Source organism: Equus quagga, chromosome 8 (genome assembly GCF_021613505.1).
Source record: "Equus quagga isolate Etosha38 chromosome 8, UCLA_HA_Equagga_1.0, whole genome shotgun sequence".
NCBI lineage: Eukaryota > Metazoa > Chordata > Mammalia > Perissodactyla > Equidae > Equus > Equus quagga.
In genome coordinates, this window is record NC_060274.1 from 16,434,289 (window position 1) to 16,578,467 (window position 144,179).

The 144,179-nt window shown below is 45.1% G+C and overlaps 1 protein-coding gene across 1 annotated transcript; it reads right to left on the reverse strand.

Annotated features, from left to right (window-relative positions):
* Positions 1-9,451: 9,451 nt before the first annotated feature.
* Positions 9,452-97,537, reverse strand: PPP1R14C (protein phosphatase 1 regulatory inhibitor subunit 14C). Its single transcript, XM_046669735.1, has 4 exons — positions 96,651-97,537; positions 31,646-31,729; positions 30,212-30,244; positions 9,452-11,041 (listed from the first exon to the last, which is right to left on the reverse strand). The coding sequence occupies exons 1-4, from the start codon at positions 96,966-96,968 to the stop codon at positions 10,967-10,969; spliced, it is 510 nt and encodes a 169-aa protein (XP_046525691.1). The 5' UTR covers positions 96,969-97,537; the 3' UTR covers positions 9,452-10,966.
* Between the last annotated feature and the right edge of the window lie 46,642 nt (positions 97,538-144,179).

Below are 144,179 nucleotides of genomic sequence, written 5' to 3' on the forward strand. Positions count from 1 at the left end.
AGCCACTACCTTAAATACCATCTTCAGCTAAAGACAAAGGAGGATGTTGGGGGTAGTGGTTTGGGACTTCAAAGGGGAGGAAGATGAATCACATGGAGATGGAAAAGCAAATGTTTGGTAAAAAAGTGTTTGCTGGGCTGGCTATAGACAAGGGGACCTAAGAGAGAACTTTGATAAAAATGGGCTTACCAAAACCTGCCAGTCTACCACACCTGGAATTATCTATGGTGATCACTCCTTCCCGGGACAGGTCTTCTATCTTAAATTCTTTTAGGCAATTAGGAGAAAGCTCAAAGTTTCTTTCAGAGTCTTCTGTTCTTAAAAATAATCTTGCCAGAGAGACACATTTTGGGGTGGCAAATTCTGGTCCCCCACAATATATATGCTTACATGTACATAAACTCTGATCCTGTTACTTTCCACTTTACAGATAAATAAAGCAAGGAGCAGACACCTAAGGCAGCACAGAAATCCCATAGAGAGTTAACAGCAGAGCTGGGACTAGCGTGCAGGACTGATTCCCAGCCCAATGCTATTGACTGATCAGTTGATTGGCACCTCGTCTTTGCAGTTACTCAAGCTTCCGTCTAGTGAGCATACTACCTTGCTTCTGTTGATGTTTACACTGTGCCAGACTTTTTCACATTAATTGTTCTTTTGCTCCTTTCTACCCCATGAGATACGTCAAGGCAAATGTTTTTAATTGTACGGAAAGGGAGACTGAAGCCCAGAGAGAATCACTTGCCCAAGGACACCAGGCTGGGTTGTGACAGATTCAAGTGTTCTTTTCACTCTATCAACCTCCTAGAGCCCACTGGAGGTCCATAGGAAAGTCACAATAAAGACCATACCTTTCTCTACCCACCCCTTGCAAGCTTCAGTCTCATAGACCCTCGGGTACTATTCTGAACTTAACCTTTTTCTACAATATTTGCATTGGGTGAAATGTTCTATGAAGGAAATATGAAGATCAACGAACCAGAATCCCAGACTACTTAATGTTGCACCTAGGGCCTCCCTCAATACATATGTAATTTTGTTATTTTTAATACTGGGAGATGCCCATACTTTGTTTGGGGAGGCCTCTGTCACAAGATAGGAGCCAAAGATCTGATGGCCCCTACTTCCCCAGCCCAGATAACTGTCTAACTTGGAATCTTAGTTCAACCTATAACCACAAGGTATACACAGTTTAGCAGAATGGGCTTTGTAATCAGACTGCCTGCCTCGAAATTGAAATTTTATCATCTGCTGATAGTATGACCTCAGGCTATTTAATCTCTCCAAGCCTCAGTTTCTTCATCTATATAATGGGAATAACAGCAGCCTTATGAGGTGAGTACTGCTTACATCCAAGTGCACAAGTACCAGCAATACTGAACCTCTTAGTCTCAAGTTCATTTGCCCAATGAGCAGTAAACCAATCACTGAGACATGGGTGCTTGGAGATGGAGAAAGGTTTATTCAAATTGGCCAAGACAGAAGGCAGGAGGGTAGGTTCTCTCAAATCTGCCTTCACAAGAGAAGAGATCAGGGGTTTTTTGGAGCTAAGGGGCTTGGCAGGAGAAACAAAGGGGTAATCCACGTTTCCTTCACTCCAGATAAGCCCTTGGGCAGTCTGACTCCTGGTCATCAACTGTGGCTGAGCACTGGTTATCCAGGGATTGTAACTTCCTTGAAGGCATTCTTTTTCTTCTGCAAAACAAGCTTGTAAATCCTTGTGACCCTTGAGTCACCCCTCAGGTTAAACTAGAAAACAGTAAAATTGACAAGATTAACCTCTTTTTATCTATGTCTGTGCTGGGAACAAGGTTGAAAGGTAATCACATTCTTATTGAATATTTACAGTAACCCTCAGGAACCTGGCTTCACCAGCACAGTGAGCGCTCAGAGAAAGGTCACTGATGTCGCCATCACTTGCTGGGAAGGGGTTGGTGAGGATGACAGCATCCCTAGGTGAGAGCAGCTGGAGCTTAGAAAGAGTTTCTCTACACAGACAGCATGTAGTCACGTGAACTGGACAGGCAGAAGAAGCATCTGTGCCAATCTTCCTCTATTTTGTATATGGGTCACCACCACAGCATGGCTGATGAGTGGCGTAGGTCTGTGCCCAGGATCTGAACCCGTGAACCCAGGCTGCAGAAGTGGAGCGCACCAAACTTAACCACTTATGCCATGGGGCCAGCATCATCCACCTTCTTGAGGAGATAATTCCCTCTGACAACTACAGGTAATTTTAAAGCTTTTATGAAGTCTTGGGTGGAACCCCAATGAAACTTCCAAACTCAGCCAGTTCAATATAGGCATCCGAGTACTTAGTCATAAAACATTCTTTCCTAATCCACAACAGACATTAACATTCACTTTCCCAATTACCAATGAGGAACCCTTAAGGACTTTTCACCAAAACTCAGACAATGCAAAAAGTAGTAAGGAAGTTAGTATCTGAGGGAGATGATTGGATGGATGATTGGTTATGATTTTAAGACTGTTTCATGTCTGCTGGTTTTTCCCTGGACAGTCATCACTGAATGAACAAGAAGTTTGATATTTGTTGCTGGCAACAAAATGGGAATTTCAGCTCTTAAAGGGTTTCTGCCTTCAGGCTCTGAGGCTCATTAGAAATGAGGCTTTGTCTGGTTCATCATACGATGGGTGAGTCATTCTTAACCTCCCGTGGTGGAAAGGTGAGCCAGTGTATAAGCAAGGGCCATTTCTGTTTCCACCATTCAACAGGCAGCCTCTCGGTAGATTGGCATCAAGAAATATCTTCTGTGTTTCTTCCACGTAACAATCATAAATCTCAGAGCAGCACTTTGGATTCAATGAGACTTGCAATAAAATGTGAGCAAAAAAAGAGCAATTAAGGACTTACTTCCTCCTAGAAGTTATAAAATATTTTACGGAATTTAAATTCCCAGCGCAACTATAACACAATAGCTTTCATTCTTTGCACACCTATGAAACAACAAGAGGATGCATGAAAAAGTGGTTTGGCAAGGAACAAGGCATCCTTCTTACCCTTCTCTTTCTCGATTTTTCCTGGGGACAGGATGACGTGTATGGACTTTTTCCCCACCCATTGCTCTGTGTTGTATACCAGGATTCACATGCTTGTCTGAATTGGTGTGTTTGATAACCTAAACAAGATGACAAAAGGGGATGGGAGGAGGGTTAGCGTGAGAAGAGGTATTTCTCCAGGCATCCTTTCAGCACGTGGTGTGTGTTGCTTGGGCAAAGGGCATTGGCAGTTGAAGCAGACCTGTGAAGCTGGGCATGTTGGTGGTAAATCTACACCAAGGGCTTATGATCATGAGAACCTATAGGGAACCCATCATGGACAGTGGAAGAAGAAGGAGAGGTGGAACCCATTTCTGAAGAAGCCAGTGTGGGCATGTGAGGAGCTGGGGGACCAGCCCCATTCCAGGCTTCCCTGCTGGGCAGGCTGGTACTTGCTCCTGGCGCAGCATCTCAGGGAAAAGCTATCATCCAGAGAAGGAATTCAGTGAAGTGGAACATCTGGGTATAAGGTGGGAAGGAAAGAGCTCAGGAAACTCAATCGGGGAGGTCTGAGGCTGAGGAGCAGAGGCTGGGCTGGCCCTCAGCTTTCTGGGATGCCCGGCAACTCTTGCTTTCTGTGGGGCTGTGGTCTCCAAAGTCCCAGGCTTGGGTCTTTGTCTGTTCCGGATATGGACATTTTGAGAACCTGGTGATGGCATAGACCCTCTCCTCCCTGAAATGTTCACGCCCCTCTGCTCTTTTCTCTCTGCCACTCTCTGCATCTCTCTTCTTTCCGGCACTCTCTCTCTGGCACATGATCTCTGTTGCTCTGTGTGTGGCTCTGTCTCAATCTGGTCTTCCTCTCTCTCCTGCAAAGTTCTAGAGGTTTCGAGGACCCCCTTAAGCCTACATGAGCTGTAGCTTTAAGAAATCCTAGCTTAAAAATAGAGGCAGGGAGTTCTCAGCTCTAAAAGAAGCACACATTTGAAACAGAAAATAAAATATAGGGGGAAAAAAACTATGCAATTTTTTTTTTCAAACAGTTTGGGGAGTTTTGACTCCTCACCCATCACCAATTCCAGAAAGATGATTCTCTAAGGTTTTGGGGTGTTCTATTCAAGTGATAAAAGCCAGCACCATAGCTTGTACATATTGGTCCCCCATGTTGAAATTGCAGCTGCAAAGACTGTGGTGCTGTGCTATCAAATATTTTTTTATTTTTATTTATTTTTTTTTGAGGAAGACTGGCCCTGAGCTAACATCCGTGCCCATCTTCCTCTACTTTATATGTGGGACGCCAGCACAGCATGGCTTGACGAGCGGTGCCATGTCCACACTCAGGATTCAAACCGGCGAACCCCGGGCCGCCGAAGCAGAACGTGTGCACTTACCCGCTGTGCCACAGGGCTGGCCCCAAAATATCTTTTTAAAAAAGATAAATTATCTAATTTGTCCCCTTATCCATGAGCTATCAGAAAGGGGGTTTGAGTCAGTCATCCCCCCTTTAATAGTCTAATCTGCACCAAAGGAGTAATTTCTTGTTACTAATAAAAGAAAAAATAAGTAGTCAATGACTTGCTCTCAAGCAGCTGGAGACCCAGAGGGTGTGTCGCGTTACACTCTATACGGATGGCTTCGCCACCTGACAGGAACCAATCTGGGAGCACCAGAGATTCCATCAGCTCATTTGCTATCTTTGATTTCAGCAACCCCTGGGTGGACTGTGATACTGCAAATAAATTACAGTCACAAAACTGCTTTTGGAGTTTAATTTGGGAACTTCAAAATAGCAAGTGATAATGTACTACTCATGTTATTCAGGTATGTATTTTAAAGAGAAAGATGCAAGTCAAAAACTGCCAGTTGCTTGTCTTCTCTACCACTCTAGAGTGTCATTTTTCTGTAAATTAAGTGTCTCTCTTCCATTGGCCCATTTTCCCTGATCTCCACCGGGCAGCATTCCCGTTTTGTTGCTAACAAGGAGGAAGAGAGAAAGTGGCTTTGGTGAAAATAAATTCTGTCCTCAGAGTAGCCATTTCTAGGCATGAGATCTCTTTAAAGGAAACTCCTGACCTCATACAGTTGAAAACGATTAATCAAGTTAGGGTCTAAATATAAGAAAGTATCTACTAGTTACAAGAAATGATACAAGTCATACGGAAAGAGACCAAGAAGACTGAGCAGTGTCAAGACTTGTGTGGGGGGCCAACCTGGCGGTGCAGTGGTTAAGTGTGCACGTTTCACTACTGGTGGCCCAGAGTTCGCCGGTTCGGATCCCGGGTGCGGATATGGCACCACTTGGCACACCATGCTGTGGTAGGCATCCACATATAAAGTAGAGGAAGATGGGCATGGATGTTACCTCAGGGCCGGCCTTCCTCAGCAAAAAGAGGAGAATTGGTAGCAGTTAGCTCGGGGCTAATCTTCCTCAAAAAAAAAAAAAAAAAGACGTGTGGGGTCTGAGATTTGACCCTCCTGCGAGCTGACAAGTTGGCCTGCTGGCAGAAGACTGGACACGCTGGATCACAGAGAAAAGAGAGTTATAGCAACAGCAGTAGCCAGAGTAGCAACATTTTTGTGTCAGTTTCTCAAGAGCCAATTCGCATAGAGGGATGCAAGGAAGGCAAGGTGACAGCTGCCCATGTAGCGGGTTGCATTAGAGAGAGAACTCTGAGCTTGGGGAAGCTGCATCTTTTATAATGGGCAGTAAGCTCACCTACTCTCTGCTCTAGAGGGAGAAACTATCTCTAGCTTCCAAGGCTGTTTGCTACACATGCAAACATACTTGAAAACAATTGTCTGGAACTAAGGCAGTGTCTGCTCACAAACACATAGTAACAAGAGAACACCATGTAAGAATGGTCTCCCAACAACGATGACACTGAATTAAAAATATCTATATAAATGTGATCAAGTGTATATAGCAACGATGATCAAGTGCACTTTTCTTTACCCCCATACGCTTACTAGGACCACCTACCTCTAGAATCCACCAAAACAAGGCGAGCGCAAAGAATGCCACCCAGCAGTGTCATTTAACACCCTACTTGAAGAGCCTGACACTGAAGGAAATATGTATCAGAGATAAATCTGGTCTTATTTATCCATGGAGCCAATAGCGCCAGAAACCACATTTCCAGGACCTGATTTGTAGCTCTTTTTAATATCAGTACTCTACTGAAATGCCCGCCTGGTGGATTGTGATGGGAACACCCGCAGAGCCAAGAGAGGTGGACAACAGTCCAGTCTTATGAAACCAGTTCTTCCCCAGGCAAGACACATCATGGTGGCAGGCGTAGGAATACCTAACAAGTGAAGCATTTCTGGCACTTGTGTCTGAGTCGGGGTGGAAGGGAATGCCATGAAGTCTGGATGGTTCTTTCTCACTCATAGAAGACCGCAAGAAGCCACCCAATTTTTCACAGGCACATTACAAACACACAGTAAGGGATACACTGAATCCCAAAGGAAATCGCACTAGCCCTTAGTAATAACTCTCCAGGATCATTTGGGATGAAGTAAATTGAAGTAAGGAGAAAACAGTGGGGGAAATTACTGGTGCCCCTGTCTTCGTCCAATTCGAAAATGGCTTTCACAAAGTTCCAGTTACCACACCCTGAGTTCTTTTGTTTTTTCAGATAGACCACAGACAAGAGGGTCCCCCATCCACAGTATTTCCCACTATGCCCTCTTGGGACATTTGAGCCATTAAAAGGTCCTGAGTCTAATGACCAAAGACAGGGGTGAAAGGGACAAAGAGGACAAAGGGAGAAAGAGGGGCGGTGGGACAGCATCCCCAAAGTGGCTGCACCCAGGGAAGGTTCCCAAGAAGCAGAGGGAATCCCCAGGATCTTCGATTCAGAAGAAAAAATGAGGTGGTGGTGGGGATGTGCCCCTGAGCTGTTTGCCCTGCCTTTCTCCAAACTGTCGGTCACACGAAGGGTGGCTTGCTGAGCAATGCTGGAGGGACAGCAAAAAGAACAACGATCTCAGTCCTAGGGGGCTGGGCATGGAGCAGTGACCAGCGCAGAATTAAGCCATGGAGCAAATGTCTGGCTCCCACTTGCAGCCTCTCCTGCATCGTGACAGAGGAACGGTCATCTCCCAGATGCTCTCCCACCTGCTTCTCCAGGTGTGGGCCTAGTGCCGGACTCAGACTGGCTCTCTTGGCGGTGGCCCCTTCAGTCAGTATCCCTCAGTGAAATAGTAGACTTGGCTCAAAAAGAACTCATGTTCTCAACCACTATGTCTTCTTGGAAAGAGCTGAGTGCACGCACATGCTCATCTATTGTTGGTAAACTGATTCTGCACGTTGCTCTTTCATGGGGTAGGTGAAAATCAGATATCTGTGTGTTACAGGAATTGCAAAGCACACTATCCTGAGCTGCTCTTCCACCCAATTTTCCTTCTCAGGAAACTGATGAAAGGGTCTTCCATGATCAGGTACTAAGGCCAAATCCAGGAGCTTTTTGTTCGGAAGAAGGCAAGATGAGCCTGAAAACAGAGGGGCAGCAGCACAGAGCCTGGTGGCCCTGCAGCTCAGGAGCAGGGAGCCCCTCGATGCTCAGGACCGAGGAAGAACCGGCAGGTGGCCAAGGACCCCCACCAACCACTGAGCCTCCTTGCCCTCACGCCTAGCCCCTCAGCTCGGGGGCCTGGCTCACTTTGGATGCAGCTCCTGCTTTCGCTCGTGTGGGTGGGACTGCCAGCAAGCCCCTGTGAGAGGCAGGAAAGCCTAAGGATCAAGACGTGTGGAGTCAAAGAGAACCGGTTTGAACTTCAGCTCTGGAACCATGTGACCTCAGGCAAACCGCTCAACCTCTCTAAGTTTATCTTCTCCTCTGGAAAATGAGGAGAATGCAATCTACCTTGTAAGATTAATGTCGGGACTAAATGAGATAGGACATGTAAGCACTTAGCACAGTGATAAATAAATGGGAACTATTAGTATGTGCTAATGTCATAGCTGCCACCTGCTGTAAGAGCACAGACATGGTAGGCTGAGGTCAAACTCGGGCATCAGACTATACACAAATGACCCAGAGGCCCAAGGGTGCACCACCTGGGGACCTAGAATAAAGTGTCTAAGTTCTGCTCCTATAGGTTCTGATTAAATTGGCCAGGATTAAGGTTTAGGCTTCAGTTGTTTATAAGGCTTCCAGGTAATTCAAATGTCCTCTCAGGTCTAAGACCCACTATCCAGGCTGGGAAGAAAACAGTTGAGGTTTCTTGAGGAATCTTTTATTATTTATTCAATTGGCAAACACTGATCCCTTTGATTGGCCAAGCAAAGGACCAGGTGCTTGATTTCCAAGACCCAGCCCCTACTTCAAGGATCCTAGAGTCTAAGAGAAGAGACAAACAGGTGAACGGACAGTGATAATACTGTGGACGCATGCCATGATGGCGTAAATACTGGAAGCTGTGGATATACTTTGGGGGGGGGGATCTAATCTAGCTCTCCAGATAGAGCCTGTTTGTGGAGAGGGTGTTCCAGACAGAGGCAATAGATTTTGCAAAGCCCCAGAGGAGAAAATACATAGAACATCCCAGTTGCCCCAAGGAATTCAGTAGGACTGGACCTTAGTTCAAGGTCAAAAGATGAGGTTGGAGAGGCAGGGACCAATTCCTTGTAAGGAAGGTGGAGAGGGTGGAGTTTTAAGTAGGAGCTAGAGGGGTCACAGCTATCTTTCGAAAGATTATTCTGGCTACTAGGTGGAGACTAGATCAGAGAGAGGCAAGATTGGACATGGGGAGGCCAATTCCAAGATGGTGTCAGCAAGCAAGGCAAGATTTAACAAGGGACAGGTGAGAGGTATTAGTGGAGGAAGGGCGTGGTGATCAAGAGCATGATGGGGCCAGGGATGGGGAGTCGGGGCGGAGGTCCAAGCTTGTGGCTCCTGCACTCAGAGGAAGTCAGACCCCGAGTGAGGGAAAGGAAGGAAAGTGGGGTATGTGTTATGTGGTAGGATCAGAGGCCTTTAGAGGAAAAGTTCATTCTTGTTTCATCTGAAGACCATAAGTTGGGTGGGTCAGGCCTAAGAGAAGTCCTGCAAATTCTGTATTTTTCCATATTCATACGGCACACGGCATTCTAACAATAAATGGAATACCTAATTAATCTGAAATCTTCTTGAGGATTTAGATGGGTAAAAGGGAGTTTTAATTACATGAAAGGAGCATGGCCTGGGAGAGTCTTGGAATAGAAGGCAGTCAAGGCCAGGTGCACAGAGCTTGTCTTTTGTTTCCTTCTCAACCCAGGAATGTGTCCCAAATCTTTGCTTTCACCACCTGACCCAAAGATGCCTCAGGTGAGGGCCAAGATCAAATACCTGAAAACACCTTGAAAATGCAAAGCTATAAATAGGTGTTGGGTACCCTGGTTACAGAGCGTGTGACAAAGGAAAATCATCCTAGTAATGTGTTTTGCAAGGCAAATACGTAAGCAGAGTTGTAAGCAGCTCCATTTATTTGAGTAAATAGCTTGTAAATAAATCATTGGTAAACATTACAAAATTAAATACATTTTCCAAAGCTTGCCAGTATACAGAAAATTCACAAACATAGTTCTTTTAAAAAATAAAATATGTTCAGAGCACCCTTGATATAAAACGCCTGACCCTTGTCCTCTGACAGGGCCACCCAGAGACATCTTACAGTAGGTGGGGTTTCTGTGGGGAGGCAGCAGGGGCTCCTGGAGGAAGGAGAGTTTCTCCTCTGACTTTTTACCCCGCCCACATCCATCTGAATTATGATTCTTCTCCAAGGAGTTGGTATATAACCTCGAGGGGCAGGGCAGGTGCCCCAGACCCAGCTCCAAGCAAGCAGATTGGGGTGCACAACTAGGATCAGGAGCCAGAGTCCTCACCACATGCCACTGAGCAAAGCCAGAAACGCAACCTCCAGCACCGTTACAAACCAGCGAACGTTCCTGTGTCAATGTTCTTGAGAACAGGTGACACTTGCTCATGTCTGTACCGGCTCAACCCTCAGTTCACCTGCTCTGGTCTGATGCTACCCAGGCACAGAAGTGACCAGAATCTACTTCCAGGGAGGAAGAGATCTAATCTGCTAACTTCCTTATGACCTGCTTTCATGGAGAGAGAATAATACACAGTATTTGACTGAAAGCAGAAAACTAATTGCTACACAGTGCTTCCACTCCCATTGCAAAAGACCACTCAAGTAGCGTGGGCGTTTCTCTAGAAATCTGAATAGTTCTTCAAATTAAGGGTTCATTAAACTTTAAAATACCACAAATGAGGCAATAAGGACATGACCTGGCAAAGCATCCCAACTAATGAAATAATATAAAGTCCATAAATAAGCCCTTGACCAACTCAACGTTTTTGTAGTGTAGCTCATGAAAATAAGGGATACACAGAATTCATTCACTTTGGTGCATAAAGTGAATGTTGAAGGTCAGCAGCACTCACATGAAGAATGGCTAGTGGCCTTTTGAAAACACATGTGCTGTGACCTCCAATTAAAGGACGACCACAAGTTTAGTCCACCCATGTGAAATAAAACTCACATCTACATTTAACTTACTCGTGTGTAGATATATACAAGTAAGAGAAATTCCACATGAGGCAAATGTACAACCAAAGAAAAAAGTATTACCAACCAGTTGTAAAAAACCATCATCCCTGTATAGTTATAGTTAGGTCCTAAACCTCTGATTTCTCGAAGAAAATGCTGCCTGGCCCAGCCCATCCTTGGAGGTCTGCCTGGTTTGATAATCCCAGTTGGGCTGAAACCAGAGTAGTGATATCTTTGTTATTAAAATATTACACTAACAAAAACGTTTAAAAACAAAAAAAGGAACGCTCTTCAACTGATGTCTAATAGATGCCCTCCCGCCAAAAAAACGTTGCTCATAACTCTTCTTTAATAAAAGTCTTCGAGAAGTCCAGATCCCAGGGCCCTTGCTTGGTCTCTGGGAGAGTTCCGCCCTGGGCCAGAATTATATGGTCTTCTTCTGCGGGGGGTTCAGTTTTCTCATGCCTCTTATCCGAGACAGCAGCTCCTTGATAAATTCCTAAAAGAGATCAGAAGAAGTTAACATGAGGGGGTCACTCTACTAAAATTGGGATTTAAAAATCTGCTTGAAGTAACTGATGTCATCCGCTATTAATCTTAGCTGATGAGCTTGGTTGGACATGTTAACCCCAACGGGTACAATACAGGAAATTCAGACAAAGGAAGTGTTCAAATTTCACACCACAACGCCTTCTACTGCTATACTACTGTCTTTAGGAGAAAACCAGGCTGCCCTCACTCACTGATATTATCTACTTGGCCCCTGAAGGCACATGTGGTTCACGTAAGTGTTTCTCAACCTTTGATAAACCTTTAACACCTGCATCTCAATCACCCAGGGGACACGCAGAGTCTGACTTAGTAGTTCTGGGTCAGGGCCTGAGAATCTGCATTTCCGGCTAGATGCCAGGTGATGCCAGTGTTAGTCTCAGGACCACACCTGGAACAGCGAGGCTGGGCCGGTGGTACTCAGATTTGAATGTACATCAGCATCGCCCCAGGGACTTATTAAACCACAGAGCGCCGGGCCCCACGCCCAGAGTTTCTGATTCAGTACGGCCGGCGGGGGTGGGGGGCCTGAGAATTTGCTTTACTCATCAGCTCCCACGTTGCTGCTGGTCCCAGGAGCCTGCTGAGAACCACAGGTCTAGAGCACAATGAGTCTTTTGACTGCAAATCATAATTAAAAACACACACAGAGACACACGTTTTACATTTACAATCCAGTACACACAATCACACACCTGAGATACAAATTTAAAGAATGAATACTTGCCCTACCCAATAGACTCTATATTTCTATTCCATTCTAATTTCATTGAAAAGGTCATGCTGGGGGAGACTCACTAAAGTGACCCCCCCACCTGCTCATGGATGAGAACCCAAAGCCCGGAGAACAATCTAGAATGGTTCCATTTATACCATCAGAAATCTTTCACTGCTGCCTTGTGTTTTAAAATATTTGGCTACCAAATAAGTCACATTTATTAGATAATAATAACCTTAGCTTTCTATTTTCTATTTGTCAAAGACAAAGCTGACAGCCAGTCAGACTCTTCCATCAGCAAGTGACAGGTGGTAAATGACAGAACTTAGCAAAAACACTAAGAGACCTTCCTCTCCACTGTGGCCTTCTGGAAACAGCTCTCAGACAATCTCGCCCACCAATCGCAGCCCTTAGCTTGAGCTCCCAGACTAAGCGAACCCTGAAACTACGCTCCAGCTCTCCAACACAAGATTAAATATTTAATATTTTGTTAGCCACAATTTCTTTCCTTTATATAATCTCTTTGCCATTATAAAAGTAACGTGCTTTTTCTAGAAAACACAAACCAGCAATAATTACTCCTCAGAATGAACCACTATTAACACATTTTCTTCTATGAAAATTATTTTAACCTTATTAAGATCATACTATATAAATATATCCTTTTATTTTTACTTAGCCTTATGTCAAAGCTTTTTTGCACAACATTAAAGTCCTAAAAATTAATTTTAATAGTTATATGATCCTTTATAGTATGGATTTCCTACATTCTGCTTAATTCTCTCATCACTGGATATTTGGTAGGTTCACAGCTTTTCAAAATTATAAACAATGCCATAATTAACATCTTTGTGCATAAATCTTTGTCTGCAATTTAGATTATCTCCTTTAGAGAGCTATCCAGAAGTAGGTCAAAGGACAAAAACATATTAATCACCACCATTTCTGACACTTGGACAGAATGGAATATATGAGAAGTAAAATGAGGCCCTATTTTAATTTTCTGAACACTATTTTACCTAATTTAAAGAATCTTCTAGGATGAAATAATGCCCAAGTTTCCCACTTACATTCACTTTTTATTTTGAAAAGTTAAATGCATTTCCTATGGCCCCTTTTAATATGTGGTTTATGCTGCACAATTTCAATTTCATTGTTTTTGGAATCTGTTACTCAAACGACTGCTCTGACAAGTTTCAGCATTTGAGTGTAGATTTCTTTTCCTTATTTCTTATTTTTTTTTAAAGCAAAGGTCAGAATTACAAATGCTATCATTTATCTTGTTAATAACTCTGGTAATTTTTCTGCACTACTTCAATAACATTTTTCATCAAGATCATTATAAAAATAAAGACTAAAATCAAATAAAGAATAACGTACCTTAAACTACGGACCTCTCTTCTTCAAGACAAAAGTAATTTGGTAATTTAAATCAAATTCAAATTTTCTCAAAAAATTCGTCGTGATGTGCATAATCTCAGTGATTAAAAAGTTTAAATAAATAACTCATCTTGTATTTATGATATATTAACATTAATGAAAAACCTAATTTTAAATTTTACGTTAGCATAATTTCTATGTCTATAATGCAATATAGTGTATTGTGCATATTTTAAACTGTTCATTAAAATTTGCATAACGAGATACTTAACTGAGTAAGTCAAAAAAGAGCAAGATCAATATTTATTCTCCAGGAAGAAACTTGACAACACCACTTGCAACAGAAAGATTTTGTTGGTTTCAGATGATTCTCAAAGAACATTCAGGGATCTCTAAGCAAAAATACTGATTGATGGCTCTTGGTTCACGTTACTCAAAAATACTTAAGGTAAGTAACAACATATCCCATTTACTTCCAAAACAGATGACCCAGCCTTGGGTCAGGGACACTAATTTCATCAGAGAAGGGCTGCCCCTTTGAGGAAAGGGGCAACTGAATTGAGACCTGAATTAACAGAGAGAAGCCAGCTTGGAAAAGATCTGGGGGATTGGGTTATGCGCGAATGCAGAGCCATGGAGAAAATAGCAAGACAGCGGGCATTGCTGGTGTAGGAAGGCCAAGGTGAGCATCGGGGGGAGCCATGCTGGAGGTCAGCTCGCCAGGCCGTGTTGGCCACAGTAAGACAAGGAGAGACCATTCTTGGTACAATGGAAAGCCACTGGCGGCTTTTAAGTAGAAGTGAAACATCATCTGATTGAGGTTTTTAAAAGATCCCTTTGGCTGCTGTGCTGTGGAGAATGGGTCTTACGAAGACAAGGATGAAAGAGACAGCAGTCTGCAGCTGCGGCAGCGGTCCAGGCAAGGGATGCGGGAGGCGTAGAGTAAGTTGATGGAAACCGAAATGGAAATCAGGGGGTAAATTTGGGATCCATTTCAGAGGCAGAGCCAACAGACCTCGTTGCTGGACTAAAGGTGGGGGTAGGGTACAGCAGGGAATGGGGACAGGAAGGAGGGAAGGGAATTCACGTCACTGTTCTCATCAGAAGAACACTTGAAGAAAGGTGGGGCCATTTGTTGAAACGGGATAATAGGAGGAAAAAAACCCCAAACAAAATAGATTTACAGATACGAGATGCCTGCTAGACATCTGAGAGGCGATATCAAAGAGACACATAAACATGACTTCGGGTCTCAGCTCATGGCTGAATGCATAAATATGGGCATCACCAACACAGGTCAGTGGCTTTCCACTAAAAAAACAAACAAAAAATTAAAATACCACGTGTGACCCACACATAGTTATAGCAACCTAGTAGAGATACAGGGCTGAAACTAAAGTTTCATGAAAAAATATAACTCTTACTATAGGTAATACTTCTTGATACTTTTGATTCTATCTTATTTTGAAAGAAAAACAGGTCATGACCAGGTAATAGGTTACCACCCATAGTTTACAAACACAACGATCTTCACCCGGGCCGTTCAATACAGTAGCCATTAACCACATGTGGCTATTTAATTTTAGATTAATTAAAATAAATAAAATTTAAAATTTAGTTCCATTGTCACACTAGCCACATTTCAAGTACTCAACAGCCACATATGGCTGGCGGCTACCATATTGGACAACGCAGACAGAGAATATTTCCATTATCTCAGAAAATGTTATTGGACAGCGCAGATAACAAGGCTCTGAATTGCAGGACTAGATGAGATAACTTGGAGGAAAGTGTCAATAGAGAGGAATAGAAGGCCAAAGACCAAAGCCGGAGGCCCTCTGACAAGTGAGGTCTGGTAGAAGTGTTGGAGGCAGCAAAGGAGACTGAAAAAGAGAAACCAGTGAGATACGGGAAATCTCAAGAAGTCAAGAGAAGAAAGTGTTTCTAGAAGGAGGAGGTGCTCAGTGAAGTCAAGTGCTGTAAGAGGTTAAGTCAGTCACAGAGAGAGACAAAGCCATTAGATTGGGAAGAAAGAGGCCATTGTGTCCAGGATGGGAGACACTTTAGCAGAATTGTTGGAACGGAAGTTCCCACCACCAAAAGGTTCCCAGTGTCCTTTTGTTTTGTAAACAGTTTTATTTAAAGTATAACTGCCATGCTATAAACTGCATATATATAAAGTATACAGGGGCTGGCCTTGTTGCCGAGTGGTTTAAGTTCGCGCGCTCTGCTTCGGAGGCCCAGGGTTTCACTGGTTCGAATCCTGGGCGCAGACATAGCACCGCTCATCAGGCCATGCTGAGGTGGCATCCCACATGCCACAACTAGAAGGACACACAACTAAAAATGTACAGCTATGTACCGGGGGGCTTTGGGGAAAAAAGGAAAAGTAAAATCATTAAAAAATAAAAAAATAAATAAAGTATACAACCACCACAAGTGTACCATCTGCACAATCAACATAAAGGACATATCCATTCTTCCAGAAGTTTCTTCATGCCCCTTTGCAATCCCTCTCTCTTCCCCCTGCTCCTCTCATCTGCCACTCATCCCCATTGCCACCTCATGCCACTGATAGATTAATTTGCATTTTTTAGACTTTCATATAAATAGAATCATGACACTAAGTATTTCTTAATCTGGCTTCTTTCACTCAGGATAATAATTTTGAGATTCAGCCATATTGCTGCATGGGTTAATAGTTATTCCTTTTTTTATTGCTGAGTAGCATTCTGTTGCTTAGAAGTACCACATTTTGTTTATCCACTCACCTATTGACAGAAATTTGGGTTGCTTCCAGTTTGGGGCTATTACAAATAAAGTTGCCAAAAAAATTCATACAAAAGTCTTTATATGGAACATGCTTCCATTTCTTTGGGGTGAATAACCCAGGATTGGAATGGCTGAATCATTGATCTATCTGTCTTTACACCAATACCACACTGTCTTGATAAGTATAGATATATAATAAATCCTGAAATCAGGTAATGTTAGTCTGCCAACTTTGTTGATCTTTTTTTTCTGAGCAACATTTCTTATTTTTTTAGTGAAGTCACATTGGTTTGTAACATTATATAAATTTCAAGTGTACGTCACTACATTTTGACTCCTTTATAGACTGCATCATGGTCGCCGCCAAAAGTCTAGTTGCCACGTTGATCTTTTTAAAAACTGTTTTGGATATTCTAGGGCCTTTAAATTTCCTTAAGACCTTTAGAATCAGCTTATAAATTTCTCCAAAAAAAATCTGCTGGGGTTTTGATTGAGATCGCATTAAATCTGTAGATCAATTTGTGGAGAACTGATATTGCAACAAAAATGAATCTTCTCAGCAAGGTGTATAGTTTTCAGGGTACAGATATTGTACTTCTTTTGTTGGATGTATCCCCAAGTATGTAATATTGTCGATGTTATTGTAAATGGTATATCTTTTTTCAATTTCCGATTGTTAATTGCTAGCATATATAGAAATACAATCAATTTTCATATATTTCTCTCAGATCCTGCAAGCTTGTTGAACTCATTTATTAATTCTAGTGGCTTCTTGGTAGACTATACTACATTTTCTACATAGATAATCATGTTGTCTGTGAATAAAGCCAATGTTACTTCTTCCTTTCCAATTCGGATGCCTTTATTTCTTTTTTATTGCCTAAATCTACTGACTAAAAGCTCAAATACAATGTTGAATAAAAATGGTGAGAGTGGACCTCCTGAGCACGAGCTGATCTTAGAGAAAAGCACTCAGTCCTTCATCACTAAGTATGTTACTTGTAGGTTTCTTTACAGATGTTCTTACCAAGTTTAGGAAGTTCCCTTCTATAAGTCGTTGAGAGTTTTTATCAGGAATAGATGTTGGATTTTGTCAAATGCCTTTTCTGCATCTGTTGACATGATCATAGAGGTGTTTTTTTCCCCATGTAGTTTCTTAATATGATGACGTACAAGGTCTCTTTATTTGAGAGCTAAGGGTACCCTGTTTTCCTTCTTTCTTTTTTTTTAAGTTAACACTTTTATTGAGGAATAATTTATGAATAATAAACTGTATCTCTTTAAAAGTCAGAACATTTCCATCACTCCCAAAAGATTTCCTGTCTCCCTTTATGGCTCATCTCCCCTCCATCCACAGCCCCAATTTTCTGTCCATAACTATAAATTATAAACTATAAATTAGTTTGTGTTTTATGTAAATACAATCATTCATTATGTACTTTTTTTGCCTAGCTTCTTTCACTCAACTTAATGATTCTGAGATTCACCAACGTTGCTGTGTGGATGAGCAGCTCATTCCTTTATACTGCTGAGTAGTGTTCCACAGTATGGCTATACCACAAGTTGTGTATCCACACATCTGCTGATGGACATTTAGGTTGTTTTGAGTTTTTGACCTTTGTGCACAAACGTCCTATGCATATACCTGTCCAAGGATTTGTGTGGTCACATTTTTTGTTTCTTTTGGGTAAATGCCTAGCAATGCAATGGCTGAGTTGTATAATTGTATGTTTAACTTTTTATGAAATCCCCAAACAGTTTTCTAAAGTGGCTGTACCATCGTACACTCCCACCAGCAGGATATGAGACTTCTAGTTGTTCTATATCCTTGCCTACTCTTGGTATTGTCAGCCTTTTTAGTTTCTAGCTGTTTTAGAGAGTGTGCATAGATGATAAGATGCTCCTTTTTTTTGAGGAACTTGTCCACTTTCCTTCACATTCTCCACATAAGTCTCTGACCTCTGCTCTTCTCTCCCCTTTGTTGGCCACCCACCTCTGCCCCTGACCAGTTGATTAAATGCTGGCATTTTCCAAAGCTTGGTTCCCAGGCCTCCTCGAGGCACTGTCCCTCAGCTGGCCATTCCCCTCATACTGGGGGCTCTCAGGCCTCTCCAGCTGTGCCTTCACCCCTGAGACCCAGGCCTGTATCTCCTGTGGCTTCTAGGGATCTCCACAGGGATGTCCCATGGGCACATCAGCCTCAAAATGACCAAAAGTGACCTCACTGTTACTTCTCCCCTCCTCAAACCTGCCCCTCACCCTCAGGAATTCACAGTTTCTGTTACTGTGTCCTGAACAAATCATCACAGAGATCCCATTTCTCCCCAAATTAATCTATAAAGTTAATGTAATGCCAATCAAAACACAAATATTTAAGAATAGTCAAGATACTTTGAATAAGCAAATTGTGGGTTCACCTCGCCCTTACTATGAACTGATTATAAAGCCCTGGTAATTGTGACAGTGGGCAGGGATAGACAATAACCAGAAGCAGGTTGTATACATTAGGGAAATTTGATATACAACCCAAGATGGACTAACTGCTCAACAAATGGCACTGGGACAATATGGCGAAGTGGAAAATTAGATCCCTACCTCACGCCATACACAAAAATAAGTTCAAGGTGGTTGAATACCTGGGTATAAAAAGCAAAAGTGAAAAGTTTTAGAACAAAATTTAAGGAGACCATATTTAAGACACTGGAGGAGTAAAAGGTTTCCTAGACAGGATTTTTTAAAAACCACAAGCCATAAGAGATGCTGCTGATCAATTTGACTTCATTAAAATTTAAAACTTCTCTGCACAAAAGGCAATACAAGGGAAAATAACCTCCAGTTTGTGAAAATATATTTGCAACCACACAAATGTCAAAGGATTGTCATCCACAATATATAAAGAACTCACAAATCAACAAGAAAAACACAAACAAGTCAAAAGAAAAGTAGACAGAGGATTTGAAATGGAATTCTCCGAGAGGTAAACATGAACAGCCAATAAGCACACAGAAAAATGGTCCTCATCCTCACCAGCCAGCAGTCAGGAAAAGGTAAATTAAAACAATGAGATGTCATCAAATAGGCAAAAATTTTAAAGGTTGGCAATACCAAGTATGGAGATGATGAGGTTGGAAGGGAATTCTTAAATCTTGCTGGTGGGCATGCAAGCTGGTGTAAACATTTAAGAGCAATTCCATTTCTTGGTCTATTCCTTGGAGAAACTCTTGTACAGAAGGTAACAGGTCAAGAAATTATTTTATTGCACCATTGTCCATAATAGTGAAAAACTGGACATAAATGGGTGTCAACAGAAGAACGGATAAATGTATTGCAGTATATTAATACACAGGAATGCTATCCAGCAATGAAAATGAATGAACTGGAGCCTCCTGTATCAACAAGGATGAATCTCAGAAATCTAATGTTGGGCAAAATAAACAAGCTGAAGAAGAAAACTTGCAAAAGATTATTTATATAGGTATAAAGCATGCAAGATAATCCATGTGCATAGCCCTCCCTCCTGCTTGGTAGCGAGAGTCCCAGTCCTCTGTGTTTTCCTAGCACAGTGCTAAACGTACAAAAGGTGCTCAGCAGAGGTTTGCAAAGTAAATGAATACGCACACGAACCAATTAATTCATACAACTGCGGCGTTAAAGTGAGGCGGTAGACAGAGGAGACGCTGGAATCTTTGTGTATCAACTGGATGAGGGGGTGGAACTGTCCAAAGTATCGACGGGTCCCAGCTCCTGTGGAGGAAGGTTCTAGAGGTTCTCTTTTAAACACTGGAAAACTAGCTGACCTCGGGGAGATAAGAAAGACAAGAAGCATTTGCGGAAGGAGCCTAGGACGCTCGTACACACATGCACACGCGCGTGCGTGCACTTGTGCACACACACACACACACAGAGAAGAGAGAGAGAGAAAAGAAGCAACAGAAAGAAAGAAACACTCCCAGTGACCTTGGAGACTTGACTTCATGTAACACGCAGCCACCTGACTTATGAAACTTCTAGCAAGAAAAAAGGGAAATGAGTGGATCTGGCAAGAGCCGTGAAAACAGAAGGTCCTTCCTCGCTCTGGAGTTTCGGCCGTGTGGCACTGTCACAGGGCATGGCATCGTGGTGGCCATGCTCGACTCCAAGCTCTCGTGCCCTGATCCCTCCTGGGCCCCGTGGCTTTCAGCCTCCACCCCCTCCTGCCTGCTCTGGCCTGAGCCAGAGGCAGCAGATGGACACACATTTGTAATTATCACCGTAGCCGGGCGTCTGGGACCCTTCCCTCGTCACTCAAAGTGATTCATCTGTTACAGTCAGTTGGTGAAACTGCGCTGTTTTAAGGAGGATGGCTCCATGGGAAAGTAGGAAAAGGAGAAACCACAGTATCATTGCAAAGCACTGCTTTGTGCCTAATCAAAGTGCAGTTATGTCATTCTTCCAAGCATTTGGAGTCATTTAAAAAGATAAATAAGATAAACGGATATTACGTGGTGGCCCTTTGATTAGAAGCATTTCCTGACAAAAGGAGCTTTGAAAGAAATGCTTAAAACCGCTGCTCGGTGAACAGCATCGCTAAGCGCAGTACGTGGAATTGTGTGGATCACGCAGGCTCCAATAAAGTGTGCCCCGCAGAACTCTAGATGCTCAATGGCTTGTCCAAAAAATATCATCCACCCCTTACTCAGAGTCCAGGGCAGGGTGAAGAGAGAAACAGCAGGCGAGGATCCTCAAGGCTGGGACCCACGTGGGTCAGTGGTTCCCCTGTATCCTGTCTCCTCTTTGTCACCCCAATCAATGCACTAGTCATTTTCTAAAAAATGTGTATTCACAGGGGCCCTCTGCTCGCGATCCCGAGTCTCATGTCAGATGACACCAAACCAAGTCAACTCGAGCAAGTTTTACAGGACTACCTGGCACTTCTTCCAAAAAGCATGACATTCAACAGATGATGTGGGATTCAGGCAAGGAGTGATCAGGTGGAAGGAGAGAAGAATTTCCAGATCCACTGATGTTCAGATAAGTGAGGGCAATGGAAGGGTCATACGTGCCTCTTTTACAACCTGATGACAACACCTGAGAACTGTCCCAAATGGCAAAATGTCCTCACCCAAAGGACCAGCTAAGCATTTAAAAATCACGCTGTAAACTTTTATAGGCTTGAATATCCAGGTCACACAGGAGGACAAACAGGCAGGCAGTGAAACAGCACTGTCGGACAGGGTGTCCCCAGCCCTGGGTGGCACTGGGACTTGCTCCCTGCAGTCACAGGTGTTCTTCAGCACCACAAGCCCCAACATCACTCATCACTAAAATATTTACTTTGCCCCCTCTTTTTGGGGGTGCGGGAGGGGGGTGTTTATCTTTAGAGAGGTCCATTTGCCGGCAGAGCACACCAGGACAGAAGTTATTTTTCATTATCTGAAAAGAGGCTTATGAATCTGTTATAGGTAAGGGTTTGTGCCTACTGTCGTTACAGTCACTTCTACCAACATAAACTCCTGAAGGTCTTAACTGTATCCGGGTTGGTTTTCCCCCGCTTCTTTAACTTAAAACCATTGACACTATTTTGTCCATTTATTTTCTTGACTATCTGCCTCCTGTAGAGATTAATTTGTTCTGCTGGTGAGAGCAGTTCCATTAATCTATTTAGAGATTCAGACCACTGCTCTTAGACTAATTTATTTTGTACCCAAATTCTCACCTTTATCTGTATGCAGCAGAATAGCTCATTTGCCCTCACCATATGCAGACTTACTGGCATTTAATTCTTCCTTCGGTACTAACAGGTTTCTCAGAATCTGCACACTTAGGATTCAATGTAAAATAAAATCCCCTATAAATAATCCAACCACAGTAAATAATCATGGAGTAAATTCAGCAAAGTTATAATCTCCCACTTTATAATCACTGAGAAAACTAAAGTCATTTCATCAAAGGTCCCATTATCCATGAGGGAGAATATTACTTGCTACAAATACCTGAATCTCTCTGAAATGAAAGAAACCCATTTCCAACCTGTGTGAGATTCTTTAGTGGTTGTGACTCCCTTCGCTAAAGATATAGAAATCCCAGAGTCATGTGTCAAATGGCCTTGAACTCATATTCTTTCTTCTGTCCAGATGAATCTGAACACAAGGAGAGAAGATGGAGCTATTTTTAATACAGGATTGATGAGCTTTAAAAATATGATCATTCCTTCTGAATTTAATGAAAAAAGAAAAGGGCATAAAATCACAATCGATTACTTGAAAATGCCAACCACTTAAAAGTCCACTGCCCATTAAGGCTGGTACCTCCTCCATCACGTCTTTCAAAAAAACAATCATTAACTACAGGGGAAAAGCATCCACAGGCCAAGACCCATGTGGTTCTTCCTATAACAGCATCTCCTTTTTGTTTCCTTATATTATATCACAAGTATCGTTGCTATCATCATTATCATTATTCGCACAGTCATCCTGCTTCCAAGAGCGTGTGGTAAAGAATTGAACCTTGCCCAAAAAGAGGTCTGGGCTTTGCCCTCAGCTCCTGGGAGGTGAGCTCTAAGCCCTTGGAAGGTCCTGCCTGATAAAAGTGTCTTTGTTCACCTGAGGGCCTTGGACCACGCTGGAGTCTAGTTATGTGATTCAGGGGGGGCGCTTTGGGTCATCTGGTAACAGCTCAAGATCCCGAGGGGCTGGAGACTGAGGGCAGCCATGTGGGCAGTCAGCCATGTCTGTGTGACTGAGTCCCAAGAAAAACTCTGGCGTTCCAGGCTCAGGTGAGCTTCCCTGGTTGGCAATCCTCTGCATGTGCATACGGTCACACACCATAGATGAGAGAATTGACAGCATCCATGGCTCCACTGGGAGAGGAGAGCTGGGGGCTCTGTGTTTGGAACTTTCCTGGACTCTGTCCCACGCAGCCCTTCCCTTGGCTGAGTTTAATCTGTAGCCTTTGACTGTACTAAACCAAAACCACGAATATAACAGCTTTCAGTGAGTTCTGTGGGTCCTTCTCAATTATCAAACATGAGTACGGTCTTGGGGACCCCTGATCTTGCAACTGGTGTCAGAAGTGAAGAAGGTGTTGTGGACCGTTCTGTAACTTTGCAAAGAGTGCTGAATAAAGACCAGAAAACAAATGCAGAGTTTTCTCCATGACTGCACGTCCTCAGCAAGCTTAACTAACATTTCTGGGTTGATTTTCCTCAATGAAGACCATCTTAATCAGATTCATATATATTCCCAAGGGGAGCTTGTGCTCACCTAGTAGGAATTCAGAGAAAGGCAGTGAGAAGTAGACAGAGCACAGGATGTGGGCTCAAGTGTGGGTGCAAATGCCAGCTCCAGCACATCCTGGCTCTTTCTTCCTGGGCACAGGAGGCCAGGGGCACAAGGAGCCCTAATGGAAGTGTGTGAGCGACTGGTATACTGGACCAAAATCCTTTTGGCCACTAGGTAAAGATACTCATCTTTCTGGTTAATAAATCTCAATCCTTTATTACTTACTTGGCTAATTACACTAAAATATAATTAGGCTTTCATAGCCAAGGGCTACAACCCCTAAAATATCTTTTTCAGCAATTCCAGTCTTTCTTTGGAAGCTCCCAATTCTCTCACTATTCAGAAACATTGTTCTGAAAGTGACAGCTTTTAAAGGATGCCTTTCAACTCATTATTCTAGCATTCAAGCTCCATTCCTCATCCAAGCCCCAGATTGCTGTCTTTTTTGAGGAAGCCCCATGAGAGACCAGATGAAAAGGCTCCCCAGTGTAGATACTCAGACCCATTGAACTGGAGCGAAATGGAGCTTCCTCGGCCTTCTCTAGCAAGTACAGATCCCCTAACATCACATTCCATTAAGCAATTTGGTTCCTAACTTAGGGAACCACGGGGTGAGCTGACACCATGGCATTTCTGTCCTTTTATTCCTATTTTAATATTCTTTGAGCACTTCAATTCTCACCATAGTTAACCATGGCCTTGTGACAGATTGTTTTAAAGATGCGGGTACATGTTTGCTGCTTTGTCTAAGTCCCTAGATTAGTTACAGGCACACAGATGTTCAGTAAACATTTGTTGAGCAAATGAATAAAGAGCATATAGCAAAGTGCCAAGCCACGTCTCTTCCCATCGCCAACACAGCCTCTCTGTGTTGTCAATAGCCAGTTTATATCGTCTCTCCATGGCAGTCAGCTCAATGAACCTGGGCTCTGAGTACTTCCACGTAAACACAAATTGAACTATATTTTCAACAACAGGTTAAAATGCTAAATGGATAGGGAGCTGATGCGAGCAGGATGAGTTGACAGCGGCCACCACCAAAGCCTGTTAGAAAAGTGAGATGCAGTCACCATGACACCGCAGCAAAAGAAGGAGAGTCTGCCTTTCTCCTGCCAAGACAAAAAGAACAACACGGCAGCCCTGCCTCTCCAAAAACACTGGCCAATTTTTATTTGCAAACCACGATCAGACACCCCTTTCCTGTCCCATCTTGTGGCTATGACATTGCCATGACCTGGGGGATCACTGAGACATGGAACGCTTCTTACCACCTACTCGCAGATCTAGTCATTGGGCATGAATCCCTGATGCATATCAACTTACAGGCTTTGATTGCTAAAATGCTGGGTCATATCACAGCCTCTATTTCCCAAAAATGAAATAAACGCACAGAAAGAAAAATCTGATGTTTATCAGAAAGCAATGTCACAGCCACCTTCCACTATAAAAAGAGATTTTAAAAAGTCCATTGATTGGACTGGAGCTCCCCTAGCAGATGGTAAGACAGATGCCCTCAAGCCCATATTAAATGCATTTTCTGCCCACCATTCCAGTACCTCCCAGTGTGTGCTCCTAAGATTTGAAAATCACGCAAAGTAAGAGTGAGAAACAGGAAAAGAAGCTCCTCTGGGCCTAGCCTCGCTAGCTGGCCCCAATACCCTACCCCTGATTTCTACGTGTCCACTAGGCTGTCGCTACTGGTCATTCAAATCTAAGTAATAACCAAAATAAAATTTCTCCTTTTCTTCTGGCATTATACAGAAACGTCCTTTTTCTGTCCTTAAATCAACTCTATTATAATATCAACTACATCAGAAATGACATTTACTCTGGGGGAAAAAATTAAAAACACCATTCTTACCATCACTTCTAGTCACTCATACATGAGAGTGGTGACCACAATTATATTGCTGTGTTTTGAAGGGTCTAAGTCAGTAAAGATTTATATGTCAAGAGTCCACAGTTTGGAATATGAATCAAAATGGGGAAACACAAGTCCTTTTCTTATTAGTAAGGGATCCACATAGGATGAAACCATGGACCCGAAGTATATGACAGAGAGTGACACACCAAAAACAACATCACTTCTGTGAAATTAGCAGATTCTTTAAAGTCTGCGCTTCAAATTGAATAATTCAAGAACATCATTACTGGTGAATTTAGGCATTTTGCATATTTAATATATAATGGAGAAGCACTACCTTATATAGAAAATGTATTAACTGATAACAATACAGTCTTGCGCTACACAGTGACATTTTGGTCAATGACGGACCACATATATGACAGTGGTCCCATAAGATTAGCACCATATAGCCTAGCTGTATAGTAGGCTACACCATCCAGGTTTGTGATAAGTACACTCTGTGATGTTCACACAATGACGAAATCACCTAAGGATGCATTTCTTGGAACATATTCCCGTCATTAAGCGACACACGACTGTAGTGTCAATCTCATAGCTTTGTTGTGAAGACGAAATGAGTTAATACACGTGATGTACTTAGATCGGTGCCTGGCATGTGCTTAGTAATTATTTATCTATTGTTATTATTGTTACTGTCACTAAAATTACTATCATTGCAAATAATTGTTACTTAAAACCCAGAGAGGTGGTTATTATTACCTCCAGTTTATTGAAGAGGAAATGGAGGCTCAGAGAGGTTGAGTAAATTGCTTAAATTCACACACATTTAGTGCTGGTGCCGCCACAAGACTCTGGACTCGAAGTCCAGGCTTCTTCCTACCACCCACTCTGCCTCTGCAAGGAGACTATAAATAAATGCAGCCGAATCAGCAAAGACGTCTTCTTTAGATTTCTAACCTCAAAGTGGCATAATAATTGTATGTACAATTCTTTTGATCAAAAAGTAGCACCTCCAGAGAAGGCTACCTAAAAAAGAACATCATTAATTTGCAGGCATTTAGTTAAGACAGGACAAAGTCCTTTAATGTCTAAATGTCTTGCAAAGTCAAGTAGCTTAGGAAGACGGGCAGGATGGAAAGAAAAGAGGACATGAGCAGATGTCAGAAACTCAGGGTTGAGTCCTGGTCCCTCTGCGCACTGCTGTGAGGTCTTAGACGCGTTACGCAAACGCTCTACTTCAAGTGATGATTGTGAGGATTAAACAAGATAATGCTTGTTACTGCATGTCAACGAGAGAACTCAGGGAAAATGTAAGCCACTATTTTTATCATCATAATCCAGGAGCCAGTAAAATCTGTTTTTTATTGACATAATAAGCTCAAAGTCAACACTCGCCAATCATTTCCAAGACGATCCTTTAACAGATAGGAACTTGACTGAAATTTCTCAGCATTTTATACCATTTTCATTCCTGGAAACCATGAGCTAAACAAAGAACACGGACATGTTCTCTTGTAAACTCCAGTCTCTTTTCTTTCTTTCTTCCTCTGGAATTCTGAAAACATTCAAATTCTACATCCCTTCAGCTCACAAGCCGCCTTATAGAAACCAGATGAGGAATACTTTTGTCCCAGGGAGGCGAGACCTGCCATGTTCATTTACCTGCATGGCTGTAAACAAGTGTAAATATTGTGCTCCCTGGAGACTGCAAAAACTCGGAGGAGCAGGGGGCTCATGGCAGTCCAACCTTCCCCACCTAAACCACCAAAACATGAATTTCTCCACCTCGGAGGAGAACTGAAGAAAAAGGGAATGATAAAGAGAGTAAAGGGCATGCCTACGCCTGCCAGTCTGGATCCACTCTCAGCAGCAACCCACCCACTCCCACATCACGTGCCAGTTCACGGGTGAGTGAATTGGTGGTGTAAATGGTGGTCTCCCGCCTCCTTCCCATCCCTGCTTCCACAAAGTTTCAAGTCAGACTATCAACCCGCAGGTAGGAGTTCAGAGCATCAAACTCTTAAAAAAAGGACAAATCTCTCCAGAAAAAGGATGTCCAAATAGTGACAGTTTGAGGAGGCCCCCTGCTCCATAGATATACACCACAAAACATCAGATTTGCAACCTGGTCACTCCATAGTGAGGCTCACCAGTGGACAAGCTGTGCTCACACACACAGAGGCCAATCAGCTTACTGGCTCCCAACACTCAAAGACGGATACTGCCAAAAGTCAGTAAAAAGACACAAAAATAGACAGAAAAAAGGTGGGGTTCAGAGAAAACAGAGACAATGCAGATAGCAGAATAATCTTAAAAACAAAAGCAAAGCAAAGAAAAATTTGATTAATATCCTCAAAGAGAGAAAAGAATAAAATGCATCCATGAAATAAGAAGAAACATTAAAACAAAGTGGACAGAGATTTAAAAAGGGCTCTTGGATATTAAAAATAAGATAGCTGAAATTTTAAAATATCAGTAGAAAGGCTAGAAGATAAAGTCAGGGAAATCTGTCAGAAAGCAGAGTAAAAGATCAAAGCGACAGAAAACAAAAGGGAAAAGATAAGAAATTATAGAGTTCCATCCAGAAGAAGTAAATAGCAGGAGAGCCAGAAAAATAGAGTACTGAAGAAGAAATTAATAAAAATAGCAAATAATAAAAGATTTTTTTGGGAAAAACTGAAAGATATAAATCTTCAGACTAAAAGAGCTTATAAAGCACCTAGCGTATGAATAGGAAAAAATCCACACCAGAGCATATCATTGTAAACTTTCAAAATATGGAGATAATCCTAAAAGTTAACCGAAGGGAAAAAAATAGGTTGCATACAAAGGTCTGAGAATGGAAATGGTATCAGGGGCGGGCCCAGCGGCACAGCGGTTAAGTGCACACATTCCGCTTTGGTGGCCCGGAGTTCACCAGTTCAGATCCTCGGTGCGGACATGGCACCACTTGGCAAAGGCCATGCTGTGGTAGGCGTCCCATGTATAAAATAGAGGAAGATGGGCATGGATGTTAGCTCAGGGCCAGTCTTCCTCAGCAAAAAGAGAAAGATTGGCAGTAGTTAGCTCAGGGCTAGTCTTCCTCAAAAAAAAAAAAAAAAAAAGAAAGAAACGGTATCAGACTTCTTAACAATAGAAGTAATATGACAATAGAGTAATGCCTTTAAAATTGAGTTTTAACAATGGATTTTATCCTTGAATTCTACACCATCCAAACTATGGATCAAGATACATTTCCATATATGCAAGGATTCAAAAAATTTACCTTCTATGCCTCCTTAACCAAAAAGCTACTGGATGATGAACTCTAACCAAAATGAGGAAGCCGGGGATTTAAGAAACAAAGTATCTAACACAGGACTGGAGTGAACGGAAATCTCAAGACAGCAGCCACTCAGTAGACCCCAAGAATAACTTCTCCAGATTGTTGCCCAGGGGCTCCAGGAGGCAAGTTGGGGGTGGGGGGAATGGAAATGATGCGTTTGAGCGCACAGAAAATACATTACACATCTGACAAAGATATTGAGAGTTCAACAAAAAATATCAATAGGTACTAGACAAAATAAATGACAAGGTAGTTATCAACTCCAGGAAAAACAAAGGGCTATACGACAAAGAAGCCATGGTCCTGTTCCACTATTTGGCTAGGCAGTGAAAAACATTTGTTTAAATCATAATGTTATTAACCTTGACTACTGATTTAACAAAACATTGTTTTGTTTATTTGTTTATTGAAGATGTAGGGGAATGAATTGTGTGGAGAGTGAGAAAGCTACCAAATTTTCCCTTAAGTCAACAGATGAAAAAAACAGAGTAGTAAGTGCACGTTTAGGAAAAGCAAGGAAACAGCCCTAAGTTTTTGTATAAAAATATATAAAGTATATACCTCTCAGGAGGGGGAGTTGTGGCGAGGGATGGCAAAGACACCACTACTTTTTCTTTACAAGCCTAAAGGTATTTTGGGTTTTCAAAATTATGAATATGTATTACCGTGATAAAAATATGCATTTTAATAACTAAAATTAAAATTAAAAATCTCTATGACTGCAAGATGTAATCAACATAAAGGAAAACTGAAGGGGCCGGCCCAGTGCTGCAGTGGTTAAGTTCACACATTCCACTTTGGTGGCCTGGGGTTTGCCAGTTCAAATCCTGGGTGCAGACATGGCACTGCTCGTCAAGCCATGCTGTGGTAGGCACCCCGTATATAAAGTAGAGGAAGATGGGCATGGATGTTAGCTCAGGGCCAGTCTTCCTCAGCTAAAAAAAAAAAAAAAGAGAGAGAGGAGGATTGGCAGCAGATGTTAGCTCAGCCCTAATCTTCCTCAAAAAAAACATAAAGGAAAACTGGAGATTGTAAGAACAAAGCTCAAACAAGTAACTGGCCTCAGACCAAATGATCATAAAACATCCTAGTCGTTTAAATTTTACACACTTTTAAAAGCCTGCTTTCCTCTCACTTTGTAATTACACCACTTCAAAAAACACAAGTCCTACCACCACTGCTTTGATGTTGCAAACAGATTCCAAAACATCTGATGGCTCTTCTCATTTCTCTGAGTCATCACAGGAACATCTTTTACCAATATTTTCAGAACTGATCAAATCCTTCATTTCTGCATGGTTTGTGCTTTCAGCCATGAGAGTCAACATTAAATGCTTTGGTTTAATCAAACAAATACCCATTGTTGTTTACATTAATATTTATACGCTTGATGAATATCCAAACAAAGCATAAAATTTCTTCTTCCAATAAAGGCATCCATAGAATTGGCTTCAAGCTTTTTAAAAATACATACCGGTACACTAACAGAATGTCGTCTCCACTTATAAAGCTAAAACTTTGACTAAAGTGATTCCAAACCCTCTCATCATTACCTTTGAAATTTGGCTTTTCCATAAAAGCAAGCAACACACTCAACTCCACCAGGTTTCAGTCTTTCAGAAGCAGACATTTATACAAATGAGGGCGTTAGTACTATTCAGAAACATATGCGCTTCACTTATCGATGATAATTGCTACTCGGTATACACAAATCAAACCCAGTTATTGTGGTTTGGCTTTAAAAATAGACAAATTGATTTAACCAAAAGGAATTCACACAAGGAAAAGTGACTGTTTACCTCCGTTGGTTTGTAGCAGTCTATGAGCGCTTCCTAGAATGAAACACACAGGCATTTATTTTAAAATTTAGCATCATTTTAAAAGTGAAACTAAAAATCATTTCATCTTTATAGTATTATTCTAAAATGGTAAATCAAGATCTCACACTGGCTGTCTAGAATCACACTTTATTATTACTGATTATTTGTTGGTCATCTGAAGATACATAAACTTGCACACTTTATGTGCAGGAATGTCATGCAATCTTCAGAATACACACATGCTTACATACACACACACACACTCACACACACCCCTTTCCTTCAGACTGCCAACCTGGTTAATAATAACCCAGATATACTTAAATTGAGGCAGCCCGTGAGAGACGGTGACAATCACACTAGACTCGGAGAGTGGGGAGCCGGGCTGTGACTCAAGCAGAAACCAGCTTGTCACAGCCCTGCAGACTTCAGTGTCCTCGCTGAGAACCAGAGGGGTGACCTCCCCGTAGCTAGAGCCCTTTTCAAGTTTTCAATTTTAAGGAAACTTTTATGTCGTTACGTTTTCAAAAGAACTGGTTCCTGCTTTATTTTTCCTTTGGTAACTTTCATAGTTAGTATGCTAACATCTCCCAACCAAATTCATTAACAAGACATAATCATTACACTGAGACTGGTTGCCACTCAAGGGACGCTGGTAATTAGTAACACATTAAACACATTAATACATTAAAATGTGCCTTTTAATTGCCTTTAGTGATCATTTGCCATTGGTGATAAGCAACAGCCTTTAACAGTAATTATCAGCGAACGTTAAGAACAATGGCAGGTTAAAGGTTAATTGGTTTTAGAAACTGCCAAGTGCAGATTTTAAGATGATAGATTTCATCTCCTGTAGGAGGGAAATAAATATCTTATTGCTCTGGACTAAAGAAACAGGAGACATGCCAACATCCACCGTCGTACGAGAATGCTTATCAGTTGAGCATCCTCTAATAAAGGATATTTTATTAGATAGAATTACATTGCAAACAATCTTATCTAGAAATGAATTTTATGAATGATATAATCCACGACTGGGAGACCAGAGTCCCGGGCTTAGAGACCGGTTCTAGCTTCGCCTCCTCACACTACTGTGGGCCATCACTTCCTTCTCAGCCAAGAGGATCTCCAGAAGCAGAACCAGCCCTTTCTCCCAAGAAGATGAGGCTGGAGAGACTCATCCATAAGGTGCTTGGAGAACTGACTGTAGTCAAGGATGGCTTTCTCATCAGAGACGTTGCTGATGAGGGTGAATACTCACATCCGGTTGCCTTCCTCTCTGCAAACTGCCATTGCTCAAACCGGGGGGGCCAACACTGCCAGAAGGCAGAATCAGGGCATGCCAAGCTCTAGAGACCCAAGTGGATTCAAGCATCCATGCGTGGAAGCTTCCAGATTTTGAAAGCTGCTTACCCGTAGTTTTGAAGCTCTGTCTTCTTCACTGTCTGCATCGAGAAGATCATCAATGTCAATTTCTACCTCTGGCATTTCTTCTTCCTGGGGGGCGAAAGTGAAGGCATTCTATTTAGTGACAAACTACATTGTATCGACACTTTAGTTGAGTTAAATAAATTATTAGATCATCAATTAAGGGAGGTGGACAATTCAGGGGGGAAGGAGAGACCAGGAGGAAGAGGCAGGAGAGGAGGAGAAGCAGGAGAAAGAAAGAAAAACCAGGAAAACAGAAGAAAAAGGAAGCAGAGGAGGGAGGGGAGAAGGAAAGAGAGACAGGAGCTGGGAGCAAAGGAGATTTAAGAGTCACAAAGCAGGAAAAAGTAATATTTTCAAAAATGACAATTTTCCAGTTTCTGGCAGAAAACTGATTATGAGTATACAATGGGGAATTGGCAGGTTCTAGAAAGAGCGGGGAGAGGTGCAGTTTCCCACACTACATCTCCCCTTCTCTCGGTGACTGCCGATCTTCATCTGGGGAGCTGGGCGCCTCCCTTCAGGGCTCCGGGTCTGGGGAAACCCGCTTCCACCACCGGTTTCTGATGTGGACACTTGAGTCCACATCGCCCCACCCAGCCCCAGTTACTGACTCAGGACAGGACCTGTGATCCAGCTGAGGCCAGTGCGGCTCTGGGAAAAGACGCTCTTTCAGCAGGAGCATCCCTGCTTGCTCCTCTGCACTGAGGAAGCACTTAGCCTGGAAACTGCTCGTAGCCATCACGGACCACAAAGGGAGCGAGTCTGATTCATGGTGGGCAGAGTAGGGAGAAATAAGAAAGGAGAGTTCTGGAGAACCTCACTGGGTCAAACATACTCTGAAGCCCCCTACCATTGAGTAAACCCCTTTTATTGTTTCAGCCAGTGTAAGTCGAGTTTAAAAACCAAAGACATCCAACCCAGCAAAGAAGGCAAGAAAGTCCAGCTGGAATGAGGTGAAAGACGTCGCTCATTTGGAATCTGTACTTCCAACGCAAAGTAGATCCTAGCTTCGTCTCGTTTCTCCTGTTACCTGATCTTCCCCATACCTCTGAGAACGTGGAAATAAAAACGAAATTTAAGAGGGACCAGCCCAGTGGCATAGTGGTTAAGTTTGCATGCTCCTCTTAGGTGGCCCAGGGTTTGCGGGTTTGGGCACTGGGTGTGGATCTACACACCACTCATCAAGTCATGCTCCCACATACAACATGGAGGAAGATTGGCAAGGATATTAGCTCAGGGACCATCTTCCTCAAGCAGAAAGAGGAAGATTGGCAACAGATGTTAGCTCAGGGCCAATCTTCCCCACCAAAAAAAAAAAACGCAATTTAAGAGAGTCTATAATTTTGCATTTCGCCTTCCCATTAGGAGTCACCTCAACTCCTCCCAGCCACAGGATGGCCAAGTGTCTGCAGGAGATGGAGAGAGATCTGTGGGGGCCACACCTGTGTGCTCACCTGGCCTTAGTCACTCTGTGCCAGCTGTGTCGTCTGATCTCCAGGGGTAAGTCTGATTTTCTGAGTATTTCCTTTCTAGGAAAATGCATTTACCAGATAATAGTGCTCAATCATTTTTTTTGTCCTGTTCCAACACAAGAGAGGACCCAAGTTTTTTGAGGAAACTGAGGAACATGATACACTACGGTGGAATAATAAAAATATGTAGATTGGTTTCTGCTCCCAGTTCCTGACACAGAGCTCCTAAAACCCTTGTAAACAGGGATGCCAGGAGAATCTTTTGTTCTAACATCTAGTCTTTGACCCCAGTTCCTGACACAGAGCTCCTAAAACCCTTAGAATTTCCCGGGTGATAGGAGCGTCTTTTGTTCTAATGAGGTGACTCTTGGTGGGCTCCCGGATGAGGGGGGGATCACCAGAAAGATCAAGCCATGATTAGAAGCTTGGGACTTTCCACCCCATTTCCCATGCTCTTGGAAGTGGGGAGGGGCTGGAAATGGAGTTTCCTATCGATGAAGCCTCCATAAAAATTCCAATGGCAGGGGGTTCAGGGAACTTCCAGGTTGGTAAACACATCTATAAGCCGTGTACCCCAACTCCACGGGGACAGAAGACCCTGTGCTTGGGACCCTTCCAGACCTCATCCTATGCGTCGCTTCATCTGGCTGTTCATCTGTATCCTTTATTGTATTCTTTGTAATACACTGATAAACATAAGTAATTCCCTAAGTTCTGGGAGCCATTCTAGCAAATTATCGGACCCACGGAAGGGGTTCATGGGAAGACCGGTTTACAGCCCTTGGTCAGAAGTACAGGTTACAACCCGGGACATGTGTTGGCATCTGCAGTGGGGGCAGTCTGGTGGGACAGAGCCCTTAGGCAGCGGGATCTGAGCCCAACTCCAGGCAGAACTGAATTAAATTACAGGACACGCAGCTGGCGTCTAGGAGGACTGCTTGTGTGTGGAAACCCCACATCTGGTGTCGACGTGTTGTGAGTGTGGTAACAGCGTGAGAGTAAACGAGAAAAACAGAAGTGTGATTTTCCTTCTCAACCACCCTCAGTAACACTAGCTCCCGAGGGCAGGTCCTCACCGGGCACAGAGAGTTCCAGAACACCCCTCTGGTGAACCCCGAGTGACTACTCCTGCTCCTGTGGAGAATTTGTTTAGATCCTTTGATTGAGAGCTCAATGGGATAATCGACTACAAAACCAGTAATTATCAATGTGGGTGTTTTAGGCCTCATCTGGGAAGTTCTACCTGATGGAAGAGAAGCTTTATATTCATCAACAGAATTTTTATATTTATACTTTATTAACAGAACTGGCTGATATAGAAATAGGAAGTTTAAATGTTTTTTTTTGTTTTTGAGGAAGATTAGCCCTGAGCTAACATCTGCCGCCAATCCTCCTCTTTTTGCTGAGGAAGACCGGCCCTGAGCTAACATCCATGCCCATCTTCCTCCACTTTATATGTGGGATGCCTGCAACAGCATGGCCTGCCAAGCGGTGCCATGTCTGTACCCGGGATCCGAACCAGGGAACCCCAGGCCGCTGAAGTGGAACAGGCGCACTTAACCGCTGCGCCACTGGGCCAGCCCCAGTTTAAATGTTTGATGAGAATAAGGCTGAAGGGTGACCCTCCTGCCTGCAGGCTCTTCAGCTGGGCATCCTGGGTCACAGGCCAGCTCTGCCACTAACCCACTGTGTGACTCTGGGCTACTTTCTTAACCTCTCTGACCTCAGTTTCCTCACCTATAAAAATGGGAGAGTAAACAACTACTACCTCATAAGGTTGGTGTGTGGATCAAATTAGCTAATTGATATCAAATTTTGGAATGGTCCCTGGCACACAGCTAAGGCTGCTAGAGTACTGATTACTTTTTTATTATTGTAAGATATGCAATCCATATTGAAAAGCTCACGGAAAATTGAACCTAACTAGAGGGGCAAGTCTAACATCCTTAGTCTTATTAAGGTTAAAATCTCTTTTAAAAAATTTAATAATAATACCAAGAAGGGATGAAAAAAGCTTATCTCCTTAGAAAATTCTAATGACCTTAGAACTGGGAGCAACTGCTTCTTGCTGAAGCACAATGATAGGAATAAAATTAAAACGTGATGACCTGGCTTCCCAGATGTCAGAAAAACAGTACAGGGGTGGGGATGTGTGCCTGGCTATGAGAATATATGATGGTTGGGGCCGGCCCGGTGGCGCAGTGGTTAAGTGCATATGCTCTGCTCCGGCAGCACGGGGTTCGCTGGTTCAGATCCCGGGTACAGACATGGCACGCTTGGCAAAAGCCATGCTGTGGTAGGCGTCCCACATATAAAGTAGAGGAAGATGGGCACAGATGTTAGCTCAGGGCCAGTCTTCCTCAGCAAAAAGAGGAGGATTGGCGGCAGATGTTAGCTCAGGGCTGATCTTCCTCAAAAAAAAAAAAAAGAGAGAATATATGACAGTACCTGCCAGGCCCTGGAGACTCAATCAAGACAAGGCAATGAACACAGGCACTACCACCCTCCACTTAGACGTGGCTGGGCCGCTGGTCTTCACTATAATCCATCCATCCCACACTTCCATCCAGCCAGTCTGTCTCAGACTGGTCCCAAGCTGCTGTTTCACATGAGATGCCATTTTTAAGGACAGAGCAGAGAAGTGAGTACAGATGTGGTCTCCACGGTGCAAAGGATGCTGGGAGGATCCCGTGGCTATGCCCTGTTGTCAGGACACTGGGAAAAACCACACCGGATGTGTGTGCTGCTTCCCTCCACCAGTACCAACCTCCCCCGCCACCACCACTTCCCCTCCACCATGCTGGCATCTTCTTGCCCAGATGCTGTCTGCGCCTGACTTCCTCTTTTTGTGTATATTTGAAATCCCAGATGAAAGGAAGACTGTGGCGAGAGAATGGGTGTCATTTAGGGAGCCACAAACAGCTGTACAGCTTTCAGGGTTTGCCAGACTTTCCACGGTGAAAGGACTGGTGGGGACTGAAACATCACAAAGAAAGTCATTAGATTACAAAACAACGGGGGCCCAGTACGGGGAACACATATTGCAGCTGGGAAGCCACAGTGGGGACGAGTCACACAGGGACCCTCTCCCGGCCGACAGATGCTGACACCATGGCCATCCAGCCTCCAGAGCAGAGCCAGGCGAACACTGTGTGTGCGCGTTCCGGCCGAGACGGCTTGAAATTAATTCAGCAACATCCACAGCGCAGTGTGGCTTTAACAACCCCCATATAAGCCCCAAACACCCATAGCCTGTTTTAGCTGCCAGTGTTCAAGAAAAGCCAAGCAAAAGAGAGAAACCCACAAGCTTCGATCTGTGTAACTGTCTACACAGCCTCCCGCTGTGTAAGTTTCCCCAGTCCTCCCCCGATACAGTCCTTTGGGTTCAGGATTTATGCTTGGTGTGGACACCAGTATCCGTTTATGTTAGTTTAATGAAATCAAGCAGAGGAAGCAGGATATACTAGAAGCTGCTCGAGGAACCCCAGCTAAGGGGAGCTCCAGTATCTGCTATTCTTAAAGGAAATAAAAGAATCATAAGTAAGTCACGCTTTCCCCAGAACGGCACAACAATGCATTTCCGGCAAACATTATTCAGCTTTGAATTCCTGCCAGATTTGGTCAACGGGCTTTTGCTGTGTAGCAATGCAGAGTCGCACCCACGCGGGAGGAATCGGCAATTAGGCGTGCTCTCATCAGGACTGCACAGCGCTCTCGCCTCCCTCAGGCTCTGACTGCATTTGACCCATTTTCTCCGACCCTGGAGATCTGGCTTGTCCAATACGGCAACCACATGAGGTATTTAAATTTAAATTCACTGAAATGAAATACAATTAAGAATTCAGTTCCTCAGTCACATTAGCCACATTTCAAGTGTTCAATAGCCACATGTGGTGCGTGGCTACTGCCCAGGATGGCACAGATATAGAACCTTTCACCCCATTGCACAGGACTTTCCTAGAGTCCACGCACCCTCTGGACCAGACGCTGGGAGGCAACGCCCCCGCCCCTCTCAAAGGAGCATGACAGGAGTCTAAAAGGTCACTGTGACTCCCCAGGGGCATGTGGCTGGGAAACCCTGGGCTTGGCTTTCCAAGCAGGAAAACTGATGCAAACCAATGAGTCACTGACTGAGTACTTTTCACAGTCCTTAGGCATCCACACTTTCTAGCACTTTCTACCAACCTACGATGCTTCTCGTTACCCCCACCCGGATCTATCAGGGGCTCGGAGGAGCTCAGTGTTCACACTGGGAGCGTGGAGCTGGGGAGAGTTTAGAAGGTGGGTGATGCTGAAACCAAAGCCTGGGTGAGAAGGACATAGAGACGCGGGTCACGGAGGTCCCTGTGGGAGGGGCCTGGGAAGCAGAGTGATCTAGCATCAGGTATGCAATGCTGGGTACATTTGGTATTTAATGTCTTTCATGAAGCCTATGGAAATATTCTAAGTTTGACTGAAGTTCTCTTCAGCTCTTTCTCCTCTCTGTTGGTCTTCCATCACTATCACCGAATCACCCCAGTGAGGGATCAAAAGCACTTAGAAGGAAGCGACTACGCCCACAGCCCGCTGTGGTGGACCAGAGGTTAGCTGTGTTTGGGGGTCTCTCCACATTGAAGAGAGGTCCCCAGACAGTGGCTTTGGTGACAAGAAGTGAAACAGGCTGTTCACAGTCACCACCTAACATCATCCCACATTTAGTCAGCGGCTCTCCTGTACCGAGAGTACAGGATTGGTACCCACAGAACAATGCCCTTGATCATTTCTATGCATCTCTCTGGTCGCACACCTGTTCAGAGTCCACAGTATCCCAGGCATCGAGAGTCAGACACTGTGAGCCCTGCCCCGGACGGACTGTCAGTCTGAGCACAGAAACAAACGACATACGGTGGCACCAAAAGAGAGAGAAACCCAAAGTGCTTTAGTAATTAAGGACAGGGGGAACTCCCGCCTGGGGCAGGCAGGGAGGGTTTCACAGAGGAGAGGGAGTGTAAGCTGGTCTTGCGGGATGGCAGGATCTAGACAGGTTTGGGGGGATGGAGAGCCCCCACAAGAGGCCAAATGGTACACAGGAGGCAAAAATACAAGGTGTGTTCTAAAGATGAGGTGTAGAAAGGTCCTTGGCCTGGGAGTCAGACAGCTCTGGGCTGCAAATATTAATGCCTATGGAGGCCAGACAGGAAACAGAAATGAGAGCTGAGGCAGGCTGGGGTGCTATAAGGAGTAGTGGGGAGTGTGGCAAACGAGAAAACAAGCCCCAAGGAAAGGCAGCAAAGAAGGCCCCATTCCCACCTCTTGTAATCTTTTAGGAACATGTGTTCAGGGCTGCCAGATTTTCTAAGTTTACAGGACAAGTTGAAAATACAGGTTTTTATTGTAAAAAATATCCTGATTTTTTTGTAAGTCGGTTAAAAATGACTTAAAACATTGTGAAGGACAAACAAAATCCATCAGCCTGCAGGCTGCCAGTTTGTTCTCATCGTGCAGAGACTGTAGCCACTGAGGGCTTCAGAGTAAGGATGGGAGATGCCAGAAGGCAGAGCTGAGCCAGCGGCAGGGCCCTGGGCATAAGGGAGGAGGCAAGGAGTCGAGGAGTCGAGGAGGCTGCTGAGAGGAGAATATGCTCTTCCCACTGTGAGGTAACAAGGCTTGAACACAAGTTGTGGCAGGAACAAAAAGAAGATTTTAAACAATGAAAAATAGGGAGGGAAAGCCAGATGGAATTTGGAGATGAACTGGATGTTGGATGAGGGAAAGGAAAAAGTGAAGAGAAGACCCAGGCTTCCAGCCCGAGCAGTTGTGGAGAAAGATGCTATACCGGGGAACACACCTGGGACCTGGAAGCCACTTCACAAACCAACCAGCAGTTCAGAGTTCAGCCAGCGTCCCTCCCCGCAACTTGGGGGCAGAGGCTGGATCCCTGCCCAGCCACTGCACAGGAACACACTGCCGTTTCTCCTGCAGGTAGACCCGGCAGCCTGCAGCCGGTCTACACAGCTGGGAGCTCAGAACAGGCTCAGACACCAGGATGCAGAAATGCAACTGAGGCAGGTTCCCGAAACACAGTCGCTCTGTGGTAAAAACACACACCACACACACACACACACGTGTGCACACACACCACACATCACATGCACGCACGCTTCCAACTAGCCAGAAAATGCACCCAGGAACCCTGTCAAGTGTGGAGTCAGCATTTAAAAAATACAAACACCTTTCTCTCCATAAGAGTGAAGGGGGCAGGAACGCTTAAGCTAAAACAGCTTGAAAATGGATTATGGTTTTCAAGCTCTATGACACACAGCTTAACAGCTCCCTGAAAGTGACAGGGCTCACGGTTGTCTGCAGCCTCCATCTCAAAATAAGGACGTGAAGTGCCATGGGATTAGGGGACTGTGAACATCATCGTGGCAGTTGGGGGAGAAGCATTGGGGGGCAGGAGGACGGGGAGTGGGGACCCACTATTACGACAGCCAGCTCTTCTGAGAGCTCCCCTTTCTATGAGCTGCGGGAGGACCCAAAAAAGACCGGAGGCTAACCAAATCCTAGGGATTACGTGAGCTCACTGGGAAAATATTTACATTCCATGCTTTCACTTTAATGACAATCCAAAAAAATTTCTGTAAGCAAGCATATTTATTCTAAGAAGCGTCGGGATGATCACCCTCTAGCCAAGCTGGCACTGTGGTTACATGTTGGCATCAAGCAGAATTGCGTTAATTGTCATGGGCTAATGAGGAAAAGGCCAAAGGGTGGATGGAATACATAAGTGACTTATTCACACCAGGTGAAGCCAGAAGCCATCGCTCAAGGGACACTGAGCTGCGGCGATCTGTACTCACTCCCTGTCATAAAGGGAATGATGCCAGCCATCGCAGTCAACTCATGTTGCACATGTGAGTTCTGCTGCTGGGTACTTTATGTTTAACTTGCAAAATTATGTTTAACTTTGATTTGGTTTTATAATTGGAAGACCTGTAAGCCTAAGGAGTTGACACTTGGCTGTAAGTGGTACATATTTAAATATGATAATATTTAATGTTTAAATCAGCCGTGAAATCTGCAAGAAACATCTTCCACTTACAAAGGCGCCCAGCTACCCCATAGCACATCACGCGGAGTGTCAGAAGCTCGGGGACGGAGGTGGATTCCGGCAGCTCTCAGACAGAAAGCAAGCCACACACAGAAGGTTGGAGGATCAGTGTTACCAGGCTTCCGACAGCAGCACTGGGAGCCAGGAGCCGGAGGGCAATGATTCCAGAATCCTGAGGGGAAACGATTTCCAACCTAAAACACCAACCAAGAGAGAAAAACCACAGATCTTTGAAGACCTATCGGCTCTTATGTCTTAGAACATTGACCTCCCATTTTGGGAAGCAGTGCTCCGGCAACACAAACCAGGAGACCAGGAAAGTCATCTGTAGCCGTGGATCATGAAGGCGGAGGCCACGAACGGGTGGGCCTCGCTTTATCTCGCTTCACTTTACAGCGCATAGTAGATATGGCGTGGATAGCAAGACCCTCCACCAGCAAACAGATTATGACATCCTGAAGGCTCAGATGATGGTTAGCACTTTTTAGCAATAAAGTATCTTTTAATTAAGGTATGTACATCGTTTTTTTAGACATAATGCTATCGCACACAATAGACTACAGTGTAATGTAAACATAACTTTTACATGCACTGGGAAACCAAGAAAATTATGCGACTTGCTTTATGGCAATATTGTTTTATTGTGGTGGTCCAGAACCGAACCTCCCATATCTCCGATGTATGCCTGTACTAAAATCAAGACTGAGGAGGGTACCTGGGAGGCCAGGAAGTAAAGAGCAAAGAGCCGGGAAGCTGAGTGAAAGGAGAGGAGATGAGCCTTTTTTTTTTTTTCTGGTGATGAAGATTTGCCCTGAGCTAACATCCGTTGGCAATCTTCCTCTTTTGTGGCTTGAGGAAGATTAGCCCTGAGCTAACATCTGTGCCGATTTTCCTCTATTTTGTATGTGGGACACTGCCACAGCATGGCTGATGAGTGGAGTAGGTCCACACCCAGGATCCAAACTGGCTAACCTGGGCCGCCGAAGCAGAGCGCAGAACTTTAACCACTTGGCCATCGGGGGGGCCCATAAGCCTATTTTAACACGGGCACGGGGTCCAATGCCTGATGTGCACACATCAGTATGGGCGACCCGGTCATTCGGAGGGGCTAGGGTGGCCTCAACCAAGGCCTCAAACGGGACTAAAATGGGGTAAACAAGTATAGGTCACCCCAGTTTCAACACCTTCGGCAAATGGTCTGATCCCACGTTCCTATCACGTCCCTGATACACACTCGTTTTAAAAGTTACACGACCTCCAATGGCTAAAACTCAGAGCCAAACACAAAATCATACCCCCAAAATCAAAACAGCCTGACTGCACTTGATCCCATGGGAAAGGGCAGGGACGTTTCGAGTAACATCCTCAGAGGCTGCTGTCCTTGCCACCCGGGAGCCAGCTCTGGGCCTCCCTTACCCACACATCCCACAGCTAACACTCGCTCCTGGAGCCCTCGCACACACACAAACGACAGCCATGGCAGAGAGGAGAAAAGCCACAGGACATGCCCCGTCCCCAGCACCCCACACACAGCGCCGCTCTCTACTCCTGCTCCAGAAAACACACTGTGTCACGAGTAAGCGAGACTGACATGATCTGACAAACACCCTAGAATATGTTTTCATTTTATGATAGTTCGCAGGCTTTCTTAGTACTTTCACTGTTGTCAATGAACAAATTACTCATGACACCTCCTCCTTCACGGCAGCCCAGCCGAGAACCACTGCCCTAACCATCAACAATATAAAACCAAGAGCAGCTCGCAGATTCGAAGAGTCACATCTCTGGTCATGTGGAGTATTCTAGAACGAGGCACATCTACATCAGAAACGCCAGGCAAGCCCACGCCACATCTATCTATTGAGCCCCTCTATTCCCAGGCACTTTCTAGATGCCAGAGAGAAAGGAGGAACCACTGACAAAATCCTCGCTGTCGTGGAGATTGAGCCCTGATAGGAGAGACAGACAACAACACATGAGTAATATATTGTGCTGCAAATGGTGATAAATATGTTGGAGAAAACATAAGCAGAAGAGAGGGACAGGCAATAGGAGGAGGGCTGGAATTTTAAGTGGGGTGGTTGGAGTAGCAAGAGGAATATCTGAATAAAAGACTTGAGGAAGGTGAGGGTGGAAGCCATGTTGACATCTGAGGGGAGAGCATCGAGGGGAAGCAGCTGGTGCCCAGCTGTGTCTGAGAAGCTTCAAGGAGCCCAGGGTCACTGTAGTGGAGTTGGGGTGGGGCCCCTGTGAAGACCCTGACTTGTCCCCTGAAGGAGAGGAAAGCCACTGGAGGTTTGAACAGAGGAGCGGTGTGATCTGATTACCCTCTTTTTTGTTGTTGTTGTTGGTGAGGAAGATTGGCCCTGAGCTAACATCTGTTACCAATCTTCCTCTCTGTCTCTTTTTTTTCCTCCTCAAAGCCCCAGTATATAGTTGTATATCCTAGTTGTAGGTCCTTCTAGTTTCCTATGTGGGACGCCTCCTCAGCATGGCTTGATGAATGGGGTGTAGGTCTGTGCCCAGGATCCGAACCTGCAAACCCTGGGCTGCTGAAGCGGAGCATGTGAACTTAACCACTGAGCCACCCAGCGGCCCCCTGATTACCTTTTATAAAGGACCACCCTGGCTGCTTTGTGAAGAATGGGCTGTGGGAGGTGAGGGCCCAAGCAGGACCACTTGGGAGGTGGCGGAAATAACCCGGTAAGAGATGACAGTGGTTTAGACTGGGGAGGCGGCAGCACAAAATATATTCTGTTCTTATTTGGGTCACTCAAAGACATGCATATTTATTTATGCATAAATAGATGCAGAGATAGATGACAGACCTGCAGCTGCACCGGTTATGAGGCTGGCTGAGCTGGGGCATTTTGCAAGGTGCAGGTATCAAGCACACACCCATGAAGTAGGAGCAGCAGGCGGGTGTGACCGTGGGTGGGTGTGAGCTGCTGGCGATGCTGTTCTGGGTGGTGAGGGAGGGCGCTTGGCAAGGGGGCGCCCAGGCCAAGGAGTCAGGGGAGGTGACCTGGATGCTGACCAAGAGAAGGAGGAGCTGGGAAAGCGGCAGACAGCGTGGAGCCGAGGCGAGGAGGTGCTTTCCAGTCTGAACCCCATTCCCTTCCCCACCCTCCATGTAGGTTGCTCCTCCTCTGGACAGCTACCAGGTATCATGGGCCCCGGGGGCGGGCTTCCTCCACCCCAGCCCCTGCCCTTCCTAAAACCCAACATTAGCAATATGTTTTAACAAATGAATATCTCTGGAGAGATAATCGTGGCTCTCCAGACACAGTTAAAAAAAAAAGAAGGACTGGGGCTGGCCCAGTGGTGCAGCGGTTAAGTGCGTACGTTCCGCTTCAGTGGCCCGGCGTTCACCAGTTCGGATCCCGGGTGCGGGACAAAGCAGCGCTTGGCAAGCCATGCTGTGGTAGGCGCCCCACATGTAAAGTAGAGGAAGATGGGCACAGATGTTAGCTCAGGGCCAGTCTTCCTCATCAAAAAGAGGAGGATTGGTGGCAGTTAGCTAAGACTAATCTTCCTCAAAAAAAAAAAAAAAATACTAGTGAGGCTGGCCTGGTGGCATAGGAGTTAAGTTCACACACTCTGCATAGGCAGCCCAGGGTTCGCAAGCCCAGATCCCGGGTGCAGACCTAGCACTGCTCATCAAGCCATACTGTGGTGTCACCCTACACAAAACAGAGGAAGATTGGCACAGATGTTAGCTCAGTGACAATCTTCCTCAAGCACAAAGAGGAAGATTTGTAACAGATGTTAGCTCAGGGCAGATGTTAACTCAGGGCCAATCTTCCTCATAAGAAAAAAAAAAAAGGACTCAGACTCAGGGAAGAAATGGTGTTACATGTTTTACCTTTGGTCTCAATAGCTCATGAGGCCACTTCCTTCTGTGGTAAAAGGGCCCCAGGAAGTTTGGGTGAACAGGGAATCCCAGAGAGCAAGCTCTCAGTCTTGCAGCACATACCCCAGGCTGCTCTGCTTCTCAGCACAAATGAGACCCCTCGGGCAGGGCTGGGTGGTGACGTGCCCAGTGCATGGAGCTTGGAGAGAGACAGGCCCAGGTTTACATTGCATCTCTCCCACTTACACCTGCGTGAGCTGGGGCAAGGTAACTCCCCCTGCTGACCCTTACTTCCCACACCTGTAAAATGGGGGCAAATACCTAATTCTCGGGGCTGAATAAAAAGCTGGCATGATGGCCGCTGGGCATGCAGGACAAACTCAACCAATGGTGTCAGGACCTCAAATCAAAGTGCTAAGTGGACTGGGCACATCTGACCAGTGGATTCCTCTTAAAAAAAAAAAAAATTCAACGTGAATATCTCTTCCAGGGAATCTTTCAGTCCTGATGCCTGAAAGTTGCAAGTAAAGATCTAACATGTTACCTACTTGTCTAAAACCACAAAGATTAAAAGGAAAAAAGAAAAGAAAATGTAAGCAAAAATCTCCATACGGAGAGCTTTCTGGAAACAATAGCACTTGGCTCTGTGTTTCTGCCTGTGGATCCTAAACATGCACAGCTGGTGGGTAATGATGCCAAAGGGACGAGAAAAGCGAGAGGTTGCTTCTAATAAAGTCTCTGAGAATAAGCGATGGCTGGGGCGCTTCATAAAGATGGCAAGGACAGCCTTCTTGGCCCCGGCATAATTGAGGACAGTGGGGATGTCCTCAAGGCTCTCGCTACAGCGGCCACCGGCTGCCACCATGCTCACGGCTCCTGTGCGATGACAGCAGCGTCTCCCCTCCAGACCCTCAGCTCTGACAGCAGGACCTATGACACGATGAACGCCACACACAGGCTCCCAAGCAGGTACTGAGGGAGCTGGGGGACACAGACATTAGGACATACACATAGAAAAAGAGGAGGGGCCGGGCAGCTCAAGAATGTGGGCGAGGCAGGTCAGCGATGAGCTCAGATTGGTCCTGGGCTCCAGGCAATGGATGAGGACACTGGGGAAGAAGGAATCAAGGAGTGTCCCAAAGGAAAGGGCTCATGTCACCTAAGGAGAGCAAGAGGCAAGGGCCGTCCAGCCTGCCCCTAAGAAGTCACACTTGGCTATGTCCTGCCTCCCGTCTGTTTAGCGATCTGGCCAGGGCTGACTTCTGATGGAAGATGGCCCACAGCCACCTTTTTTAGTAAAACTGCTTAGGGGCCAAGCAGAACTCTTTAGGCTGGGAATCCTCAACTTATCCCCACGGTGTCACAAAGGTAACAATAGCTCGAAGTCTGTCGCAGCCCAGTTCTTAGAGGGCAGTTATCCCACAGCACCAAACCTTCCCCACACTGCTCAGGACGGACGCATTCCGATGGGAATCCGGGGTCAGCTTGGTGCCAGATTTCCTGAACACAGAGCACTAATTTCCACACATTTCCACGTCCTATCCGGGAAGGCCCCTAAATCAGCTCTGGCCACATGTGTTCAGGACTGATGGGTGCACAGAAGACTGATAAGGTGATGCAGAAATGCCACTTGGAAGAGACGCCAGGCACTGAAAAGAAATTGATTCCCATATGGAGACCTCCAGGTGCAGACCAGCAGGCACAGTGCCCTTGCCATTTGAAAGACTACTGTTGAAATGAGCTATCAAGCCCCGAAAAGATATGGAGGAACCTTGAAAGAAGCCCATTTGAAAAGGCTCCATACTGTATGATTCCAACTATAGAACATTCTGGAAAAGGCAAAACTATGGAGACAGTAAGAAGATCAGGGGTTGCCAAAGGCCCAGGGGAAGGAGGGATGAAAGGTGGAGCACAGGGCGTTTTTAGGGCGCTGAACTTATTCTGTGTGACACTGCAGTGGTGGACACATGTCATTATCGCCAAATCCCAGAGAATGTACAATACGAAGAGTGATCCCTAATGTAAACTATGGACTCGGCTAATAATAATGTATCAATATTGGCTCCTCAATTGTAATAAATACACCAGACTAACACTAGCTGTCAATCACAGGACAAACAGGGAGGAGGGGGGGATGGTGGGTGGGTATATGGGGACTCTGTACTTCCCACTTAATTTTTCTGTAAATCTAAAACTGGTCTAAAATATAAATTCTATTAATGATAATAATAAAAGACTACTGTTTTGGTGGTGACAACGCATAGCAATGTGAGAGGCTGACCCTCCCGTTAACGGCCGTGCTAATCCTTACTACAATATGTGGATGTGAAAATGGTCCCCAGTGTGATGTTGGATGTTCAGCCAACTGAGGCACATCCGGGCACTGGGCTCCACCTGGAACCCAGGGCGGTGTGTGGGAGGGCGCCACGTGGAGCTCCCAGAGAGGAGGACGCTGGGCTGTCCCAGCAGGAAAGGAGCTGCAGGGGTACCACTGACAAGACCACAGCATGTGCCAACCCTAAGAACAGTCGAGAATGCAAACGAGAGAGGGAAGCAAAGCCAGGGGCCAAGAAAGCCGGGAGGTGTGGGCTCAGTCTGGGGAAGCAGGCAGGAGTCAGACAGCCCCCTCCCTGCGTGGCCTGAGTCGGGGTTCAGGCGAAGGCTCGGGGCCACCGAGCCACATGGGCCCAGCTGCCTTTGGTCAAATTCCAGTCTCAGGGAGACAGCCAAAAAAGGTCATTTCAGCAGAGTTTCTGTGTGAGATGTGTCAACCAAAGGGAGTGCCGCTTTGTAAATAATTACCATAATAATTTACATTTAATTAGTGCTTACTCCCTGCAGGCAAGGCCACTCCCCGAGGATGCCCCACCACCTGCCCCTCCTCTGTCGCCACCATCCAATCCATCACTAAGTCTATCAGCTCTATGGCTCACCTGTCTCCTGGATCTGCACGTTTACTACCTCCACTACTCTCAAGTCTAAACTAAATCCTCTCTTGCCTAAGTCGTTACTGGAATCTCCTAATGGCTTCCACACATCCACTCTCATTCCCTCTCCAATCTAGTTTCCTCTCTGCAGCCGGGGTAGCAACTTTAAGAACATAAATCTGTCACTGCCCTACAGAGAACCCTTCAGTGGCTTCCCACTGCTCTCAAGACCAAAATTCTTAACCCAGTCTACAAGGCTCTGGCTGCAGGGCCCCTGGCCTCCTTGCAATCCCTCACCACATTCCCCACTCAGGCCTCCACAGGGCCTTTGCACATGCTGCATGTGCTCTTCTCATTATCTCACATCAGCAATCGCTTCCTAAGGAAAATCTTCCTTGGTCTCCCTTGTGACAAGGTCAACCTCCCCACCTCTGAAACTGTGTTCCTAACACCATGCGCCTCTCCTTTGTCGCACTTACCACACAGGTGAAATTTCACATTTGTTGGTCTCCCTCCCTAAACCGTAAGTCCATAGAGCAGTGCCTTGCACACTGTAAGCCCTTATAATCGTTTTTGGAATTAAAGAATGAACAATTCACTGAATTGGGTATCATCATCTCTATTTTACAGAAGGAGTGTTGGAGTATCTTGACCAAGGGGGCCGATGGCTTAGTTTCAAAGCTGGACAATGCGACCCTAACAGGTACAGACGATGTCAACGTGTGCTCTGTGCCGTTCAGAATGCAGGACTGCTGGGGCACAGATTTCTCCCCTTTGATGTCAGCGGCTTTGGGAGCAGCAAGGGAGAATGGCACAGCCCTACCAGCAGGGTGGGGTTGCGAGCCAGCGAGCCTCCAGCACCACTATGGCTCCAGGCAGCCGACCCAGCAGAAGCAGCCAAGGCACCCAGAGTGACCTGGAAACCAGGAGGGAACTCCATGTTTCCGTGGACCAAAACGCTTTGTAAGGTATACTTGAGTGGATTTAGGGTTTTTTAAATTTTGGGGGTTTATTTTGGTGAGGAACATTAGCCCTGAGCTAACATCTGTTGCCAATGCTCCTCTTTTTGTTAGAGGAAGATTTTTGCTTAGCTAACATCTGTGCCCATCTTCCTCTACTGTATGTGGGACACTGCCACAGCATGACTCGCCCAGTGATGCTAGGTCTGCGCCAGGGATATGAACCTGCAAACTCAGGGCCGCTGAAGCAGAGTGTGTGGACTTAACCACTACGCCACTGGGCCAGCCCCTGGACTCAGGGTTTTAGGGCAAGTTTGGGAATCAGAAACCATTTCCGAGAAAATGTTAAACCCGCAGCTGGAGGCCTGGGCCTCACCTGCTACAATAAGGTGGAGATGGTTGATTTAAATATTGCTGTTCTCTGGGCTGTCACAGAGGAGGCCACGTCTGCACCTGAGGGGATGGTCCAGAGGGGTGGGGAGCCAGGGGCTGGACCAAGAGACCAGGCGCTGTACCACCCGCCACTAACAGAGGGAAGGGAGCGCTCTCCAGACTGGAAATGGGAACTGGACAGATGCCTTAGGGTGCAAAGGGTGAGGCTAAGTCTGCAGACTGGGGTAGGAAAGGGTTCCAGATGACAGGGGAGGAAAAAAAAGTAGCTGTTCCACAGAAGCAAGTTATTAGGATCCTGACGCCATGAGGGGTGGCTGTGATGTATCGCCAGTCTCCTGGGGCTAAAACAGTTTGTTTAAGATCCGATCCTTTGGAAACTCAGCTGGTTTTTAAATGTATGTCCAGGAACTTTTTGTGGTTCTCCTATAAAAGTACTCAGTGGTTAAACGTCAACTGGTTTCAATCATGCCACTGAATATTCAAAGAGTACTGGAGAGAATTTGAAAGCGTACCTGGGGGAGTCGATGGGAACAGAAGGAATCAAAGTGTGCAAAGCCCTAAGGGTTTGACAAAAGCAGTGGAATGAGCCAGAGTCCCCTCTCCACTGTCGGTTCCCCACTTGGAGAGCCTCTTTTCAGAGCGCTTCTCAGCTGGAAGCTTGGCGTGCTCTTTCTCAAGTCATGATTCATAAAACAGCCACCCCAGAAGCCCCCTGTGAAGATGCAGATTCCTGGGAACCCCCTGCAGCCCCTGGACCCTAAGATGTAAGGAGGAGCTGAGGAGTCTCCGCAGGTAAGAGGAGCCAAAGGGACTCGGAAGCCAGTAAAGTGTGCAAACCACTGCCTCGGAAGGTTGGAGCGTTTTTCATTTATTTATTTTATTGAGGTCACGCTGGTTTATAACATTGCGTAAATTTCAGGTGGACATCATTATATTTTGGCTTCTGTATAGATGGCATCATGTTTACCACCAAGAGTCTAGTTTCCATCTGTCACCGTACACATGTGCCCCTTGACTACTTTCACTCTCCCCTATCCCCTTCCTCTCTGGTAACCACCAACCTATTCTCCATCTCTGTGTGTTGTTTGTCTTCCACACATGAGCTAAATCATACAGTATTTGTCTTTCTCTGTCTGACTTATTTGGCTTAGCATAATACCCTCAAGCTCCATCCGTGTTGTCGCAAATGGCATAATTTCCTCTTTGTTATGGCTGAGCAGTTTTCCATTGTTGTATATATACCACATCTTCTTTACCCATTCATCTGTCGATGGGCACTTGGGTTGCTTCCACATCTTGGCTATTGTGAATATTGGTGAAATGATTATAGGGGTGCATATACCTTTTCAAATTAGTGTTTTCATGTTCTTGGAGTATCTTTTAAGTAAGAAAGGCATCCCGTTACAGATAGTGACAACAAAAAAAGGAAAGCCCCTCCTTCTGTGTGGTCCCTGATTTCCATGCCCCTTGTAGAACTTTCATTCTACGCTATCGGTTGCCTCCTGTGGGCTGGACACTGTCCTGGGTGCTGAGGATTCAAGGATCAACAAAACGTAAGATGCTCACCTGCAGTTTGGGAGTAAGACAGAACTGTATCCAGATGATGCTGACAGAGGCAGACAGAACACGGCAGCTTGGCTATGGGAGCCCGTCGGCAGCAGTGAGAGCCTGCTGCGCTGCCCTCACTAAGTCAGAGGCCACAGGAGGGTCTCTCCCTGCCCAAGGCCACTGTGGCTCTGCTTCTGCTCATCTTTGCTTCTCCTGAGACCCTCTGCGAACAGATGGCATTGCTGGGGTCACCTGAGTGTTCCTCAGCTCCTGCTGGGGCCTCCATTTTGAAAATGAGTCAAAAAACCCATCTTCTGCAGCTTTCGTAACCGTTCGGTCTTAAACACAAGACAAGACAAGACCAGTGAACAGGCCAAGGATGAAGGAAGTTCTGGCAGGGGCGCCAAGCCATTCACACATCCCTTACCAAGGAGCTGCCCTCCTCTCCCTGGGGAGGGAGGTCATGTGACAACAGCGCAGCCAGAGCAAAGGCACACAAAGCCCCAGACCCGGTCTTCCTCCTCGTCGACTGTGGCAATCGGGCACAGATGTCAGAGCCACGTTGCCTCCACATTGGAAAGCAATGCTTCAGCCACCAGGATATCCACCACCAGACATCCCATAACAGTCTGGAAATCAGCAATTTGCCAACCTATTAAAACAACCCTTTAACTCTCAGGCCACCTGCCTCCTTCTCCCTAATCTCACAGATCCCAGGCAAGCGATGGAGGTGAAATTCCATTCAAACACTTGGCGCCTTCTACATGGAAGCCAAGGGCCCTGTGGAGCCAGAGATCCCCCCGGCGTCCACTGGGAGTGGCTGATGGTGAGAAGAGCCCTACGGAGTAACTTCCCAGACAAACAACAGGAAACGGTCAGTCTTCATGTGGGGTGGACCTGCAGACAGTCCAGTTTAAACTCACCAGGAAGCAGCCGAGCCCATTAACAGGCCTAGCTTTCTCCTCTCCCACAAAAACACTCCCCACCCTCCACCTCTCTGAGGCCTGAGGAAGGCAAGTTCGGCTGGTAATCCTTATAACCCTTCTGTCGTCCTTTAAGGATTGAGATTTGAGTCACTCCCTGAGGTTACGTGTCTGGAAGCTAAAGGGATGAAGCAAGAAGCAGAAGTTCAAGGCTTCGTCAGTAGACGGTTAGGTTTTCGTGATGGGACGAGGAGGGAAGAGCATCCAGGCCTTCCTCCTACCTGGGAATTCTCATCTGTCTTCCAAAATGCCATCAGCCTGATTATGATAGAATTTCACCTTAGACTGCAGACAAGTGGTGCATGATAAAATTCCAGTAATTCCAAAAGCTCCAATTTTGTTATTCTGATAACAGTCACAAAGAAAGCTTCAGCTAGTAAGGCAGCAAACTGTTATCTCACCAACGTCTGTTACTTTTGCTCCTGGAACAGACACTCATCTGAGATCACCAGGAATGGCAGATGGAAATGGAGAAGGGGGCGCCAGGCTTTACCTTTAATTCCAACCAAAGAACTGATTGAACTACAGATTTATTTTTTCAAAGGGAAAAAATCATGGCAAATAACAAGGGGGCACTCCTTACGCCGATCTAGGTTTTTATTCCCAAAAAGAAGTGTTGGATGGTCGAATCTTTCCCCAAAGCTTTATTGATTTTCTCCTGAGCAGGGAACAATGTGGACTGAAGATGACATACTCAAAACAACCTTGCAGGTTTAAAAATCAAGTGCTTAGAACAGAAATGAGATGCAAGAGTCGGATGTCTTGTTCTAATTCTGCTGAACATTGACATAAATGAAAGAGGAAACAGAATGCCTTACACCTGGCAGGCACTGCGTAATTATCTGTTGAGAGACTGGCTGATTGATTTTGAGCCCCCGTGGCCCTCTGTACCAGCAAACTCACTCAGTTGTTCTAAAGGCAAGCAGGGTTGAAGATTTATGACTGCCCAGCTGCCCCCAATGACCATAAATCATTGCCAGCCTCCAGGCGTTCCAAGCAGCTCCGCTCGTAGTTGGGCAGGCTTAGGACGGCGCACTGTGAGGACCCCCTCCTGGTGGTACCCCTCGCTAGAAATGGAGGGTCAACCAGGACTCTAGTCCTCAGTGTCCATGACACAGGACAGGAGAACCCACTTGTCCACTCAGTGAGACGGGGTCTTCAGCTCAGACCAACGACCAGGCTGAAGGGTCTCAGGCCTTCTATCCTCAGTGTCAGTGCACACCAGGACACAGAGCGAAGGCCGTTCAGTCTGACCACTGCCTGTGACCTCACACTGCGTCTGCATCTGGAGCTGCTATCCTCTGGCCTCCCACAGCTCTGTGGTCACTGGCACATTAAATTTCACCATGGTCGCTAGCATACTAAATGCCATCACGATGTGTATTTGTTGTCTCCACTGGCACACCAAGAGCTTCTTGAAGACAGGGACTGTGTTTCCCTTATTTATTTAATTATTTATTTATTTATTTATTTATTTTTGAGGAGGATTAGCCCTGGGCTAACATCTGCCGCCAATCCTCCTCTTTTTGCTGACGAAGACTGGCCCTCAGCTAACATCTGTGCCCATCTTCCTCTAGTTTATATGTGGGATGCCTGCCACAGCATGGCTTGATAAGAGGTGTGTGGGTCCACACCTGAGATCTGAACCAGCGAACCCCAGGCCGCCAAAGCAGAGTGCACGAACTTAACCACTGTGCCACTGGGCCAGCCCCAGGTATTTCATTTATTTTTATAACCCCCATACATAGCATGGTATCCAACTCACATACACGCAGAGTGAAGTTTTTTTACCGAGTGAATAAATTGAAGCTCTCTCCCAAATAAAACGTTTAGGTCTAAAACTATCATTAAACACATTTTCTAGAATATTCAAGATAAGAATTAAGAGGAACCCATATAATTGCACGGGTACTTAATTTCCTCTTGCAATTCACCCAGAATGGGAGATAAGATAGTCATGCCGGTTTATATAAGAAAGGCTATAAATAGCAATTGCCCTAGATATGTAAGTAAAGAAAGTCCAGAGGAAAAGTGGACATATATTCTTTTTATAACTCTTGCCTTCATTGATCGATTCATCCCAGACAGAGAGCCTCTTGGATCAATTGTTATATTTATGAACTGGCTCAATGTCACCTTTAAAGTCCATGTCAATAATTGTATTCAACCTGCGTAACTACTTAAGCGGACTTCCCCTTGACTCATCGAGACGCTCAAGAAGAGCCAACATCTACCACCCAGCAATTTAAATAAACAAAAAGGATCTTAAATTATGGAACAAATTATAAGAGCATCTCTTACATTTTACAGCCAGTCAAGCCAGGCATTTTGTGAGGCTAACACAGGACAGAACTGTTTGTGCTAAAGGTGAGCTGAGGCAAGAGTAGCCAGTCTCCTTCTGAGAAAAGGGTGAGTAATTTCAGAGGGAGGAGAGGCCAACGTAATTTAATGAAATGTAAAATATTTTAAAGGAAAAGTTATTTCATCATTTTAAAGCAACATTCAAAAGGCCATCCTAAGATAATAAACTATTGCTTAATAGACAATTGGAGAGTTCTTCCTTTAATTAATGGAAAAGAACAATTTGTAATTGACATACAAATTGTGGTAGGACGTTATTTGGTTCCCTTCACTAAGTTACACCCACCACTTATCCTGTTGATGGGATCATTTTATGCACATTCTTTAAACGGAAAACAAACAGGGGTGTGCAAGACAAAGACAAATCTTGGCTCAAGCTGTGCCAGATCCTCAGACGGGTTATGAATTGGCAGAGTAACCATTTCTTGGGATAATGGAAAGGAGTCAAAATGGAAGAGGAATTTGGAGAAAAAAAGGAGATAAGAAAACCATGCCCACATCAGGCCTTCAGTAAATGTCTGCAGAAGAATTGGATGAAAGCCAAGGTAAGGAGGGGTGGGATGGTGGGGTCAGGATCCATGTCACCGGAATGGCAGTTGAAGGAAAGGGGGAATGAACTGTTACCAAGAACAGCTGTTCCAAATCAGGGTGGGCTGCCTTGGAAGGACATTCTGGATCCAAATGACCCAACGGAGGCTGATGGAGAGTGCCCTCCCTCCTGCACATCATAGTCTGCTTCTCCTTTGTTTTTTTTTAATATTGATTCTTGGGCTTATTCTCTGGAGATGCTGATTAAGTAGGCCTGGAGTGGCTTTTAAAAGCTCCCCAGATGACTCTGATAAGCAGCAAGTTTGGGAAACACAGGACTTAGTGACCGCTAAGCTTCCTTCTCTCCATGAATCAAAGCCTGGCCCACATCTGCCAGGGGCAGCCGTAGATAAACAAGAGATGAAGGAAAGAGACATTCAGAAAGAGAGAACTGAGCACTCAGAATATTTCAGGGTCTGTCTCCTTCATACTAAAAGGCCGACCAAGTGTGCCACTGTGCCTATGTCCTCCTGTAGCACGCTCAAGTACAACATGAATAATCTGGGCCAGCTCTTAGAGACAATTAAATAACTACACAGAGCAGCCAGCATCCAAGTCAAGTCCGTAAAATGGATGAGAAAAGTCAAAATGAATCAGTCTAAACCTGCCGCCAATCAAACCGAAGAATGGAATTTCTACGCCTTGTGAGGACCCCTGGGAGAGCCATCAGCACCCCTCTGGGACACACTGCACTTCACAAATGGAACACTCAGAAACAAACAAAAGGAACTGCCAAACCAAGGGACTCATTCCCCACACTGTCTGAAAGCTCCTGCCTCTGCTCATGGCCATGCACACCTGAAATCCTCTTCCATCCCCGTCTACACCTATCCCAGCTCAAGACCACTCTGGTGCCTGGAACCATTCCCTTCCAGAACAGCTGCAGGATAAGGTCTCTCTCTTTTAAAGTCTCATATTGCAATGGCACTTAAATAATGCTTCTAAAAGTAGGTGTTATGCACACATCTTTTCTGTCACACTGCTGAGAACACTCTGAGAACATTATACACGTTCGATTTATTTTTGTGTCCCTCCCAATTCTAAGCACTGTTCTTTGTGCAGTAAACAAACATTTGGTGGATAAATTCATTCCACAAATATTTACTGAGTGCCTTCTATACGCCAGGCATTGTTCTAGGTACTAGGAACAAAGTAGAAAATAAAATAGACAACATCCTTTCGCTCCTGGAATTTAGATGTGCAAAATAATGTTAGATGGAGATAAGTTCCATAAGGAAAATGAGAGCAGAAAAGGGAGAGAGGAAGTGTTGAGGGTATCGCGATCCAAAAAAAGTTGATCGTGGAAGGCTCATTGTGAGTGAAGCCCTGATGGAGGTGAAGGAGTGAGCCATGCAGAGAGCCAGGGGAAGAATGGTCCAGGCAGAGGGAAGAGCAAGTTGCAAAGCCCTGAGGAGGAAACACAGATGGCACATGGAAGGATGAGGAGTCCAGGGTAGGGGGAGCAAAGTGAGTGAAGGGGAAAGAAGTGGAAGATCAGAGAGGTAATAGGGGTGGGGGCCTCGGATCAGGCAGACCATGTAGATCGGTGTAAAGACATATATAATTCGACTGACATTAAGAGGATCACTCCAGCTTCTATGTGAATAAAGTGATAAGGATGAGGGAGGAGGAAGAGAGAGCAGATGAAAGCTACTAAAATCATCCAGGCAAGAGAAGTTGGCGACGTGGACCACGGCAGAAGAGGTCAGACTGGGTAGATTTTGAAGGTAGAGCCAACGGGATTTGCTGACCAGCTGAATACAGGACACGAGGATAGGAAGACTCCAAAGTTTCTGACTTGAGTAACTGTTAGGATGGAGTTGCCATCACTGAGATGAGCACGACGGGCAGGAAGAGCAGTTGCAGGAGGGATGGGGCTGAAGATCAGAGCTTGGTTTTGGACATCTTAGGGCTGAGCTGCCTGCTGGGCATCCAAGTGGAGATGTCAAGGAGGCAGCTGGGTACATAAGAATGAAGTCTGGTGGAGGGGTCCAGACTAGAGACATCAATGTGGGATTCACGAGTATATAGATGGTATTTTAAGCCCTGAGGATCAATAAGAACCCCGAGAAATGGTAGGACAAAGAGAAGAGGTCTGAGGGCAAAACCCTGAGGCCTCCAACATGCAGAAATTGGGAGAACCCGCACAGAGAATGGGAAAAGTTTGGCATCTGGGAAGCCAGATGAAGAATATGTTTTAAGGAGAGAGGACTGATCAACTGTGTCAGATCGTGCAAGTGAGATGAGGACTGAGAGTGGGTCATTGGATCAAGCAACACGGAAGTCACGGTGACCTAACGAACAGCGGTAGAGCAAAATCCTAAAGTCAGCTCAAGAGACAAAGCGGGGTGGGACTGGGTTTGGTATTCAAGAATACAGAAAACTTTTTCAAAGAGTTTTGTTTTGAAGAAAAGGAAAGGGAGTGCCAACTAGAGGAAGAAGTGGAATCAAGAAAGGGTTTTAGGATTTTCTTAAGAAGCATGAAATAATAGCCTCTTTATACTCTGATGGGAAAGATCCAGCAGAGAGAAACATTAGGGAGATGCAGGAGAGTGAGGGGAAATTACCAGAGCAATATCCCTGAGTGGGCAAGAAGGATGGAGTCCATTGCATCAGTGAGGGTCCCTTGCTTGGAATGTGGGCAGTTCATCCACCATAAGAGGAGATGAGCAGTGTGCATGGGCACAGATGTGGGTGGGGACACGTGGGAGGTTGCGGAAGCTCCCAATATTTTCTATCAGGAAAATAGCTCATCTCTGTTTTCCCAATGAAACAGGAAGCAAGGTCATCAGCTGAGATGAGCCTGGTGGAGGAGATGCTGGTGAATGAATTTGTCATTTGGGAAGACGGGAGAGTGGATGGACCAGGCGAACGTAGTGTACGTGGTAGGGCCTGCTTGTAGTTAGTCCGCGTGAACTCATAGAGTGTCCAGGAAGAGCGGCAAGAATGAATGAGTGAATGAGTAAATCTTTCCAAAGAGATCAAGAAACCAGAATCTAGACAAAAAAAGTTTGGCTAGCTCTCTTTCTTCCTCTAAAATAAGTAACAGCAATACTGGCCACAACATGTAATTGGACACTTAAAGCAGGCTCCTTTTCAGCGGACCTGACACATCATCTTGCACACTGCTGACACGCCGTTAAATATTTGCTCTCAAATGAATATTTCTCAAACCCAAGCTCACCTCTACCTTCAAGTAGTCACAGTATCTCAGAACGCAGACTTTAAGCCAGCAGACCGGGGTTTTGGTTCCAACTCTGCCAATGTCTAGCTCTGTGACCTTCACCTCTCTGCATATCAATTTCCTCATCCACAAATGGGAATAAACAATGGTAGAACCTACGTCACTGGGCTGTCTCAAGGATTAAATAGCACGTCCCTTGCCTAACACAGTGCCTGTCTTATAGTAAGTGCTTTACCAATGACAGGTGAATTCTGAGGAAGTCAACAGTGGAACCAGGCCAGAGAGAAGACTAGTCTTGGTTCAAGTTCTTTATCATATTTGGATGACGCCTTTGTGTGTACAGCTCAGAATATATAAGTTTCATTATGCAATTGTTAAGAGTTACTGGCCTCTATCCAGAAGACGGCTCAGCAAACACCTGATCTACACACTCTGAGGATCAGTAAAGCCCCACAGTAGAGACTATTATGTCCATTGATTAACAATAAAAAGGCAAAGTCCTGAACCCCAAATCAGCTATGAATCAGTGACTTAGGGCCAACATGTTTATTTTCTTTAAGAAATCTGTTTAAGGGGCTGGCCCCGTGGCCGAGTGGTTAAGTTCGCGCGCTCCGCTGCAGGCGGCCCAGTGTTTCGTCGGTTCGAATCCTGGGCGTGGACATGGCACTGCTCGTCAGACCACGCTGAGGCAGCGTCCCACATGCCACAACTAGAGGAACCCACAACGAAGAATACACAACTATGTACCGGGGGGCTTTGGGGAGAAAAAGGAAAAAATAAAATCTTTAAAAAAAAAAAAAAAAAAAGAAAGAAATCTGTTTAAAACACAAACTGTCACAAAGCGCAGTCGTTAAATCTGGTCAAGAAGTGCAAAACTGAATAAGACGTCCTCTTTGTTCAAAGTAACAATAGCTAGTATTTATCAGCACCTCTGTGCCAGGCACAGTGCCTGTGACTTTTACAACCAAGAGTTGAGTTACTCCTCGTCTCAGCCCTGGTAGTGGCTCCTATTACTACAAGTGAGGAAATGAAGACTTCGAGAGGTTCCATGATTTGTCCTGGGTCAGGCAGCTTGACCCAAAAGGGGTCTGACCAAAACCATCCTTTTCCCCCTTTAACTTGCAAGTGAGATGGGGAATCAAGGCCAGGCCAAGAGCCTGGAAGGCCTTGCTAGACAGTGACCATCTTGGCCTTCACCTTCCTGTAGGGTCCTGGAGGTGTTCTGTGTTGATGGGGAGTGAGGGGGTTACAACTGAGAGCCGGTCTGTGTGATTCAATTCCAAAAACTAAGAGGAAGGGGGTGGTAGCTGTTGGATTTGGTATAGAACCAGCCAGTGAAACCAGGGGCCAACTAGCTTTAACTATAGTCAGTTGTCTGTTTGCAGAAGTAGGTAGATAACACATTACTAAACATACCCTATAGATGACATCTCTGGCTTGGGTCAACATGGTAACGGGTGCTTAAGGTTTTTAGGAACTGAGTATTGACTCCTTGTCCAGTTCAGACTGGTTAAGACACACTGACTCATCAACTGGGCCTGCACGGATGACTGAAAGATGACCCTTTGACATCGGGAGGCTGAAAACTCCACCCTCAGATCATACTAAGGTCGCCATTTTGTGAACACGCATCCTATGAAGTGCCATGAAACTTGATTACGCTTGTGCAGATCGTCAATTCCTTACTTCCAATCATCTATCCCCTCACTTCAGACCACACTACCTCTTTATCCCAAAAATATCCCTAATCCCCATTTTCAGGGAAGCAGACTTGAGATTTGTTCTCTTGTCTCCTCTCTTGGCCACCTTGTGGATAAACCCTTTCTCTGTTGCAAACTCATCGTCTCAGTGATGGGTATCTCACGCGGCAGGCAAAATGAGCCTGGTTTGGTAACACCAGGATTAAGATTCCAAACTGTGCTTGTTGTTGTCAAGGTGTCTACGGCTTTTGAACTCTACCCAGAGGAACACGTGATAATAAAGCATTCTATATCCATCTGAAGAAAGGTTCTAAAGGCTCCAAATGGGAGCAGCCCTAGAATGTGTGGTCAGAAAATGTTCCGACTGAAAGAAAAGCTAAAACAGTCGACATCAACATGAGCTTAGCCATCACCAGAAATCTCACCAGCATAAAAGATGGTTTGATAATATATTGCAGATGCGAGGTGGGTATTTCCCCAGTCCTCTACAAGGAGACCAGAACGTTTGCCAAATTCAATCAGGGACACCCAGGTATCTTCCTTATCCAATCAAGAGACCAGAGTCTCCCTCAAATCTAATAACAGTGACCATGAAAAATGGGATAAGGATGTCAATGAAGTCATCAGAGAATACTGCAATCTGCCCTATTGCATTAGGACCTCTGTCTGGGCTGGCCCTGTGTCAAGAAAAAGAAATATATTACGAAGCACAAGATAGGGGATGGGGAGTGGACTCAAGAGTTTAAATGTTATCACCCTTCGTTTGGCACTTTAGGGAAAAAGGAATTGCACAGACCCTCAAGGAGTGCTTTCAGTTATATCCAGAGAAAATAACTCACAGGCAGGGGAATTTGGCGGGCAAACAAAGAGTAATTAAAACACCTTACAAGAAGGTCGCTCCCATTGTTCTACTCACCACTAACCAAGCTTCTGACATCCCTTCTCACTTCCCAGGGGTGCCTGCCCACCAGGACAGTGGGTTCAGCAAATGACCACTGTCGCCTTCCTGCTGGACAGCACACCCATCCACTGGCAAGTCCGCCCTCCTCATCCCATAGCTAACAAATTGATCCAGGCCCTAGACCCCCTCCTGCCTCCTAACTCTCTCCTGACCTTGGGCATGCCCACCCGGCCCCCTCTCCACGCAGCAGCCACATGAGTCTTTTTTGCAAAATTCTAATCTGCTTCAACCAGTAAGGAACTAAATTTATAGTTTTAGAATGTGTTGTATAAATATCTGTCTGACCATCTAATTAAGCTATTACCAAAAGAAGAAAGATTCAACTAAATAGATTATCTCATCATAAAAACAGCAAAATCTGAAGTAGATTAATCTGTTCTAAATTAGAAACCCTTACTGCTTTAAGTGCATACATACAAAGCTAAATTTTGACAAGACAACAAACTGTAGCAATCACCTAATGATATAAATAAACCCTGATAACAAACAGATCTTTCTCCATAGTGACTGATTTATGTTAGAGTATAAATATTCTACTTCGGTTTTTCCACATTGTTGAATTTTCTGTGTGGGTGAAAAATATTGGAAAGGATCAGATTTAAATGTGGTTATTCAGGGTAAAATATAACTGTAGGTTTAAAGCAGAAATGCTACAGAAAGTCATTAGTTGTGGAGCCATAAATCATGCTGATATTGAACCTCTTAATCTCAAGTTTGTGGGCCTGACGAGCAGTAAGCCAATTGCTGAGACGTGGTGCTTGGAGATGGGGAAAGGTTTATTCGAATTGGCCAAAATACGAAGGCGGGAGGATAGGTTCTCTCAAATCAGCCTTAACAAGAGAAGAAAGCAGGGGGTCTTTATAGAGCTAAGGGGCTTGGCAGGAGGAGTTTCAGAGAAACAAAGGGGAAATCGTGTTTCTTTCACTCCAGATGTGCCCTTGGGCAACCAGACTTCTGGGCATCAACTGCAGCTGGCGGCTGGTTATCTGGTGATCGCCACTTCTTTAAAGGCAGTCTTTTTCTTCTGCAAAACAAGCTCATAAATCCTTGTGACCCTTGAGTCACCCCTCAGGTTAAACTAGAAAGCAAACTATGAAGATTAATTTCTTTTCCTCTGTGTCTGTTTTGAGAACAAGGTGGACGGGTAATCATGTTCTTATTGAATATTTACAGCAACCCTCAGGTACCCAGCTTCAATACCAAGAAGTCAAGCATATAAAAAACAAAAAATAACAAATAAATCAAGTTTAACTTTAAAAGAAAATTCCAAGGAATTTCATTTCGAGGCATCTTTAAGTTCGCCAAGTGGACACCATGAGCAAAACTCACTCTCCCAAGATGAAAAAATTTATGGATGAGAAGTTAACGCTGAAATTAAATGGTGGGCTGCGTGTCCAGGGAACATCCTAGGGAGTTGATGCCTTTATGAATCCTGCCGTAGATGAATGTGTGGCGACAGCAACTAGCAGGCAACAGAATGTTGGACGGTGGAAGATGAGGGGACAGCGTCACCATGTGAGAAGCCTGAGAACCAGTATAAACAATGGCTATGTTCACCAGAGAAGCCAATGGCCTCCACACGTCCCCTCTCCACAGCACCTGTTTTACTATGATATAAAAATCAGGCCCTGCATATTTTCATATTGAATTTTTTTGTTAAATAAACTTTCGTCATTGTCAAAAAAAAAAAAATTCAGATCTGACCACTCACTTCAATGGCTTCTGGCTAAACTTAAAATTCTGACTTGGCCCAAAAGGATCTCCTGGTCTGACCCCACCGTCTGCAGTCTTGCCTTGAGCCTCGGGGCAGCCGTGCTGGCCTGTAACCATTTTCTGACCGTGCCCCTCCTGTTTACCTCAGGCTAGCTGAGGTCTTGGCCTTCCAGGCCTGCCTGGGTGAGGGCCTCCCTACCTGCTGTCTCAGGTGGCCTCACTCTCCCCCAATTCTCTAACTCCTTTCTCAATTGTTGTGTTGTCAATTCTCAACACTCCTTCTCCCAAGCTGCCGCCATTTTGTTTACGAACCAACCACTCTACCACACAACCAGAGAACCCCAGCTCCAGCTCCTGGCTGAGCACAGGGGGTTACCCCCTCAAGGTTTATTTCCACTTCCAATGCAGATGATCAAAGCAGGTTTACCTGCCGTGGAGCTTATCCGTGCAATGACAAGCCCACGCACAAGCCAGGATGAAAGGCCATATAAACCCTGAAAATATGAGAGCCTGGTGAAAGCCCAATAAAGTAACTGAGTCCCCTGAGGGGCTTTTCAAAGAAACACTCCCCTTTGAGGCCTGCCTCTCGATTACATGGGGCACTTGCTACTCAGACAGACGGCAGAGTCATTTCCTTCAGGTGGATGGAAACCTGTTTCTGAAGGCTTTGGAAGATCATCACAAAGGAAAATCTCATTTGTTAAACATCCTGGGATTAATATCTTTTCTCCCTGACTAAATAAAATGGTTTTTTAAAAACGAGGGTGGAGATGTAGCAAGGAATAATCCTTTCAAGGAGTGACAGTGACAACTAGGCAGAATTCCATTTGTCAGCAAGATGTCTCTCCCTGGTCACATGTGCCTGTGGCTCCTTCCTGGCACAGGGTAGGTCTGTGCTTTGTTTATCCCTCTGAAGTTAGACGCGGAGCCTGACTTGCTTTGGCCAATAAACTGGGAGGTGGTCGTGATGTGTGCCATTCCCGGTGGAAGCTTTAAGAGCCAATGGGTGACTCCCATGGCCTTTGACTTCGCTAATCAAGGAAGCGCATGTCTAGATGGAGCCTCATGGGCCTGGGTCCCTGAGTGACAATGAGGAGCAGAACTCCCAGGTCAGCCAACATCATCAATAACAGAATGTGATAGCCAAGAGCGAACAACAACAACAGATGATATGGCTGGCCAAGAGAAGGTCCTGGCTGCCCAGCTCTGGGTATCAAGGCTACGAGCAGGAATTAGTCATTCCCATCCCAGTGGATAAGTCAATATGTAAACTCGTGATTGCGTGAATCTCAGCCAGGCCATGCAAGCCCAGATTTGGTTTGCTCAAAGACATAAACTCATTCGTTCATTAACTCATTCACAAATCTTTCAGGACTTTCATTGGACTTTCACCAGGCTCTCATATGTCCAGGGTTTATATGGCCTTTCATCCTGGCTTGTGCGTGGGCTTGTCATTGCATGGATAAGCCAACATAGCAGGAGTGAGAAAGATGACTGGTGCTTTGAGCCCCTAAAATTTGGGGTCGCTCCTGACTGCAACATGCCCTAGCCTATCTTGACTGATACACTGAGCTGATTTGTCACAGACTCTTGGCATCATAAACCATCATCAAGTTCCTATTACAGATCAGGAGGCTGCAGAACGATTATGCAGTAGTAGCCTTCAGTCTCTGGAGCCCAGAGCCCCATACCCAGCAGCAGGGCTAAGCTGGGGACCCCAGCATCTTCTAATGAGCAGTTCCTTATTGATATGCAGCGTCAGCCACTGGCCAAGAGCTGGGGACACAGTGGCCTATTGCTGGAAAATTGCTACAGATGCTGTGAGGAGGGTCCCTGTGGCAAGATGAGCAAAGTCAGGAAATCAGTGAGGAAGTTGGCAAAGCCAAGAGTCAAGGAGAGATGGCACGGGGCCTCAGGAGCAGCTCTGCACGTGCACATGACAGTGGAGTGACTATTAGTGATCAGAGTGGAGTATCGCTAGGCACTTTTCTAAATACTTCACACGCATTAACTCCTTTCCTCCTCACAACCACCCTATAGAGAGACAGTACCATCGCTGTCACTTTATAGATAAGGAAAGCAATACAGAAAGAAGTTGAGTAACTTGCCCAAAGCAACCCAGCTAAGCCGAGAGGCGGGGAAGTGAGAACACACACATTAGAAATTAGGTATGGTTAATAATAATATGGAATTAAAAGAAGGAAAGATCTGTAACAGAATGTGATAGCCAAGAGCGAACAACAACAACAGATGATACAGCTGGCCAAGAGAAGGTCCTGGCTGCCCAGCTCTGGGTATCAAGGCTACAAGCAGGAATTAGTCATTCCCATCCCAATGGATAAGTCAATATGTAAACTCGTGATTGCGTGAATCTCAGCCAGGTCATGCAAGCCCAGATTTGGTTTGCTCAAAGACATAAACTCATTCATTCATTAACTCATTCACAAATCTTTCAGGGTGGCTGCCATGTGCAAGGTACTCTTGTACACTCTGGGATGAAACCATGAATAAATGATGCTGTGGCTGCTCCCAAGGAATCTTTCATTCCATGGAGAAAGCAGACATGAACTCGGAGTGAGGGCCCCCTGGGGACAAAACAGAGGTCACTTATCCATAGCTCTAGCAGAAAGCAGCTCAAAATATCCTTAAAAAATGCTGCCCCCAAAGTGTAAGTAATGGCGGATCACAGCGTATGGTCATAAGGAGGGTGTAGTGGGGGAGGGGACAAAGGGATTGGGCACTGGATTTACCAGGAGGTGCCTGGATGTGCCCACCCAAGAGAAATCAGGGGGTGTCAGTGAGTGAGACAGCCCCTCCACATGCCACATAAGGGCCACCTCAGTTCAAAGATGTGGCAGGCCAAAAGCTGAGCCGCTCCTCTGTGGACATTACACGCAACCTGGGTCCCTGTTCACCAGTGTTTCCTGCTCTTGGACGTGTGACTACACCTGCAGATTAGTCACCAGAGAGTCCAGACATGAACTTCTGAGCCAATTTATGTCAAAGAAGAAAACGATATTTTACCTGATCAATTCAGCTCAATAGGCTCTTTTGTTTGGTTTTTAAACCAGTTTTGCAGGGGGAAAGAAGTTCTTTTGGTTTTCGGTTTTTTTCTCCCCAAAGCCCCAGTACATACCTGTATACCCTAGTTGCAAGTCATGCTAGTTCTTGCGGGATGCTGCCGCGGCACGGCTTGATGAGCAGTGTGTATGTCTGTGTCCAGGATCGGAACCAGTGAAGCTGGGGCTGCTGAAGCGGAGCACATGTATTGAACCACTAAGCCACCGGGCAGGCCTCCTGGCTTAAATTTTGACAACTAACTCTACTTCAAAGAAGCCAGAAGAATCACTGACCTGACAACACAGGGGACAGCTCAAAACTTGAGAAATGTGCAAACAGTCACAAAGTGAGCACTGCGTCACAGCAGTCTCTCCTGCTTTTCTCAGATGCTTAAAAAAAGAGGCTGATACATGTTTGCATCAATGTGAGACTTTACCCAAGTCTTTGAAACTTTCCTATATTTTACTTACTCATCTCGAGAAATTTCACAGTTTAATGACTCAGGCAGAAACTGGGGGGGATCTGAATTGGCCACTCCAGAATGTGTCTGTTTGATTTAATTATTTTTAAGAACAAAAGACTCAGAAAGAAACTTTGACCTCTCCTCTAACTGCCTAAAAGGATTTCAGATAGAAGGCCTGACCCAGGAAGGAGCTATCTCCGTAGATAACTCCAGATGTAACAGACTGGGAGAAACCTTGCTGGCTCATTTTCATCAAAGTTCACTCGGGTCACACTGTCTATAGATGGCCCGGCAAACATTTCTTTACCAAACATTTGCTTTTCCATCTCCATGTAAATTGCCTTCCTCCCCTTTGAAGTCCCAAACCACTACTACCAACATCCTCCTTTGTCTTTAACTAAAGACGGTATTTAAGTTGGTGGCTTTGGCCATTTTGGCGAGTTACTCAGTTTTCCTGGGTTTCTCCCATGTATTCATGTTATTAAATGTGTTTGTTTTTTCCTGTTATTCTGCCTCATGTCAATTTAATTCTTAGGCCAGCCAGAAGGACCTAGAGGGTAGAGGAATTGTCTTCCTCCCCTACAAAGCCAACACTCAGTGGGTTTGTAATAACTGTTCATGTACTATGACATTTGAAAGCATTTTTCTGAACTCTGAACTTCCCTGACGTCCTAAGACAAAATATGTTTTATTTTTCATTCTGTTTCCTTCTTGTCACAATCAAGAGTGAAAGTTGGATTTATAAACTCATTTTCACAAACTCATTTTCCTTGTTATAATTTTAGGGCTACCTGTACTATAGAAAATTTTAGTGAAATTTATGGCTATTAGCCAGAGTTGCCTGCTAATAATCCAAGATAACTCATTAAAAAAAAATCACTCTTTCAAATGTTATAAGTCTGAGTTATCAGAGTAATCATGAAGGATATAATCTAAAAACCAGTAGAATATTTGTGCTTTCAGTGGGTATTTATAGATTTCTACAGTGATGGCGTGCTTACTGGTGACAAGCTCTATTATACTGTGCACCTGACATGAGTCATTTCATCTAATCCTCACGATGACCCTATAAGGTATCTATACACTTTTAGTATCTCCATTTTACAGTTGGGCAAATAGAGAGGTTGCATAACTTGCCCCAAGGTACACATCTTGGAAGTGATGGAGCCAGATACAAACTCAGCAGGTCTGGACATAGAGTGTGTGCCCTTGGCCACCACGCTAACTAAATGTCTTCTCTTGCTGACCACAACCTAAAGTCCTATATGTGTAAAGCAATTCGGTGAAAATGACTGACTTTAGTGAAATGACAAGATGAAGTTTTCTTTTCCTTTCACATTGTTTACACCCAAGCTAGTTGGCTGGAGTCGCTCAGCACTGCCCAGCGACTAACCCTTCATCTACCCAGCATCCTATTTCCCACTTCGTCTCGCTTTGGAAGAAGACAAAGGGGATCAATATCATGCAAACCATTTACCGCACAAAGTAATTTTATTTCAAGTCTCAAGTCAGAGAAGCAATGAAAAAGAAAACCTGTCTTAGCCCCCAATCAAAAATAAATCAAGTCACATTAATGAAATAAAAACAAGGTGCCCGCAAAGTGTGCTGCTGATCAGAAAGATGGCGCACACACACTCTGAGCAAACCTCCACGGCGCAGCTCTCCAGCATGGCACCATTAAGGCCGAGGACAAAGCATCTTATTATCGCAACAAACAAGAAGGCTAGGCTCAGAGGTGACATTTTTCCTAATTAAAGTATAAGCGAGAAAACCATTATGTGCAAGAAACCATTTTTTAGTTTGAGAAGTCAGATACCCAGGGAAACAGGAAATAGAGTCAAAGTGAAGAGACCATTGATAATTAACAATTAAATATTCAAGACAAGATTTTAAAAACATTCTACCGCACTGTTAACATTTCTTCTCTCAGGACAACCTGAATCTTAAAGCAGAAAGAAAGGGAAAATGCCCACCACTGCCCGCTCCATGACGAGTAGCCTAGACTAACAACTCCCAGAGTGGAGCTCAGTTCCACACCGGGCAGGGCAATCCTGATCAAGAATATCTCCTAAAGCCGGCCTCCCAGGGAGCAGTCAGCCGCTTAACGATAAAGACTCAAAACCGGGGGGATAAAAATTGCACGTCTGAAGACAGGCCTACTTGATTTCACTTTTTAAAAAAATCCATCACCTACTACTAAATTTAAATCTGACCATTAGCTCCTAAGGGAGAAGCTATAGTTTCTCTACCTTCCTGTCACCCGACTAAACCTAAACTTTGACATTCTGTCCTCATTTCAGACGCACTGTGAGAAGAATGTGGACATGGACTAATTTTTCTGGGGGGGTGCAGAATGGCACTGTCATCTCTTATTGCACGCAGAGCCCCTCTCAGCTCTGAGGAAATGGTCCGGGGTCACCACTGGGCAGCAAAAACGCATCACGCCAAAAGAACAGCTCCGCATCCAGGCTCTGCCTCCAGGCTTCCTTCAAATGCAAACCCCAGGTTTTCACGCTTCACTCAACCTACCCGGCCACACTGGCGACAGTCCCAAACCCGGTGTCGCTCTTATCTCCAGTCACGTGCTCTCAAGGAGCTTGCACAGACTGCTTCTCCTGTGTCGCCCACTGAAGTGACGGAGGGAGGTCTTCCAGGTACATGCCTAAAATGACTCTTCCAAGAAGGGCTTGCACGGCTGTGACAACATTTACATCAGAGAAAGCGGCCGAAGGCAAACTGAGAGCTCAGGAGATTTCCCGACCTGTCACCTGTGCAGAGTTCCTTGCGCTATGCTGGGTGAAATAGGAAACCAGCCCTACACTCCTAAGTGCTTCCATTTCACTCAAGCACGTCCCCCAAACGCTATGCTGTGTAACTCTCGTGACAACACTTTCCTATAGGTGAAACTAGTATCCCTATTTTACAGATGAAGAAACTGAGGCTCAGTTTCTTCAGCTAAACGCTTTCTTACACAAATCACCTCAGTTAATTCTCACATCAGCCGTTTTGTTACACCCAATTCTACAGATAAGCAAACTGAAGAACAGAGATGCTAAGTAATTTCTCCAAGGTCATGCAGTCAGTATGGGGCACCAGTTGGGACTCCAACCTTCCTTTTTCTCACTCATTCCATGCAGATGTTAGTCTTCAGTTTCATTACAACCACCCTGAAAAATAATAAGGTTGTTTCATCTCACATATATAAAAGCATCATCATGAGTAATACCAATTATTTTTAATAGCCCATGAACCAATGACAGAGATTTCGCATGAGATGCCTATTTTTGCAGTTAGTTTCCACTTAAAAAGACAGGCCTGGGTGGCCAGGCCCCCAAGTCCAGACACTTACTGGGACTTTCCGCGCCTGGCAGCCTGTTCCTTGCACTGTGAGGATGAAGCCTTCGGTGGCTGGCAGTGTCTTCCCTCCCTGCACCCCCTGCCCAGCCTTCCCCACGCTGGCTCTACGCTCAGGCCGCCCTTCCTCCCAGGAGGAAGTGGGTTGGGAGGGTATTTCAGGAAGCAGAGCAGAGCTTTGAAAAGGACTTCTGTACTCGTAGTACCAGAGAGAGTCTAGAAAGCTCACAAGCACAGCTGGCGACTCTCCCGGGAGAGCTCGCTTTGCCTAGAGCTTCTGTCTTTTTGAGCCAGTCATCCAAGTGATACACGATCTCATTTTCCTCCTTCCCTGTGGATGAAGAAATGAGTCACCTGTGAGGTTAGAAAATCCACGTTTCCATAGCTGATGCGTCCGCATCTCATCAAGGTCAAGATGTTGGAGACAAAGCAAGGGCAGCTATCTCTGCATCTTAGATGATCACTTCCACTCATAGCAACACAATAACCAATAGCATAAAGACCCTCTTTAGTATTTCTGGTACAGTGGTTTGTATCAGCATGATAATCTTGAAAGCCAGGAGCAATTTTATCTTTAACGATTCCAAGAAAACGCAAAGCGAAACAAAACAGTCAGACTAACGCGGTTAGACACACAGTCAGCTCCTTGGTGGGGATACTTCCAGTAGGTCTAGAAGTCGGTCGTATTGGCTTTACTCAAACTGAAGACTTGAACTCCAAGGGCTGATTGTGCATCTTAGGAGAGCAGCAAATCTCCTCCTGCCATAACCCCCGGCCCCTCCAATTGTAGCCCAGAGTCTCCAGGTTCTCCAGCTGGTCTTGCCCCTCTCCATCGGCCCAAAGAGGGCTTCCATTGTCCCCGTGACCCCCCGACACGCTCCTCTGCCCACACTCGGGGTTTCCTCCAGCCTCCCACTTGGGTCGGGTATCAGACAGACCAGCTGGACCCTTAATTGCAGACTTGCTGCTACCGCTTCCAGGTGGGCCGGACACAGGTCACTGCGAACCTTTCCAGTGTGTACCAGCCTCTGATCACAGGATGCGGTAGACCAGGAGGGCGCAAAGCCTCTGTACAAAAGACCCATGGGATCTGCAGGCAGTGGTGATGGGCCACCCCGGGGTACCAGGAGACATACACAAAGCCCTCTAGGAGATTATGGTCCCAGTACTCAGCCATGTGTGGAAAGCACACTCATGAGCGAGAGCGACATAGACATTAGACCAATGAGCCATTGGACAATATTTATACCACGACCAGGGCTAAGAGCACAGCAAAGAGGGAAGACGCAGACAGCAAAGAGAGGCCCGTCTTCCTCTCACGGAGACAGGGCCTGGAGATGAGGTCTGTCCCCATACACTCACCGGGCAGCTCCAGTGCAGGGGTTCTGATTCAGGTCCAATTGGCCTGATTAAAGTAACTCTCCCCTGCCCGCCCTCTATCTCCCTCTACCGGGGAGAGAAAGAGAGGGACGTGGTAGAGAAAGGAAAGGGGAGAAGGCACAGCTCAGCGTGAAATCACTGCCCCTGGCCAAAAGCTCCACACCCTCAGCCACCCCACATGTGACCCTGTGTCTACCCACTCTGCTGTCAACAGACAGCATCCAGGCCTCGGTCACATGGGCAAGAATCGTCACTTCTTATCTACCAAGATAGTTCCCTTCCCAATATAAACCTGGCCCAAAGTTGCATTAAGTGGGACCCATATTTGGACCCAAACTCTCACTTCATTTTCTCCCCGCTCCCCAGATCGCTTCACAGAAACAACAGGTAGGGAAGTGGGATATCTTACTGCTTCTTCTGGAACCGTCGAGATGCAGCTCTTGAAGCAGTTCATTCCCTTTCCTACCGACACGCCACGTAGGCAGAAAGACCTGCACCCTTTCTGCTGAGTGTTAAGATAAGCTTAATCCTGTCCAGAGGGCAGTACAGCGTCAAAACATCTACAAGACCATCCAGCAAGACATCCGTCAGGAACTAGGTCAAGTTTGCAGGCTGGGAAACACGGATCTTAGAATTTCTGGTGAAGGGAAGGCAACAAAAAGGACATGGAGTCAGGACCATAGAAAGCCAGGAGGTAGACAGAGACAGGCTAGTTGACACATGGGGGAGGCCAGATCCCTTGCCAGGTGCGATCTGCCTTAAATAACTGGCTGTTCTGATCCATCTTTGTTCCCACTTCCCTGAGCGGCCTCATCTGTCAGTATAAACCCCATGCCTCGCCCTTGGGTTCCCCCACACAGCGAACAGCATTCTCCTGAATCAGCCACTCCTTCAAGTCGTCTGCTAAACCCAGACACCAGTGGCAGCGCCAGGGACCTGCCCTTCCATGGGCCTCACCCCCAACAACAGGGCAAAAGGAGAACCTCGCTTCTAAGATCTGAAAGGGATGTGTCTGAACATGGACTCGTTGAAGATGATCACAAAAGCGCTGCTGGTTCTTGAGACCCTAATCCACGAAGTCACCAAAATATCAGTGAAAGAAGCAGATCGCGGCTTAGACATACAACAGTTCCTTCAAAGGAGCTATGACGTTCTCGCATTTACTGAGCCCTGAACTTCTGGGTATTTTAAAGAAGTTAGCATGGACAGAAGCAGGCTGTTGTTTTCCTGTTGTCCCTTTGGCACTAAGACATACAATCAAGGGGAAAGTTCAGTTTAAAGCGAAAGATATTGCCTTGAAGCAGGAAACAGGACAGAGGTGACTGCCAATGCAGCCAGACACAAATTGTACCGTGGGCATCCTGTGTCAGGTTTGATTTTTATGAGCAATTCCTGGCTTGGTAACTCAAGGAGGCCAAGGGCACCCCTGTGGAGCCAGAGATGGCCTCCAGGGCTGGCCTGGCCAGACTAGCCTGCAGGGCTGACCACAAGCATCCCATGGGTCTGCCCCCTATACCTACACCCCCTCAGCTAGTGGTACCCAGCCAGGTCCATCCTATTTACCCAATCATGAGGACCTCTTCCCCCAAAAACCCAGGTAATGGATCAAAGGATTAACCTAGAAGAAAAGAAAAAGAACACAAGCCATGTCCAGTTCTAAACACCCCCCAGTGGAGTGCTGAATTCTTTAGTAACTGTGACGTAGGTGTGGCAGGTTAGAGATCTTTTTAGAAGAGAGAGAACTTTGGAAAGTTCAAGACCCACTGTGGCAATTAAGTTGGGCAAACCAAATAGCAGTTAAAAATACCACAGTTATGCTGCGCTTGTGGTTCGAACTGCATTTCCCCAACAGCATGCCAACCGTATGACACCCAGGTTTTATTTTAACCAATTCTGCTGAGAAAAACACCAGCCTTCAACCTAACAGAGTCAAAAGCCATGTGTTACAGTTACATTCTGCTGTAAAATGATTAAGCATTGAACAGGGAAAGCACACAAAGTTAGCATCTGGTAACTACTTACCCTCCGCCCTGGGGGGTGCCGAACCACCCCCCAGGAAATGTCAGAGCGCCTTTCTCGCAGTTAGAAACGCCCGCCCAATCTCCACACTTGGAGCTTGCCTGTATATTTGCTCTTGATCGTTCAAGTAATACTTTACAAAGGAAATTACTAAGCAGTCATAAAGGGCAAGGGGTTAAATATTTATGAAGGCTCACGATGCCAACGAACTCACTTTCCCCAAAATGTGCTCAACACATCAAAGTTCTGTATCCTTCATGAATGACCACTCTGACTTCACAAAAAGAGGAGTGAGCTCTGTATCCGCCTGTGGCCTCTGCTGGCAAAGGCCCAACTGAAGCAGGTCCGAGAGACCCAGCCCACAGGGGACAATCCTTCCAGCTCCACCAGCAGCTCGAGGCTCTCCGGGAGTTACCACACCTCTCCATGTCTGGTTTCCACCCTTTTAAAATGGGCCTAGTGATTGCACCCTCTCAAAGGTTTGTTAAGAAGATGAAGAGTTGGTGTGGGGAAGGCCTTAGAATAGAGCCCAGCATGTAATGAGCACTGTGTGAGTTACTATTCTTATTGTTGTTGGTTTTATTATTTGGCCAACAGGGATTAAACACCATAGCAGCACCGAAAGCAACGTTCAAGCTCTTGTTTCAGATAGAATGAGACCAAAGAAGAAACACTCTCTTCTCTATTTATTATCAAACGATATTCCAGGAAATCACACTTATCTAAAACATACTTACTGAACAGGAATATCTGCTGGACTTTGTGGAGGACACAAGATATTATAAAGCAAAGTTTCTACCATCTAGGTCGTTACAGTCGAATGAGGAAGCTGGGATGTACGTGCATAAGAAACCACACCGAGGGCAGCATTTGTAAAGTGCCAGCTGAGCAACACTATAGCATTTATTTTTAACTGATTTATAAGTACCGAAGCGCTGAGTAAGCAGATTGATTTCAGCCTAAAATGGGAAACATCATGGAGATGGGATCTGAGCTGGGCGTTGGAGGATGGACAGGATCCTAACTGAGAGAGAAGGAGGGTTTGGGGGAGGAGAATATTGGGAATGGTATTGCAAAGCTCATGGGGCCATCCGCAATTTGAGATGAGAGACTGGGGGGCTTAAGAACGTAAGGTCTGCAGTCAGAGGCCCTCCATTCAAATGCTTGTTCAAGCACATGCTCGCTGTGTGTCCATGGCCAGTTACTTAATCCTCTTTGTGCCTCTGTTTCCTAATCGGATCCCCCTCATAAGTACTGTCCTGAAGACTAAGACAAAGCATGTGAGGAGCTTAACATAGTTCCTGCACACAGTAGGTCTCAAGGTTAGCAATTGTGAGATATTAGGCCCTGGCAAGGAGGCTGCCAAGAGACCCATCTGTGTGCAGAAGAGAGTTGAAGAGGAAGCTGAAAAGTGGTGCAACTCGACATTGGAAGGTCAGAGGGGGTGTGTGGGGAGTTGCTTTCATTCAGGGAGAGACCTGAGCCACCTGAGAAAAGTCATCTTTAGGATGGTTCACCTGACAGCTCCAGGCAGCTCGCAAGAAAGTGAAAGCATCTGGGGACACAAGTCCAATAATAATGTACCAGGGTCCTTGTGGGACTGGTAAGGGGCTGCTGCTGGGTCCAGGCATTTGTCACAGGAATAGAAAAGAAGGGTGGATGTAAGGGACTGGATTAGGTGGCTCAAAGAGTTGGTGGGATATGAGACATGAGAGAAGGAGGCCAAAACAAACTCCACTATGGGGCCGGCCTGGTGGCATAGTGGTTAAGTCTGCGCGCTCTGCTTCAGTGGCCTGGGGTTCACGGGTTCGGATCCCAGATGCAGCCCTAGCACCACTCATCAAGCCAAGCTGTGGCAGCATCCCACATAAAACAGAGGAAGATTGGCATAGATGTTAGCTCAGTGACAATCTTCCTCAAGTGAAAAAAAGAGGAAGACTGGCAACAGATGTTAGCTCAGGGCCAATCTTCCTGACGAAAAAACCCAAAAACCAAAAAACACCACTCCACTAAGTAGAAAGTGATATTCTGGTTTAGGTTTTGCAATAGAAAAGGGATATTAGTGAAAAAACCAAGAAAATCTGAATAAAGACAGTATTTAGCTAATAGTATCGTAGCAATGTTGATTTCTTAGTTTTGATAAATGTGTCAGATTATAGGATGTTAACATTAGAGGAAGCCAAGTGAAGGGGATATGGGAAAACTCAGTACTATCTTTGCAGCTCCTTTATAAATCTAAAATTATTTCAAAATTTTAAAAACCTAAAACTCCAGATATTTTGGGGTAACAGTGATCTGGGAAAGAGGGAAACCAGGGCAAGTACTGGCTTGGAGTTAAGGTGATGAGTTGACGGAGCGACTTAAACAGCAATATGGCTGATGGGAGGACCAAGAAGATGCCCAGGCCTTACAGATGAGAGCATGACCTCGTGCCCACATCCAGCCATGTGGCGAATCTGGCCTCCTAGGGACCTGGAGTGGCTGCACAGTCCTCTCAAGTTACTGTGCTCACTTTCCTTGTCACGTGCCCATCTCCCCACCCCAGTTACAGCCCCCCCACACTCCCACTGTTCCCTATTACAGCAAATTTGCCTACCAGGAGAGGTGTCGTATGGCATTTCCAAAGAACTTTATCTTCAGACTAAGGAGCTTCTATTTTGAGGCCCATAATAAACCAAGGCTTCTTAAGGAAAGAAGAAATACCCATAACACCAGTTGTCAATAGTCCAAATGCAGAATAACCACCAGCTAGTGAGCAGCAGAGCTGGGCTCTAGACTGCAGTGTGCCTCATTCTGCAGGCTGTGTTCTTCCCACCATCCCAGGGGGCCTCCTACAGTAGGCCGGGTGTGGTCTGCTGCCTTAACAAACACGCGAAAATACAGCTTTACTTAAAGCACCAACGCCCGGGATTAGAGAGATCTTCTAGAAAGCTCTCTAATCTACTGGCCTAAGGGAATCAAATATTTTCTATCTATAGTAACTTGAACCATTAATTCTGAATGTCAAAAGTACCATATCATGTATATATATACATACTTATGTTAAATATATACCTATGAATGAATATTCCATATAATGAACATATATTGGTTCAGTAAAACCCATATAATGAATGTCCCTTAAAGATGGGTGATGAATAAGTAAAATAAATTCTTTAGCAAAAAGTAGAAGAGATTCTGAATAACTAGGACATAAGTGCTAATAAACATTTGTTGATTTCACTTAAGCGCATGGCTCAGTGGTCTTTAAATTAATCCCTTCAAATAAAATACGTCTCGCGCTAAATAACGAAATCAGGAATCGGGTTGTTTTCATGAGAATGAAATTAGAGAGTGACAGGAGAAAGAGATTAGATTCCAGTCCTTTGGAGCCTGAGCAAAGTCCCCTAACTAACTTTCAACTGTGAACGTCAATCACGGATGCTGTGCTGGGACACGAGAAATCCGACCAGCAGAAGCTCTGGAACTTTCTTTCACCAGGCTGTAGATGGAACTGATGTGTCAGGCAGAGAGGTCAGAATAGATGATCTCTAGGGCCTGTTAACTGTGAGCTGCTGGGATTCTGTCACAGAGTTTATGATGCTCTTAGGCTCAAATAAGATCACAGAGCATCCTTCAGCTCTAAGGTATTAGGTACATGCTGCAGCTGGCTTGTGCCAGCTCATGAGAGAGACAACAACTTAAATTTTCAGGAATTTTGCAGAACAGCTGGTAAACACAGTCATTATTAAAAATTAAACTACATAAACATACAAGTAAATTAATAATTAAAACAAAGTTAATGAATACTCAAAACACATCACTTCTAACAATTTTATTACGTTTCAGGCTTACCTACGCTCTTGAGGTTACTTATGTCTATTGTATCTATATAGAGGAAATACTCTTTCCTGCTCCAGGGGCCCTGACTTCACAGTGACAGCCTGAAATCAACCACGCGGGACTATTTACACCAAGGAAATGGGCAGACGCTATAAATCAGGGGGGTTTCCTCCTGAGAGCCAGTTGTTGCACATTTACCAGTGACCCACTGGATACTTGTGTCCTTGAAAGGCAAAGACAAATGAGAAAGTGTATTGTGTTGGGAGGACAAGGTGCAGGGGAGAGGAGAGAAAGTGAAGGGCAAGAGAAAGTGGTAAAATGAGAGAGCAAGGTGGGAAAAAAAGTGGGTGTCAGGGGAGTGGGGAGGGGAAGAGGGTAGAGATAGAGACAGGGAAGGAAGAAAGTATTTATTTATTTAGTATCCTGAAAATAATGGCTCTATATAAGCAAATTATTTCAGATAACCAACATTTAAACTCTTTCTCTGAAAATTTCTCTAAATGTATTACTCATGTATTACACTGTAATACTCCTGCCTTCTGAAGCAGAAGCCACCAATATAACTGAATATTTTCTTACTGACTCAGGTCAGCCCTGTGATCAGACGCTCTATTGCCCTGTATTCCCCTCCAGGCCACTGACGAGCATAGAGCTCTCTGTGCCTTTTATAAGATGGCTCCAGTCTTATGAGCTTTTTATAGCTTCTCTGTCAACTCTCTCACTGCCAGGCTGTCAGCTGTCGCTTCGAGATGTTCTCCCAGTACTTATTTCTAGAAGCCTCGTTTGTTGCTTCTAACTCACAGTGAACTAAGAAGTCAGAAAACCAGACTTGTTAGAATTGTGCCTAAAATAAGAGCCAACAAGCTCTAGGAACAGCCAAAGGCTCTCTCCAATCAAAACAGAACATAAACTCTAGGACCGCTCCCCAGGTTCTCAAGGTTACCCATTCTGCCTTCTTTCAGGTTCTTTGCTGTGTTCCCAATGGTTGAGGTGGCAGAATTAGCAGCCTACAGATAAGTGAGGTTTCACTAAATATATCAAACATTCAATTGAGACAAAACAAAAAATAGAGAAAACAGAACCAACATTGACTAAATTAGAGAGCGAATCATGTACGTCTGTCACGTAAGTGATAGTTGACAGCACAAACGCTCTGTTCTCCTGCCACGCTATGCCCTTTTCCTGAGGCAGAGGGCAGAGCTGGCCATGGCCCAGCTCCATGGCTGTCGCTCCCAGTGTCCACAAAGGGCTCTGAGCAGCTGGAAGTGGAAACCACCAGAAACAGGCAGCAGCGGACAAGGAAGTGCTGGTGGAGGCAGCCCCACCTCCAGCAGCTAATGCAGGAGCTGGCCCCAGCTCAGGGCATCTGTCTACCCCATCTCTCTTCATTCACATCCCCGAGGGAGATGAGCAGCAGAGAGGCCCTATGACATAAATTAGGGCTCTGGTATAACCAAGCAAGATGGCGGTCGGGGAGAAGCCATCAATGGACAAGTCGCCCAGTGGACAGGTACTAGGAGCACACAGTAGCACTCAGCACATAACCCACTTGAAACGCAGTCTGATGTAACCACGTTAATTGGCCCCTCCTAAGCACCATGCCAACCTCCTGAAAATGCATGTCTTTATTTCTCTAAATGTGGTCTTTGGGCTGGCACCAAATTCGGAAAACAAGAAAAGTATTTAACCTCTCGCTGACTTCGCTGGATGAAATAATTGTGCTTTAAAAAAAAATTTTTTTTTAAATCTCTTTTCTTTTTTAGAGTTTTGTTTTAAAATATTCTGATAGCAACACAAAAGCTCTAATTCTCAGGCCTGTTGCCTGTTTACCTTGACTGTCACACACAAAAAATTTTAAATAACTATAATAGAACTACAAAGCTATCCCAGAAATAGAAGAAAATTCCAAAAATTACCCTCCTTGCGCTGAGCATTTAACTTGTAAAGAAAGAAACAAGAAATGTTCTAAAATTAAAAATAGAAACTCTGGAAAGAATCCCATTATTTCATAGTTCTACTTTATGCTGGGCACACAGTAGGCCCATAACCAATATTTGTTGGGTAGCTGAGTGGATGGTTGAATAGGTACAGTACTATCGACTGGGTAGTCTGAGGTTGACCGGCCTTCCCCAGGACTCTGGGCAGCAGGACTTGTCCATATTTGGGCCTGTTGAAGAACTATAATTAACTAGTTAAAGTCCTCTCTAACATGAAATCTGAGTATCTTTTCTTTGAGCCTGAGGCTAGCGATTTTAACTACTGTTGCCTAAAATGCAAGTTCAGAACAGTCCATCAACTAGCTGATATTTACTGACCGTTCACAGCACATGGGCCACTGTGCCAGGAAACGGAGATGGAACAGAGTGAACAAGACAGGAAGGTCCCACCCAACATTACAACACACTTACCAGAATCTATAATAGACCCACACACACAAGGTCCCTTGGTTTGTGACTACAATGCAGTGTGGAGAGGATGATTTGTTCAATGAATGGTGCTGGGTCGACTGGACGTCCAGGTGGAAAAGAATGAATCTTGATCCCTACATTATACCACACACAAATCAGTTTCAGATAGATGAAGATCTAAACATAGAAAGGAGCCAAAAGACAGCAGGAGGAGATTTCCATGACTTTGGAGCAAAGACTTCTTAAACGGGATGCAAAATGCATTAACTATAAAGGAAAAAACTGATAAATTGGACAATATTAAGAGTGAGAACTTCTGTTCATCAAAAGACACCATGAAGAGAATGAAAATCTCAACTCACAAGGTGGGAGAAAATACTTACAACGCTTATTTCTGACAAAGGACTAATATCTAGGATATATAAAGATTAGTATGTAGAATATATAAAAATCAGTAAGAAGAAAAGACAAACAATCCGACCCAAAGTTTGTTTGTTTGTTTGTTTGTTTGTTTTAGTGAGCAGAAGAGGTGAACAGGCACTTCACAAAGAGGAATCCTGAAGGGCAAATAAACATATGACAAGGGCTGGACTTCATTAGTCCTCAGTAAATGCAAATTAAAACCTCAGTGCAATACCTCTATACCTAAAAGATGGTTAAAATGAAAAAGAAAATATCAAGGGTTAGCGAGGATGCAAAACAACTGGAACCTTCACATATTGTGGTGGGAATGCAGGTCGGTACCACTACTTAGGAAAATCATCTGGGAATACCCAGCAAAGCTGAACACATGCATACCCTATCAGCCAGCAATTTCACCGCTATGTATATAACCCAACAGAAAGGCAGACATATGTTCACCAAAAGACATGTTCCCAGCAGCTCAAGTCAGAATAGCCCCAAACTGGGAACCCCCCACATGCCCATCAACAGCAGAATGGATAAAACAATCGTGATGTATTCACACATGGAATGCTATATGGTGACTAAAACAAACCTCAAAGGCACGCAACCAGTTCATGTTGAAATGGTTCATTTCACACACTTCATATTGAACAAAAGAAACAGACAAAAATTCTAAGACAAGGCAAAGTCAATCAGCTCACCCTGGAGTGGAGTGGGAGGCTAATGACGGAAGGAGCGAGGGACAGCAGGGACTCCCGGGGTGCTAGCAACATTCCATTTCTTGATCTGGATGGTGGTTACATGGTGGATTCAATTTGAGAAAATGTATCAATCTGTACACTTAGGATTTCTGTACTTTGTTACACTACGAGTAAAAGTTTTTTTAGAAAAATACTCTCATTCATGATCGCATCTCACACTTCTTTCTGTCGCTAGTCCCTCGACCATGTCAAGGTCCATCCTGCCTCAGGGTCTTAGCATGAACTGAGGCCACTGTGAGAAAGCTCATCCTTCTGGGTCTTTGCACAGGGGGTGCCATCTCTCATCATGTAGGTCTAGTTTCAAACGTGACAAACTTCCTCAGAGAGGGCCTTCCTGGTCCTACCAACCTGGCCACAGTCATTCTGGCTTTATCCCATTGCATGTTTTCTTTCTTTCACAGCACTTCGCACGAGCTGAAACTATTTGGGTTTGCTCATGTGTGTTTGTTCTCAGAGCACAGAGGCTTTGCTTCTCCAGCTCACTGCTGTACCCCTGGCACCTAAAAGTGCAGCTGGCATACTGACCCGATTGCTTGGAAACTTCCATCCACACAAGTGCCTGCCGGCAAATGTTTATACCAGGTTTATTCACAATGCCAAAAACTGGAAGCAACCAAGATGTCCTTCGATGGCTGAATGGACAAACAAACTAGGGCACGTTTTATACAATGGAACATTATTCAGCTATAAAAAGAAACGAGCTGTCAAGTTACAAAAAGACATAGATGGATCTTAAGTGCATATTGCTAAGTCATAGAAGCCAGTCTGAAAAGGCTATAAACTGTATGGTTCCAATTATATGACACTCTAGAAAAGGCAAAACTACAGCAATGGTAAAAAGATCAGTGGTTGTCAGGGGCTTGGGGGGAAGGGGAGAGGGTTAAGTGAGTGAAGTGCAGGAGATTTTTTAGGGTGATGAAACCATTCTACATGATGCCATAAGAGTGGATACGTGACACTATGCATTTGTCAAAGTCCACAGAACTTTACAGCATAAAGAATAAACTTTACGTTTGCAAATTTTTTAAAAAAATCATTTAGGAGATTGGTGGATCCCAAGACGGAATGTAAAATGTGACAAAACAATCTAACTATATTACAAATACATGAAATAAGCTCACTGAGGAGGTATGGGGAAAAGGTGCTGATCTAAGTCTACAAGTGAGTGGAGTCTGGAAGACTAAATGTAAAGGGAACTGCACATAAGCCCTGCACCCTAGTTGATAAAGTTGCTTTCCACAGAGCATGGGTTAACAATTCCGATACTGCTATACACGCATGCTACAATGGATGGCAGGTAGTGAGAACCACAGGTTTCTCACTACTGCAGTGACAGTTTACAGATGGGCAAGGGAAAGAAGCTAGAATGAGCCATGTGGTAATGGATTGGAGTCGGAGACATCAGCTTGAACTCCTGTTTAGCTTAGTATAGATACTGATGGTTATATATAGAAATACTTAAAGATACGTGCATATACACAGATTAGTATACACACATATATTTCCTTGCTCTGTCAGCTGAGAAACCCTAGAAAGAATGACACCCCAGTAGCAATAAGCACACCTAGCACCCAAGTCTTGGTTTCTAACACCATTTTCCAATAAAAGGAACCAGGGCTCCTTGGAAAAATGGCTGATTCTAGGCCTGGGGCAAGAAATATACAAGATGAACCCAGACCATCTCATAGTGCCAGAAAGTAAGGGAGTGTTAAGCACACACACACACATACACACACATAATGAGGGGAGTATGTCAAATGGAGAAAGGAGCCAATTGAAACAGCTCCCAATGGCCAAAGTTGGGACAATTTGAGCAAGAAAATAAACACAGAAGCACTGAATTATAACCCAAAGTACATAATAAATATCCATGAGTCCATACTGATATAAATAAATTATTGACTAAATAAACACATGGGGAGAAGAGAAATCTTCCAAGCAGAATTCCACATAAGTTATGTAGAGACAGAGGAGGGGGAGCATAACTCCTCACCCCTTAGGTCTGGACTGCACACAGAGATTACCTTCCAAAGAACCCAGTCTGCAAAGACGGAAAGGGAGTAACGTTACAGTGCAGAAATCTCACAGACGCTACCTCGGTCAGGAGGTCAAGGTCAACGTCAACAGTGATAAGTCAGGTTGACAGCATGCCCCTTCATAGTATATAATGAGAATGGCCCTGTACCTCTGTGGTCTTTGTCCCAAAAACCCACAACTCCAGTCTAACCATGAGAAATAACTCAGACAAATCCCATTTGAGGGACACTCTACAAAATACCTAAACAGAACTCCACACAACTGTCAAGGTCATTAAAAGCAAGAAGAGACTGAGAAACTGTCATAGCCAGAAGGAGTCTAAGGAGACGTGACAACTAAATGTAACGTGGTATCCAGGTTAGAATCCTGGAACAGAAAAAAGGACACTAGGTAAAAACTAAGGAATCTGAATAAAGTGTGGATTTTAGTTAATAATGTATCAATATTGGCTCCTTAATTGTAACAAATGTAACATACTAACTTGAGATGTTACTAATAGGTGAAACCGGTTGAGGAGTATAAGGAAACTATAGTAGCTTCATAATTTTTCTGTAAACCTGAAAAATAGTTTATTTGTTAAAAAAAAAAAAAAAGTGGGCCTGGCAGAGGGTGGATGGGGGACTGATGGCTGGACACTGGAAGGACGGACAGATGGAAAGCACAATGGCTGATGGAAGGATGGACAGACATTGGGACGGCTGATGGATGGATAATGGGTAGTGTGGCTCTGGGAAGGAGGGCAGTCCAACGCTGAGGGCACTAAAGACAAGAACGGGGGTGAGGCCCAGGGACTGAGCAACATGGCAGGCACGAGCCCTCTTGATGGGGAGGAGAGACAAGCAAGACAGCTGTGGGCTGAGAGGGGAGCAGAAAGTGACAAAATGAGGACAAAGAGCGTACACAACACTCTGTCAAATCCGGTCAAAGGGAGGAGGAGAAAGGAGGGAGCATTTTGTGTGTATGTGTGTTCTGGTCCTTTGCTGAGGTGTAATTCACGTACCATGAAATGCACAGATCTCAAGTGCACAGCCTTATGTCTCCTGAAATGAAGGAAAGGCTGAAGACGCAGAAGAAAGTCCATCCCTGAGCAAGAGGAAGGGATGGGCTCCTGAGAGAAGGTAAAGGATGATCCCATCTTCCTTCTAACTTTGCTTCTGTCCTGTGGATGGTGGCACCATCTTCACCGGAGACGGTCTTTCCACCCAAAAAGATAGAGACGCCTTAATTTCTAAAATCATTATCACTACTTCTTCTGAAAATGTAAAGAATCTAATATGAACAAACTTGTTAGCTTCTTTTTTCCCTTAATTATTTGCCATGAGAAATAAAAACTGCCTGGCTACCTCAAAAAGAAGAGAAAGCAAAACACCACGGAAGCTGCTCTTGCCATTGCAAAGCCCTGTGGCAGGAGACAGCTCACGTCATTGCAGCAGAGGGGGGCCCTTTTCTTACTGGGGACAAACTGGGTAATCACACCCATCTGTTTTAAAACACAACTTTAGATTTCTTCTCTTATAAAAGGAATACACGTCATTGTACAAAACAGATCAATAAAATAAAAACTACTCATAATGACACTAAAACAACACCATTAACGTTCATTATGTATCTTTGCAGTTTTACTTCTAGGCACATATAAAAGATACCCCATGAAAAAGATTTTTATCCAGAATGTATGTTATCTGCTATTACTTAACTCAAATGTGATACGGCTGATGTTCCAAGAAGGTAATTCTCTTGAAGCAACTCAAGCCGATTTTTCATTCTGAGGTACTGACTAGATTATTCTATATTCATAAAACCTGGTGTGTGACCAAAATTTTCAATCAAGGCCTAAACACCACCGAAAAAAAAAAAAATCCAAAATAAAAAAACAGCAAAAGCCTCTGCTCTCTTTTTGGTCAAAGAGCGTACCTTTAATTTGAATATACATACGTATGAACAAGGCAGAATTAATAATGGCAAAAAGATCATAGATGTTGCTCATGGTGCTTTCATAAATATCCTGGGCTTTTCTTGGGATGATTTTTAACATTATTAATCCTGAAAACACTCCTGAGAGGGTTGTATCACTTAAAAGGGGAAATTAGAGGCAGCTAAGGATGACAACTCATAAGCACTCCGCGGATGAAGGCGGGTGGGGGGAGCCTGCCTGACTCAACTGGGCAGACCCAACCCACTCCTGCCCCAGGGAGGAGGGAGGGTCTGTCTTATAACGCAAGGCGCAAAGGATAAAGAGCCCGTGGTCACAGCCAATAGGGATCTCTGAAATGAGACAATCTATTTCATATCACCAGTAAGAACCTATCTAGGAACTTTTCAGTTTGTTTTGATTTTGTAAAGTGGGGCCAGAGGGAGAAAGAGGGGAGGCTGAATTCCTTGAGAGGAAGGCGAGGTTCTGGCCCACACCCACCCTGTGTGCTCAGACCGCACAGCCTTGCACCTGGAGGCGGGTGGGTCAGGGTCTTAGTCATAACGGCCCGCTTGAGAGTTTGAATTTCACTTTACTAAAGGCTTTCTATTTTCTCTGTGTCGCATTCTTTGCCCTCCTTCACAGTTTTAAATTGTTCTGTGCAAGTCAGTTTATAGTAAGGTGTCCATGATAAATAAACTATGATAAATAAACTCCTTTTCTTCTTCTTTAGAGCAATGAGTTAACTCAACTTGGGGATCTTCCACTTATTGAATGCAGCCCACTCTCCCTCTCCAAAGTCTAACAGGGGACTGTTCCAGAGATCTGAGACATGACTGGCAGGTGAATGCTTTTAAAGTCTCAGGCTAGCTCAGGTGATGGTCTGTCTGTTTACCTAGATACTTCCGGTGTAAGATTACTAAATGTTGAACCATCTGGAGTTTGACGAAGAAATGGAACATTTTCGCTTAACAAAAGGCACTTGTCTACCAGAGAGAGTACACATTATTTTTTCAGTTGTAATGTTTTAGGGTGTTTTCATTCTAGCAAGCATAATCATGTTTCAGCACCAAATCAATGACTCATTTTCTTTTGACTTGTCAGAGTGCTGCCACACCCCGTCACACACAGGAGAAAAACCAGTTGACTAATTAGAATTGTTCTGGAGAGGATTAGCTCACGAGAACCAAGCAGAAAAGCCATCCTTCCCCATCTGAAAACTCAACACCTACTTGGTTTGAAACAGATTTGATTCAATTAATATCTGCAGAAATGAATGAAGCAGGTAAGTCAGCTGTACAACTGATGTAGAAAATATAAAAGATATTAACAGGTGACCGACCACAGCAACTCTGACAAAAACATCCTGTAGCAGAAGCAAAAGAAATGGTTAAGGGTTTTTCACATTTTATTTAGAAGAAGTATTATTTCTTTACTTGTACCATGTCAATGATACCATCTGGTACTTTCAAACATGTAGGATAAGATACACACTCTGTATGCTCCTACTTATTTAAAGTGAGTTTCTAACTTTTAACCTCAAAATTCCATCTAAGTGGATAGATGGAGAGTAAGGACTCCAATACTAACTACTTGTGCAAATCAAAGAAATAAGTAGCACACTCACTGTGATATATACACTTGAGAACTAATGGATTTGAATTTTTCTTCAGAAATAGCTGAATTCTATAAGTGGCTCATGTAAGAAATAATGGAAAAAAATTATGGAATCGTTCATCTAAGATGAAGCATATTTGAAAATGCATCAAATAATTAAGCAGAAAAGCCTTGCCCATTGTTTGGACCAAAGATGCTAGAATAAACGGAAATGATCCAGGGGAGGAAGGTGAAACTGACGTCCACTGTGTGTAAGTCAGAGTCTCCTCCTCTTACTGGCAATTTAAACGCGGGCATCTGAGTCTCGGTTTCCTCCATGTAAAACTGAGATAACTACTTACATCACAGAGCTTCTGTGTAGATTGAATGGAATTATCTGACGGTAGTCTATGGATTCTATCATCCTACAAAATAAACATATGCTATGCTTAGTAAACGTAATACATTTTGCTTTCTGCTTCCAACCAGAACAGTCCACGAAAAATCTCAGTTTCTTTTTTCTATCCTGTCATGTTAGTTCTAAAACTAACTATGAAATGACATTCTGTGAATAAATTCCTCAGGGAAAATTAATTTGTTTAATCCAAACTTATTCAGCCTCTTATTTAGGCTAATTTGTACCCTTCGCATTTTTAAAATTTTATTTCCTAAAGCTGCTGTGACGCCCTCTCAGATGCCCATTTTACGTCTCAACACAAACCTTCCTCAAGTTAAAATAAATACCAGGATTAGTTAATTATGAGCTGCCAAAATAAGGGACACATAATAATAGGAAAGGTCCCCCAACAAACAATATTATAAATTATATGCCTTAAATGTTTAAGTCAAATATGCCAGCTCTTCTTAAAGGTTAACCCAATTAAATGCAAAAAAAAAAAAAAAAAAGAAGAAGAAGAAAAAAAAAGAAGCAGCAGATAGGGTAGCTATGAATATCTGTCAAATTTCAAATTTAACTTGGAAGCCAATAGTGGGGAGGAAGCGCTTGAGGGGGAAAGAGGATTTAAAAAAAAGTTTACCAGAGGGGAAGGGGGTGGGGGGAGGGCAAAAGGGGTAAAGGGGCACATGCGTATGGTGACAGATAAAAACTAGACCATTGGGGGCTGGCCCTGTGGCCAAGTGGTTAAGTTCACGCGCTCCGCTGCAGGTGGCCCAGTGTTTTGTTGGTTCGAATCCTGAGTGCGGACATGGCACTGCTCGTCAGACCATGCTGAGGCAGCGTCCCACATGCCACAACTAGAAGAACCCACAACAAAGAATATACAACTATGTACCGGGGGGCTTTGGGGAGAAAAAGGAAAAAATAAATAAATTAAATCTTTAAAAAAAAAAGTAGCTGGACATTATAAGAAAATTAATTACCTGGGAAGAACATATTTAAAAAAAAAAAAAAACTAGACCATTGGTGGTGAGCACGATGCAGTCTATACAGAAACTGAAATATAATAATGCACACCTGAAATTTACACAATGTTATAAGCCAATAGGACCTCAAAAAAATTAAATAATTTTTTTTAAAGTCTTCTCAATCTGATCTTTATGTTCCCACCAAATCACATAGCATAAGAGGTCACGCCAAGGGGAGGATGGATACACTGCCACTTTAGCTACAGTAAATTAGCTATGCAAATCCGATGACCCTTCGGTGAACTGGTCTAATTCTAGTCTCAGGTCTGCACTGAGAGGGAAAGACTCTTCTATTACTGATTTCAATGTCACCCTCTCTTGAAGACTCTCACTTTCTTCAGCTGCATCGTAGAAGCTCTAAAGGCTGGAGCTTGAAAGCCTGACACTTCCCTCATTTTTTTCAGATGAAGAAAGAAACCCCAAAAACAAAAGTCTCTGTCTCTCGCAAATATGACCTGCCAAGGTCACCGAGCAGGTTAAGCAGCAGCCCAGCTGGAACAGAGTTTCTGGGGCCAGGGCCCTCCCCACAACATCAGGCTGGCAACAACTGACAGGTTTTGGTTTCGTAGATTTCACAGATGCCAACAAGGTCCCACTGCCCCCAAATCATACAGCCTGCCCTGGTTTATTAACTCCCCAAGCGCAGCTGTCGAGAGATTATTTTCTTTTCCTTAGGACCTTACTTGCTTTTAAAAGGAAAGATCACTGGAGTGTTGTTAGCCATTTACTTTATAATGTCAATGAAGGTGTCAGACACTCTCCTGGAATAGGCTGAGTAAAGGAAGAGCTCCACGACCCTCCAAGGTGACTAAACGTGTGGAATTCACTAATACAGCTGGACCAGGGGCAGCATCTGCCTCCAGGGCTTTCAATCCTCTGGCCGCCTCCATTCTCCTCCTAGAATGGAAGGGCTCCCTTCACTTCACCACATTTTCTCCTACACAGTTTAAAAGGATGAAGACTTCTTGTTCCCCTTTCCTCATCTATGAAAATACCTACTGGATGAATGAATGAATGTTCCAGCCCTCCACAGTTCCTTCTACAGTTTGTCCTAAGGGTTCTTTCAAAAAGGAAAGACCCTTCTTGGATCATTTTTCCCTCAACCACCAAGTGATGCTCTACAGACAAATCTACATGCTGGTCTCTTCTTTTTCTAAGCTTTTATGCAGGGGAACAGATTTCCAGAATGCCAGCTCTGACTAAGTGCTTGTGTGAATTTATTGGCCCAAATTTTTGAGCAGAGGCAGGAATCCTGGCTTTCATTCCTTGTTCTTTCAAGACTTGTGTAAGCCTGTTGCTTGAAATCTTAACTGCTGATAGAAAAGCACTCGCCACTTCACAGCACAGCCTGCATTTCCGCTCCCCAAGAAATGAACAATTACTGTGCAAATAAAATAGGATGCGTGTACATACTGAAAAATTAAAATTACAGAGAAGAATGGCAGTCACCTCTGATGACGTCCTCTGAAGACTTCATCACTAGCACATCTGTGTTTTATTCCATATCAACTTCCTTTTAATTCCCAGGTTCAAAGGACTACAGAGACAGAATTCATAGCCAAGAAAAAGAACCAAAACTTCAAGTCACTGATGAAAGAGCAGGTTTTTTGTTTTTACTGGGAAAGACTCGCCCTGAGCTAACATCTGTTGCCAACCTTCCTTTCTCTCTGTTTTTTTAATTTCCTCCCCAAAGGCCCAATGCATAGCTGTACATTCTAGTTGTAAGTCCTTCTAGTTCTATGTGAGCCACCACCACAGCATGGCTACTGACAGATGGGTGGTGTGGTTCTATGCCTGGGAACTGAACCTGGGCCCCCAAGCAGAGCGTGCCAAACTTTAACCACTAGGCCACTGGGGCTGGCTCAGGAGCAGGTTTTTAAGAGAGGCAGAGCCAAATAGCATTAACACCATTAATCTGGGGTAGGTGTTTCTGAATGCACAGTACCAAAAGATGCTGCCAACTGCCCTTGAGCGCCAGGCTGTCTCACTCACTCCATAGCCAGGTACGGGACACCTGAGCACAGCCAGGTATGTGAGAGGCATGGGGCTGCAAGGATCACAACACTCAGTCCTCAAGAAGCTGCAGTGAGTGTAGGAGGCAGGATTACAGAAAGGCTGCCGAGAAGGGGGGTAGCACAAGCCGGCAAGGACCTGTCAGCCCACCAGCCTGCGAGGAGACACATCAGAGAGGCTTCCTGGAGAAGATACCATGAGCAGAGCCTGAAAAACAGGTAAGAGGTAGACAGGGAGGGAGAGATCATTCTGGCAAGTGAGAATGGGTTCCTGCCTGCCCCGAATTAGGATCTTAGTTGATAACTGAAGAAGCAGGGGTGGGGGACAGTGGCAAGAGATGAGACTGGAGAGGCAGGCAGGGCAAGCCCCTGTGCCTTGTTGCAGGCTGACATGCTCCCATTTCATCCTGAAGCCTGTGGGAAGGACAGGATCCGGTCTGGATTTTAGAATCGCTCTGGCAGCATGCAGGTGGCCTTGAAGCACTGTGGTGAGGAGAGCTGGAGGGATGGGCTCCAAGGAGGAAGCCCCAGCCCAGGAACCAGAGACAGGGGTCCTCTCCTGACCCTGCCACTTGAGAGTGCTGTGGCCTCTGACCAGCGCGTGTTGCTCAAGCTTTCCAGACCTCGCTGTCTTCCCCTACCTTGCAGAGTTAATTAATCCCTGCGAGGATTAAATGAGACCTCATGAAGGACAGGGTATGCAGTAAGAACTTAATAAATGTCGCTTCTGGGAGCAATGATAGCGTCATGGCTACCTGACTTTGAAAGAGTCAGCATGACCTTGGACAAGGACAAAGAACACCTTCTCTGATCTCAGTTTCTTCCTCTATAACATGAAGAAATGAAGATAATACCACCCAGGAGGGCTGAGTGTAGGAGATAAAATGCGTAAGTCCCCCGGCCCTCACCCGAGAGCTGTGTTAGTGGCAGAGGTCGTAGTAACACAGCAGCAATGGTAGAGGCTGGGAGCCATGACAGGAGCACAGGTACCAGGAGTGGGAGTAATTCGAGGGGAACGAGACTAAAAGCTCTGTTGCTACAATGCAGGTGGGAAATGATAAGGTGTGGGACTAAAGCAGAGGTGGTGAGAAGTCAAGGACTAGGATTCCGGAGCTGTAGAGAGCAAGCATCAATGAGACTTCATGACTACTGGGTGTGACCAGCAAGGGAGAGGCAAGAGAAGGACACCAGCATAACCTTCAGTGGGGACATCTGTGGACAGCAGTGCCTGCCATTCCCGGAGGGAACTGAGGAAGGCGAGCAGGTTTGCTGAGGAAGATAAGAAATTCATTTTCAGACCAATTGAATATGAGGTTGCCGTGGGGCGTCCAAGTGGTGGTGTCCATTTCAAAACTCTCTGAATATGTTTGATACTCAGAAAACAGATCCGGGCTAAAAATATAGACTGAAGAGTTGTCAGCATATGGACAGCAACTGAAGCCACTCACTCGGATATTCCTATCACCCAGACGGAGCGTGCAGGAGTGATAAAAACGAAGACAGAGCAGGAGCCCAAAGGCAGACCCTGTGCGACATCAGCATTGAAGAGGTGGGCATAGAAAGAAAATCCAGAAAGGAGGCTGGCAGGGTAGAGAACAGGGTGAGAACTCAGAGAAAGGACTCCCTCAGAAGCTAAAGGCTTCCAAAGGAAATGATGGAGGGTACCCAATGCTGCAGAAGGCCAAGTACAATAAAGACCCGGCAAACCCAAAGGACTGAGAGACAAGGTCATCAGGGGAGCCGTGGTGGAGCCAACATCACACTGTGGTGGACAAACAGCGTGTGTCACAGATTGAGAAAGTTCTGGAAAAATAGATTGTAAGGCAAGGAGAAAGAGCAGCAACCAGAGGGGATACAGGATTGCGAAAGGGAAGCGTTTTTGTGGTGGGGGATTGTTGTCAACAGAAGAGAAAGACTTCAACTGGTGTATGTTGAAAATGCAGCCAAGACCGGAGGGAAATTAAGGGAAGAAGTGCCTGGGAGGTGATTTGAAAAAGAGGAGGCTGCGAGGACACAGGCTGAGGGGAAAGGGGGGATGACAGAAAAGGTGCCTTAAAAAGACGGGGGAAGGTTTGAAACAGCCAAGTGCAGGAAACAAGAGATGAGAGAGTGAACTACGAAATGAAATCATGCACACAGTGCACACGCCACGTGGACAACCCAACAATTCCGATTTCATTCTTCCCTCCATCGAGAAAGAGATGCCCCTGGGGGAGAGCTGGGAGGTAGGCAAGTTCCGCCACATGGAGCCAGGTTGTTTCAAAAGTGGGAGAAAAACAGAAGACACGGGAAGCAAACACGTGTCAGAGGGAGTAGAGGCAGAAATGGTGTGTCAGCGGGCACAAAGGAAAAAAAGAGAGGACAGGAGACTCAGGGAAGATGAAATCTTCTAAAGCAGCCTCTTACTCTAAGCATAAAAGTCGATTAGCTGCCGCTACTATCTTCAAATTCCTGTTGGGAGCAAATAAGTCAATGAAGGTAAATGTGTTCTTCAACAGGGCTGAAATAATACTGTAATGATGCAAGAGTACGATACGAGTTATTGTAGCAAAACTATGGATCAATTTTTTCCCTAGACCTGACTATAATAGAGAAACACCACCAACTAATTCCTTCTGAAACATTGATAACTTTTCAGAGGTTTTCTGAAGATTGACCCATTTTCATTCATTCAAACAAATGCTACTGGTTGAAGGACTGTGCTCTGCAAGGACACGCACAGAGAAAATTAAGACAGCCTTGCGTTCAAATTGTTGAAGTCCTACTTCTCTACACATATATGCAAATCCACAGGAACGTCCACAATAAGGAAGGCACTAGGGAAAAGGGGAATGATACACAGAGTATTTGCCCATGTTCAAGTTCAAACACACACCAACATCTCTGACTCCAAAGTACCCACACATCCTTCTCTAAATTCTATCACCAAATAGATGTGAATACCTTGCTTTCTTCCCCCTCCTGTCCTCTCCCCACATCACAGAGAATAACCAGTGGTTACTGGCCGGTTGTGGTTCAAATTACAACGCTGACCCATACCTGCTACTACCAGCTACCACATTCCGTGTCTTACCCATTCGGTCCTCATAACAACCCTGTAAAGAAGCCAGGAGGATGCCCTTAAACAGAAGGAGAAAGTGAGGCTCAGAGAGGCTAAGGAAATTGCCTAATCTCCAATGACTGCTAAATGCTGGGCCGCCATCTGACTTCAAATTCATCCGGCTTCACAGTCTTTACTCTTTAACCACTGTCCCCACACCAAATTTCCCTAACCCTTGTTCCAAAGGGAAATGCATTACGTACAGTTTTCTTTCTTTGGCAATTTAGAATTCTTTTATTCATAGTCTTTTGACTCGTTTAATTTATCCCTTAATATGTTACAGGTTGAATTTATGGAGATTTTAAAAAATAAAGAGCAGTTTTGTTTAAAAGTCTATTCATTCTCAAATACCTAAACAAATGCGGATTCACCGAATAATCCATAAACTGAGTTCTAAGCAGTAGTTTCTACCTTCCGGGAGAGGTCCTAACAAAGCAGCCACATAGGGTCATTTGATGCTATAGAGTGGGAGTCTGTATACAAAGCAAGGACCTGAAATTAAAACAAGAGGCCTGATCCAGGGACAAGAACAAGCCCACTGGGGAGGGCATCCCCCACATGCAGTATCGGTCAACTCAGAAGTTACAACAGCCACATCCAGGGAGTAGGCAGTATGTGGGGGTTCACAGAAGGTGCCAGGCTCCGTCCCTCATGGAGAAGCAGTACAATGCAGTGGCAAAGTGCGTCTGACCTCCTGGACACAGCCCTGCTCTGCCACATCCCAGCTGAGGGCCCTGGGGCAACTTCTTGACTTCTCTGTGCCTCAGTTTCCACATCCACAAAACGGGACTATCAGATGTTGTTACTAAGATTATATGAACCGTAACTGATGCATAGAAAGCGCTCAATAAATGTCAGCTAATACTATTACATATACTTAGGATTTTCACTTTTTGGAGCAGTATATTTTTTATTGAGGTACAGTTGACCTACAACATTATAATAGTTTCAGGTATACCACATAATGATTCGATATCTGTATATATTGCAAAATGACCACCACAATATGTCTATTAACATCCATCACCATACATAGTTACTGACGTTTTTTTCTTGTAATGAGAACTTTTAAGATTTACTCTCTAAGCAACTTTCAAATATGCAATATAGTATTATTAACTGTAGCTGCCATGCCGTACATTACATTTGCTTGACTTATTTATCTTATAACTGGAGTTTGTATCTTTTGACCCCCTTCACCCATTTCACCCACCCCAAGCCCCCACCTCAGGCAACCATCAACCTGTTCTCTGTATCTGTGAGCCTAGGTTTTTTTCATACTGTATTTGTCTTTCTCTCTCTGCCTTATTTCAGGGAGAGCATTTTTTAAATTGCAGGCCATAATCCAAAATGTGTTATGAAATCAACTTAAAGGCTCACAACCATCAATTTTGGAACATGAAATAGGACAGAATACTGTACTGAAACTTTAATAAAGTCGTATTTTATATTACCTTTGTAATTTTTTCTTTAGCATACACAGTAACATGAAGCAGTGCTCTTGAATCTCTTTTCAAACATCCGTGTGTTTGTGTAGGTATCAAGCAGCAATCTCAAGGGTATTTCTCTGTAGGGTCACCATCAAAAACTTTTTAACAGCACTGATTTACAGAATGAGGATGGTAGGGAGTCAGGGAAAACGAACAGGTATAATACGCCAGAAGCCACTTTTTAAAATGCAGACAGCAGCAGCAAAGGGAGAGGCCGTCTCAATGGACATTCAGGATAAGCTGGAAATAGTCTCAGTGCACAAGGCTGTTTACGGCCAGGCTGCTATGGGTGTTTCAACAACCTGAGGTTAACAACAGGCTTTTCTTTCCAAAGCAAATCTAATTGCAAAACTGGAAGTACAGATGTTATCTTGATGCTGGGAACGATGGTAAAAATTGATATGACTTATCCAGGAAGTCATCTTGCAATACTTGTCAAAGTAGACACTACGCCAGATTTCAAATGCTCTCAAAAACTGTCAGGGTTTGGAAGAGATATGAAAATGTCTTAACAGAAATTCTTCAATCTGGATGTAGATGGAACTAACAGCTCCATTATAACCCAATTCCTAGCTGAAAATTTAACTACCTGTACAAGAAGATGAATGGAAAATAACTATAAACACAACTAATCATGTTAGAAGCTATAACAACATTGATCTGTGTATCCAAAGGCTGCATGATGTGGTGTTTAACGATATCACTCTTAGACGGGGTAAGAGGAACCACAGTCCTGGGTCCCACTCCTGCCACACCCATCTTCCTGCAGAGTCAGTCCAGAGTTCCCCAGACAAACTGGACCTACGAATCCAGAACGGGTGCCCTTCTGTCGGTTTTAGGCTACACACCAGGTCCCCAGAATTCCCTGATCAAATATAAGCCACTTCCAGAGCATGAACAGGCTCTTCCCAGATCTGTCCTCCCACTGGTCTGAGCCAGAGGCCTGATTGAGGGGTGGCAGAGGGTGTGGACAGAGGCTGGACATGCAGGCGGATACAACGCCCGTCTCCAGGTGGGGCTGCACCGCAAGTGGGGAACAAAACAAAGCAGACCCTGGGCAGGGGAAGATTCTCCCAGGTGCATTCCAGCTCTGAGCTCTGGGAAGTCTGAGAATGCAAGATTCAAACCTTCCGGGCCATTATGAAGACATCGCTGTCAAGGTAGGTGGGTAGAATCAATTCTATAGAAATGCACGTTAGCTAAATTCATTATTTTTAAATATTTCGACACATGCTACGAGGGCCTCCATCTGTTCTCTTGCATGAGACCCTGCAAAGCTACAGGCAGGCCTGGTGAACTGGACTCACAGACACACTGCCCGGGTCCTCACCCCTCCCCTCGTCCCTGCCATTTACAAGCTATGTGAACCTGGGAAAGCTTCTTAATCTCTCTGGGTCTCAGTTTCCTCATCTGTAAAATCCTCTTCATAGGGCTGTTGTAGAGACAAATCAATTCTTGCTATACTGTTTCTCGAACAGCACCTGGGGCACAGTAAGTACTCCCCAGGTGCTGTCTCTCTATCATTCTCCATACAAAACTGATGGATCTCAGCAAACTTCTAGACAAGACCACAGCCAGGAAGTTATTCTGTGTACTTCTTCCCACTCCTTTCCAATTGTAAATATCATGCTCTATGCCACTCCAAAAGATCACCATTTTCTATTCCGAAAAGGACAGGTCATCCAAGTGCTGATACAAGGTCATCTGAAATTAAATATGTTGCTCATCTTCTCCCCCAACTTGCCAGATAGCTCAGGCCTCCAGCCGGTTTGAAGTTGGGCAAGTCAGCTTCCTGTGTCAATGTCATGCAATAAACATTTGAAAACATTGCCAATTTTAAGTGTAAAAAGGACATTTCCTTCACCTTTACATTCATGAGATTCAGAACTATAAGCCAGGGTGGGTCCTTCTTGATTTACAAACCAGAGGCTAAAAGACTTGAAGCTATCAGCAAGAAAGGCTACCAGACCAGAGGACTCAAGCTAAAAATAGAGCGCTACCAGTGGAGAAATACATGGAAGAAGACAATCCTTTATATGGCTACTTATTAGTCCACATGCTTTGTATCATTACATGAAGATGTACGATCAGCCTAGTAATTACAAATTGCCTTCTCAATGATTTATATTCCTTCAACCTAAAATGACAGGACAAACAACTGGAAGAGAAATACTCGCCACATTTTAATGACATGCGGGCAGCCTACGGCATCTTGTATCATCACAAAATCTCTCTTTCAAATCTCAGAGCTATCCACTAGAAAGTCTAAAATGAGAGAAGTACAAGGGAAAGATTCAAAGTCACGTTTGCCCTTTAAAAGATGTCCCTAACCTACATGGTCACTACAGAGAACATTCAATCCTCCATTTTTCCCCCCAATTGTTGTGAAGAATTTTTAAAAGATGTGATTTGCCAACTTGCTGAAGGGCTGGAACTCTTTCTAGTTGCTCAAGCTACCTCTAATTACCCTCCCATAAAAGGAGCATTCCTAAAGCATTGTTAATTTCAACAATAGCTTTTCTATTAACTCAAACCTCCAAATCCAAAACGGATTATAAAGGTCAGTATGAAATAAACGAAAATTAATTGGATTCTACAGAGGCAAGACTGAACACATCCATCCATCCAACAAGGATCCCATCTAAATCAAACATATTGTTTATTTAAAGAGTCTCACCAACTTCCTATAAAAAAAAATCCCATGAACACTTCCTATTTTGGCCAGTTTTTATTTATGCAATTAAAATGGCTTTTTATAAGGGCTGGAGAAACAATATAGTTTTACAAGGCCATTAGTCATATAGTCAAGCTTCATTATATCATAATCATTCATCAGTGGTCCCTGAGGAGAAGGCTGCGATAAGAATGTTAAGGAAAATATGTATTCACAACAGGTCATAAAATGTGTGAAATGCAGAATACCCCAAGCCAGTGAGTTGATCTGGCCTTCATTTTCCTGAAGAGCGCAACAGTTGTACCACACAACCTTGCTTCAACTTAGAAGCCATATTCTTAATTATTAATCCCCTTCATTCCTCCACTGTTTCCAAATTCCACTCAGTTAAGAGAAATATAGTACTTCCTTTAGAATTAGTGATTAAAGGCTCTGTTGGCTTCCATCATTTTTCTAGCATATATTTCTTACACCTTATTCTAAATATTTCTCCTTACACCAAATGTACACACGTCAGTGAGACTTCAGTATCACCTTAGCCCCTGAACTGTGTGTGGGAAGTCACAATGTCCTGGCAGAGGGCTAGCTGGCGGGTTCCGGGCCCCCCACACACCACCCGTAGGGCCACCTTCCTTCCACTCTGGCACCCTTCGAGGTCGTCCAAGGCTCTCACTCTGTGCCCGTCAAAGGCGGTAACTGAGCCTGGGCAGGAAACAAGAAAGCTGCTTCAACAAAGCCCAGCGTGCGCGGCGTTGGTAAATGCAAGGATGAATTATGGGGACCCGCGTCTGGGCTGGTTGGGAAAGGGAAAGCGTTCATTCCACGATATTGATGTAGAATTTCAGCAACCGAGGGCGCCTCTGAGATCCCCAGAACCTCTCCTCTCCTTTAAGCGGCTTTCAAGTCCCTTCCCTTGCTCCCTCTCCACAAAAATCGGGGCTGCCAGGACCCCAGCAGAGGGCTGTTCTCCTTGGGTTAGGCGTGAGCTGGGTGAGCCCCTCCGGGCTCCGCTGGGTGTAGCAGCAGCTGGAGCCTAAAAGCGCCCGGGGCTCCGAGAAAAGCAACGCGCTTGGAAAGACCCAACCCTCCTCCGGGCCACCAAGGGGGCCCGCAGCTCTCCGGGCACCCAGCCGCTGAACCCAGGCAGAAGCGTCCCAATCTCTGCGCCCTGGCGCCAGAGGGCACCCTGGAGAGAGAAAGCGCCGCATCTCGCTCCCAGCGCTGGGTCCCCAAGAGTCAGGGAGGCGCGCACCCGGGAGCTGGTGCCCTGGAGAATTCCTGCGTGAGCTCAGAGCCGCGGAGGAGGCCCCTGACCCTCCCGCCCCGCGCCCAGGTACCTCGCAGCCGTACAGCTGACCCAGCTGCTCCACGATCCATTCCTCCAGCACAAGCCGCTTCCGAAGCTCTTTGCGATCGTATTTCACTGTCACTTTTCCCTGCTGGTGGCGCCGCTGCTGCTGCTGCGGCGGCGGCGGCTGAACCTGCCCGTCAGCGGCCGCCGTGGCCACGGGCGCCGAGTCCTCCCGGGAGGAGCCTGAGCCGCTGCTCGAGCCCGGGCTGCCGCCGGCGCCGCCCCGGGGGCTCTGGAAGAAAACCCGCGCGCCGCCGCCGCTGGCCCCGCCGGCCGCCTCGTTGCTGCCTGTCGCCACCGACATGTCCCCGCGCTCCCGGAGCCCGATGCGGCCAGGAGGAGGGGCGGGCGGAGCGCGCCCGGCGCCGCTACCACCTCGGGCCGGGCAGCGGCATTCGAGGGGCTCGCCGGCACCTGCACCGCGCGCCGCCCGGCTCGTGGGGAGGTCGGGAGGAGCCGCGGCGACACCGAGGAGGGCGGGCCGGGGAGGGCGGGGAGGCGGGAGGGGCGGGGACCGCAGCCTTAAAGACGCAGCCGAGGACCCTCTCGCTCCAGCCGGGGAGGCGGATCTGGCGCCTGGCAGGCAGAGGGGCCCGGGCGTGGGAGTTGCGCGCAGAGGCAGGAATGTGTGCGCGCGTAAACACGAGCGGTCGCCTGTGTGCAGGGGCCAGAGAGGACTGGCGTGGGTCTGGTGCCAGAGATGGTCCTCTGAGCCGGGGACCGTGTCCTCTCCTCCTGGAGACAGGGAATCGCGCTTCCTCCCGGGGTCCCGAAGCGCACGAAACCCGCTGCCTCCCGTGGCCCCGGCTCGGCGACGCCGGGGACAGGGGACCGCCAGGCGCCAGGAAGGGGACGAGGAGGGACTGCGCCGCAGGTTCCTCGCGGTTTTCCTTGCCCTACCGACTCCTCGGTTGGCGGGGAAGTGTCTCCTCCCCTCCCTGCCCCACCCAACTCCTCCAAAAACACACTCCTGTTCACGCCACTTCCTCTCTCGGATTGTGAGAGAAATTGACGAGGCGATGTTTGTGCAATCAGCAATCACCGCGCCTAAGAGATTCTGTTCAGACCAGTTTTTCTCTCCTTACAACGTGTCTGTTTATTGATAGGCAGAGCACTAAGCTATGTTTATATCGAAAGGACAGAAGACTATCAAGCCTTCACACCGCTCGGCTAAAGGGATGGGGACACCCAGGCAGCAAGCATTTCTCTGAAAGAGTCGGTGCCAGTTTACTGGTCCTTCATTTATTTATTTTTTAAGATTTTATTTTTTCCTTTTTCTCCTCAAAGCCCCTCCGGTACATAGTTGTATATTTTTCATTGTGGATCCTTCTAGTTGTGGTATGTGGGACGCTGTCTCAGCATGGTTTGATGAGCAGTGCCATGTCCGCGCCCAGGATTCGAACCAAGGAAACACTGGGCCGCCTGCAGTGGAGCGCGAGAATTTAACCACTCCGCCGGGGTGCCAGCCCCTGGTCCTACATTTCTAGTGTTGCAATCCCTGTCTAGCCAATTTCTTCTCTCTCTATACCATTTCCAAATAACCTCTTTTTACCGGGAAAGCGACTGCATTGACTAATTCTACTTTAAAAACATCATACAGCCAAGTAGAATTGCAAATGAATGCGCTTATTATAAGATTTAGGGCAAAAAGATGGTGAAGGCAGCTCTAAACAGAAAACTGCATCTGGATGTGTATAAAATTATAGGGAGACACTAATATATTTCTGTTGTACATAATATATTTCTGTGTAGGCAACTGAAAGAAACCACAAAGATGCTCAAACACAGTAAGTAGCTTTTATGAACTTTTTTTAGAAGCTGGTAAGAGTTACTGGCAGCTACTCAAAGAAGTTTGTCAGAGATAAAGTAGATAATCAAGTCAATTTCCTCTGAAGACTTTCTATGGCGGAGAGGATTCTAGACTGACAGCTGCGAAGACACGGAAAATAAGTGAAGTAGCCAGTAGCATTCTCCTGGCTCTTTTAGCTCTGCAATCAACTGGTGCCCAGCTCTGCTCCACCCAGATTTATGACTGGCTTTGTTCCTTCAATTGTGGTTTTCCAGCAACTGAGAAGGGATTTTCCCAAAATGTTCCATGCCTGAAGCCCATCATCAGGACAGGGCAGGCCTTGAAGAGGGAAAGGAAAGGATCCAGTAGGGATTGTACAAAATAGGGTGGCTGATGTGGGCCCTGGACCCCTGTCATAATAAGAAGAGGATCAAGGCTAAAACATCTCTGCCCCATGGAAGAGGCCAGCTGTCCTTAAGATGGTCAGTTTCCCACCAGCCTGTCACAGACGAAGGAGACAGAACTACCAGGATTGGCCTCTGGAGATTGATGACCATTCTCCACGTCACCTCCAACTACTCCTGCCTTGGGGCATCGTAGATCATTTTAACTCTGAACACACAGCGAAGGAGGTGAGCGTCTCAGCAAGATTGCAACCACAGACCCATTTAGAGTCAGTTCAACAGACTGAATCTTTCTCTCTCTCTTTTTTTTTAAAGGTTGGCGCCTGAGCGAAGATCTGTCGCCAACCTTTTCTTTTCTTTCCTTCTTCTTCTTCTCCCCAAAGGCCCCCCAGTACATAGTTGTATATTCTAGTTGTAGGTCCTTCTGGTTGTGCTACGTGGGATGCTGCCTCAGCACTGCCTGATGAGTGATGCCATGTCCATGCTCAGGATCTGAACCGGTGAAACCCTGGGCCACCGAAGCAGAGCGCGCAAACTTAACCGCTCGGCCACAAGGCCAGCCCCCAAACCCCATCTCTTATCAACAGAGTGATTAAGAAATTGTCTTTTGGAAAATGTACAGTCATGTAGCCAGAGCATGCAGAGAAGAAGAAATCTTGACCTGAAATGACCATGGAACCAGAGATTCTCCTCCCCATGGTGCTACTGAGCCAGGTTCATTTTTGCCTGCCGCCCAGAAAGCCAAACACCGAGACAACGAGATTGCAGCAGAGAGAGGGTTTACTCACAAGGCAGCCATGAAAGGAATCGAGAGCATGAGTCTCAAATTCGCTTCCCCAAAAATAGAGACTCAGGGATATTTATGGGATAGGGGGCAAGGTGTTCTGAAATGTGGAGAGAGGTGACTGCAGGTGAGGAGAGGTGAGGGAATTGATGGTCTGCGCAAGCGTAGTCAGACTCCATGTTCATAGGACCCATGTTCACAAAATGGTGGCGAGAGCATGATCTGAGGGTGGAGTTTTTAGTCTCTTGACGTGAAAAGGTCGCCTATCGGACATCTGTGTGGGCACAGTTGATGAGTTGGTGGTCTCAACCAGCCTGAAGTGGACAAGGGGTTCTAATTCCTGAAAAACAGCTCACACCCATTCCCATGGTGACCCAGGCTCCAGGGAGATGTTATCTACAGGAGCCTAGTGGGAGTCAGATAGCATATTGCCTGAGCAGCACAGTTAACAATGGGTGAGTTAAACAGCTAAAAGCTATAATTAGTAATTGCAAGAAGAAAAAAAAAACTTTAGTTCCTAGCTACTTAATCATCTATGGCTGACTCTCTGCTGGTTTCAATGGAACCAAAGGACGGGGACATGACTGGAACTTCAAAGTCAGACTCCGATCAAAAGTGAGGGGTCCCTCATTCAGGAAGATCGGTGTTAAAATCCCTTCCCCTCCTTACCATCAATGTTTAGAACCTTACCATAATTGTTTAGACCCTTACCATCAATGTTTAGAACCTTACCATCAATGCTTGAAGCCTGCCAATCAAAACCTGTCTCACCAGTGTTTCTGAGTGCCAGCTTGTTCTCCCCAACCTCTTAAATTTCACTCCAAATCCTGAATTGGGGAGACAAACCTGCGGGCACATGCCCCCTGTCTCTCTGCAGATTGATCTCACAGAATAAAGCTGATTTCTTTTCCCAAAAGTTTTGCTGTAATTAATTGGCTTGTTTATGCGCATTGGGTAGGAGAACCCCATTTTTGTGCAGTAAAAAGGTGGGACTCTGTCAGCCAGGAGGAGGAGGAGAGTGGCAGTCAACAGCGGTCTCCCCACACAGAATAAGCTTGTCTTTCTCCACACATCGGGCACATATCCCAGTTAGCTAGCACCCGTTTTCACCAACTCAACTAACCAGGAGAATTTCAATCAAAACCAAAATAGCTAAAGTTTTAGTTAATGAAGGAGAAACCATATAAAATCTCTGCCTCATTCTGGCACCAGGACCTGGCCATACCAATTTATTTTGAAAATTGTGCCTGTGATCCAGGAACACGGCAAAGAGTGGGAACCTCCAACTCCTTCCTTTGAGTCTTTGCACAATGAATTCAGTCATTCAAGAATGACTTCAAAGGATTTATAAAAATTGTCTAAGTTCTTTCCGAGAAATTCTTGTGTCAGTTTTTTCTCACTGCATAGATGCTTTTTCCTTTGTGCTTAGAACTCAGCTTTCACTTAACGACTTCAAAAATGACAGGTACTAAGAGACATTTAAGAAGAAATTTAGGATTTTAGGCGTCTTTACTTGTAGAAAAACAGCCAGTGAGGCATGGGTCTCTTTCCACAGGTACACTGACATTCAGATGCCCAAATGCGTCAGCTTGACTTTCAGTTAGGAGTTGAACTACAATGAGAGTTCCTCTTCCTATAAATCTGCTGGCTCCACCAGGGGCATAATTTACATTTGAATTAAACTCTATAGCCCCGACCCCACTGCAAACACCCACACAGGCTTAACTCCACATTTGAATAATTAAAACTCAATATTCACATCTAGACAGACCATAGAAATACTGTTGCTGCAGATTTCAAAAGCCAAAGACAAATTATTTGAGAATAAGGGCATTATTCCCAGGCCAGAGACTCTTTTATGTATATGACTATTTAAATTCAGCAAAACCAGTGATATTTCTGATCCACAAGGCCAATGCATATACTTGTTCAAAGCAAACACTTTCATTTCTAACTCGTTTTGACAAGTTTTTTAAAGTGCTCATTAATCAAAACCATGAATACTTTTAAGTGAATTGAATGGCTTAAGAACTTTCTAGAACACAAGAGATGAGCTTTTACCTTAAGGCAATTACTCCCTGCTGTGAGAGCAGCCTAGGAAATGTTCATTTGTCAATATCCTTTCTGCATAGCTTTGTGTTTTCTTAACTTGGACATTTTTTACTTACTCTCTGATTTGGGGCAAGTTTGTTTTAGGAATTATACCGATCCTTCGTCTCTGAAAACAAACTTTATGCCCAAAGGTTGTTAGACGAGGTGACTTATTCAGGAGTTCCGGGGCTTTCTTCACTCCCCAGGGAAACAAGGATGAAATACAAATGTTTATACTCAGGTGCAAATTTCCTTACTCCTTAAAGACTAGATGTTGCAATACTTATGCAACATCTGCTAACCTACCTTGATCTGTGATAGTTACAGCCCCAAGGGCCACAAGGCTCAACACGGAATTCGTGTCTTGAGTAATACATGTCAGTCATAAGGTGCCTGCATTCGAGTTCTCTCAAAGATTTGATAAAGCAAAAAGACACATCAAAAGCAATTTTAATTCTGGTTTTCATCCTATCAGAAGAAGAAATTTAATCTTTCCTTTGGGATTCTGTCAGTTGCCCACAGCATTTTCAGTTGTCAGAATGCAGTCCATTCTTGCACTTTTCTAGCGTGATGGCAACAATGTCGCTAACAAGGTATCAAACTAGTTTTTCTTTTGGCTACTGTTTCATTCTCTTTTTTTTTTCTCTTCCTAAAGCTGGACCTTGGATTGTATTGGGCACTACAATTTAGAATCATAATCCCCAAACGAACTTAACCATCACTTGCATAAAGAACGAGCGCAGCAGCAGTCATGGTCACAATTCTAAAATTTTGTCTCAGGGATTGACAGAAATTCTTACCTGATTGTTCAGAGATGGTGAAAAGTCTGGGGGAAATCCATAGCTTCATCTCGCCCCTTCCAACAAAGATTAAACATCCCTGTGCCTTCCGGGAAGCCTAGCCGGTGGAATATTCTGTCTCTTGTAAAACTGGGGTTGAACTTGTTCCTAGAGGAGCCAGTTATTCTCTGTCCAGCTGACAGCATCTTGCCCTCCCCCTTTCACTCCCAATGTTTTGGAAAAGTTGTCCATTCTCCCAGTCTCTGTCTTCCTCTCTCTCTGCTCGGCCCTCTGCCGTCCTGTTACCACCTCTCGACTGAAGGCACAACCAAGGTCACCAGCGAGCTCCGTGTTGCTCATTTCAATGTGTGCTTTTCAGCTCTTAGTGAACTTGACCTCCTGCCACATGTGACAATCCTGAACCTCTCTCTGCTCTTCGAACTCTCTCGTCTCCTGGCTCCCACACCAACGCTCCCCTGGTTGTCCTCCCACCTGTCTCTTCCATCGGAGTGAGTTTTCTGATCTCCCTTTCCTGCATCCCCGCCTTGCAGGTAAACGGTTCGCACATCCTACCCTCTGCTCTTTGCTCATTCACAGACTCACCAGGGGATTTTGTCTCCTGCTGAAGCTTCCACGTTGACAACCTGCCATCCACCTGCCACAAACTCCCCAAATCGTGAGCGAGAGCAGAGTTGAAGTGTGAGCTTCAGATCTCCAGGTTTCCCAGGTTTAGTGCCAATGCCCCTTGCAAATGTGTTTATCGCTAAAGTCCGCAAATGTACACCTGTGTCAGTTCATTAGAGAAGAAAATCATGAATATTTTTTTGGTCATGGATGGTCAGCACAGTAAAGGGTCATCTCGCCAACAACTTTTCAAACTTTTTTTTTTTTACCGCAAACCACCAAGAAATACACTTTATGTCATGACCTACATATCAATCCACACACATAGCTCACCCATATTACGTGTGATACACTCTGACACGTTCTAGTCCATTCTGTTCTGCTTCATTATTTTTAAAGAATACTGCTCACAATCTACTGAATTGATTTCCCAACTCACTAAAGGTTGCAACCCAGAGTTTGAAAAACACTGCTGTCAGCCAGAACTGTGCCTGTGAGCACCAACGCTGGCTCTCCATAGTCTTAATGGCACACTCCAGGCTGGTTATTTACTTTCCTGGCCCATTCTTTCTGTCATCACTAAGTTATTAACTGTTCTGTTAAACAATTCTGACCCAAAATGGCCAACATAGATAGGCCATGTGTGTGATCATCCTGGAAACGCCACAAAAGAACTAAAAAAGAAGAATATTCTGGGCATTAAAAAGCACCCTTGTTCGACCTCCATGCTCTCTCAGGAAATGGTGGGGTGCCTGGAGGATAAAGATCACAAGGCCATTAGCGATTGGTAGAGCCCCCAGCTTGGGGACAAGTATACTGTGGTGGTTACCAGGACAAACCCCAGTCCCAACTGCCTGGATTGAATCTGGCCTCTGCCACTTAGTCACTGTGTGACCTTGGCAAGTTGCCTAACCTCTCTGTGCCTCCATTTCTCCATCCATCAAATGACCAGTAGAGCTTGTCTCATAGGCTGTCCTGAGGGGAAATGAGTTAGTGGGAGTAAAGCACAGAGAACAATGTTTGCTGTTATGTGTGAAGAGATCACAAACCCAGGGGAGAGGACTGACTCACCACTGTTCCAACAATGGCCCAAAAAATCTATGGCCACAGGCTCATCCTGACTTCAGGGATGGGACAAGAACAGTGGGAAGACCTCTCCACAGGGACCCTGCTCCAACTCCTTCTGAGGCACGATTCCGTTATCCTCCTGATTGACAAGTCCCAATAAATGGAGGTAAATGCATAAATCCAGCTGCTCCCTCTGTGGGCACCTCCCCCTGGATGTCTGGCAGCCACTCCAAGTTAACAGAGTCAAACTGAAATGGACTTCTTCCCAGGCTGGACCTGCTTCACTGCCTGGTTTCCTTTTGTCCAGACTCTTTGACACCATTCATTCTGTGTCCAGTCTAGAAACTGAGAACCATCTACACTTCTCTTATGCACCATATCCAATTAACAAGCAAGTCCTAATGGTCCCATGTTTGTCTGGATCTCAGGTCGTCCCCTCCTCCCCTTCCCCATGCTCTCCCGTGGATTCCTCCTGTGCTCTCCTAGCTTGTCTGTCTGTCCTGCCTTCCACCCATTCTCTGTGTCGCTCCCACAGAGAAATTTCTAAAAGCAAATGTGATCATGTCATATGCTTAAAATTCCCTCTTTATTCCCCATTCCCTTCAGGCTAACGTCCAAACAACTAGCATTGCACACAAGGCCGTGTTTAAACACCCCCCACCCCACCCCGTTCACACACCCACCTCACTCTGCCCAACAGAAGAGTCTTGTAGGTCATCTGTCCCTCCCATTAGGTTGCAAACTCCTGAAGATGAGGACATGGCCAATTGGAGTTTGTATTCTGAGGACCAAGGAGAATGCTTACTACATGGTAGGAGCCCCAAAGTAATGAATGAGTGAAGCTATCTTCATCTCTGGCTGGACACATTTTTGTGATTCTCCAATACGAATACATAAAAATGCTGGTCTCCTTCGTCTGTCCTCAGTCTGGGCCCCATCTAGTAGTGGTGGTTCTTTTAAATTATAGGAAGTCATACTTCTTCCCTCTACTGAGACACTCCATGGGTTTTTACTGTCTCCATGGTAAAAAATGAAACAATTGTCACCCTGTTCTCCCAAGGTCCTACACACGAGCTGGATCTTGAATCACCTTTGCCTCCAGTGTTTAGTTTCAGCTTTTCAACACCTCGTGGGTTTGAGGCTGTTATAAGACAGCAGCTGAGGAATCAGTGGTGAAATCTAATCATTTCCCCAACCCTACTCTTACTTGCCTCTGCCACCAGCAGGTCATGATCCCTTAGCCATTGGTTTTGCATCTGCATAAGTAGGAGTGATTCTGAAAGCTACCAACTCGAGCATCGGTGGAGAAACACCAACTTTGACTTTCCCCCAGGTCATTGTGGGCCTGGCGGGGTCCTGCGGTGCACAACGTATCTGTAGTTTGTGCCATCTTCGTCATTCCAAGTGAGTCTGACAAAACGCTGGCTGGTCTACACCCCGTTCTTTGACACTAGTCTCTACCACTGGTCCCGTGACCATGTCAAATGTCTCTATAAACCTTCCAAACATAGGCTCTCTGGTTCTGTACTTACCTTGCCATGACCCAGAAGCAAACAGTTCACCAACTGGCATCAGTTTAGGAACCGCACTCTGAAAAGCACAATCCTGCAGGTCTCGTTTTCTAATTATGAATGGCTTATAAATGTAATAGCAATAATAATCGGGCTTTGTCCTCCAGCTTGAGAGAATGAGGCACTGTTTTTTTAATCTCCGCTTCTGGAAATCTTTGATAAACATAGAGCTAATCCTAGTGACCCAAAAAGATGTTCAACTTCTAATGGGGCTGCGTGGCCATCGCACTGTTTGCACACCATGTGCTGTGGAGGATGGCATGAGAATTCTTCCTTAGAAATCCACATCCCTGTTTTTGTTTATGTCTCTCACGGCTGGTGGGGTCATTGCATTGTGCTGAGTGTGTTTCCTTGTGTTACAACGGGCTCCATACCAGTGGACAGACGGCTGGATATTCGTGAAGGGCCTGACATTCCCAGTGTCAATTATCTCAAGAACTGGAAGGTCCTTCTAGAAGTCAGGCTCCTTAGGCACTGCCAAGGGAGGTGGGAGAAGCAATTTTTCCTAAGCCTCATGATTAGACTCTGAGGTGATGTCTAGACCTAACAAGGCTTGTAGGTGTCCCCCACAGTGAAGAGGACCCACAGCCAGGGTCAGCAAGTCCTGAGCTAGTCTTATGTGGGGCAGGTGACCCAGGTTGATAGAAGCTTGGGTCTACTAATACCAAAAACTACCCATCCCTGACACCTGTTATGTGTCAGATACTTTATTTTCAATGCTATCTCGTTAAATTTTCCCACAACCCTGCATGATAATCTACCTGCAAGGTTGATTATTATGCTCCTTTGAAAGATAAGGAAACCAAGCTCCAAGAAGCTAAGGGACCCCTTCCTTTCCCTTGAGGTTTTCTGGGTAGTGAAGCTGGGATCTTATTTTTTATCTGCTGGCCTAGTTGTTAAGTAAAATCTTATTGAATGTTCCAGCCTCCTCTCAGTTCTGCACAGGGTCTTTAGGGCAGGGCCGCCGGGTTTTTGGCACACAGCCTCCCCTCTCTTTCCATTCTAGCTTTCCTGGTGGAGCCTGGGGTCATTGTGAGCAAGCCTCAGGGGGTGGTCAGCCCCAGAGGAACACAAGCTCACCCCTCACAAGGATCTCCAGGTCCAAATGTGGAGTAGCCAAGGTTTGTTTTATTCATAAAGGCATTTTTTCCTTTCCTCTTCTCTGCTTTGAGAACTGAGAGCCTCTGAAATGAATCGGCAATGATCTGTGACATCTGCTGGATGCTTAGTTCCCTGTTCCCTGCCACGTGGGACGCACATCCCATGCTAGACTCCCCCCCCCCCACACACACACACATTAATGAAATCTAAGCATCTGGGGGGCTGATCTGGGAATTGGTGCTGTTTAAAATTCTAGAGTGATTCCACCATCCTGCTAGGGTTGAGGACCACGGCCCCAGACCATTTGGGGACAATCACATGTGACAAACATACTACCCAGACACTACCCTCTCTTCTCAGCTTTCTTCCCTTCTTTCCCACTCTTAACTACTCTCTCCTCTGTGTCATTGCTCCACAAAAACCTCAGAATCATCATCATCTACTGCCCCTTAAGTACTGAATCAAATAGGTCAATTTCTACAGAAATGTGCTATTCAGTCATAGTTTGAATTTCATTGTCCAATTTGAAACTGGTGAATTAATTTGGCAACTGTTTTGAAATATAAAAAGAGTGGATCTTTATAAACAGACAAAAAAGCCTCAATTATAGAACAAAAATGGATCAGACATGGTTATATAATTGTACATATAAATAAATCAATCATACTACCAAAAAAGCTAATTACCTAACTAGAAAAAAATACCAAACTTGAGTATAGTCTGTCAAATCTTTGTGCAGAGAATTATGTTGATCCTAGGAATCATAATATGTTGAAAAAGTGGAGAACAGCATTTCTTTCCAGCTTTCCTATTTAAGATAACAGAAAAATCTATTGCACTGTCTTGCATGCATAAATGTTGGGAAAACAGACCAAAATTATAACATCGCATGTCATGGTACAGCAATAATGCCACAGCACAGAAAATAAACCAAGCAGTGTGTCCATAACGTCCTCAGTGCAGACAGCAAAGCAATAAGCTGTAGAATAAGTAATAAATGGCATTAACCTTCTCTGCCCCAACTGCCCAACTCAGAGAGAGAAAGTTATTAAAAATTCCACAATGCCCTTTGGCTGTCTGAACCCGCAGAAAGAGGTTGTGTACAGAAAAACCCAGAAATGCTGTGAGCATAATGAACAGAAGCCTCAAGGTACCTCCAAAGCCATCACTGTTCATATCGTAGAGCTGCGACTGTGTCTGCAGCCATCACTTCAGCAAATGCAAATTCTAGTAAATTCATGATTCTAGTGAACCAGGAAATGTACAGTCTTTCTGAGAAACGGCGTAAGAATCTAATTTACCTATTGTGCTGGATCCCCTATTTTGTCCTCTAAAAGCAATCAGGCTGGGTAAGAAACAAGCCAGACCCCACACATGGGGAGGGGAGCTGGGCCATCTGCAGTTGCTAATCCTGGGATGCAGTTTCGGGATGGTTCCAGGCTGTGAGCCAAGCTTGAGTGGGGGATATGTACCCTCTTCCTCATCTCCGAGGCCCCCACCTCCCCCAGGTGCATGTTCCCAGTGCCCTGGCCTCTGTCACTGCCCTGTGCTGGCAGAGCTTCTGCCAAGCCTTTCCCCTGTCCGCTGGCTCCCACCCTTTCTCTCCGCATCCCCAGCCCTCTTTCTCTTCCTCCAGGACTAAGGCGACAGCTACTGACTGGGAGAAACCAGCTGTGTGATAATGCCAGAAGGCAAAGAGCCTGTACTGGGTTGAATAGCGTCTACATCCCCCAAAATTCGTGTCTTTGCTAGAATCTCAGAACGCAGCTTTATTCAGAAGCAGGATCATTACAGATGTAATTAGTTAGGATGAGGTCGTACTGAGGTAGGGTGGGCCGCTAATCCAACATGGCTGGTGTTACAAGAAGGAAAGAGCCACAGGGACACAGACATGCACTGAGGAAGACGGTGTGAAGAGACGTGGAGAGGTCCGTGTGATGATGGAGGCAGAGACTGGAGAGATGTGTCCTCAAGCCAAGGAATGCCAAGGATCAGCGGCTGCCGCCGGAAGCTAGAAGAGGTGAGGAAGGATCCTCGCCCGGAGACTTCAGAGAGAGTGTGGCCCCACCACACCTTGATCTTTGGACTTCGATCCTCTAGGACTGTGAGAGAATAAATTTCTGCTGTTTTCAGCCACTCAGTTTGTGGTACTTTTTACTCCAGCCCTAGAAACTCGGACAGATCCTTGAAGGTAAGTGTGGGCTGGCTGCCAAGTGTGGTCTCCTGTAGAATTAGGGGGAAATCAGCTTCATCTGACAGGGCAGCTCATGCTGCTTCACAGGGTCCTCTGCTTGGAGTTGGGCTGTGACGCAGTGTCCAGGCTCTAATGTCACCGGGCGCTAGTGTTGTCTGCCATGGACCCAGAAGAGAGAGTGACAGCTCAGCCACCTACTGCCAGCCCTGCTGGAGGCACCTCCCAGGGCTCACAGCCTCAGCACCCACATTCTAGTCAATGGCTCCCACAAGCACTCGCTACCCTGCTATGTTGAAATCTTGAATTGTCTTACCATGATAAATGGTGAACTATCCTACTGTGTTGAAATGGTTCCTGTTTTTCACTTTATAGGAGAAAAAAAGAAATGAATACAAAGTAGCACACTTAGAATTAGGAGTAATCTTTTTCAGAAGTCTTTTTAAAATAAATCTAATCTTTAAAAAAAGAAAATAGAGAGGCCAGCCCTGTGGCATGATGGTTAAGTTTGGCACACTCCACTTCGTGGCCTGGATTTGCAGGTTTGGATCCCAGGCACAGACCTACACCACTCGTCAGCCACGCTGTGGCAGCAACCCACATATAAAACAGAGGAAGATTGGCACCGATGTTAGCTCAGGGCCAATCTTCCTTATCAAGGAAAAAAAGTGGAATTATTCATTCTTACACAAATGCAACTGAATGTCAGTTGATTTATTTAATGGAAACTGGACCTAATACCTAGTTAGTAGGCCAAAGGATGTTAGAAAAGGATCCTGCAAGAAAGGACCAGCTTATAAAGGTTTATGGATTTAAGATGTGAAGTCAAAGTAGTTTCAGAAAATTTGTGGGGCTGGAAAAAACGGTTTTGAACCAACAGGGTTTAGATTATGAAATTGCAGAAGAAAAGCAAAGAATGATTTGTCTTTTCATATTAGTTGACAGTCCTGGTACCTAGCATGGTATTTAACAAGCGGTAAATTTAATGACTAAATACATGATTACATATGTTAATTTTTTAAAAGCATAAAGATATTTAAATACCAAATACTATTTGGACCTAAAAATATCATCTTGATAAGCTGTAACTTCTATACTGTTCTACTCAGTTTATTAAGAGACAAATATTGGGAACCACTTCAACAATCTGAAAGTATTCAAAGAGAATGCTAATACCACCACTGTAATAACAATAACATCACTGTACAGCCTACCAAATGCCAGCTACTGTCATCGTTGCTGCTTTCACGTCTCCCAACTGTTTAATCCTCATGGTAACTCACCATTTTGTAGATGAAGCAATAGAAACACAGAGAGGTTAAATAACTTGCCTAAAATCACACAGCTAGTAAGGGGCAGAGCCGACAAGTGTAACCCCCTATGTTATGCAGCCTCTAGTGAAAATTCACTCCTCTAGCAAATGTTTATGAAGTCCCCACGTCTGGCCACTGCACTGAGACAAAGAAACGCCACTGAGGCACAGCAGGAAAAGATCTTCCTGGTCAAGGGCCACTCAGATTCCTTCAAACCCACGAATCTGATGCCCCCGCAGCCCCCGTCATACAGCTGATGCTCTGACTCAACAGGCTCTCACGTACTCAGTTCTCTCCCTAGTCAGGCGAGTCCAGGGAATCCTTTCGAACGTAACATCCCGGGAAGAAGGTGCAGTTCCCAGGGTAACTGAGAAGGAGCTAGAATTCTGGCTGATCTTCCTAAGGGGGAAAGTCAGTGCTGGCCAATAAATTAATTCAGCTTACTTAAAGAGCTGAACTGTTTGTTCGCTTAAATAGCTATCTCTCCAGATGTCACATTTCCCCTGGACGCGGTTAAGATGGCCAGAAGTGAAATTAAATTTTAAACTGACAAGCAAGAGGACAGCAGTGATGGTTCTATTTGAAGGATGAAGACAGATGACTTCCTTTTGCCAAATCTCTGGGAGGTTTTCGCACATTTTCTGAGTGCACATGAGAAATTAGAGTGCAATTGAGGGAGTTATGCTAATGAGGATCATTCACCTGATGTGGTCAAGATAATATGTGGCTCATGTTTATTTATGGACTCCTTAACCCCCCCAGGACACCTTCCAGTGTCATTAAATGGCACGAAATGATATCAAAATTATTCAGAAAAGCTTTAATCAATGCATCTATTTTCCTGGGAAATGAATACCGTGCGTGGATTTTGTGTGACACTGTCTCCATCTGGCCCACGAGCCACATGCTCTGCTTATGCACCTGTGTGCAAGTCAGTAACACAGTGTGTGTTCATTAGAATAGCTAACTGCCATGGCAAAGACCCAAAATACATAATGGCTCCAGCACTTTAGAAGTTTATTCTGCACTCACATACTAATTCTGGATAGATAAACAGCTCTCCTCCACGTCCTTTAAAAAGAGACCCAGGGCCGCCCTATGGCATAGTGGTTAAGTTTGCATGCTCCACTTTGGCAGCCCAGGGTACGCTGTGTCGGATCCGAGGTGTGGACCTATGCATTGCTCATCAAGCCACACTGTGGTGGCATCCCACATACAAAATAGAGGAAGATTGGCACAGATGTTAGCTCAACGGAAATCTTCCTCAAGCAAAAAGAGGAAGACGGGCAATGAAGGTTAGCTCAGGGCCAATCTACCTCACAAAATAAATAAAGTAAGTAAAAAGAGACCCAGGCTCATGAAAGCTCTGGCATCTTCAGCTCGAGAATTTCAAGGTGGTCCTGGGTGTTGATCGATCAAATCAAGTCTTCAGAAGAGGGAAAGCCTGGAGGACAGCGTGGGGTAGTTTTTCCCAGACGAGGCCAGGAAAAGGTCTAGGAACCAGCACGCATCACGTTCTGCTGGGTAAGACGCTGCCCCACTGGCCACTGCTGTTCAAGGGGACCTGGGGAATCCAGTCCAGCTAGGTTCCCAAGGAGAAAAGGAGAGCACAGGGTTTGATGGGCCATTAGCAGTCTCTGACTCACAATGAGTTGGGCGATTATGGGTAAATCCTGAACCGTATCTCCCACTTTCAATAAAGATGTATCATTCTGAACAATATAGGCTGAAGGAAGACTTTTTGTTAATATTTGAAAGTTCTGTTTTTAGGGCTACAGACTGATGAAAATCTTGACTATTACAGTAATCTCTATTAGGCTCAGAAGTCAGATAGACCTGGATTTGAATGTGGGCTCCATCACTTAGTAGCTGGTCGATCTGGGCAAGACATTAAATTGTCTTAGCCTCAGTAAAATGGGTACAGGAATAGTACCTGTCTCACAGAGGTGTTGGAAGGATCACATGAAATCACGCCCTTCGACTCTGTGTGACAGAATGGTTAACACGGGCCTGGTACAGAGTGAGTCCTGGCAACAGGAATCAAATCACATTTCACTGAGACTCCAAATGCCAATAGACACCACACGCCAAAGCAGTGGGTGAGACCGCCATGAAGCACGCAGGACTTGCAAAAAGGAAGTCATCCTGCCATTCTCAAACCCGTCTCTCACATTAAGGGTATTAATTGGGAGGAGGCGGGGGAGGGGAAGAGTTGTTGCTGGGAGTCTCCCTCACTCACGCCCCAGGGGGCAGGTCGAAGGTGCTTGGCCCTCGATGTTAGAGCCCTGAGGGGATGGGCTTCACGTAGCACTTGGGAACATGGTGGGCCTGGGGAACCTGACGGAGGCGGGCTGGCCAGCCGCTGGGCCAGCAGAGCAAGAAGAGTGGCTGCGTGGAGACTGGCCACCCCCAGAGTTAGTCAAGAAAGCATGAGTATTTCCTGCAAACCAAAAGTGGAGCACCAGTGAGAACCGGGTGTGGCTGGGAGGGAGCCGAGGAGGTGAAAGGTCATCGTGGGTCCTGATGGAAGGGCCTTCATGGAGGGTTCAGGAATCTCAGCATAAGGCAGCTAAAGAAGTGCTTCCAGGTGACAGGGGCCGGGGAGCCACGACTGACCAGAGGCAAGAGAGATGTTTCATCCACATTAAAGAACCGGAAGTGAGGGACCCCAGTAACAGGAGTTTGGGACTCGGCTGGGGGTGGGGGGACTCCCACCCACTCACAAAAGGGCACAAGAGAAAAATAGTTAGTTTTCCAAATCTGTCAAGCCCGGAGGGTGAGGCACATCTTTTTGCTCCATTCATACATTCCTTCAGCAAATGTTCACTGGACATTCTTCTAGGACCTCGGGATATGTTAGTGAACAAAACACAGACTTACTCTTGGCAGAGCTTATATATTAGTGGGAGGAGACAGAAAACAAATGACAAACATAGCAAATAATCAAAACATAAAGCATGTTAGAAGGTGATGAGTTCTAAGAAGGAAAGACAGCTGTTAACATGAACAAGGGTGAGGCTGCCATTTCAATCCCAAAAAGTCAACTTCCCTGCTCCCTGGACCTCCTCTCGGGCCCTGAACTTCAGCCCTGGAGGACCCAATGTCCTGGGAGCTGCCTGGGGAGGAGAGAGAGGGCAATGAGGCCCACCCTCACCCTCTCCTCTCCCCACCAGCGCCACAGCCGGGTTCCCAGCCTGCTCAGACCAGAGCTCCAGGAAGAAAGACACTCGGGAGCAGGTTCAAGCTCTGAGGTTGTACGGATCTGAGCCTGTTGATGCCTGGCTTGAGCCTGGTCAACCGAAAGTGACCAGAAAGACTCTGAAATTGACCAGAAAGCTCTAGTTCTTTCCTTTAGAGCAGGGGACAGGACTAGGCCCACAGAGAAATTTAAGGGACGAGAGACAAAAACGATGCTGCCCATGACTACATTCCAGGATTCCTGCACACTCATCAATGACAGCTATTTTTTTAGTGTAATACTCACAGACTATTTTAAAATCACTGGGTATTATAGTACTACCTACGACAGTATCCACGAAAAATACTGACTTCTACTAGTGAGGCAAAAATTTGGGGAGCTTAAAGTGAGATCCAGATATCTAACAATATAAAGCACTTCTTTTAAAAATTTTCAATGTGTACATCTAGAAAGAACTAGATTTACCCAAAAAGAAAAAACGTGTATATGAGGAATACCTATGTACACGTTTCATAGGGCGGCTATAACAAACAAGGCCACTTAAAACAAAAGAGATTTGTCCTCTCGCAGCGCTAGAGGCTGAACCTCCAAAACCAAGGCCCCGCAGAGCCACACTCCCTCTGAATCTGCGGGAAGAAGCCTCTCTCGCCTCTCCCAGCTTCCGGTGGTGGCTGTCAAGCCTTGATGCTGCTCAGCTCACAGCCGCAGCACTTCAGTCTCTGCCTCCATCATCATCACATGGCTGACTTCCCTCACATGTCTGTGTGTCCCCTCTTCTTCTAAGGACACCAGTCACATTGGACTAAGAGTCCACCGTCTTCTAGTATGACCTCATCTTAACTCATCACATCCACAATGACCCTATTTCTCAATAAGGTCATATTCTGAGGTATGGTTCAATTCTACCCATAACAACCTACTAAGTCACTTTTTTTTCCTTGCTGAGGAAAATTGGTCCTGAGCTAACATCTGTGCCAATCTTCTGTTTTGTATGTGGGATGCTCCCACAGCATGGCTTGATGAAGAGTGTGTAGGTCAGAACCGGGGATCCAAACCTGCGAACTCCAGGCTGCCAAAGTGGAATGCATAAACTTAACCACTATGCCACTGGATTGTCCCCCCTAAGTCACTTTTTAATTACTGCGAGTTCTGTATAGGAACCAGAAGATTTAGCCAAAGACTCAGATATAATACCCCTGCAGAAATATTTCATTTTGCGGGTTTAAGTTCTCAAAGCGTGTGGTTGAGTCAATGCTGTGGTAGCTTGATATTTATAGTGTTCCTTCGGAAGGGAAGTAGCGATCCTGAGTAGACCACTCTCCAGAGGGATCCAAAGCTCGTACTTGGACGTGAAGCCTGCAAGGAATTGCAGCTTCATACCAGCGTTTCTCCACATGTGAGCCTAGCTGACTCTGTAGGCCCCTCCAACAGTCTGCAAAATGTCTTAAAGCAGAGAAGATGCTAATTTCACCCTCCTTGAGACAGCACCAGCTTTCTGGTTGCTTAACAATAAGTTAAGTTGGTCCCAAATTCTCCTGGGAGCTCTGTCATCGGTTGACCAGATTCTCCAAGTCCCCTGATTAGCACAGTATTACACAAGATTACACTCTGCTCAGAGCACCAGAGCTGTAGGGTGTCCATCAGCAGTTCATGTCTCTTGAAAGCATCCAGTCTCAAAAATATCTCCTTGGTGAGGTAGGGGGTCCTGCCTGGTCGAGCTCTGCCAGGACTGGCTACATAATTTGGGGAGGGTGCAGAGAGCAAGATGAAACTGTGGGACCCATTCAAAGATCATCAGTGATTTCAAGACATCAGCAGCAGACCATTACACCGAGCCTGAGATCCTTCCAAGCACGGGCCCTGTGTGACTGCACAGGTCACACGCCCCTGAGACCAGCCTGAGCGCCAGGCCCCACCTCCCCAGAATTCATTTTCCTTGACCTCTGAGAACCTTCCCGAGCAGTACAGCTCTGAGTTTGTTCAGAGTGTTGACATCAACTTCATTATGCAACCGTGTTTATTCAGGTGCAAGTTTGTCACTTACACATTTGTCACCTTCTTTTGATCCCAGGCCTGCAAGTTTTTTTTTTTTTTTTAAAGATTTTATTTTTTTCCTTTTTCTCCCCAAAACCGCCCCCCGGTACATAGTTGTGTATTCTTCGTTGTGGGTCCTTCTAGTTGTGGCATGTGGGACGCTGTCTCAGCGTGGTCTGATGAGCAGTGCCATATCCGCACCCAGGATTCGAACCAACGAAACACTGGGCCGCCTGCAGCGGAGCACACGAACTTAACCACTCGGCCACGGGGCCAGCCCCGAGGCCTGCAAGTTTTGAGCAGAGAATCCTGACTCTGACTTCCTCCAAACTCCCACCAGTTGCCCAGAGCCAGGGGCACCTTGTCTGCACCAGCAAGGCCTTCCCAGGTGGGAACACAGCACCGCCACTTGCATATCAAATACACGAACCTTCTTCAAGTGCCCTAGGAGGCATTCAGGCCCCACATGGCCACGTCTTCAGGTTTTCAAGAGAATCCAGACTTACAGGTTTTTTTAACGTGGAATCTCCCAATTTTAAAACGTTGACAACTAAGTAAAAATTCAAGAAAACTACACAAACAAAACAAAAGACCTTCCTAAGTCCTATTTAGCGGTGAGCTGTGGTGTGCCAGATTCCACAATGTGCCAAATGGTGTGTCTCATCTGAGGCTTAGCGCAGCAGGACCTCCCCTGCCCTAGAGATGGTCCCCACAGCCAGCCCACAGTCATGTCCCCTCCACAAGGCTGCACTTTCTGCCCCCGTAATCACTATTGGGTTACAGAGAGGTGTGAATTTTACTCACGTGCAAATGGAGCATCTTAGGATGTGGGTACGGAGCATCTTAGGATGTAGTGTGCTCCCTCAAAAGCGGAAAGGTCGTAGAGGTACTAGGGTCTTTTTGATTGGCACATGAGTCCCGACCTTCTAGGATTACTACCCTGGAGGAAAAGGTGAGAAGGTGAAGAGTGGAGGGTCTTAAAGGGTGGAGGGGAGGCTGGCTTTGGGTGAAGCCAGAGGCCGGGGAATTAGGGGCCAGGGGTGAGAAGGGCAGGGTGACCTGTGGAACAGGGGTGGTGAGAGGAAAGGATGAGAAACCTGGTAAGGATGTGCCAGGGGAGAGAGGCCTCAAAGTAGGGAGACAATAAGACAAGCCTCCCCTTCAGAATTTGCCCAAGGTTGTACCTTGGTGTCCAGGCCTCAACAGAGAACCGATCACAATTATGGCCTTTCTGCCCTGGCTGATGGATTGTCCTCCTGGAGAATGGTGTTCCCTTCCAGACCTTCTGTATGGAGCAGTGTGAATGTGACTCCTGGCTGTGAGCTGGTGCTGACTCGCTGGGCAGCTCCCAGCATGTCTCGAAGGGCAAGAGGCGCAAAGTGCTCTCCTCCCCAGGCAGCCCCGCAGGAGCAAACACTTGTAGGATTTGTTCATACTTCTCCTTGTGGGTTTCTGTTTGACGAATGCCACATTCCCAAGAAGTGCCCGCAGCAGTTTCAATAACACAATAGCTCTTGTTGGGGCGTGGGTGGGGCGGCGTGGGGGTCGACTTTGTAAAGCATCTGATGGATGCTGTGAAGTGGAAAAGGCAGTCAGACCCCATTCTGTCTCTGAGTGTGTTGTCTTCCCTGGAGCCTGTCTGGGTGGGCCAGCCTCGGGGATCCAGCAAGAGAAGGCAGGAGCTGGAGGGGCACACAGCTCACCCTGTCCCAGAGGCAGGCGTGGAGTTGACCATGAACATCAGGGAAGACCCGAACATCCAAGAAGACATGAAAGGACCGGAACCCTCCATCATCCCTTAGACCCAGGGGCTCAGACAAGTTACCAGGGATGCTTTAGGCCCCCAAAGGCCATTGTCAATGGATGTTTAGCCCAGTCTGACCTGTTCATATGACAGGAGCATCACAAACCAAAGCCCTAAGGGATGTTGCCAGGGCCGTGGCAGGTGTTGCACACATCCTTACTCTGGAATCATTGACAATATCTTTCAAAGACCCTGTGTAGTACGGAGCCAAGTGAAAATTTGGCAGCTACGGCAGCTTGTGGATTTAATCAAAGTAGATGAGGTATATTTTTTTTGCCTAAATTACCCAGGATGGTTTTGAACACTGAATACGTTAACCACGCAGATTTTAACTTTCATTTCTCTCTAAGTGGTGCAGATCCACAGCAAATATTTAAGTTAGAGATGATTTGTGTTCTTAAACATTTTTACAGGGAACATGTATGCACTTAATATATATTTCATTTTTTATCTTTCTTAAGTAATAGAATTAATCCTTAAAGAATTTTACACAATGTTTTCCATACTCCTTGCCTGTAAAGCCATGCAGAATTTCCAAGAATTCGCTAAGTGCCTCAAATGCACCATTAGAATTGTAAAGATGGGCTTTTAATTGTGCCGGTGTGTCAGAGTGAGGAGGAGTGTAGGGGGAGGAGAGAGGGAGAGGAGAGGGGAAAGATTCCGTGTCCCAGGCAGGTGATGCAGAATTCCCCAGGTGGCCAGAGGCTCCTCCTGATAACCCAGGAGTGGGCGAGGCCACCTTTTTCAAGGCCAGAGGGAAGCAGCCCCTGATCCAGCCCACGTGTGGCTGTCTCCAGATGTACTTGTGAAAGAGACACTCTGCCAGATCGGAATCTGAGGCTCTGCCTTGCGCAAGTTACCTTTGGTGGTTTTACTTCCTCGTTCAGGTAACGGTGTCAAGGAGGTCCCTCACGTGGGTCCTCTGTGTCTGGTGCTAGTTCGTTCTATTAAGGTAATGAATGACTCATGTTCTGTCCTCCCAGTGTGACGCAGACGTCACTGCTGTCGGCCCTTTCCTCTAGTTGCCAAAAGAAAATTTGTCCTCTTCAGTGACTTTGCATTTATAGCAGTTTCTCAGCATCTTGCCTTTCCTTCTAGAATTGAGGAAAATATTTCACAAAGCTCTTCAAAGTCATGGCATCCCCATGAGAGCAGTTGGGAGCCATGGTAGACGTTAGATGCGTGGAGGTCCAGGTTGACCTGGGTGTTGCTGAGTGCCTCTGAGTCCTGAGGGCAGTTCTGGCACCTGTGAGAGGGGTGAGGTGGCTGAGGGAGGGAGCAAAGGAGTCTTGGGGTGGAGCAGGTAAGGGGAGCACATCTTGGGCCAGTTCCAAGGATCCATGCAAACTGAGGCAGGAAACTGAAGTAATTTCTCTTTTCTGAGCATCTGACCGACTGTGGTGATTTTTTCCTGGCTTACCATTGATTTTTACTTCTACCACACAAAGATTCATACTCTATATATTGCCAAAAATATTGTTAGAACCAAATACACAAGACTGTGGATTCACAAAGAAACAGTAAAATCAAACTTTACATGCTATGTATATTAGTAATTGATCACTGCACAGAAAATTATCTCAAAACTTAGTGGCTTAAAACAAATATAAACATTTATCATCTCACACAGATTCTGTAGGCCAGGATTTTGGAAGCAACTTGGCCGGGCAGATCCGGCTCCAGTCTCTCATGAATGGAAGTCAAGATGTCAGTTGGAGCTGCAATCATCCGAAGGCTTGGCTGGGGATGGAGCATATGCTTCCAAGATGGTTCCCTTACACGGCTGTTCAGTCAGCACTGGCTGTTGGCAGGAGGCCTCAATTCACTGCCACATGGACCTCCTCCCAACATGGAGGCTGGCTTCTCCCAGAGAACGTGGTCCAACAGAGTAAAATGGAAGCCCCAGTGTCTTTTATAATCTAGCCTTGGAAGTCACACCCCATCACTTCTCCAGTATCCTACTGTTTACACAGAATTGCTCCCCTACTTAGCGTGGGAGGGGACAACACAAAAGCGTGACTACCGGGAGGTGAGGATCATTGGAAGCCATCTTGGAGGATGGCTGCCATACCATGGAAAATGCAGCCCAATGTAGGAATACGATTAACACAAACATATCTTAGGAAAAATGATGAACGGAGGTCCTGAGAAAATCCAGTTTTATTCAAGTTTCAAATCCATCCTGCATTTGAACCAGAAATACTTGTGGCAGAAGTGATCAAACTCCACTTTCCTTTCAGCTTTCTGCCCACCCCAAGAGAAGAGGACAAGTGCCTACAAAATGTTCAAAGGTGAGGCTTTCAGGGAAAAAGAGAGGCAGGAACAGCATCCTTCTCTTTCCTTTCAACTCTCTGGAACATTTATTACCATTTGCTGGAAAATGCCACCAGGATAAAAGACTACCCTTAATCAATAAACCAAAGCTAAGAAATAATTGAAATCCTGTGAAATTCAGTTCTAATATAAAGACCAAAGGAGCAATTTGCTAACACGACACAGATGAGAAGTAGAGCGTCAAACTCAAGGAATGAGAGCAGAGAGAGGAATGAAGGAAACATGTTCTGATGTTAATAAAGTCATTTTCAGAGAATGTGATTGGAAATTCGAAGCCACGGTGGCCAAAGTGAGAAGGGGTAACACTATTATTTGCTGTTTCGCAGCAAGGCAGTCAAAGAAACTTTCCTTTAAATTAATTGCAATCAGCATTTATAATCCAATGACTGTGTGCAATGCAGTGTGCTTCTTACTTACAGATGAGATCCAAAGACAGAGAAAAATGGCCCCAGAGTTCAGAGGGTTTATCCTTTAGGGAGAGAGATAGACATGTGCGCAAGTAAGTGAACCATGAGTGCCCACAGGAAGTATAGCAAGGGGTTATGGGAGAGCTGAATGAAGATGACCCAAGGAAGCCTTCCCAGAAGAGGTGGCAAATGAGTAGGGCATTGCAGGATGCACAGGATGTTGACAGGCAGGGCCAGGGGGAGACGGAATGGGAAATAGAGCAATTCTGGCGGACGAGCTTGAGCAATAAAGCAGAGGTGGGCAAACGCAGGAATAGTTTGGAGAACAGAAACAATCCGGACTGGAGCTAGAGTGAAAGCTTAGAAGTGGTCAAGGGTAAAGGGTTGTCTTTGAAGGGAGAAGAGACTGAGAGGGGACACTGTGACTTGAAGGGTCGTCAATGCCATAAAAATATTCGAAAGCAATGGAAGCCACATTGACAAGGTTCAAATCGCAGCTCTGCCACTGAGCAGCTGTGTGAACTTGAACAAGTTACTTAAACTCTCTGTACCTCAATTTCTTCATCTGAAAAAGGGGATGATAATGGTACCTGGATTGTAGGTTGTGACATTAAGTGACTTTGTATTTGTAAGGCACTGGAACAGTGTTCCATCATCATAATCATCATCGTCATCTTTTGTTCAGGGAGGTGACTGTGGCAACTCTGAATGGAGAGTAGACAGATCTGTGAAATGTTGCAAAAGTCGAATGGAAAGGACTAATGACCTGTCAGATGTGACATTGTGAAGTGAGGGGAGTCCAAATATGTGGCTAAGTTCACACTCCCAGGTGAACTAAGAGGATGGAAATTGCACTGGTCATGATAAAGAAAGTCGAGCTGAAGAAACAGCTTAAACCCCAAATCCCAGGCTTATAGAAAATAGCAAAGATTCGATGACTTATACAATAGAAATGTATTTTCTCACAGTGATGGAGACTAGAAGTCCAAGATCAAGGCATCGGTAGGTTTGGTTTCTCCTGAGGCCTTTCTCCTCAGCCTCCTTTTCCCTACGTCCTCACATGGTGGTGCGTCTGTGCCCATCCCTGGTGTCTCTTTGTGTGTCCACATTTCCTCTTCTTACAAGGATACCAGTCAGAGTGGATTAGAACCAGCCCTAAGGGCCTCGTTTTTTTTCTTAATCACCTCTTTGAAGACTCCATCTCTGAATACTGTCTTATTCTGAGATCCTGGGGATTAGAGCCTCAGCATATAAACTGGGGGAAACACAATTCAGCCTGTAACAGTCGTGTTGAGTTTGACCGAACTGAAGGAATCATCTAAGATTTGTCTTAAGAACAAATCATTTTTGGTTAGACATTGGAAAGTTTCACCCTAAGTCAAATGAGCCCATTCAGCTTAAGGAACAGTGGTCCCAAAGGTTATTTCTGTTCAGCTTTTGATCAAACCAACAAGGTAAATATCCTCAACATGACACAAAAAGAAAAATTCCTCGTACATAAAGAAAGAAAAACCTGACCTCTGGAACATGCAAATATTAACAAAGAATGGAACTCATTCACAGCTGTGAAATCAGGAATGGATTGAACCTGGCCTTCATTAAAGAAATTGAGGCCACAGTGATGATGCTAATTAAAGTAACGTTAATCTCGATGTCATACAGTAAACAGTGATAGAAGGCCACATGTACAGGATTATTTCCTTCCAGCTTTCACTAACCCATGATTAGAAGCTCTGTCGTTTGCCATGTCTCAGTTTATGTGCTGCCAACATTGGAGGAACAGTTTAAAATTCAATAATGCAAAGTAAGCAGAAACCACACAGATGATTGAGTTTTTCTCTCTATGTTCATGTTTCGGCATCACAGAAAAATAGCCAGGAACTAGAATTACAAAAAAAGGTGCCTTATGAGCTTTCAATGGAACTCCAATCAGGTAAAATATTTTCTCACCATACTACTTTATGAAAACTAGACAAACAAATGTATTGAATGTGTTGTGAGCTACAGTTCTAAAACACAATATAAGGCCAGAGTGGTTCCTTTGTAGATTTTGTTCCACAATCAGCTTTCCAAGATGCTATAAAATCTCCTTTTCTAACCAACTCCATCTCTACCCTGTACAATTTAGCACTTGGTCCTCTGACCTTGTATTTGTGGTCCATGTGTATAAGTTGCGTGTTGATGGGAATATGTGTTGTACGTTCTGCATCTCTCACAAGATTGAACACAGCTGGCCCAGGGAAATCCTTATTACTACAACATTAGGGGATAGTTTACATGTTATTAAGTACAGGGCTGTCCTAGCTCAGTAGTTTTCAAACTTTCAAACAATGCTTTCCAACAGTCACTCAATTAACTTTTCCCTCTCCCCAGGGAGTTTGACTAAAATCCTCTTCTTTTCCCTTAACCAGCAAGTGAGACAAGAAATCAAGGCCAGGCTAAGAGCCAGGAAGGCCCTGCTGGGCAGTGACTGTCTCCTTGCTGGGCACATTCCTGTGGAATTTGTGGGAACGTTCTGTGTTGTGGATCCAACATCAGCCCCAGACCTCCAGCCACCACCAGACACAGACACACAATCACTGCAGCAGCACGTCATAAACACTTGCTTAAGGGGGATTAAGAACCGTCCTGAGGGTCCAAGAACCCACTCCCAGAAGGCACAGGCAGATGAACCACGGCAGGACGGCACAGCAGGAATCAATCACACTTACTGGTGGACTTGCACTTCCAGCAAGAGCCAATTTTCGGAATGGTGACAAAAACCACCCAGACAATTTCTTTATTGTGTTGGTTGAGACTCACCAGGCCACATGCCTTCTCATGTCATCCCCTAGTCTCTTGACAGTCAGTGAAGTGTTCCCAGAGGATTGGTGGAAGAGAAGATTGAAGGTGGAGAGACAAGTTAGGAGGCCATTTGTGGCCGCAATCCAGGCCAGAGGAGATGAGGGCCTGAACCAAGCCACCTCAGTGAACACAAAAGAGAGGACAGACTTGAAGATGCTCAGGAGACACAGTTGACAGGACTTCACAGCTGGTTGACTCTGGGGAGCAAGCAAAAGAGAAAGAGTCAGAGATGACTCCCTCCCAGTTCTGGCCGCACCCGGGATCCGAACCGGCGAACCCCGGGCCGCTGAGAAGCAGAACGTGTGAACTTAACCACTGTGCCACCGGGCTGGCCCCCTATGGGAAGATTCTTAAAGGTAATTAAGTAAATGGACCCTTAGCTCAGAAGACAGGCTGAGCTGGAAATTTAGAGTTGGAATCACACCGATATGCAGGGTTTGGATAGGGTCTCTTGGGGACAATACCTGCCTTACGAAGCACCATTATTGGATAGCATTCAAAATTGAGGTCTACTGGTAAATCTTCACATGGCTGGAAGTCTGCATTCTTTTTTCTAGCTTTGAGCAGATACGTTAGGAAGACTTTACTAAGATCCCTACCCGCAAAAACCAGAAACCAAGACTGAAGCGTATGTCTAAATATTCTCATCCTTTATCCTGCTGACCAAAAACTTGTCCCAAGGAATCCCCTCGGGTGGTGTCAGTGCTCCACCGTCTGTTTTGGTCACCTTATTTACCACATGGATCCCCTCAGCCTCACCCATCTCTTATTTCAGCCTCGCTGGGGTATCAGCTCTGGGACAGCTCCACTCAATGTCACCTGGGACAGCCACACCGCCACCTTGAGGCTCTCACCACCCAAACCAGCGCCTCTCTGTTGACGCTACAGAGCGAGATGCCTCGGGGACCCACTTGGTGTCTGCACCCCTCTAACCTGGAATATGGAGGACTTAACACCTTACAGGACAAGCCTACGATCGACAGGGAACAGAAGCTGGTAGGCAGTCTTTCCCCTTTGCCTCCCTTGATGGACAGTCCCAAGATGCATGTCACGTGTCTTCTCAGGTGGTCCCACATGATCCAGTGACCATGACGAGTGCTGCAGACAACTCAATAATACCGCCTTCCTTCTTTCCTTGGGATCCGACTCCCCAAGAAAATCCTCATACATAAGGCTTTTGTTCAGTCTCTGCTTTTTGCAGAACCCAGGCTAAGACACAACAGAAACAAGCGCATGAAATAAAATCATCGCTATGCTTTTAAATATTCAACTATGTGGAGAAAGGAGAGAGGATGACATACTTTTTGGAATATTTAGGACTAGCCCATTCTGAAAGGTGGTTTTTATAACCCAGGTGAATTGCTTCCAGCAGAGTCAGCACTCTAAGAGATACGCAACATGATTGTAGATTTTATGGTCTAAAATTCGTGATTTCAAAATGTATATATCAGGGAACCAACACAATATATATCACATAGTGAGCCCTTTTTTTGAATTTTCGGGTATCTTCAGTCATCATCAAGAATTTACTCGTCTACTATTTCATTCACTGTTTGTTGATACAGTAAATTCAACTTCCTTTATCTTCTGTCCTGCTTATAATAATCACCGATGCTTTCATTTTCTCTCTGTTAATTTCCTCCTTCTTCTGACTGGTCATCCTAAGAGCCAGCAACTTCCACAAAGTCCCTGGAAATAGAATCCAGGTAATCACATATTTGGGGAGCCCTGGTCAAAACCCGACCTGTCAGGCTCCAGTCCCTGGCCCTTTGGGAAAGAAGCAGGTAATATGGAAACCCAAGAACCAGGAAGATCAATCCCCAACCAGCCACAGGCTGGGCCCTGACCTACTTGAGGAAGCACAGAGAGGACTTCTGGGCAGAGGGAGACATGTCAGAATCCCTTGGTGACAGAAAGTTCACGTTCATTCACTCTACAGATGATTATTTCATACCCCCTATATGCTAGGGGACATATCACGTAGCAAGACAGGCAGCTTCCTGCCTTCATGTGTCTCACCATCTGGTGAGGCCACAAGATGCTACTTGTCGTGGCCAGGACCTCCAAGAAGACACAAGACCCACGGATGATTATCCCACCGGCTGTTGCCAACTCCGTCTTCTCACTCTCTGCCCTTCAGAGCCTGCCCTCCACCTGTTGGCCACACTGGTCAACTCTGACTGAGGCCACTCAGCCCACCCATGGAGAGGTGTGACTTGTCCCACAGGTGACGTCTTGGCGTGGATCCTGTTTGCCTCACCTGTGTGCGCAGCTGAAGCTCCCTTGGGGAGCCCCTCCCTTGTCTCCCCTCTTGACAGTGTGACCTGGGGATGAGAGACCCTGTAAACCTGTGTCTGACCACCGCAGAGATCTGGCGCCAAATCTGGGAAACTGCGGAGTCCCATGTGTTCTGTCTCATCAGTCCCCCTGACCTGTCCCCTTTCAACTAGTGACTTTTGGACTTTTTTGATCCTGACCCACAGAAAAAAATATGTTTTACATAGTATTAAGGAAACTTTTCATCAATCTAATTATGAACACATTTCAGTTATTTTTACAATCTTGCTACAAAGGAAAGGCCTCTGGTAGGCCATTCAAAGATTTATTTGTGGTGGGGACATTTTATGAAGAAGAAGATGGTTATCGTTAGACTTGTTACTAAGAGAAAATAAATGTTTGGGTAAAGATTGCTAGATTCTTTTTTTTTTCTCTTTTTTCTTTTTCTTTTAAAGATTCTATTTTTCCTTCTTTTGCCCAAAGCCCCCAGCACATGGTTGTATGTTTTAGATGTGGGTCCTTCTAGTTGTGGCATGTGGGACACTGCCTCAACGTGGCCCAATGAGCAGTGCTAGGTCCGCATCCAAGATCCAAACCAGCGAAACCCTGAGCTGCCAAAGCAGAGCGCACGAACTTATCCACTAGGCCATGGGCCGGCCGGAGGTTGCTGGATTCTTGACTGATATTCACTGACAGTCAAGTGGGTAGGTAGCTAACAAGTTTCCTTGAGCAGCTCTTAATCTTATGAAGTTTACCAGAAAATCACTTCAGTGTTTTATCTGGAATGCTAATTTCTTCCCAGACAGAGGTTGTGACTTCCACCATACTCAGGGTCCTGTCCTATGTGAGGTTTGGCACAATTTTCCCTTCATCCTTGCTACCAGAAAACACATGCATGTACCACTGAAACAGGGTCTGAAGATACGATTCTTGCCCTCACCTTGTGCAAAGAGTTTGCATTTTTCTCCTATTTTCTATTTCCTAAAAAAAATTCTTTTTTGCTTTACAACACACGGATGGTTCCTGGTCTGCAGTATGAAAAACACTGCTGTGGACTCTTCTGCTTGTGTGCCAAAGGGGACAGTAATGCCAGATGCTCTGCTTTCCTATGTTATGATTTACTTAAAAGAATGATGCCATTCGAAATTATCATTGTCCTTTACACGTAGGGGCCTTCAGTGACATGTCTGATGTTTCACATGACTTGTCAAGGTCAAAATGTTTTCTAGGAAACACGTCTGAAAATTTTATAAGAGAAGTTAATATTAAAAGATAAGAAAATTCATAGCCGCTTTACCAATGGTTGTTAGAAACCAGAAACAGTCCAAATATCCCTCAACAGCAGGATGGTTGGTATAGACAACAAAATTGTGGTATAGTCATACAACGTAATACCACTCATCATTTCAGAAAGAACCAACTATTGGCACACACAACCGGGATGACTCTCATAATTTTTGTGAAAACAAAAGAAACAGTCATGGACGAGAACACACCGTAGGATTCTATTCATAGGAAGTTAAAGAATAGGCAAAAAGGAGTCAAAGGTGACAGAGTAGTGACCTCTGAAGGAGAGAGATATTGTCTAGAAAGGGGCGCAACGAAGGCTCAGAGTGCTAGAAACATTGATTTTAATCTGGGTACTGGTTCCATGGAGATAAACATATGTCAAAATTTGTACTTTTGTGTGCTCTATCTCAAAGGAGAAAAAGGAAACAAAAAGAATACGCTCTATAGAAATCTGCCTTCTAGATGGAAACCTTCTGTTCCCAAAACTCCACCTTTAAAGTCCACCTGTTTCAAAAAATCTGCTTCCTCTTCTTCTCCCTGCTTTTTCCTTTCCATATAACATAACAATCTTTCACTAGAACGACAAAAAGCATGAAAACCCCCATGCTTCGGGAGGAGGCACAGTTTCACCAGAGAGATATCAGGATGCCGTGAACTTAACTCACAGTTTACGGGGGTGTTAAAGACCGCAGTAGGACTCATGTCGGCTCTCATGGCGTCTTTCTGCTACTCAATGTCAGGATCCTTTCTGACACCCCGAATCACTCCCCTCGCTTTTTTCTCTTAGTCAGTTCAGGTGGCCGAGACTCAGCCTGCATCCCCTCCCGACAGAGCAGCCCTGTCTCACTCCGCCCCAGGACTGGTCTCTTCCAGTTCCCTAAGTCAATTCCCCATCACCCTGCTACCTCCTCCTCCTCTTGTTTGCTGCCCAGGAAGTAAGTATATAGAGCCTGTCTTTCTAAAGTGTCTTCACAATGGGAACAAAGGCATTAGCTAAATAGGACATTTACGGAGATTGCAGAAGTTCTATGATCATGGTTCCTGATGTCTTGGACGTGGGCCCCCACTTTCTGAGCCTCAGCTTGGGGCTCACTTCTCCCCTCATCTTCCACCTTCCGTGAAGGCCAGCGAGTCCTGTCCCCAACTGCAGTTGCTGTTCCTAGGACAATAAAGCAGAGCAAGTGTGACCCCCTCTACCAAGTGTTTGACCCTTCCTCCACTTTTCCCTGGGAAAATAATTAGAAATGAATTCAAGATTGCTAGGCGGGAGATTCAATTAGCTGTTTATTCAATTGGCTATAAATAATGACCCAACAAGGTTATAGGAAACAGTGGAATCTCATTATACAGGGAACTTTTAAACTGGTAGAATTTCTGTCTGGAACAATTAGCTATGTCTGCCTAAAGCCAGGGAAATAAATGAACCAGCTGCTCTAAATCCTCCCACTCTATGGCAGCCACAGTTTGGGTTGACAGTTTTCTCTTATTTATTGAATATTCATTCCTTCTACCCCAAGGAAGTGTCTTCTTCATCACTAATTTGTCATAGCATGCATCAGAGCAGTAGGAATATCCCAACAGAAACACCCTTAAGAAACCAAGAGTCACAAGGCAATCCATTCCCACTGGCAGAGGGGCCAGTGGGTGGACTGTGTTACTGGGGAAACCATCTTCACCTGGAAGGCTCCCCAGGGAAATTGGGAACCAGGCAGAACAGCACAGACTTGGGGCAGCTCCACCCCTGAGAGCGGGGGATCTACTCATCACTCAGACGTGGATGGAAGTGAAACTCCCGCCAGGTTGAGAGAAGAGAGGAGCTCTGTCCCCAGAGAGTCAGTCAGTCTTCTCCCTTGTGGGCATATGTGTGGATGTTGGCATAGAGAAATGAGTTGTAGGAACAATAAGTTTTAAAAGTATAACGGTGAAAGCTTTGGGCTCAGATGGCCTGGGCTTGGATTCTGGCCCCAGCTCTTCTTAACACCTTGTCCCAGTACCTAACTTCGCTAAGTTCCATTGTCCCAATTTGTAAATAAGAATAAACAGTACCCACCTCCCAGCATCGCTATGGAGCTTAATGAGAGAAGTCCATGTGAGGTGCTTAGCCCAGTTGCCTGCACAGAATCAGGGGTAAATCAACATAGGATGTTACCGTCACTGCAATTGGCATAATTTTTATTGTATCATGTACATGTTGCTCCCAGGAACTTCCACCTGTTGGAGGGTGGGGAGGAAAAGAGGATTTGTCCTTGGACCAAATTGGGAAATTGTAGTGAACTAAGAAAAATCACAGTGGCCGCACGTACTCATAGACAGGTCACAGGGTCTCGGTCCGTGTATCCCAAAGCTGGACTTCTTGGGACTAATTATGTTGCCATGTGGCCAGAGGAAGACCTGGACAATAGCCCCAAACCTTAAAAGGGTTTTCTAATCCTTTTCCTCTCAAGGCAGCATTTCCCAAATTTTAAAACAGTAACTCAAGCCTAATCGAGCAAAACACTTGCATTCAACTAGACTTCAAAGTCTCACTAAATACCCAGCTTTACCCTGACCCCTCTGAGATGCTACAAGCCTCAGGTGAAGCAGCTGTCTCTTACCAGGTAAGCAGCACACCCAGCTTTGTCTAACAAAAGAAGTAAAACAAACTAAAAACAAAAACAAACAACACAACCACTGGGCCCACATTGACTCTGGGGGTCTCCCTCCCTGTGTCCCAGACTGAACAGAGTCAGGGTGTCACAGGCTCCTGACATGCCCTCCTTGGGGCCGTGTAAGAAATGTTCCCACATTCCACATCATTTTGAGAGTTTATGAAGTGTGTGGGCAGATTGAAATGGAGACCAAACTGGTTGGTTTCCAAAGAAAATTACCATAAATTGGAAACCTGAATATAGCCATTCATCCTCTGGCTTTGGGATATGAATGGATCATTAATTAGGGCCAGAAAAAAAGATGGTGCTGTCTCAGGCAGGATGGCAAAGGAAAGGCTCTTCCTAACCAGTGTGGGTCTTTGCCGCCGGGGGCCGTGGCCAAGACTCGGGTCCCTGGTGCCCAGCCCAGCTCCAGGGATGTGGTAGATGATCCATAAGTCAGGAATTAGTGAAAACAAGATTGGTATCAAAAGATTTAAGTTTGAGGCCCTGTTCTACCATTTCCAGAATGCACAATCCTGGAAAAATCTTTCAAAATTTCAGATTTCTACCTCTGTAAAGCAGAGATTAAAAACAACACACATCTCTTTAAGTCATTGCTAGAATTATATGAGCTAATTCAGATGACAAATTTTTACAAGCCACCAAAAGGGTTTATATAAGAAAGGGAGAAGGGAACTTAGCATTCCCAGACCCCTGTTGCTTGCTTAGCACACTGATAAAGACTTTTCATCTGTTACCTCGTGTAATAGAATACAATGTGGATGACTATTCAGTATTCATTAATGACTGCTTTGCTTGACTGATTGTCTAAGTGGGTTTGGTTGCTTCCTCCAAAGCCATCATCACATTGCTGGTGAGATGGGCTGTTCTGGTTGCTGCTGCTCAAAACCTGCCTGTGGTCCCCGCTGCACTGCAGGAGCAGCATCCTACGGCAGGATGCTCAGAGCTGTGGCCTCGCCTGGGAGTATCATGCACCTGAGTGTCAGGAGACCAGGGGCAACACGGCCAACTCAGTTCAGGGGAACTGTGTCATGGTTTGTCATGATATGCTGAGAGGCCTTGGTTTATAGCAGCCTCTTTTAAATCTATATTTGTCTTGGGTATTACAGCAAGTAAAATGATCAGGTCAAGTTAACCGTTGACTAACAGTTCAATAACAAACCTGACAACAGCCAACACAGGTGATATCTTAGGCTCAAAGAGAACTTTCATAAAGATAGGTTTGGCTTCCTCCTGATCTCACCTGCTCCTCACCAACTCCCACATGCTCCTTATAGACGGGGAAAGAGGTTATGCCAACAAGTAAGATTGCTAAACTCATTCAAGAAAGGACAAACATCCATTTACCAGTATTGCTGTGAGAACTAAACTAGGCAACATATTTAAATAACAATAATGATTCCCATTGACCAAGCACTTACCATGTGCCAGACACTGGGTTTGGTACTAATATGTGTGCTGTTTTGAATGTCTATGAGATAGGAATTATTATCCCCATTCTACAGACAAGAAAACTAAGGCCCAAAGAAGACAATTTGTCCAAAGTCACAAAGATGTATTAAATAGTAGGATTGAAATCAAATGTTTGACTCCCAAATCTGTTCTTAACCAATACGTCCCTTCCGTAGCCCGCCCCTTGCCTCTTGCACTCACACCACCCAGTAAGTATTATGTCTGCTCACCTCCTTTGGAAATGCCAGCAATAGAAAGCTTAACCAATTTCTTTCATGGAAACTTGCCCATAAATTTAAACGTGTGTGTGTGTGTGTGTGTGTGAATATGTGTGTGTGTGATCACCATTCATCTCTTTGATCACTAATCTACTTGTAAATCACTTTCCCATGAAGGCTTAAACTGGACAGGATTGGCAGTCATTCAGATTCCAATCACATTTTTGGGTATAAAAGAGTAAATAATGAGTTTACAGTATCTGAGAGACCCAATCTGAACCCTGGTTCTGCCTCTTCCTGGCAGCGTCAGCTGGGTTTTCAGCTGCAAACATCAGAAACCATCTTTAGCAGGAAGAGTCTGTTGAAAGGGCATCTCTCAGGATGGATGGGAGGGCTGGAGAGCCAGGCTTGCAAACCGCAGGGACCAGGCCAGGCTCAGCCAGGACCACCCACAGGAACATTCTGCTTAGGATGCCAGGCTTGCCCCACTGGGCACTCTCTCCACGCTGCTCCTGTGAGTGTCCCTGACTCTCCCTGCACTGGGGGCCACTCTTTCCAGTCAGGATCCCCGAAAGCATCCAGTCAGCGCACTCAGGCTACAAGCCATCTGCCTGGCTGCCAGGGAGCCGGAAGAGAGAATATCTGCTCTCACAGGCTCCACCCTCCCCCCATGGAGATTAAGGGAGCACTGACCTTGACATGCTGCAGGGGTCCCGTAATGTTCACTCCCTCCTCTCCCCTCCTAAATATTTGTTGAATTGAACTGAATCATGAACTGAAGATTCCTAATTTAGACTGCCACTGGTAAAGGCCCTATCCCCAATATATTCACCCCAATTAGAAAGTAGAGGAAGGTAAAATAAAAGATCCTAATCAGGCCAGCCCTGGTGGTCTAGTGGTTAAGTTGAGTGCGTTCTGCTTCATTGGCCCAGGTTCGGTTCCCAGGCACAGACCTAGACGGCACTGTTAGCAGTCATACTGTGCTGGCAGCACACATCCTAAGAACATAGAGGAAGATTGGCACGGATGTTATCTCAGGGCAAATCTTCCTCAGCCAAAAAAAAATACTAACCAAAGGAAAAGCAACCTTTCAAAAGTTTCTTTCAAGTCTTAATTCTTCACAGTTTGTTAGGGTAGAGAAGAGGGGCTGGCACCTTTTTCAGAGGAGGATGGAGCAGGAATGGAGGAAGAGCAGGTTCTGCCATCCCGCCCTGATCAGCAAGCCCCATTCTCATCACGAGATTGGTTTCCCAAGTGTGTCGAAAGGAAGGATCACAAATACTTGGTGCCCCTGTGAGGAACTGAAGAACACTGCATCTGCCTATGCCTCCCGCTTCCCTCAAAGGTACCTGCAAACAGGGGCCAGTCGGTGGCATAGCAGTTAGCTTCATGCGCTCCACTTTGGCGGCCCAGGGTTCATCAGGTTCATTCCTGCTCATCAAGCACTGCTGTGGCAGGTGTCCCACATATAAAATAGAGCAAGATGGGCATGGATGTTAGCTCAGGGCCAGTCTTCCTCAGCAAAAAGAGGAGGATTTGTGGCAGATGTTAGCTCGGGGCTAGACTTGCTCAAAAAAAAAGTGCCTGTAAACATGAGGGATTTTCCCTGTGCTAACCAGGAGGGACATACATTTAATCACGCACATTTGTTTTAGAAATTATCCATTCACTTCTCCTGGCAAACTCCTCTGATTTTTCCAGACACAGCTCAAATGCCACCACCTCTCTCCATGCTTCCTACCTCATTCAACAAACATGCATGAAGCACCTATGATGTGCTGATCACTGTGCTCAGTGGCAGAAATACAGTGCTGAGCAGGACAGACATGGTCCTACTCTATGGGGTTCATGCACAAGGTGAGGTAGGGGCTTAAGAGGGAGATGCGACCTGGCGTGGGAAGTCAGAGCCAGCTTCTCTAAGGAGGTGATGTTTTATGCTGTTCCTCCTCTGCATGGCCCTTGTCTGTTACAGTAGTGATCACAGAGATGTGGGACTGGGTCCCAATCTACCTGGATGCATCAAAGACAGGAATGCATGTGTGTAACATGCTGACCACAGAGCGTCCACGTGACAGTGTCCTGTAAGTGAAATGAGTGAACCAGCTCTGGGCCCGGCCCTGCTTCATAGAGTGGACAGTGGTCACTTAGAAGGACAAACATCAGTACCTTGTATCCCAACCAAATCAAAGAGATGCCCTGGGTGAGCGCTTTGGGGGATGCTGAGGAACAGCTCTGTGACCTTCCAGCAGGCTGAGGTGAACGTGCAACCCAGTTACTTACTTAGCTGTCAGGTCAGCAGCCTCTTGTCCTGACGCAGGTGCAGCCAGGACACAGCTAGTAAAATAGCACTTTCAAGTAGACTCTTCCAAGTTTGAAACTGGAAGGAGCCCACAGCTCAAACCCTTCAGGAGACTCTCTGCCCTCAGCGTGTCCTTCTCTGGGTCATTGCTGGCAGCTAAGGTCTCAGGGGCACAGCTGTGCTGCTCTCTTGCTGGCATGACAGCAGTGGGTGACGTGTCACATGACTGCCCCCTCTGACCCTCCAAACCAAGCCCCGTGCTCAAGGGTGTTTCTCAACCTCTCTGGAGGAGGCCCCTTCCAGTCCTGGTTATTTGATCCCACACAAGGAGAGAACCTTGGGGGCCGTTAAAAGCTTCTCTGAGACCAGCCCGACCTGCAGAGAATTTGCTCTCCTTCTGCACAGCACACAAGAATTAATTAGTATAAAATTAATTATGGAGGCCTGAAAACAACTGCCAACAGAGGAGCTGCTTTCAACTGACCTGTTCCTACTCAAATTGTGGGGGTTTTTAGTTTTTGTGTTTTTTTTTTTTGAGGAAGATTAGCTGTGATCTAACTGCTGCCAGTCCTCCTCTTTTTGCTGAGGAAGACTGGCCCTGAGCTAACATCCGTGCCCATCTTCCTCTACTTTATGTGTGGGACGCCTACCACAGCATGCTTGCCAAGTGGTGCCATGTCCGCACCTGGGATCCGAACCGGGGAACCCCGGGCTGCCGAAGTGGAACATGAGAACTTAACCACTGATCCACTGGGCTGGCCCCCAAATTCTGTATTCTTGACAAGACACTGCCCCCTCAAGGAACTTTCCAGCACGAGGCTCAGCAATGACTTGGAAACGGTGATTGGACTGGAGCCAGTGGATCTGAACAAATTCTCCTTTCTAAATATTTTCTCCATGATATTTGAGCCCCTGCCAGCTGGGATGCGGCCAAGGCTGTTAATAGCTGTGAAGAGGGTGGTTGATAAGAAGTTCTAGGGGATCATAAACCAGAGTGAATTTCTCACTTAAGGACCCACTATTTTAAAACATTATTTATTTATTCATTCAGGCATCCATTCACTCATTTATTCTTGGATTTTGGGACGTTTGCTATGGCAGTCTGCACCAGGTGACAGGGACACTGACTCATATATGCATAGATCTTGCTGTCACAGCGCTCTCAATCCATCTCAGGGGACAGAGGCACAAATGCTGGGGAGAAAAGTGAGGAACCACGTGTGCCACATCACAGGAGCACCTGGGATGGGCCCCTAAACTGGAGGGCTCCTGGGGGAGGTGACAGGGAGCTGGGTCCTAAATGTGGGGCAGGAGTTCACAGCCAAGAGTTGGGGAGGCGTTGCACATAGAAGGACACAGGAGTGAAGCACTTAACTTCTATAGTCTTCAATTTCTTCATCTATAAAAAGAGGGAAGGTGTAGACCCAACCTCACTTCATTCCTGAGAGGGTTAGAGAGCAATGCTGACGATCACACACCCAGGGGCTTACCCTCCATGGGACCCTGGTTCCCAACAGTGGGTGATGGGTCGGTGGTGATTCACTCTTGCTCTTCCCCATCCATCTTGGTGGCCTGGGTGTGAGTTTCTAGCATCCAGGGGCCAGAATCAGGAGGAAGCCCGAAGCCAAGGAACAAAGCAAAGCTTAGCAGCGGAGGTGAAGTGACGCGTCACCAAGCACAGATCACCAGACGGAACAGCAGTCAAGTAAGTACACTAGCCTGAAGTCAGAATGGCTCAGGGTAAACCCACTTCCGTCCCTTGTCAAAGTGCCTTCAAGCACTGGATTCTAGTGTTTGGACTCCATCTCTTTCTTTTTTAAAATTTTTGTAAAATGCACATAAAATTTACCATCTTAATCATTTTTAAGGGCACAGTTCAGTGGTATTAAACACATTCACATTGTTGTGTGACCACCACCACCATCCATCCCCATAACTTTTTATCCTGTGACACTGAAATTTTACACCTATTCAACAGTTACTCTCCCCTCCCCACTCCCTCCAGCTCCTGGCAACCACCATGATACTCTGCCTTTATGATGTTGACTACTCTAAAGTTTCTCATATAAGTGGAGTCATACGGTATTTGTCTTTTTGCGACTGGCTTATTTCACCTAGCACGATGTCCTAAGAATCATCCATGTTCCAGCATATTGCAGAATTTCCTCCCTTTTTAAGGCTGAATAATATTCCATTGCGGGTATATACCACACCTTGCTTATCAGCTCATCTGTCAACGGACACAGCTTGCTTTCATGGTTTAGATATTGTCAATAATGCTGCTGTGAACGTGGTGTACAAATATCTCTTTGAGACCCTGCTTTCAGTTCTTTGGGTATATACCCGGAAGGGGAATTGCAGCATCATATGATAATTCTATTTTTAATTTTTTGAGGAACTGCCACACTGTTTTCCACAGCGGCTGTACCATTTTACTTTCCCACCAGTAGTGCACAGGGTTCTAATTTCTCCACATCCTCACCAACACTTGCTGTTTTCTGTTTGGTTGATAGTAATCATTCTAACGAGTGTGAGGTGGGATGTCATTATAGTTTGATTTGCATTTCCCCATAGATTAGTGATGTTGAACATCTTTCCATGTGCCTATTGGCCTTTTGCATATCTTCTTTGGGAAATGCCTACACAAGTCCTTGCCCATTTTTTAATCCGGTTGTCTTTTGGTTGTTGAGATTTAGGATTTCTCTCTATATTCTAGATATTAATCACTTATCAGATATATGATTTTGCAAATATTTTCTCCCATTCTGTGGGCTACCAATTTTTATCTGTGGTTAGTGTCTTTTGTTGTATAAAATTTCTAAGTTTTTGTGAATTCCACTTTGTCTATTTTCTCTTGTTACCTGTGCCTCTGGGATCATATCCAAAAAATCATTGTAAATCCAATGTCATGAAGCTTTTTCCTATGTTTTCTTCTAAGAGCTGTATTGTTTTAGGTGTTACATTAGGACCTTGATCCACCTTGAGTTAATTTTTGTAAATGGTGTTAGGTAAGTTTCCAAATTTGTTCGTTTCCATGTGGATATCCAGTTTCCTCAACAGCATTTCTTGAAAAGTGGACTCCATCTCTCTTTATAGCACCTCAAACTCCATTTCACCTCTGTTACCTCATTTGATTTTCTAACCATCACACAAGGCAGGTACAATGGGTATTCAGATTTCTTTATTCTTTTTTTTTATTGTGGTCGTTATAGTTTATAACATAGTGAGATTGCAGTTGTACATCATTATTTGTCACACACCATACAAGTATGCCCCTTTACCCCTTGTTCCCACCCTCTACCCCCCTTCCTCCTGTAACCGCTAATTTATTCTCTTTGTCCATAAGTTTGTTTATATTCCACATATGAGTGAAATCATATGGTGTTTGTCTTTCCCTTTCTGGCTTATTTCGCTTAACATGATGCCCTCAAGTTTGGTCCATGTGCTTGCAAACGGGACGATTTCATGTTTTTTATGGCTGAGTAGTATTCCATTGTATATATATACACCACATCTTCTTTATCCATTCATCTGTTGATGGGCACTTGGGTTGCTTCCACATCTTGGCTATTGTGAGTAATGCTACAATGAACACAGGGGTGCATAAGCCCTTTGAGTTGCTGACTTCAAGTTCTTTGGGTAGATATCCAGTAGTGAGATAGCTGGGTCATATGGTATTTCTATTTTTAATTTTTTGAGAAATATCCTTACTGTTTTCCATAGTGACTATACCAGTTTGCATTCCCACCAGCAGTGGATGAGAGTTCCCTTTTCTTCACAACCTCTCCAAAATTTGTTGTTTTTTGCCTTGGTGATTATAGCCATTCTAATAGGTGTAAGATGATATCTCCATGTGGTTTTGATTTGCATTTCCCTAATGATTAGTTATATTAAGCATCTTTTCATGTGCTTATTTGCCATCTGTATATCTTCTTTGGAAAAATGTCTGTTCATGTCTTCTCCCCACTTTTTGTTAGGGTTGTTTGTTTTTTCGCAGTTCATTTGTGTGAATTCTTTATATATTATGGAATTTAACGCCTTATAGCAAATATGATTTGCAAATATTTTCTACCAAATGGTGGGTTGTTTTTTCATTTTGATATTGTTCTCCTTTGCCTTCCAGAAGATCTTTAGTCTGATGAAGTCCCACTTGTTTATTTTTTCCTTTGTTTCCTTTTTCTGAGTAGACATGGTGTTCAAAAAGATGCTTCTAGGGGCTGGCCCCGTGGCCGAGTGATTAAGTTCGCGCGCTGCGCTGCAGGCAGCCCAGTGTTTCGTCGGTTCGAATCCTGGGCGCGGACATGGCACTGCTCGTCAGACCACGCTGAGGCAGCGTCCCACATGCCACAACTAGAGGAACCCACAACGAAGAATACACAACTATGTACCGGGGCACTTTGGGGAGAAAAAGGAAAAAATAAAATCTTTAAAAAAAAAAAAAAAGATGCTTCTAAGTCTGATGTCAAAGAGTGTACTGCCTATATTCTCTGCCAGAAGTTTTGTGGTTTCAGGTCTTACCTTCAAGTCCTTGGTGCATTTTGAATCTATTTTTGTGCACGGGGAAAGATAATGGTCTACTTTCATCCTTTTGCACGTGGCTGTCCAGTTTTCCCAACACCATTTATTGAAGAGGCTTTCCTTTCTCCATTGTATGTTCTTGGCTCTTTTGTCAAAGATTAGCTGTCCATAGATGTGTGGTTTTATTTCTGGGCTTTCAATTCTGTTCCATTGATCTATGTGTCTGTTCTTGTACCAGCACCATGCTGTTTTGATTACTATAGCTTTTTAATATATTTTGAAGTCAGGGATTGCGATGCCACCAGCTTTGTTCTTGTTTTTCAGGATTGCTTTGGCTATTTGGGGTCGTTTGTTGCCCCGTATGAATTTTAAGATTCTTTGTTGTATTTCTGTGAAGAATGTCATTGGGATTCTGATTGGGATTGCATTGAATCTGTAGATTGCTTTAGGTAGTATGGACATTTTAACTATGTTTATTCTTCCAATCTATGTGCGTGGAATATCTTTCCATTTCTTTATGTCATCATCAATTTCTTTCAGTAATGTCTTATAGTTTTCTTTGTATAGGTCTTTCACCTCCTTGGTTAAATTTATTCCTAGATATTTTATTCTTTTTGCTGTGATTGTCAATGAGATTGTACTCATGAGTTCTCATTCTTTTAGTTTGTTATTTGAGCATAGAAATACTACCAATTTTCGTAAGTTGACTTTGTACTCAGGCAACTTTGCTGTAGTTGTTGATTATTTCTAACAATTTTCCAATGGATTCTTTAGGGTTTTGTATGTATAAAATCATGTCATCTGCAAACAGTGAGAGTTTCACTTCTTCACTCCTTATTTGGATTCCTTTTATTCCTTTCTCTTGCCAAAACCTCCAGTACTATGTTGAATGGGTGGTCAGAGTGGGCACCCTCGTCTTGTTCCTGTTTTCAGAGGGATGGCTTTCACTTTTTCCCCATTGAGTATGATGTTGGCTGTGAGTTTGTCATATATGGCCTTTTTGATGTTGAGGTACTTTCCTTCTATACCCATTTTATTGAGAGTTTTTATCATGAATGGTTGTTGGATCTTGTCAAATCCTTTCTCTGCATCTATGGAGATTATCATGTGGGTTTTGTTTGCATTTTGTTAATATGGTGTATCACGTTGATTGATTTGTGGATGTTGAACCATCCCTATGTCCCTAGGATGAATCCCACTTGATCGTGGTGTGTGACCATTTCAATGTATTGTTCTATTCGATTTGCCAATGTTTTGTTCAGGATTTTCGCATCTATGTTCATCGGTGATATTGGCCTGTAGTTTTCCTTCTTTGTGTTGTTCTTATCTGGCCATGGTATCAGGGTGATGTTGGCCTCATAGAATGTGTTAGGAATATTTCCATCTTCCTCAATTTTTTGGAATAGTTTGACAAGAATAGGTAATAAATCTTCTTTGAATATTTTGTAGAATTCTCCTGAGAAGCTGTCTGGTCCCAGACTTTTATTTTTTATTTATTTATTTATTTTTTTGAGGAATATTAGCCCTGAGCTAACATCTGCCACAAATCCTCTTCTTTTTGCTGAGGAAGACTGGCCTTGAGCTCACATCCGTGCCCATATTCCTCTACATTATATGCAGGATTCCTACCACAGCATGGCTTGACAAGCAGTGCCATGTCCGCACCCGGGATCTGAACCAGCAAACCCCAGGCCGCCGAAGTGGAATGTGCACACTTAACCACTGTGCCACCAGGCTGGCCCCTAGACTTTCTTTTTTTTGGGAGGTTTCTGATACCTGTTTCAATCTCTTTACTTGTGATTTCTTTACTCTTAAAAGCACTTCTTTATTGCTGAGGGACTGATACATCACATCCCGTGCTCAATCACACAGTGGGCACTGGCAGAGACGGACTAAAATCATGCTCTTCATTCCCACTAGATCGTGCATTCTCTGAATTTTCTAGTTGGCCAAGGCCGAGGTTAGGAGTGGGAAGATATATTCGGGTTAAATCAGAGAGGGAAGCTATATAAAGCCCAAATCATGTTCATCAATTGGAATTTTTCTCCTTGTGTTTTATTTCCTTGGACATCAAATGAGGCTGTTAAACACAAATTCCAAATGAGTCCTCGAGTACAGCTAGGATTTGTTTTACTCCTAAGGACCAAGGAACCCAGCCCACAGGGGTCCTCCACAAGAGAGAAATTTCTCTGATGTCTCATTTTTGCTTAAAAAATCATGTGCAATTCTGCATTTTGCTCTGTAACACACTTGGATTTGTTTTAATATAAACATAAATTAGTCAGCTTATCCTGTATAAATTTTTCACTAAAATGAATTCTCTGGGGCGATTCCTGGGCTGATCCTGTGGTTTCTTGTTCTCCCTGACACTCAGCCATGTACTAACAGTGCACACACCCCGGTGTGAGATGCAGAGAATTACAGATCTCTTAAATCCCTACCCCCCGCATCTTATACTCCTACGCTTGGGCTTCAGATAAAAAGAGGTCAAGTCACACTTGGGAGTGATAATGACTACTGAGAAGTGAACAATTAAAAATTATGATTTTTACATTTACATGAACTCAAAATGGGACAAACTTTCCACTTCCACTCATACCAGCCTGGTCCAGGACCAAGTGTCCCTTCAAAGAGGATCAGCCATGAGCCAGGCAGAGAGTTGTCCACCTGAAAGTAACATCTGAATCATTGAGTGTTTCACAGATCTTCAGAGTAAATGCAACAACTAGACCTTCAGATTAAATGTTAACTAGCACTCCATCAGTTACTAACCACTAAGCAAGTCTATCATCAGCTCTTGAGCAAAGCATCCAAACTTCTTTGATAGCTCTTGATGACCAAAAGGATTTTTTAAATTGTGTTTAAGCCTTCCCTTTTATGGCAGTAGCTGAGGCGCTGTACAAGTGTCTGCTCAGATTTCGGAACTTTCATATGTCAGAGGTGGAATGGCCGTTACTCTTTATGATCATGTCAGCTCCAGTTACAGCTGATGAGACTTTCCGGACTTTCAATTGTCTAAACACGCAGGGCTGAGATGAGGATGGACAGCAGTTGTTAATGGAAACCTTTTGTTAACTATGAAAGGCTTCATTTGCCTCAATGTTCATTATTTCTGAAGCTTAGAGCAGTTTATTGAATTATAAAAAGTCATTTGCATAAAGAGCTTCATTTGTTCCCTTAAAATTATGTAAACTGGGAAGAAAGAATATAGGACAGAATAGAAACCATTATCATATAAACAGATATTAGAAGATAATTTAAGACCTCTGGGTAGATTTTAACATTCAAGAAGCTCTAGTCTCTATGAATTCTCTGGGGCGATTTCTAATTTTTAAAATGTGTTACCTCTGTTAGAGTTAAAAATGGTTCAGTTAGGGGTTGGCCCCATGGCCGAGAGGTTAAGTTCACGCGCTCTGCTGCAGGCGGCCCAGTGTTTCGTTGGTTCAAATCCTGGACATGGACACAGCACTGCTCATCAAGCCACGCTGAGGCAGCGTCCCACATGTCACAACCAGAAGGACCCACAACGAAGAATATACAACTATGTACCGGGGGGCTTTGGGGAGAAAAAGGAAAAAAATAAAATCTTAAAAAAAATGGTTCAGTTAAATAATGCAATTTTGATGAATTATGTTTCAATTATTACCCATCCATCTTGATCCATGTCCAATATTTATCACAGGCATCATGCGCATTTCTCTGAACCTAAATTTTCCCTGGTGACTAAGTCAGTGTGTATACTGCCACAAGGCTAATTCATTTCGAGGGGCCATCTCCCCTAAGTATCGTGAAAGCCTGTAGTGCTGATAGACACTGTAAAAAAGGACACTTTCTCATTCACCAAATACTGGAATCCTAGAGGAACTTTCTATAGCATAAGAACGCGTAGCAAAAGATAAAGGTTTATGCTTTTGTTATTTGTTTTGGTTTTACTAGTGTGACCATTTAAGCTTTACGACAACAATCCGGATCAGGGTAACAAAACCACACACAACCACTCTCCCAAGGCGTGCCCATCAGGGGAACTGAAGACTAAATTAAATGACAGCTTTTCACTTGGTTTTCATGGAAGATAATGTCCTACCACCTTCTCCACCAGCCTCTGCTCACCCTTTTTTCTCACCCAAAGAGTGGACACATTCAACCTCACTTTCTCCCATCTCACTCTTTAACTGGAGCGCCCTCTGGTGCTATTCTTCATTTTAGCAACTGAACTCGAGGCCTTTGCTCCTGTTTCCTTGTGCTTCATGGTGGGGGGCGGGGGGGAGTTGTTAATCTTGTTTTTCTTAATTAGCATCTAGAGATAAGTTAGAATCACAAAACTTTGTAAAAAGAATTTATTAAATAAAATGCCTAGAAGCCAGACTTTCCAACCTGCTTACTTAATAAGGTGCTGATAAAGAACTTCTTCCAGCACCTCACTTTCTCCAGGAATGGATGTGGAGAATGTTGGCTCAGGAGCTCAGCTTACAGAGCATGTAAGACAACTCCCTCATCAGAAAGACAAGGACATCAAGACCCAGAGAATGAAGTGCCTTGTCAAGGTGGCATAAGCAGGCGGGTTTGCACTTAGATCTTCTGCCACCTTAAAAAAAGGAGCTGAAATTTCCTCAGTGCTCTCAGGAGCCAGGCGCTATGCTGAGTCTATTACAGGCATTATCTTATCTGAGCCCCACAGCAATGTTGTGAAGGCGCTATCATTACACCTATTTTACAGATAGAGAAATAAAAGCTTTGAGAGAGAGGTTGTGAAAACTTGTGTGCTCCAGGCCACATAAATACAGGTTTTGAACCAGGCAGCCTGATTCCAGACCCCATGCATGAAGCCACTACTAGTCTTACCACCTTTATAGAAATAGTATACACAGATGTAGAAATATAGATATTGACATATGGATGTGCATGTACTTACGTGTATATGATACATCAACAAGCAAGGTATAGTGTCATTTTGTGTATGTTATAAATTTAAATAAGATCAATTTTAGAATTAAAAAAAGAAAAACAGCTAAAGGGAGAAATTTGTGGATTGAAATGGAATTAGGAGACATCTACTTTTCTTTCTTTCTTTTTTTTTTTTTGGTGAGGAAAATTGGCCCTGAGCTAACGTCTGTGCCAATCTTTCCTCTATTTTTTGTACGTGGGTCACCACCATGGCACGGCTTGATGAATGATGTAGGTCTGCACCCAGGAGCTGAGCCTGCGAACTCAGGCCACGGAACTGGAGCTCACTGAATTAATTGCTACGCCACCAGGTCTGCCCCATATATACAGTTTTTTTAAATGGGCAACTCCAAACATTTTATAGTTTGGAGTTATTCACAAAGTTGTCCTTGGGTGTAAACATACGGAAGTGTTTACTTTGGGGGAAAAGGAGGTGGTTAGGTTGGGATGCAGTCCTGGGGAGCTTCTGGGGAGCTGACAAAATTCTGCTTCCTAACCTGGATGGTGGATATTGGGCGTTTGCCTTATAACAACTCATTAAGTAATACCAAAGAATAATAAATAGCATCATAACTGTGTGTACCCAGGTTAGATGGGGGAAAGGGGCACCTAACACCCATTCCATCGTCTTTCTAGTGTACCTTCCTAGAGGAAACTAGAAACTACATTTCCCAGAATCCTTCACAACCAGCGTCCTGGATGTGATTTAGATTCTGTGATTCAAATGTGGCAGAATTGGACTAGAGGGGAGGCTTCAGTTTCTCCTGCTGCCAGGCCCAGTTGTGGAGACGTCTGGTTTTTCTGCAGCAGCATTAGCAGAGATCCTAGGCTCTGATCACAGGCTTTGAGGTGTTGTTAGCAGGGCGCATGGCACATGGCATCCGTTTGTGCAGATCATCACAGCCACAGTGTGGTCCCAGAGCCAGCAGGAGCAGCTGTGACTTCTGATCGTTGTGACTTCCTGATTACAGTGGTTCCCTACCATATGTGATGGCTTCCTAATCGTGGCCATGTGGTGTGGGAATAAAACCAGCAGCTTTTTGGTCATAGAAGGAGTAGCTCTTTTGGTGGCTTATGCAGGCTTTGGACAGTTCCATGGGGCCAAGCAAACAAATATTGCAGTCCAGGGCTGCCAAGAGTGGGGGCCCTGATAAACTCCCTGCTTTTTGGGTAGGGATCCTGAGGGACTGGGCCCAAGGGGTAAAGGTGAACTGCAGGTTCTCAAACAGACTGCAGTCCAGCTTCAGAGCTTCTGCATGGCCAAAATATCTCAATTCCAGAAGTGTAATGGAAGTGAGTCTGGACTTACAGCTGCCAAGTGCCTGATATAAGCAACTGAAAGTCATTTCTGGAGGAGGGAACTGTCATCTTAGACTTCTAATCCTTCTAATTCAACAGCCATTTAAGAAATATGTTGCCCAGCACACAGACAAAGATAACCGAACACATGAGAAGATAAGACACCAAGAAGGAGCACCAGGAGCAACTTACAATAGAAACAGAAAACAGAAGCTCTAGGTCAGTGCTCT

Coding starts and splice junctions, on each gene's coding strand:
- PPP1R14C (XM_046669735.1), bottom strand. CDS start 96,968: ATGTCGGTGGCGACAGGCAGCAACGAGGCGGCCGGCGGGGCCAGCGGC. Junction 30,245..31,645: donor ACAGAGCTTCAAAACTACGG/GTAAGCAGCTTT, acceptor GTTTCATTCTAG/GAAGCGCTCATAGACTGCTA. Junction 11,042..30,211: donor ACTGCTACAAACCAACGGAG/GTAAACAGTCAC, acceptor GATCTCTTTTAG/GAATTTATCAAGGAGCTGCT.